A 118,159-nucleotide genomic window follows, 5' to 3' on the forward strand; every position below is an offset into this window, starting at 1 on the left:
TGTAAATATTGCCAGGCCTGTCTTATGACCCTGAGCCCAAGTCATTGTGCCCAGCTGCAGCTGTTGCACTCCAGACAGTATGGCTGGATGCTAAACTATTACTTCGGTATGATCCTTGGTCCACAGTAACTCCTGAACTTTAACCTGCGATTGTCTGGAGGGTGCTGATCAGCCTGAGTTCCAGCTAACTGTTAGCCTGTGCCAACAGGTTAACCAACAGGCTTTGCTTTGCACTGCAGTGCATAGGATCACGCCCTATAAAATTTACGACTGTAAGTACACAGGCTGACCCATTAGCTGGAGAGCTGTAAAACTTGGAGTTGATGGAAGCCATCATGAAACATGCTGGTACCCTGGGATTCATACACAGATGGGCAGAAAGACTTACCAAGCAGACTTGGCTAGTCGGTATCCCACATATATTTTTACTTTCCTTAAAGGGTGAAATCTGTCAAAATTCAGATTTTGTATTCTAATCTGGTAAGTCAGACCTTTGACTGGAGCATTTTCAGAATGAATAAACACAGTCAACACTTACTGCCAAGATTAAGACAATCCCTTCCTATATTTGCACATCTTTTTGTTATTAGTCATTCAATATAGACACACTCATTGATGCATTAATTATGTGTCCTTTGTGAGATGGTTTTATAGGAACTCTCCAGGTGATTAAACTTACAGCTCAGGGAATTAAAAAATGTTTTTTCCTTTTCACAGATGGGTCTACTAACTGTGCTCCTCTAGCCAGTTGCTGGATCTCATCTACCTTGAATGCGTTTAAACTTAAATTTGAGATACCCCCCAAGACAGCAGTGGTGTTTCTTAAGAAACCTTTTGAGAAGACCTGACATGTTGTCACCAGAAACACTTCTTACAGCACTGGAAGGCTTCCAGTGTTGCTGGCAAACCTCTGTCCCGGGCTGGTACCTAAATGAATAGATTGTAGGATTTGAAAATGCAAATAAATACCTATGTAAATAAGTGCTTTCCCTTAAATCTTTAATTGTATTTTAGAGTTCTGCTACAGTTTATGCTGCTTTGTCTGCTTGCCAGAGACACAAGATAAGGTGCCTGAGAAGTACAGTGACCTACTAATAAGAATAATTCTAACAGCTATCAACATGCTGAGGATATCATTTGTGGTAAGGACCTCACTCACATTCCTGGAGCAGTGGTTCTCAATTGTTTTAATACCAGAAGCCTCGCAGACTCAATTTTCATTGATCTTCTGGTGGAAGCAAATAAAAAAGATTGCAGCCATTTTGTCTGAAATACCTCAACACTTAATCCTTATCACCAGGTACTGCAGGGACTATGGTTTGGAGAGTGTCTCCCTCAGTTGAGATAATTCAAGAAGAATCTGGGCATAGGGCTGGGAACCTGCCTTTTGTGTCACTCTATTTCAGCAGGGGGGTTGGAACAAGATGACCTCCAGATGTGCCTTCCATCTTCAACCATTCTGTGATTCCATGTCTTCCAGATATTATGTGGCTGCTCATTTTTTATTTATTTCATTGTATTAAAAATCAATAACAATGAACTCTTAAAACTGTGTAGAATCTAGCCTGCCACTGTCTTGTTCAACACTGAGGAGTCTGAATTTAGGGAGAGAATTTATTTGCACCCTTTGGCACTAGCTCAGCCCATCACAACCTAAAGGGTTACCTGGCCTGTGGGTGTCTATGACCCTGTAATACACAAGGACACAGAGGCTTTTGTTTTCCAAAGTTCTCTGCTTCATTATGGATTACCACAAATAATCACTAGTAGCAAGTATAAAGATGATTAATAGAGCAAATATATATAAAAAAATATATTACAAGTTCTATTGCCAATCAATAATATAGTAGTAATTAATAGTATGGCAGCAGTTAATAATAGCAGCATTTAATAATATTGCAATAAGCAACAACAACAATAACCAGGTTGTTATTATAACAATATTATAACAATAACAAGTAGGCATGTACTATTACAGGTTACTACAAACTTACCACTAGGTGACCACGTAATGAAAGCAAGACCTTCACAAAAAAGTAAGACTTGGAAAAAGCTGTGCATAAAAGAGTTTACAGGGTAAAATTTATTTTATTCTGCTAAATGTTTTGCCTGTGCCATCAGCTACCTTGAAGCATGGTCTTCACGATGTTGTGCATGGGAAATCTTATCTGATATTTAGGATCATCTTCAAATTGTCCTCAGTGAACCTAACTGCCCTGTCTCCCTACATTCCCAAAAACTATAAATCACGTATCTGATTCTTCATGTTATGTACTAAGGGCTAAGGTGAATCACAGTTTCAGTTAAACCCCATGAAATTGAGCTCTTTTAGTAACTGGCAGTGAATCACCTCCCTTCTTCTGAGATTGTCTGTAATTATGGGTGGCAAAAAGAAAAGAAAGGATTTGTAGGAGCTGCAAGAAGTCAGAAACAGGGACTTGTGGGATTGCAGCAGATCGATTTACAGTGCTTACAGATTGTGTGCTCAGATAATTTCAAAGCACATGGTATGAAGGGGTCAGATCAGCCTCGTGCCAACATTTTTTGCAGCATCAGGCAAGACTGTCACTTAAGACCTAGCCAAAAGATTTACAATGTAAATGGTTAGTGCATATGGGCCTGAGATTGCCTAAAGTCCCCAGCTGCCAGCATAGACAAAGCCTCAATTAGCCAGTAATGCTGGAAATTTGTTCTAGTATGAAGTTTTCTTTATTTGGTAAGTAGTTCCTCAAATAGTACTGAATTGAAAGCAACAACCGGTTTGACAAGTAACTAAGGAAAGTGGCTCTAGTTCAGTATTTATTAACTAAAATTTCAATCAGTGAGCTAAAGGTAAAAGTTTATCATTGTATCTCATGAGGCATTTGGTACACTAAACAAATGAGAACAAGCTTCTTAAAAAAGATTAGATATCTACATTTGGGATCGAATCTCTCAGCGAGAAACCTGATTACGTGGCCAGTTTTTCTGGATTCAAAGAAATACAGTGTTAATGAAAGATATAAACCATTTTAAGCACTTGTTCTGCAGACAGTTGAACAACCTGTGCACAGTGGGCTAAGAAATTCAACAGGTCCTAGGAGTTTAGACACACAGTTCTCAGTAATAGGTACTGAAAATATCAGCTTGTATATTGAACTTTAGGTAAAGCCACCAAAGCAGACAAACTCTCTCCAGTAGTTTACTTTATCCTTTTAATTAACTGTGCTTCTTGTCTCATATTTTCTTAATGTGTGAAATGAAGAAGCTGCAAAGAATGCTAAATCTTAAGCAGATAAGTAGACTTTATCTTATAGTTGTAATTATGGAAGACAATGATAAAGTATGTTTGTTTTCCTCAGTTACTCCCTAAGTGACCTGAGCTTCTTGACATTCTTTTGTATACAGGGAAAAGAGGAACAGAAGGATAACAAAATTAATTCTGAAATCACAAGATTACTGAATTCCTTTCAATACTTAAAGAAGGCTTATGAGAAAGATGGAGACAGACTTTTTAACAGGGCTTTGTTGTGATGGGACAGGGGGGGATGGTTTTAAACCAAATAAGTGCAGATTCAGACTAGATATAAGGAAGAAATTTTTTAAAATAAGAGTGGTGAAACACTGGCACGAGTTGCCCAGAGAGATGGTAGATGCCTCATCCCTGGAAACATTCAGTGTCAGATTGGACAGGGCTCTGAGTAACCTCATCTAGTTGAAGATGTCCCTGCTCACTGCAGAGGGTTTGGACTAGATGACCTTTGAAGATCCCTTCCAAACCAAACCTTTCTGTGATTCTGTGAGTCTATGTATTATCTGATGTGCTGTATCAGAAAATGCAAAGCAGCAGACACATACCCAAGCTGGTAAAATCAATACCAGAAAAATGGAAATCTGGATCTGATGGCACTCACCAGTTATGAAGGCTAATAGTCTATATCAGCTTCTAGCAAGATATTTTACTCTCTTCAGCTAAGACAGAAACTAAGGCAAAGCAAGAATCAGAAAAGGATGAAGAGAAATCCCTCCTTCAAAGGTGAGGTCTACCTGATGAGACTCTGGACGTTGATGGAGGGAATCGGGGAAGAACTTTAAGTTGGAATTCAGTTATTGGAAAACTGCTGACAGACACTAGATATTTGCTTCTCTCTTTGGGTAGAAACTGCAGCACCAGGGAGCAAAGTTTTTGCTTTCTTTGAAATAGGTGTAAAGATTTTGAAATTTTTTTTGGAAAATTTCAGAGGAAATGTAATGAGATCTACTTATACACCTCACCCAAAAAAGAAACCCCTGCAGAAATTCCTCATGCGTGCAACCACAGACCAAGCAGTAAGTGAAGTTACTTAGACAGTAGCTGTTGTGAAGATTTGGTGTGGCTTTGGTAATGCTGAGCTGGCTAATCCGTTCCAAGTTTAGTTAAGGAGATTTGACTTACCTGTTTGCTTTAAAAAATACATGGTTGCATTACCAATTGTTTTCATATCCAGCACGTAATACACTACCTGCCTTGTCAATTGAGATGGGATTAAATGTTCTGGCCGTTTAAATTGAGGAAAAAAATGAGGAAAATCAGTATGAATATTATCCATGACTGTTTGATTGTAGGTTAAAGAAGTCAACAGAGTATGATATTTGTGTTACACAGATAGAAGAATATAAATTTCAACCACAGTTTTAGACTACAGAAGAATCTTACTGCCTGTGCTAATAGGTACTTTCAGTATATTGACATGGTTTTAGGCTCTTGAATTAAGATACACGTCATGATGAGACTGAGGTTATATATCTTTAAGGGCAGCAGTCATCAATGGTCATTGTAGATTTCAGTATCTACAATGTAGTGCATGCTTCTGAGCAAGATGATCAAGTTACTTATGTTACCAGTGGGGGAAGACATGCTAGACAGCAGCTCTATGGAAAAAGACCTGGGAGTACTAGTGGATCAAAAGCTGGACATGAGCCACTAATGTGCAATTGCAGCCCAGAAGGCCAATAGCATCCTGGGCTGCATCAAAAGAAGTGTGGCCAGCAGATCAAGAGAGGTGATTTTGCCTCTCTACTCTGCCCTGCTGAGACCTCACCTGGAGTACTGTGTCCAGCTCTGATGCCCCCAACACAGGAAGAATGTGCAACTGTTGGAGCGTGTCCAGAGGAGGGCAAGAAAAATGATCAGAGGGCTGGAGCAGCTCTCTTATGAAGACAGACTGAGGGAGTTGGGGTTGTTCAGCCTGAAAGAGAGAAGTCTCATGGGGGACCTTATAGGGGCCTATAAGAAGGCTGGGGAAGACCTGTTCACAAGTTCCTGTAAAGATAGGACAAGGGGTAATGTTTAAGCTAGAAAAGGGTAGATTTAGGTTGGACATTAGGAAAAAGCTCTTTAGTATGAGGGTGGTGGATTATTGGAACAGGTTGCCTAGAGAGGTGGTGGAGGCTCCAGCTCTGGAGCCATTCAAGGCCAGGCTTGATGGGGCTCTGAGCAACCTGTTCCAGTGTGAGCTGTCCCTGCTTATTGCAAGGGGGTTGAACTAGATGGTCTTCAGAGGTCCCTTCCAACCCAATACATTATATGATTCTATGATTCTAAAAATAGTGTATACATAAATATATAATGTCAAATTATGCACTAAGGTGTCCTATCTAGCATCCAGCTGCTGCTCCAGAAGGCTGTGGATCTTCTTTATGTCTCCCTTACCTGTCAGACCCATGAGTGCCTTGGATGTCCTGAAGCATCCCAAATTTCTCTAGATGTGTATCTATATGCAAGACCAATTTTTTATTCTGGAAGAGCCAAATTAAGGATTTTTAGTATCATATAGGCACATGTTATGCAAGAGCAGACTCCTAACTTTTGCTCAGGCAGAAATTCAGGGATTTGAGGTACAGAAAAAAGGAAGCCTGTCATTTAAGCAAGCAGACATGTTTCATTAAAAGAACCTGGATAACTTGTTTTTGTGTAGAAGAGGTTTTTCTTTGTGATAACTCTGCAAACTGAAGGAACTACAGCTTCAGCAGAGCATAATCTCTTAACTGTTTTATTTTTTCCTCACAGCACTTAGCAATGCAAAGAAAATTATGAATACCTGCTGCATTGCAGCAGACTCACAATAGCAACCTGTCACAGTCAGCCCATGTGAAATTGTTTCTACGACACACACAAAAAAATTACCAAGAGAAAATGGCTGTCATTTGGGAAATTCATATTAATTGCCTACAGTCACTGTCAATGTCAACTGACTCAGCAAGGAACATTTAACATTAAGTTTTGAGTAGACTCCAGAAAATCAACCTCTCTGTTTAAGTCAGTTGCACACTTTAACAACTGGCAGAATACTATTTTCAGTAAGCCATTTGCTCCATTGATCTGGAAATGACAAGATTTAGGACACACATTTACATAGAACAGAGGTGGGGACAGCTTGGAGAAGTTAGCAGCATATGGAAATTTTTAAGAACGTAAACCTGAGGTTTCCATCATGGACCATATGTGTGCCACTTACGGGCACTGCTAAGGTTATCCTGCATAACTTAAGCTATTTCAGACTGGCAGCAAGCAAGTCAGAAAAATGGAGAGGAAAGAGTATTGAGGAAAATACAGAAGTTATTCAGGCAGACATGGTTTTAAAAAGAAGAAAAAAAGAAAGAGGGAGGAAAAAAGGCAGAAGGACCCAAATTATCCATATTAACCCCTGGGATCTCTATGACCATTGTGGTGGCTTGGTTTCTTCAGGACACATGACCAGTATATTTCTGCCTTTACTGAACATTCCCCTTTTCATCAGTGCAGGAAACTGCTGTCTTCCCCAGCACTAATGCTAATGAAGCTCTTATCTTCCTTTCTCATAAGTTTCTCATAATATAAGAACCATGAAATGGGGCTTTCTCATTACTGCACATCTTCATCCCACCTTTTTCTGCAACCTATACCCATTATCTTATGTATTTCTGCTGTGCATCTAAGAAGAATCTGTCTGTCTACAGTCCCTGCTGATATATAAATTAGATATTCCTCACTGACCTTCCTTCTCCAAGCTGAACAAATACAGCTCCATCAGCATCTCTATTTATGTCGTTAACCCCAGCCCCAAGTCATCTTCATGGCCTCCTGTTGGACTTGCTGCAATTTGCAAATATCTTCCTTGTAAGATGTGCACCAAGTCAGCAAAACCCAGAGAAAATCCAATGGAGAGGCAGAAATTATTAAGTGATCTAAATACTTTTAAAAGTATAAAGCATTAAGCTTGCAGTGTCCAGGTTAGGTATCTGTAATGTGCATTCAATACACGGCCCCAGATTCAAGGTGATTTGTAGTAGAGAGGGTTGATATTCTGTGTGTGGGAAAATGGACAGATGTCACTGGTACAAGATGAGTGTCAATAGGACAGAAAAAGTGATTTTAAATGTACTGCATCACTTTTGAGCTTTGGAAGGATCTGTGCCTTTTGGTTTTGGGAGCTTCTCTGTTGACCTGTAATGTTAGTTCTATTATTAGAGAACATTCAAATAGTAAATTAAAGCTTCTATTGTAAAAATATAAGATAAGAAAGATAAAGAGTAATTTTAAAAAACTTTTTATTTGTCTGAGCAAATAAATCTAGCCATGAGTTTTAACTTTTAAAGTTGCCTTGCCATTGTGAAAGTGGAATTCATGAGCACATATACGGAAGTGTCTATATTCAAGTGTTTGGGGAGGCTTTAAGCTAAAAGGAGGGAGATTTAGATGAAGTATGAGGAAAAAAAAATTCCTGTAAGAGTGGTGAGACACTAGGCCAGGCTGCTTAAAGCCTTTACCCCTTGTCTTATTGATACATGCCCTTGTAAAGAGTCCACAGTTTCCCACAAGGGGTTGTAACTAGATGATCTTTAAGGTCCCTTCCAATCCAAACCATTCTGTGGTTCTATGATTCTATTATGTCAGTAGCCCGGGCTCCCACTACGGTCAGCAGAGATCAAGTCAACATAGCTGTGCAGGCTCCCTCGATTCACTCAGTGCTGCAATGAATAGAAGCATGCCTGTTTGTCTAACTTTCCCAAATAATGTACTAGCACGGTTCAAGGATCAATATGGGTCACAAACCACCTCAATAGGCTTTTTTTTGCCAGTTGTCTGAATGCTGATCTAAAGGGCATATTATATTCGTGTGAGGAAAGGTCTGGTCCTTCATAACAATCCATGGCACCAATTTTTTTGCTACACAGATATGTGTGTATGTATCTGTACACACATAGACATATTTCTCTGTGTCTGGAGCACCTCCCCTATGAAGATACACTGAGGAAGTTGGGGTTGTTCAGCCTGGAGAAGTGGAGGCTTTCCAGTACCTGAAGGGGTCTACAAGAAAGCTGGGGCAGGACTTTAGCACAGGTATGTAGCGAGAGGACAAGGGGCAGTGGTTTAAAACTTGAAGAGGGGATATTTAGATTAGATATTAGGAGGAAATTCTTTACTATGAGGGCCCAGGGAGGTAGTGGCAGCCCGATCCCCAGCAGTATTCAAAGGCAGGTTGGATGGGGCTCTAAGCAACCTGATCTAGTGGGAGGTGTCCCTGCCTGTGCAGAGGGGCTGGATCTACATGATCTTTAAGGTTCTTTCTAACCCTAACCTTTCTTTGATTCTATGATTCTATGTATGTGCAGATGTAAATATATACACATACAGTAAATAAAGCCTGAGAACATAGACTGATGAGACCTCAGCTACAGGAATTCAATTTAACAATTTCCATTTACCTTGTCTTTCTTATAAGCTCAATGTGTGAGAGCATAATTTATTTGGCAGCATTCAAAGTCATATTTGTGTGTCCAGTGTTTTTATGCTCTGTGCCTTTCTTCTGGCCCACTGCGCACATTTAAAATCTGAAAATAGTTGAATCATAGAATGGTTTGAGTTGGAATGGATCTTAAAGATCATCTAGTTACAACACCCCTGCATGGGCAGGGACACTTCCCACTAGACCAGGTTGCTCAGAGCCCCATCCGGCCTGCCCTTGAACTCTTCCAGGGGCTTCCCCGAGCAGTCTGTTCCAGTGTCTCACCCCCTTCACGCTAAAGAATTTCCTTGTAATGTCTAACATAAATCTCCCCTCTTTCAGTTTTAATCCATTACCCCTTGTCCTCTCACTCCATGCCCTTGTAAAAAGTCACTCCTCAGCTTTCCTGTAGCCCTTTCAGGAGCTTGCAGGCTGCTATGAGGTCTCCCCAGAACCTTCTCTTCTCCAGGCTCAACAACCTAATCAAACCCACACAGGACACAGACACACACAGAGCAGGGCTTGCATATGTTACCCCACCCCTCCCTTCTTCCCAGGCCCAAATCCCTTTGTTCCCAGTTTCTCTCCCTCCTTCCCCCCAGCGGCACAGGGGGATGGGGATGGGGTTTAGAGTCAGTTCACAGGCTGGTGGTTCCTGCTGCTCCTTCCTCCTCAGGAAGAAGGATTCCTCACAGTTCTTCCCTGCTTCCCCATGGGGTCCCTCCCATGGGAGAGAGTCCTCCATGAGCCTCTCCTTCTCCCATGAAGTCTGGAGCTGCTCCAGCGCAGGCTTCCTCAGGAATAGTCACCTCCCCTGGCGCCGGGGTCTTCCAAAGCTGCATAGCCCAAGTCCACTGGCCACAAAATCCGAGTCCACTGGTCTCAAAATCCAAGTCCACTGGCCAAGTTAGCCCCACCTGGGGCCTTCAGGGAATGTTCCACCACATTACTCCAGGCGTCCAGGGGGACAGCTGCCATCTCGCCATGGCTTGCAGGGAAACTTCTGCTTGGGCACCTCCTTCCCCTTCTTCCTTATAAGTTACTGGTATCTTAACCCCAGCAATGCCCTTCACCTCTCCAGCTCAGATCTTTTTTTCCCCACTACTTGCTTTCTGCTCAGCTCTTATCTCAGTTCTTTCGTATGTTAATGGCAGAGGTGCATCTATTGTCCCTCTAATGGCTCCTTGGCTGGGTTTGGAGCAGGGGGAGCTTCTCAGTTTCTTATGGAGCCACTCCTGGGGCCCTTCCCCCACTACCCAAAATCCCGCCAAACTAAACCAGCACAGGGGCCCCAGAACTGGACTCAGTTCTGCAGGTGGGATCTCACCAAAGCCAAGTAAAGGGAGAGAACCACCTCACTTCATTTTGCACATTAGGAAAACTAACCGAACTAGCTGTTCAAGAAGAGAAAAATAATGCAAATGGAGCTAACATGGAGCTCACAAGTCTGCCAACGAAATTATTGTTGCTTTCTCCAGACTTTTTAATCCAGGCTCCATTTGGGTTGCCAGAAGGATCCTTTATGAGAAATCTGTGCACCTGCAAGAATCCCAGGTGCTGCAGGAATCAATATGAAATCAATGGTAATTCCTGAGGTTTGGCTGGATATTTAAGCAATTACTCATCTGGAAAAGATGTAACACCAAATGAGTTCCCCTTGACATAGCAAAACTCATAGAGTTTTGTCTGGCTGAAACAAGAACAGAGCTGTTGCATCTTAAGATAAGCCACTATTATGTTGCAGCTGAATTGAAACAAGGAAGTGCACCTACCAAAGCATAAAAGAAAGTGTCAAGAAACTCAGAAGAAAACAAGATATTTATCAGTCCTGGCAGTTCTTGGAGATGGGTGAAGAGAGTGTTTAGTAGGATGGTGAAAGTGTAAAAAGGCACCTGTAAATAATTATTAAAATAGTTTATGTGAATATTTTACATGGGGTGAGGGCGGTTTTCTTTCTTTGTTTACAGATTCTCTTTCTTAAAGTTTTATTTAATTATTCAGAAAATAAAAAATTACAACTGACTTTAAAACCAACCAAACAAAACTAAAACAACAACAAAAAAAACCAACAATGTGGAAAAATCAAGATCTTCAAAGATCTTCATTAAAGTAATTTTTTTTTCAGAAGAAATTGAGATCCTTTACTAGTGTGTAAGACATCTGTGTCAAGGATCTCTGTAATCAATGGAGCAGTGCAAGCACTTCCAAAATTCAGTGAAACTTCTCTTTAGTTGTTTGAGTGGGTTAAATCATGCTCTGTTGCTGCCCTTTTTCATTCTAATCACTACGGAACATCTATATGATTAGCTTAGACCAGATATCAGACTTTAACCTATGAAAACTTTATTATAAAATAGTCCCAACATTTGTACCTGAACATGGTTGTGTTCTGATATAAAAAAGAAAAATACCATCTGTTTTGTATAACTCTGATCAATAATAGGCACTTGTTCTTTTAGAAATGCAGTGAAAACTAATATGAGGAAACATTTGCACTACAACTGTAACTTATTTTGAGTAAGGTAATTTCGGGTTTCGTGTGCAGCCATAGTGATTACAAAGAACCTATTGAATGGTGAGACAATGACAACTTCTTGAGATTTAAAATAAAAATAATAGAGAGCCCACCTTTGTCTCTAGTTTAATTCCCAGATGTACTGTCATGTAGCAGCATTATGGCATAATGAAGCTGCTCTGTTATTTGCTTCGCTGCGGGCTTTGAGCCAGGCAGTCATTCTGCCCGAGAGACAAAAGACACTCTGTCTGCTCAGAGATCCCTGCGTCTTCCCGGCACGTTTCCTCATACATTTTGTGAACTGTCTTTCCCCTCTCCCTCTGTTATGTTAGCTGTGAACTGCAGTGAAAATCTGTCTGTGACAGACATTTTCGGTACTTGGTCAGCTGTCAGACAAGCATGAGGTGAAAGACTTTAAATATGGCATCGGGCTCACAAACACACAGACTCACACACACACAAAGTAAAAGCCATACCAGGCTACTGCTCAGGTCCAAGCAAGATAAAAATCAAGGAAACCAAAACACAGAAAAAACCCTAAGGAGGAGAATGCTTCTATGCAAGCCTGAGATCTCGCAAACAAAGAAGGCATATTTAATGGTTTTGTTAAGATCAAACACATGAGATATAAAATCAAAGGAAGATTTCCTAAACTCTAACTGCAGGGTTTCAGCTTGAAATCATTCCCCCTCATCCCATCACTCCATGGCCTTGTAAAAAGTCCTTCCCCAGCTTTCCTGTAGCCCCTTCAGCTACTGGTAGGTGCTCTACAGTCTCCCTGGAGCCATCTCTTCTCCAGACTTAACAAGCCCAAGTCTCTCAGGCTGCTACATGCCTATGTCAAACTTACATAAGGGAAAAAGACTTATGAGAAACCTGTAAATGGATGAATGGCTGACTCATAGACCATTATGGGAAATCATTCCATCACAATCCACTTTCATTTTGGTACTTACATGGCACCTGGCAATGCATTTTCCTAAGGCTAGCACCATTAGGGCCATGCTGATAGGGTGCTCTAGCATTAGCATGTTAGTCTAAGGTACATTGCAATGAAATCACAGCATTTTTCCAATGTGCTGGGGCTCCAAAAGAAACATCTTCTTTGGGTCTTGTACCATAACAAGAGGATGTTGTTTTCTCCTACAGAACCAGCTGAATCATGCCTCTAAATACAATGCTGTGTTCAGAGAAATAAAAGGAAACATCTCAGCTGCATCCAGTCTGAGGTCAGGTCTTGAAAAGCCTTGTTTCTTCAAGACCTGACCAAATAAAGCATCTGGGTTCAAGTACACAGATGGCACCAAAAAAACTCAATCATTTTCTTGTGTCTGTGAGAGACATACTTTAGATTCACTAAATTTATTCTGCATTGGTGAGGCCGCATCTGGAGTATTGTGTCCAGTTCTGGGCCCCTCAGTTCAAGAAGGACAGGGATCTGCTTGAGAGAGTCCAGCGCAGAGCTACAAAGATGATTAAGGGAGTAGAACATCTCCCTTATGAGGAGAGGCTGAGGGAGCTGGGTCTCTTTAGCTTGGAGAAAAGGAGACTGAGGGGTGACCTCATTAATGTTTACAAATACGTAAAGGGTGAGTGTCAGGGAGATGGAATTAGGCTTTTCTCAGTGATGACCAGTGATAGGACAAGGGGTAATGGGTGGAAATTGGAGCATAGGAGGTTCAAGGTGAATATGCGAAAAAATTTTTTTACTGTGAGAGTGACAGAGCACTGGAACAGGCTGCCCAGGGAGGTTGTGGAGTCTCTTTCACTGGAGTCATTCAAAACCCACCTGGATGCGTTCTTGTGTGATGTGCTCTAGGTGACCCTGCTCTAGCAGGGGGGGTTGGATTAGATGATCTTTGAGGTCCCTTCCAACCCCTAAGATTCTATGATTCTATGATTCTATGATAAATTGCATAACTGTTTTAGCATAATCTATAAATCTAAATAAACAACATGGCCCACATGAGTATCTCTGATATTGAAAGGTATTCATAGAATCATAGAAACATAGAATCACTTAGGTTGGAAAAGACCTTTAAGATCATCAAGTCCAACCTTTACCACTACTCTACCATGTTCACCCCTAAACCATATCCCCAAGCCCCACATCTATACAACTTTTAAACACATCCAGGGATGGTGACTCAACCACCTCTCTGGGCAGCATGTTCCAATGCCTGACAACCCTTTCAGAGAAAAAAAAACATCCTAATGTCCTGCCTAAACCTCCACTGGCATAGCTGTAGGCCATTCCTTCTTGTCCTATCACTACTTGTAAGAAGTCACCAGCACCTACCTTTCCTCAATGTCCTTTCAAGTAATTTCTTTAGTCCCAGTTCCCCCAGCTGCTCCTCATACGACTTGTTCTCTAGGCCTTTCACCAGCCTAGTTGCTCTTCTCTACACCCACTCCAGCACTTCAATGTCTTTCCTGTATTGAGGGACCCAAAACTAAAGACAGTATTCGAGGTGGGGCCTCACCAGTGCTGAGTACAAGGGGAGGATCACTTCCCTACACCTGCTTGCAACACTATTTCTGATACAAGCCAGGATGCCCTTGGCCTTCTTGGCCACCTGGGCACACTGCTGGCTCATAGTCAGCCACTTGTCGATCAGCACCCCGAGGTTCTTTTCTGTCTCTGCATGCCAGTACACAGCTGAATCTTTACTGACAGTGTTTGCAACATCAGTCAGGACATGCAGGCGAAGTGTAGATACTTAGAATGATGTGTATGAACTTAAATCCTGCTATTGGCTCACTCAGTCACTGAAGAGATGTAGGCAGCTGTAGAGGTTGGTTCACTCTTTTCTGATATTGAGAAAAGACCTGCCAAATCTAAATTGAATAGAAGTGCCTGAATTTTAGCTTCATTCAGTATGGTTTGAGTCCTAAGGTGGAGTAAATGCCTAACATTTAGATAGCTGAGTTTCCTTTTCTTTCCCTGAACTTCGATGTTCTTGACTGTGCAAGATGCCCTGGCATATCTGAGAAAGCCACCCAGAGCTGTCAGATTGACAAAATATCAATGGGAAGCTCACACTTTTGGAACGAGCAGGTAATGTTAAAGCAGAATATCTTACAGATTCTCGACAGTGCCAGGCACTGAAGGTGAGGTAACTGAATTCAATATCTGAAGGAAAATGAATGAACCAGACAGTGGGCTATATTCAGCTATTGGGCTATATTCAGCTACATATTGTGTATGTTCAGCTGCCCAAATTCTGGCCTTTAGTGTCATTTTAGAAACCTTGTAGACAGGACAGGCAACTTCTGGGAAATTCCCAGAGTTTTGAAGCCTAGCTGAGGGCAGACAAGATAACTCAATGCCTGAAACAATAGGGATGTGATTCATTTCCCTACATATAGATATTTAGGGTTATTTTAAGTAGTGCAGCATGTCCTACCTAGCCTCCATCTGACACTCCAGAAGGGTAGTCTCCCATGAGTGCTGTGTAATACCTGTCAGTACCATGCATATGTCTCAAATATGCTTCAGCAAAATTGGCAACAGAGATTCCTGTTTCAGCAATAAAATCCCCCTGTCTGTGTCTGCACTACAAACTTCCCTCAGCATGTGGAGATCCAGCCTTGCAAGTTGTTACCCACACAGCACAGAACTGCAGGTATCAGTCAGCTAAGGCACAGAGCAATATAGTTCCCCCTCAACATGAGGAAAAAAATCTTTACTGTAAGGTTATGGAGCATTGGAACAAGCAGCCCAGAGAGGTTGTGGAGTCTCCTTCTCTGGAGACTTTCAAGTCCCATCTGCTTGCATTTCTGTGTGACCTGCCCTGGGTGGTCCTGCTTTGGCAGATGGTCAGACTGTGATCTCCAGAGGTCCCTTCCAACCCCTAACATTCTGTGATTCTATGATCCTTGAGATATGGTGTGCAATCCAAGGCAGATAACACCCTCAAGCAGTGCTCATGGCTTCATGAATGGAGGCATTTGTGGCTTCAAGAATGGAGGCATTTGTTCCTTCATGCTGAGCTTTCCCTACACTTACTACTGAGGACACAACCGAAGAGAGTGCTCAGACCCTTTTGGTGGACGTGCAGCATCTGAATTAAGATGTGCATCATCCTGATCTCTGTTGATGACATTTTTTTGCAAGAGAAGGAGAAAGCGAAGGTTGGCTTTGTGTATAGAAACTGAGTCCCATTTGTGACTGAGCAACAAGCTTCCTGTATTTGACAAGAATAGTTTTTTCTTTTGTTTCTTCCTATTCTATCCAGCAATTACTATTACTTTCCCTTTTCTGAGATAACTCAAGTGGACACATTCATCGATGCTTACCAGATATGTCCAGAAATATCTTTACTACTGACATTTTTAGAATCCTCAGAGGTTCTTACCAGAGAGATAACAATCACAGTTACCTCCTGACAGCACTGAACTTCTTCACTTCTCTTCCACCCATCTGGTTCTTCTTTTTTTGTTTCTAATGAGCACCAAAAAGGCTCCTTAACCTCCATAAATTCAGCCTTCCTCTAATGACAGAGTTAATTTCTCTTTCATACTTTAACTTTTGGCATTCTTTTCCCCTTGCCCTCTCTCTGTCTGGATTCTACCTGCTCTCAGTCTATTTTCCTGTATCTATCCCCAGCATGAGAAACCAGAGGAAACTGCACACAAACCAGAAGGAAGCTGCTGAAATTGTGAAGAAAATAACTTTCTCTGTGAAGAAAATAACAGAACAGACTAACTCTCCAGGTGTGGCCACCAGTTTTGAGTATGCAGTTCCCTTCCTTCATACATTTTCCTCAGGTTCTGCTACACTTGTTTATCCTAACAAGGCTATCTTTTAGTATTTCATTCATGAATTAGTTAAAGATACTTTTACAGCAATACTTAAATAAACATGAAACTTTAGCATTACCATTCCACAATAAGAAAAACAGGTACTTCTAGGACACAGTATGATTTTGTTTAGATATTAATTTCAGGATGAGATGAAATATGTCCCAAAGATATCTGGTAATTTCCAAACTTTATGAAAGGAATCTTGCTCAAAAGTAGATGCCTGTGTTTCATGAAATTAATTCCATTTAAGATACATAAATGCCTTGGAGAATGTGGTCTTGATGGTCTTATTATTTTCTTCAGAACTTTTTATCATCTTTCCTAGTAAACCTTGATTTTAATTTACTTCAAACAGCATGTGACTACATAAGCCACTAATGCAGGAGGTGGCCACAGCTATAATGTTGTGTAGACTGCAAATACTTTTTAAGAATAGAAAAAAATGCACAATTCAGTAGCACTGTCTGTATTTCTTTCTTATATTACAATCACACTTGGATTAGCTTTGGCACAGTGATTCTTTAGATGTGCAGGTTAACGGAAAAAGTTTCCTGTATTGCATATATCTATTGACATAGAATACCTGGGGGGGAAAGGTTCAGGTTTTATTACCTTTGTATGCATAGGATTTAGTGTGATGTTGAAGACATTATTACTTCAGAGGCCATTTGGAATCATATCCAGGTACTTGACAGAAGGATATGTTTTCATCCTCTGTAGAAGGAAAATAAATTACTCCCAGAGATTTTGGGGGTTCTCAATAAAACTGGAAGTATATTATAAATATGAATAATTATGAAGGTTTCCAACTGTGGTTTTGATCACACTAAAGGTTAAAGTGCACCTAAAAATCCTTTTGGGAAGGAGGCAAATGAGAGCTCCAGTAGTCCAGTGTGGCTTGCAGTGAAGGTACTGAATTTTTGGAACATACCTGTGGATATATGGTTTCCTTAAACAAACCAAGTTCAAACAAAAGTAAGAAATATGTTTTTACATATATATATATAAATATTTACAGATATTTATAAAAATACACAGACTGCTCCTTTTCTATTATCTTTTCCAGGCCGCAAATAGTTATAACAGATGTTCCCTTCCATGATATCTAACATGTTCTTCTTGGCACTTTTTAATCAGAATTGGTAGCAGCAGGAATGCTGGGAATAAACTGTACATAAGATCTAAATGAGGTCTTACAGCAAAGCATGGTGTTGTACAGGAATGTTGTTAAACAACCTTGCTATGCAGCTAAAATACTCTGGCAATATCTCACCCTGAACATGGAAACACTTCTTTCAGACAAACTATGGAGATTTAATTTCAATTTTAGGTACATTTTTCTGCGAGGCTGTCTAATAGAGTAGATCTTTGAAACATAATTCTTCTGAATAAATGCACGGTTGCTAAATGCATTTGCTATGGAAGAAGTATAAAGTTACTAAATAAAGGAGTTGTTTAACTTTCTTCTAAGTCATGCTTGCTTAGAGTTACTGGCTTTAGTACTTTGGGAAGAGCTATAGAAGAGCCTGGATTTTGTACTCTGTATGCAGAAGTTAGTGACAATAGAGAGGAAAGAAAGAACCATTGACCCTTGAAAGAACCAGCACTATCTTTAGGATGTAAGCACTGTGCCTCAGTGATTGACTTTGCAACCACTCTATTCCTAGAGATATATAGTGGAGCCTTCAGGCTGCTGTTTTCCAAAGATTGTGCTTAATGGCACTATATTTCCATCAGTTTATTGGTAAAACTGAGGCTTTGGAAAACACAAAAGTGAGGTAGAAATAAAAGCTGAGGCATCAAACTTCTTTGAAGATTATTAATATAACTTGGAATCTTAATAATGGACTTAACAGATGGATGTTTATCAAGCATGTGATCTGAAGTTACACTGTTCACAGAGGACTCACCATCCTGAGATGAATGCAGATGCTAAATAGAAAAGAGCCCACTTTTGTTCAGGGTAATAAAAAATTATATACTCAAGTAATTGAAAATGTTTTTGTCATATGGAACATGAGAAAATAATGTGGCCAATTATGTCTGAAATATTAGTGGGAAAGTTGCCAGAAAGCCTCTTTTGCCTTAAAAAAAGCAATGTATTTATTGACTATTTCATTTGGGTAAACTCATGAAACTCCAGATGAGCATTTGGTCTTTCAGTTTGTGACAGGAAGGAAGTGAGACAGCTCCCCCCATTTAGAGTGCAGGACTGCTGAAAAATGTGATTGCATAGTTGGGAAGGTGAAAATTATGTCTTAAATGTTTTGACATCTCTAATTTGGGTGTCTGTTTTAATCAGTGAACAGGGATGTCACTTAAGGTTGATCTCTAAGTAGCATGAACCTGAAGGTTACCCACCACTTTAAAGACTAAAAATGAATTTTTAGATTGGTAAGCTTAGCTGAGATGAATCCTGATCTGTGATAACACTTATTTTTTCCTCCATTGGAAAAAAAATATCTAATTCTTTCTAGATCTCATTTTTCATCTAATTCTTTCAACAGTCGCAAAGTGAAACAAAACTGGGAACACCTAGATATTTGGAGACTGTCTCCAACATACAGGAATATTTTGACAGTGGCGTTTGCAATGTCTTCGTGACACCTAAGCAAGGTCAGGCTCTCTTTATAGCCAACAGGAACAAAACAACATTTTCAAAAGCTAATTTACTGAAGATAAGTGTCTAGGATAGGAAAAGAGAAAGGTGTCTCTTACTCTTTGATTACTGAGAGACTCTAGACACTTATTTTGTGCTGTATATGAATTGTCTAGACTTTGAAAGACAGGTGAGAGGAATGTGAAGTATGGTTCTTCTTATAGTTGATGAGTGCCTTATATTCTTACTGTGATAAACACTGGAACCCTGTTCTGGGCTAAGAAACCATTTCAGAAGATGTTGTAAAAATAAGAACATAGACATTTTTCAGATTAGAGGGTGCATATTTAGCTACCAGAAAAGACAGAAGAGGGATACAAATAAACAGGGTTAATACATGGGGATAATAAGGACAAAATAAAATGTTTTTTATTTATTTGTTAGAAAATGTCCACAGACTAGAGCTACCTTACTGCAGTGAGATATTTTCTAGGCATCAAAGAAAAGAAGATTTAGAGATTGCTCTGCAAATGTTTGCTGACTGCTTTTCTGTAAGAAAACTAGAGGTGCCAAAAATTTGCTTACTAGCAGGTGGAAGTCAGCACCAGGGGCTGAGGAAGTCAAGGTCAGAATCTGAATAGTAGGTGACGAATGTCAGGAGACAGAGAGGGGCTCTACATACCTGAAAAATGGAAAGATATTTAATGAAAATGACCAGCCAGGCATAAAAAGACCACATTTTTGGGAGGGGATGAGGAGAAGGGAAGAAGCTAGGTAGATAATCTTTTGCTGAAAATTCAAGAATTCACATTTGTCTTAGATCTGTTAACAGCTAAGACTGAATTTTCTGATTAAGTATAACAAGTTATTTCAGTTCAGCAGGATACTAAAATGAATACTGAGAACAAAACAGAGCAGAGCAGACTGAGGTGAGCTCACTGAAACATCCCATTTATCATCACCCTCTGAGTGGAATCTCTTAGCCAATTTCCTACCCATCTTGCCCCCCATGCACCCAATCTGCATCTTGTCAGTTTGTCCAGGAGAAGTCTGTGGGAAACAGTATCAAACATTTTCTGAAGCTGAGGGAAACAGCATCCACTGCTCTCCCTATGATGATCATTGGGTTTTGCTTTGGCTAGCAACCTGTGACAAGTGTGGTCCTCCAAAAGACAATACTGGGCCCCACATTTTCAAAAAGCTCCATCCCTGGAAGTATTCAAGGGCAGGTTAGATGGGGTTCTGAGTAACCAGATTTAGTGGAAGGTGTCCTTGTGGGTGGGACGCAGCTTTGCTGAAAGTGACATGTTATCCTGGTGGATAATAAGCTGAATGTGAGTAAACTGTGCATTGTTGCAGCAACAAAGACAGATTGGGTCCTGGGTGGCATCTACAAAGGCTAGTAGAGAGAGATATATGTAATAATCCACTCTACTCAGTGCTTGTAGGGCCATACCTAGAGTACTATGTCCAGTTCTGGTTCTCCACAATTCAGGAAAGATGTGGACAGACTGGAGAGGGTCCAGTGGAGGGCCCCAGAGATGATCAATGGCTCTTGCAGCTGTGGCTTTGATTCCAAATTCGGGCGCTGCTTTTCCATCCTGCAATGAAAGCTCACACATTTTCTATCTAATTGCTCAGAGTTTACGGGCTTACATTTCTTTAGTGTGTTAAAGTCATCCGAGACCTCAGTATCATGACTACCAGAACCTGAGGAATACTCACAATTAGCAAGTTCCCCACATTTATCACCTGAGTAAGACAGGGTGGCACCAGTTCTCTCCTTTCCCTGCTTTCTTAACCCTTCAATCTCTTGCTGCAACCCTTCATTCTCTCACTGCAACCCTTCAGTTCTTTGCTGTAACCCTTAATTCTTTTGCTGTAACCCTTCATTCTCTGGCTGTAATCCCTCCTTTGCTTGCTACACAACCATGGCCAGGAAAAAGAAATTTTGGGCATTGATGAAATCAAGCCCGTATTTCTTAATCTCCTTTTTAAGCTCTTTAGACAGAGGAGTACCATCTTCCAAAGTCATGATGTAATTTGCAAGTCAACTGAGGTCTCCACCCAAGTAGGCATCGTAAACCACTTTGTACTGCCCCCACTGTACAGTGTACCCATGCCTCTTAAGGTGCTCCCAACAGGGATGCACAAATGCACATTTTTGCAATTCCTCCTCAAAACTAGGGCGAAGTGAAAATGGCACCTCCTGAACTTCAGTGCTTTCCTCACAAATTTCATCTTCTGCATTTTCTACACCAGCACTTACAGCATCTGTATCGCCTATATCCCCCTTGGTAGCCATTTTCTCTAATTTTTTTTAACTTCACAAATTAAGCAATTTCAGAGTGTGGGGAGCTTCTAACAACCCCCGTTATCCCACGGCTGACACCAGATGTCACAAGCCGGTATCGGGGGGCTCCCGGCTGTGAGGATGCTTTGGCGACTCCCCCTCCCAATGTGGAGGGGTTTTTGAATAAGACCGAGGGTCACACGTGGCACTCGCCCCTCACGGAGGAACGGCCACCACGGGACCATATTTCAGGGTGGTAGTTAGAAAGCACGCCCTCACACCACGCTCAGAAATTGCCTCTAAAGCCAAGGTTTACTCCACAAACTATCGGTTTATTAAGGGTTAACACAAACTGAGGGATGATGTTTGGGGAAAATGTAAATGTGAATGGCTACCAGGGATATATATATACATACACTATATATATATATATAGTGACAAAGTGCCCTTTAGGGAGGCAGTGCAAAAGTCTGGTGCTTTTAAGGGAGAGGGTTAAGGACCAAAGGGAGGAGGGAAGGAGGGAAGGAAACCCAATGTCTGTCTTCCTTAAGAGGTCCCGCTGTGTGTGCGAGTATGAGGAAAGGAGTGAGTGTGTGTGTGTGTGTGTGTGTGAGGTGATGTTCCCCTCCAGCGGCTTGTCCAGCGTTGGTCGGTGGCCGGAAGGCAGGACGGCAGGTCCGTGGTGTCGCAGGGGCAGCCTCTCGGCAGCGGGTGCAGCACCCGTTGGTTTCCTCTCCACCGGCAGAACACGGAGGGGGCTCCAGCCCCGACCCCAGGGCTCGGGACCCCGGCACGCTCGGCACTGAAGCTGGACCCAGGGCAGGCAGGCAGGCAGGCTCCCAGCACCAGTGTCTGCAGCAGGAGGGAGTCCCACGCAGAAAGCATCCGAACGAGCCTCAGGAAGGAGGGAAGGGGGCACCTGCTGCACTCGCTGCCTTTAATACCCCCCTGACCCACCTGTCCCCTCAGTGTCACTGTCCAGAGCCAATGAGTGTCCATGAGCCCCAAGTTAGGGCAGTGACTGCCAGGGGCACAGGATGGCTTGTCATCCATCCTTTCTGTCCCAGACCACATCTGTTGTTTTGGGTTCAGTTGTCCTTGAGAAGCAAGTCTGGTTTAGTTCATTAGCTGGGGATAATCAGGAGAGGCCTTCGCTGGCTTAAAAGGCATTTTGTTTAGACTTATGTGGGGAAGAAAAGAACAGTTTCCCACAATGACATAATCTCTATTCACATAAACGTGATCTCCTGAATAATTCACTCTGGTCTAAGGACAGCTCTTACACCCCAATGATTCAAGAGGTCTCAGTGTATATTATGCAGAGAGATTAATTACATCACAGGATAGGATCTAGTGTTTACCTTAAGATCCATGGTTGACCAATCACCTAAAAGCAACCTATTTCGTTAGAAATTATTATAACAATTATGCTGGTAACACTTGCTTTCTCATACAACAATTAGAAGTTCCAAATAACCAATTAAATTGTCATATCTGTCAAAAGTAAAATGAGATAAGACTCATTTGGTGCCTTTCCACTGTGAACAATATAAAAATCACACAACCTTAGAACAGTTTTGGTTGTACAGGACCTCTGAAGCTCATTTGGGCTAACTCCATATTCAAAGCATCTCCAACCTGAAAGCTGGATTATTTTTTTCAGCACCATGTCTGGTTTTGAATATCTCCAAGTGTGCAAAATCTACCACCCCCCTCATCAATTTCCTTCAGTGCTTCAGCACTATAAAAATTATTTTTCTTTATATCTAGTTAGGATTGAAACCCATGGCTCTTAAGTCATGTCCATGTTGTAACAGAGCCCACTTCTGTCGTTCCTCTTGCCAGCTTAGTGGCCCTTTGCTAGGCTCATTCCAGGTTGTTAATGTCTTCTACTGGGAACTCCAAAACTGGACAAAGTGGGAAAGACAGTTTCAGATGTGCTGAAAAAGTGGGTATAACCCCTGTTCTCAGCACTCTTACAAGGTAGTGGCTGATGCAGTGCAGTACGTGGTTAGGCCTCCCTGTTTCAAGGGTGAGCTGTTTACTCATATGCAACTTGTCATCCAACAATAATCCTTAAATGTTTTTTGTTAGAGCTGTCACCTACACAACTGGTCTCTCCCATTTGTTTACTTTCAGATCATTTTTGTTAAATAACCTCTCTAGCTTTTTGAGATTCCTCTGAACAGCAGCCTTATTACGGAGTATATTTGCTCTGCAAATTTGCAGAGTAATGCCTGCAATTTGGTGTCAACCAGAAACCTGCTGATAGTGTGGTCCTTTCCATACAATTATGAAATGACAAAACACACCACTGCCATTTTGTCTGACGCTGGTTTTCCAGCTAATGAAACCTGGGAAAATGTCATTGACTCAATGTCAAGTGAAACAGTTGATGAAGGCACAAAAATTGCCTTCTGATCTGGCAGGATTTCCACCCAATTTTCATCTTGATCCATGTACCCAGAAATGTTAAATCAAACTCCTGTATGTGTTTTAATGTTAATGCACACAATAATCTGTTAATCTTTACTCAATACTACATAAAGTACAAGTGGGTTAAAGTGCCAATTACAGAACTATCCATGTCTCCTTCTTTGACTTTTATATTAAAAGATTGCTGCAAAGAAGCTACAGCATGAACAGGAACCTGGCCTGAGACATTTTTTTAACCCCATGGAAAAAACAATAGGGCAGATTCCATCTTGTTTACCTCGGTAGCCAGCTGAGTTTGTTTGCATTGCTGGAGATTAAGATCAAGTCTCACTAAAAGTAGATATGTCAATTATTAGCCCGTGTACCTGGCGTTGACATTGACTGCCAATTTCACTGTACTTCCTTGGAAGAACGTGCACTTGTTGAATGAGCTGTTCTATCTGGTCACTATTTGAATTTTATAATAAGTGTGACGCTGAATCACTTTGTCCTATCAGGAAACAGAAGAGCTATAAATCACCCTTCAGTGGAGTTCTCTGGTCACTTCCACGAGCAACGGAAGGACAGAAGAAACTTCCAGTCTTCTTGGAAACAAACAAAAAAAAGGTAGGATTTAGACTGATGTGTTGGTTTAAGGCATTGCATTATTTTCATGTATTAAAATGCAATCTATTGTCAGAAGACTTCTGGAACGATTTAGGACAGTCACAGAAAGAGGATTTTATTCAGTGAAAAATGAGGATTATATAGGCAATAGTGTAACATGGGATGAGAAAACGGGAGGGAAAACTGATGAACAAAAACTGGATGAAAAGATGCCTGTATGCGAGAAGAGAGCATCTTGGCAAATTGTATATACACAGATAAAGACACAGACAGAACATTGAAATGGATATATATTCAGTTCAGAATATTCTATTGCTATATGTAGCTATCACTACTTGTTTCCAAAATTTTTTTTTTTACCACCTTGTGCAACTAATAACTCTTGTGGAAGGTGGCTGCTAAGTAGGAATTTGTGCAGCAATACTGTGCGAGTGGAATCACAACTAGTGCTGTTCCACTTCAGGTGGTTTTTTAAGGATAATAAAAAATAACAGGAATGTTCTTTTGTAATAGATACATAATTTAGGATACATCCTTTTTTTTCGTTTCTTTTTTGAGAAGGGATGGGAAAAACATATTCACAGAAGTTTGCTAAACTCATACAAACTAGGAATGCTAAAGCACCATTTCTCAGTGGCAGATCCCTGTCCACAGATGGAGTTGCAGGAAAGTCAGTAAAACTTGGCACATGTCCTGGTTTGTGTTTGACTGAGGGGGAAGAAGGGAGGGGGACAGAGAGACTGATTTTAGGACCAGTGCCTAGAAATTAATGCAGAGCAATTAAATTTACATCTCATAAACTAAAAGCATTTGGCTGAAATCAGTGGGATTGCCAAAAGTATGTTAATACCTTGGAGCAGGAAACCCACTGGGTCTTAAAAAGCATTCCAACAGCATTTTGAAATTTGCACCATGTATTAAATTACCAATTATATTTAATTTTAAGTTAATTCATAGAAAATATTACTGTGAATGAATAATTTGACATGTCTTTAAGGTGGCTTCTTCAGTTGCATTTGCAAAAGCTTCACAGTTTCAATGAGGAGGTGTTTTTCCACTGAAACAGAGAAATTGTTTTTGTAGGTTTTAGGTGCAAAAAGGGTTGCTTTCTATTTGCATATCATCATATTTTGCACTCAAAAGTTGTATGCTTACTTGTAACGACTTCAGCTAAAAATAACCCCCATGTCTACTTACTTTCTAGATGGAAATGAAGTGAAAAAAATTTTTTTCATGTTATGTGGAATATCATTTCTTACTGCTAAACACCTAGAGCATATGCGCTGCAAAGTTTTGTAATGGCTCTGAGAAATAAGTGATATAAAAGTTAGTAAGAAAAAACTTCTGTGATTCTAAATAGGTGATGTCAAAATTAAACATAAGTGACATAAGGCATTACCAAGAAGACAAATTTAATTACTTATACCATTAATTATCAGAGTAGTTCCCAGTATGTTTTTCTACTGGATCAACAAGGTCTTTCTTAAAATACAAGTGCTTGGAGTAAGTCACTCTATTTTGGAGGCTGTGAGAGTTTAATAGTACAGATATGGCAAATCTGTTCAGGTTTTGGCCTCTGAGCTACAGCTGTCCATAGTCCCAGTCCATTTCAATGGGCTTTGCTCTTCAGCAGAGCTGGAGCAGCTCCCCTGCCTGCAGACTCTGGGTCACCTCCAGTGCATTGTAAGCAACCTGGTGAGGAAAATGGGCCTTGTACCTTTTGGAAAAGGGTAGTTTTTCTTACCCAGGTGTTCTCCATGAGCCAGAGCACCTTGTGTTTTATATAAACTGGTTGCCTCAAGGTAAAGGGCCTTTGCTGACTATGGAAAGATCAGCAAATCCTATTAACCTTTCCCGACGAATAAATTAAAGCTAAATCCAGCAGCCCCCCAAAACCAAATTAGAAGTTAAGAGAAGTTAAGCTCATAATATACTTCTGTGGCAACATGCCCATAAATCCCCCTAGAGTGAGAGGCTGGGAAAAATGCCCAAATAAGTAAAATCCACTCTAGTCACCTGCTTGTCTGCCCAAGGTACCTAAGCAGAAACATGCTGGGTATAACTTCTGTGACTGATTGGCATCAGACACCAGAATTTTGAAGTGACCTGTTACCTCCTGGATCACTCTGGCGGTACAATATGATGTTTTCAGCCTCCCAGTCAAGTGGAGTCTTGCCAAATTCTGGCAGTTACTTCTTCAGTTACAGAAGGCTCTCCTTTCTGTTGCCCTTCCACCACAACCTGTAATATAATCAAAAGTTGTCTTAAAAAAAGAAAAACAAAATAAAAATAAAACCACAAAAATGAAAAAGAACGACACTTTCTGAAGCATGTCTTGCCCAGGAAGCCAGTGCTGGTCCATTTCTGGTCGAGCCAATTCTGTCTTCACAGTGTTGGTCATTAAGACAGGTGTTTGAATCTAGTCTCAGACACCTAAATGTAAAAAGAGGCTTGCACATGGGCTGAATGTCTAACACCCCTTTCAACCAATGCAATCCATTAAAAACAAGAGACAGGGAGCAGGGAAAGTTTCAGATTAATGCAGATACAGCAATAAGCTGAAAGCTGCATCCTACCTCAACCCTTCCATGGAGTGGCAATGAGCAGAAGGCTTCCTACAGGAAGGGAAGCACAAATGTCCTCCAGTACTGTGAATTCAAGTGAAGGTATTTGGCCAGGATTACAGCAGGAAGTAAGAGGCATAAAAAACAGTTGAGTCATTGAAATTTGGAAATGCAGACTATTCATAGGTTTTGTTTTGCTTCTAAAAATGGTAGGAGGAGAGAAAGAAAACATCTTGCTACTTGAGAAAAAGCCAAGAAATGCACAAAAGAAAGATGAATTGTGTATTCAGAGAATTGAAAGCTCTGAAAAAAATAAATTCAATCCTCATTCTCCCCTTTTCAGAGATGATTCTGCCCGTGGTGTTCCTGTGTCTCACAACTGTGCTGCCTCCATCCACTGGAGAGGTAGGATCCATACTTTTTACTCAGAAATTCTGGATGAGACCCGAGGCACTCATGGTCTGACTGAATACAATTGTTCCTGTGCACACCAGTCACAGGCAGAAGGAGTCTGATTAGATACCTGGTATCTGGAAAGCATTTATCCTTCAAGTCTGTTTAATTTCAAAGCAGTAGACTGGTTCCACACTGCCACACTAAATCACCTGTAGACTCAGTGTTACTTGTCAGTTGGGTAAGAGATAGTTACATTTTCCAGAAGCTCCAATACACAGATCAAGTATTCTGGATATGGCAGCCTTTTCGTAATTTCCCATACTTTTACTGTCAGCAGTTACTTAACTCTGTCCCTTTCTTGTCCTGTAGGTCCTGAGCTACGTTCCTCTTCCTTTGCTAACATCCTCTACACATGTATCACTCATTCCCTTTGCACAGCTAAACGAACTAACATAACTCAATGCATACATGGAGTGGTTCCTCCCAGCCTATACTTAATCTGAACCTTGCTACTTCTACTTCAGAGACACTGATGTGACTGAAGGTCTGATTCAGTTGCCTACATTTAAGCATCTACAGGCACAGGAGAAGTTCTCAGCCATCCACACAGGGCTGGAAGATATGATGCAGGAACCAGTGTTATTATTACTAAGCTCCACACTTTGGAACCACTTCAAGTGCTACTTCCCGTGGAAGCACCCCTACAGATACTTAGGATACAAAATATACCTTTTCTATCATAGGGATCATCTCTGTTGACATTAGAATTTCCTAGAGAGGATGCAGGATTATGTTTTATTCAAATAAGCAGAAACGTAACGTATTCTTTCAATTTAGGAACGTAAGGGTTTCAATGCTCTGTCAACTCTCAGAGAAGATCAGCAAAAGCTGATTGTTGACACACATAATGCCTTCAGGAGAGGAGTAAAGCCAACTGCCAGCAACATGATGAAGATGGTAAGATGTGTGCTGTCAATCTATTTTTAATGAATAATGGACCCTATGAGAGATACAGAACTGTATGGAAGGTCACACTATTTTATTTAGCCACAAATTCACCCTCCAGACCTTTCCCAAAATAAACATAAAGCTGAGCAGGTTTTTAAAAAAAAAGTCTGGAAGATTTTCTTGTGTATGAACAATGATGTCTCTTTCATTTGGAGGAAAAAGAAGAGGAAAAAGAGGAGCCACAGCGTTTTCTTTCTGATACACAGTCTTCACAGATTCTATTCTGCTGGGTGCACAGTAACTTTGTTCCTACTTCTCACCCCTTCACCCCCCAAAAAAAAAGAAAGGGGAAGAAAAGGATTTTCAATATGATTTTTCCTGATTTGAAGTGTAATTTCCAAATGTTGTTCCTTCATGAGGAGTTAATTGGTGCCTAAATGACTAACATTTTCTATTTCATTCAGGAGTGGAGCCCTTCAGCTGCAAAGAATGCCCAAAACTGGGCCAACCAATGTACCTTAAGACACAGTCCTGCTAATCTGCGGAGAACCAGTAAGTGAAGCATGAGTGCTAGTTGAATAATGTGATATGTGTTATTGATATGACCACTTGGATTTTATTAATAATAATTTGATTTTATTATTTTATATTTTTGTTTAGTTGGTTTTGGTGGTGTTTTTTGCTGGTTTTTTTAGGTTTTGGTAGGGCTTGTTGTTGTTGTTCTTGGTTTTTTAGTGAGATGACATTTATATTCAAAGTGATTTCACTAGTGCAGAGGACAAAGGCAAATCTCCAGGTAGAAATCTTTCCAGTAAGTGAGAAAAGTTCAGTCCCATTCTCATCCCAGCTACATCAGTTTTCCATAAGTATATACTATTTTATTCAGTAGGTGAAAAAAAATTCTAGGGAGAAAGTGTATTGTCTCAAAATATCCATCAGAAAGAAAGGAATCAAGACCTGGTGTACTGTAGATCCCAGCTGGACAAAAATGTCTGGGGAGGAAGGGGCAAAGGATGAAGGTCCAAAACCCACTGGTGATTCTAGGCATAATTGCTAAGACAAGACTAGTAATTTTTAAATCCCCTGGCAACCTGCAACTATTTTGAAGGTTCATGTAAACACTTCAGTCTTTGAAGTTACAATTGTACTATGTTAACATAGACTGACCTCTGTCTATTCTGTATGTAAGATGAGGTCTGTCCTTCAGTCCCCATACTTTTTGCTTAAAAACTAAGTCCTCTAGTTCTTACTAAGATGAACCCCACGTGACAACTAGTGCATATGCAGTAGTGTCGGTCAGGGCACCAGACCTGAATAAAAACAGTAGGTGAATTCATGTGATAGTGTAGACACCTTCCTGTGTACCAGCAGTAAACTCTGAATTCTTGGGATTTTCCCAAGATTACTGAGCTGTGACCTGAATGAATAATGACTAGGTTGCTAATTTTAAAATAACAAATTACAGTAATGAATCTGTGGTGCACATCTGCAGGAGTATCTACAGACACACAAAAGGTCTGTCAACAACCAAAGTACCAGCCAGACAGGCTGGCCGTGCTTCAAGCTGGTCAAGTGACAACTTCAATATTGAGAAAGGATGATGTCAATGAACTAGAACAAAACCCACCCTGATGTCCCATCTGAGATGATAACTTCCCTGAAAATCATACCACCTTTTGCTGTCTTTTCCTCTTTTATGGATTTCTCAGTACCTTTCTCTTTTCAGATGTGCTATGTGGTGAAAATCTCTTTATGTCATCCGGCCCCAGCCCATGGTCATATGCTATACGGGTCTGGCACAATGAGGTGAAAGATTTTGAATATGGAACTGGAGCAAAAAAACCACGTGCTGTGATTGGCCACTACACTCAGGTAGATGCAACTTTTTTTTTACTTTTCAGGTTGAATTAAAAAAATATCTATGTTAGGTAAGCAACATTTACCCTCTCATCATATGTAAAGGGAATTACATGTGGTGACCTGAGAGTCTTTCTGACTCTCATGTCAAAACAAGATGTAAACTGTCAAGGTAAAGGAATTAAAATGAAAGTAATACACCAAACTTAAGGAGTAAAATTACTGGGATGTCAAAACTTCAGGAAGAAACAGGAAAGAAACTTATTTGTTTATTTAACATCTGAAAATTGCTCAGACACTGGAAGAACTGAGTTATTAAAGAACCAAGAAGGAAATATAAATACATTTGTTACAGTCTACAGAATTCCATTGGCTCGGATTTTCCAGCTGGAAAATTACTTATAATAATCTCTTCTGTTCACCTGCACAAAACACGGGATACAAAGTTTTATGTCATGATTCCTACATTTTCTTCAACAGTTTTAATTGAATGAAAACATATATAGCTGGGGCAGTCTAATACAAATGTTTGATATATATGTGTGATAATTTATCATTATGTCCTAAATATTATTTGGTTCAGGGGTGAAAGCAGTGGGGAAAAAAAAAAAAAAAAAAGCTTTTCCAGCAAAGTGGAACTTTCCTTTTACCATAAAGGTTAAATAAAGTGACTTAACTTGGTTGAAAATATTTCTTTAATGCATATTGTACTTAAATGGTTTTGAAATTTCATGTTTCATTCTCTCATGATTTTTATTCTTATACCTACAGGTGGTCTGGCACAATTCTAATCAAATTGGATGTGCTGTCGCTTTCTGTCCCAATAGTAGATACAAATACTTTTATGTCTGCCAGTACTGCCCGCAGTATGTATTGATTCTGATTCTGGAACTTTTTATTACATTATCAAAATTAGTTGGGAGACAGTGAAATTTGTGAAAGGGCACATGATTAATAGCTGAGAAACAGATTTGGGGGGTGTATTAGGAATTTGAAAGGGTAGAAACATACCAATCAGAAGAACTGCCAAACACACAAAAGCATAAAACATGTAAAAGTTACACTTAGTTTCAGATTAAAATTCATTTTCCCTAAAAATCTGATGTTTTCATAACAGCAAATCACAAATAAATATTTTCTGCATTCTGTTTGAAATTTGGTGCAGAAAGGTATATCAATATCTACAGTACAGTGAAAACTATCATAAACATCAACAACTTTAGTGGGAATTTTAAGGCAGAAAAGTTATTTCATAAACTTCCTAAAATTAATTTTAACATTCACATTGTGATACCTTGCAGTGGTTTTAACCATGGCTGATTGCCAGTAGACCACCAAGTCTCTGCGTCACCCCTGCTCCTCAAAAGGATAAGAGGAGAAAAAAATAAGGCAAAAAACCTCATGGGTCAAAATAAGGGCAAAGAGATCACTCACCAGTTACCATCGTAGCTTATGTTGGTAATGTTGATCTTTCAGGGGGAACATGAGAAATTCGATTCCAAAACCCTACAAAGCAGGAGAACCCTGTGGTGACTGCCCTGATGCTTGTGAGGACGGATTATGCAGTAAGTTTTAAACATTTTAATTGTGAGTCGAGTAAAGTTGATGCTTTAAAAAATCCCAATTACTTTATGCAAATGGAAACTTTTTGAAATTGTGTTGGGTTTTTTTCAAATATCAGGCCAAATGCACTATTACAGAAACACACTTCAGCATTGTAAGTGCTTTACCTAGGTATGATGACTTGTGAAATGAAACCAAATAAAAGGGTGTCCATGGTAAGGGTAGGCAAATGTTAGACAGTAGCTGGTGTACATTGGGACACAGATACCCTCCACTTCATGGATCAAGATGTTCCTGTGGCCTAGATGCATTCCTTAAAGATTATAATGTCCAGGTCTCCATACGGAAACTCTCACTAGTGTTTCCTAGAGTAAGAAGATTCACTGATTGCAGTGAGGTAAAAAATATGTTTATACCAATAGTACCACAGAAATCTCAGCTCCAGATTTCCAGCTGCAGTTTTGTGCTGGTTTTGGCTGAGATAGAGGTAATTTTCTTCATAATTGCTAGTGCGGGGCTATGTTTTGGATTTGTGCTGAAAACAGCATTGATAATAATGAAAAAGGAATTTTTTTGTTATTGCTGAGCAGTGTTTACATGCTTTTCCACACCCAGGAGAGGCAACTCTCATCCTTGAATCTAGGAAATGCTAAGGAAGGAAGGAACTTTTTTTCTTCTTCCTTCTTTAAAATATGGTGGCAGTAGCAACACACTTGCTAGGAGTAAGTAGCAAATCTGACTTTAAAGAATTCTAACACAAAATAACATATAGGCTGAGTCTCATAATGCAAGCCTTAACATCAAGTCTAACTTCTGTTACATAGTTAACCTAACTCTCACACAAGCTTTATTATAAGGGAAGAAAGCTTCTAAACACCTTGAAAGAGCAATGAGATACCTCCCTGAAAGAACTAAGACTATTGCATATGGTCTAAGGTTTTGGATGCTGCTGTGGAGAAAATGGCAACAAAGAGGAAAAAATTACAGAGGAAAGAAATATTGACAAAAAAATTGTTCCAAAAGGAAATGCTGCAGGTTCTCATTTACCATTTATGATTAATTTTGTGTTCCAATCCATTTGCAGCCAAGCTTTGAAAGTCTGAGGATGTTTATTCCAACTGCTTTGGCAAAGTCTCGTGGATGTACCCATAGCTTCATCAAGGGCACTGATCTGCTTCTTGCCAATGCAAAACTGAAGTAAAATACCAAGCTCAACCTTTCCTTTCCCGGACATCCAACTCTTTAGTGACTTCTTTCACAACAAAGGGTTCCATCCTGCATCTCCCACATATGCAGAAGGACTAAGTTCAGACCAGTGACTCCCAAAAGAAAAAGCTGTAGGACCATGTATACATTCTATTCTTATAATGCTCTAGTACATAGTGGAGATCTTAACTGAAAATTACTACCATTTGGGTACCAGACATATTTAATGGTTAGCTTCTCACATTATCCCTTTTCCAAAATGTTATCAGTGGAGCATTTTTTAAAGTTCGGTGGTTCATATATACTAGCATTGATGGATATGCTTTGGTCATGCAATTTTACCAAGATTTTGAACTATTGTATAGACCAGAAGATCTGCGAGTTTACCTGAAACAGGAAATTCTTGGAAGGAATTAGGCGAGCAGCAGTTTCCACTAGAACTATTTTGGTTTAGAATCTGTATCTTTCGCAGGCATTCATCCTGTTGTAAAATGTTTGGTCATGTTTAAAAGTAAAAATATTGTATTTCAATAATTATTTCAATAATGATCCTGCATATACTCTTAAGACTGCACAAATACAGGTAAGCAAACCCGCCCTCTAACGGAAAAAATCTGTCTAAGAAAAGAGCTTAATTCACAAAAATAAATAGCCAAGAGGAAAGGTCCCTGCATTTGGAAACTTTTATTTTAATAACAAGTAGGGGTGTCTCCCAAGATTATTTTTCTTAATACCTGCTTTTGCTGTATCAATCATTACTCATTGGTCACTGACCAACTTATTGTAATTTTCCTTCTTTCTTATTACTGTGAAATAAAGTTCACTTAACTTCCACCAACTTTGTGACTTTGTAAGTATTTGGTCTTAAAGGCAGTTTGCTTCTTTAACAGCAGGTCAAGGAAGGCAGGTGTTTCTCCCCCTTACTCCACTCCCATGAGACCTCCCCCTGCAGTTCTATGTTCAGTTCTGGGATCCCCCACATGAGAAGGACATGGAGTGAGTTGGAGTGAGCCCAGAGAAGGGCCATGAAGATGATTGGAGGGCTGGAGCACCTCTGCCATGAAGACAGGCTGAGAGAGTTTGGGCTGTTCAGCCTGGAGAAGAGAAGGCTCCAGGGAAACCTTAGAGCACCTTCCAGTACCTGAAGGGGCTACAGGGAAACTGGGGAGGGACTTTTTACAAGGGCTTGGAGTGATAAGACAAGGGGGATTATGGTTTCAAGCTGAAAGAGGGGAGATTTAGATGAGATCTTAGGAAGAAATTCTCTCCTTTAAGGGTGGTGAGACACTGGCCCATGTTGCCCAGGGAAGCTGTGGGTGCCCCATCCCTGCAAGTGTTGAAGGCCAGGTTAGATGAGGTTTAGTGCAATCTGGTCTAGTGGGTGGTGTCCCACCCAGCCCCCATGGCAGGAGGGCTGGAACAAGATGATCTTTAATGTCCCTTCCAACTCAAACCATTCTGGGATACTGTAAGGAGAAGCAGTTAATGTGAGAAACTGAAGATTTCAGTTAAACACCTTTTCTTCACACTCTCTTCCAGAGAGAGTCTGCCATTAGCATAAATAAAATGCAGTGCTCACTTCTGTGACCTTTGGGAAGCACGTGTTCAACAGTGCAGCCAACAGGGGTCTAAATATTATTTTAGTCTCACCTTACAATGGTTTCTAATTCTAGTCCTCTTTTAGTGAGGAAGCTGCTGTCATAATTGTGGTTACAAGTTCCAGACCCTTTGGCACAGAATCCATTCAGCACACACTTCTGACTCATTCATTTCAGTTGCTTTTTTTCTAGCATGAAAGATGACCATTAAGGTAAAAGCCTAGTTTCACAATTCAGTGTGCTTATTGTTTGGGTTGTTTGTTTTTTGGTTTTTTTTCATTCATCTCCAACACTTTTTCCCTTCATGGTGTACTGCTCTTTCATTTGGATATGTCTCTACTAGTAAATTAAGCAATGCCAGGACAGAGATGTGAGTGCTGGAACTTGGCTTACTGCACTCTTAAATAGTTAACACAGTTCCAAGTAAGAATTATGATTAGCAATAGTTAATCCAGTGTTGTTATTATTAAGGAAATGGATAGACACATTGCCCCCCACTCCAAGAGATGTCCATTTACTCTGAGTAATGGGTCTGGAAATCTATTCCTTTCCATCAAAAGCCATAACACAAGAACTGAGTTCTCAGTCATTCACAAGAGGAAAATAGTGTAATGAGGTGAAAACCAGCCCTCATACATTTTACCCAAGAGTACCCAGGGAACTCAAGATCAATAAGCTTAAGTTAGATTTCTAGAAAGATAATGGAACAAATTGTTTACCAGTCTTTTTGTAATCAATAGAGCGTAACTATCATCATGGATTCGTCATGAGCTGACCTTGCCAAACCAAAATTTCTTCTTTGATGACTTTGGTAACATGTTTGACAAAGCTGCAAAAGACATTTGCAAACCAGGGAGATGTGGCTTAGATACAAGTCAAATAACAAAACACATACACACACATAGATGATAGTCCTGTGGAGGGGACAGAGATGGAGGCCCTGGCAGTGCAGGTAGGTGCCTGCACAGATGGACAGTACCCATACCCAGAACTAATTGCACAGCTCTTGTGTGTGATATCCATGATGTTCCCCAGCCACAAGTGACAATCACAGTTGAAGACAGCTTTTGTCAATGATGTAGAAAACCTTCACTGAATTATTTTCCTGGGTAAAGGGGAGTTTGTTCCCAAAGCAGCAGTGACTCTGTGGGAAGCCCAGGCTGGAGCAGCTCTGGACCTCGTGGGAAGGACTCATGAAGGAGAGGTTCATGGAGGACTCTGCCATGGGAGGGACTCCATGGGGAAGCAGGAAAGGAATGTAAGGAATCCTTCTCCCTGAGGAGGAAGGAGCAGCAGGAACCACCAGCCCATGAACTGACTCTAAACCCCATCCCCATCCCCCTGTGCCGCTGGGGGGAAGGAGGGAGAGAAACCGGGAACAAAGTGATTTGGGCCTGGGAAGAAGGGAGGGGTGGGGTAACATATGCAAGCCCTGCTCTTTGTGTGTCTGTGTCCTGTGTGGGTTTGATTAGCATTAAATTAATTTATTTTTTGTCCCAAAATTGAGTCTGTTTTGCCCAGGACCTTAATCAGTGAAGAACCCTCCTTGTCCTTTGTCTCAACCCATGAACTTTGTCCTCCTCATCCCAGAGTGTGTGTGTGGGGGAATTGAGTGAGCAGCCATGGAGCTGTTCATTTGTTGTCATGTTGGGCCCAAACCACAACATTAATGGCGAGCCAAGCAAGCAAGAGAGACAAAGACAAAGAACTACAACAGTTTCTTTGAAATTCTCTTTCACTAGGTAGGATAAGAGTCTCCAGTGTTTTGGTAGTGTGAGCCAGGCAGGAGAGAGACAAGGAACGAGGACAAATCTATTTATCATAAACATTATCATATGAGGAAGCCAAGAAATGCTGGCTCTGCAATCACTGCTGACATCCTGCTATGAAAGTACACAAGAATGCAGTGATCAAAAAATTAAGAATTCCATTGTATTCAAATACAATCTTTTAGAAATTTTAGAAATTTTAGAAATTCCTAACCTTTGGACAGCTTGACTCTTTTAGAGCATGTCACAAGTAGCTGAAACTGCATTGTAGATAAACTTTTCCATTCCTCAGCTAAACCTAAGTGGATTATACATGAAAAGATAGAGGCTACAGTACAAAGATTGGGAGTTTAGTACCGTAAAGCAGTTACATTTACACTTTTCACACCTGTGATTTTGATTGCTACTATGGACAACAGAATTGATTTTTAGTGCTCTTTTTCCCCCTACATTTTCCAGGAGCATGTACCTTTGGCTTAATCTCTCATATAATTATGTAAACCCAGAGAAATTAATTGGAATTATAAGTTTATGCAAGACAAAAAAAGTGGTTATGGTGGGATTTCCCACCCAGTTAATTCCTGCCATGGCTGGCTCATCCTTCCAGACTGTTGATCTAACTTTTAAACTACTGTATCAAACAGATTTCCTCTGAGTTTGAGTCATCAACTGCTACATAATTAGTTATACCTAGTGCCAGACTGTTCACAGTTATGTTATGCATTGGCCAGGTTGTTATTCTGCTCTGCAAGTCTGAAGACATAATAAAAATAAAATGGATTTTAAGATTACCTGGAAAAAGTTGGAACTGTTGTAATTCAGATATTAATCATCCAACCAGAGAAGCATTTTTTCTATTTGTATGGAAGTAATCCCCAATAGATTTCTTTGTAACCATTATCCACAGAAGAGCTTTACAGATAAATGTTATGTAATGAAGTAATGATCATTGTTCTAACTCTTTTTATGCCATTTTCAGAGGGATTTCCTGAGTTTATGTGTGTGTCACCTACTCCACTGCATCACCTTGCTGGTCAGGTAAGAAATAAAGGACAAATTTTAAAGAAAACAAAAATGTTCTATAGAAAAATTTACATAGCTGTAGATTTCAATTTTATTTTGCATCTGTAGAAGAAAACAGGTATATGTTCAGGAGATACACGTTTAGATCTTGTTTGGGCCAAAGATCATCTGTGCCCTCAGATGGCCCAAGAAATACTCCAGAACCTGATGTTTCACACCCTGAAAATGAGCTGTTAGGCACCCAAGCTGCCTGTCAGTGCCTTACACAAGAGGTGTCTCCAATTTAGATGCAAATTGCAAAGACTGAGTAAGGAGTGGCCTGTTTCAATTTAATAGGAAGGAAGGATTTAATCTTCCCACTCCCTCCATGCTGTGGATTGCATAATGGTTACAGATTTCCCTTGGCATGGCAGAAGCCATCAGAGGCACTTCGGACCGCACATTTGACTCAAAGCAGCTTCATTTCTCCCAGAGCTGTCTGTAGGGATCCCCCGATATGGGCCTTAGCCTAGCTACAAATCAGTACTCTCTGCAATATATTAAGAATAAACCTCTTTTTCAGTTTATAAAGTGGCAAGAACTGTCCATTGCTGTAAGTATATTTATCACTCTACCTAAGAAAGCATGAGTGCTCTGCCACAGTCTTTCAGGACTTCATCAGAACTGCACTGGCTAGAAGCAAAAAAAAATTATGGACTGGATGGGCTGCAGATCAGGAAAAGATATTAAATGCCTCTTAGTCATATATTGAAGAGCACAAAGGTGTAAGTGCAGGAGGTACAAAGGTGTAAGTTCAGAAGTTTTGAGAGTATAATCTTTCAATCTCCACTGTTGAAATCAGGCAGATGTGCACTTTGAAAGGTTTAATTTCCCAGCATCATTTATTTTAATAGAAAAGGTAAAGCTTCAGAGATTATTTTGTCCAATAAAAGGTATGAAATATAAGCTTTTTTATTAGCCCCTTCCCAAGAGGTTGGCCTTGGGAAGCATTCTTGTGAGACTGACTGGCAGGAATTTGAACACGTTGTCCAGCTTAGACTGCTGAGGTGGCTGGTGTGACAGAAGGTCATACCTTTCTTCTTTCCATTTGAAATCAGCTAAGATGAGAATATACAATGTCTAGCAATCTGTAATGTTAAATGTGTCTTGAAAGCCAGTTCATCTATTACATGTTTTCATTCTAATTTTCCATTCTTCATATTTCAGCAAACCCTTGAAAATGTGCAGACAACTATAAAAAATGTGCTGCTTTAAAGAGGAGGTAAGCATATTCCATAAGGTAAGCATTTTAGTTCAGCATCCTTATCAGGCTTCCTGTGCATCACTGAAATAAAATAAAGAGTCATATTTCACAGGATGACATGCCAATGAAAACACTGTTTGTGTACTAGTAGAATGATCTTCAACTAAACTAGCCATCTGGCTAGCTTTAGGAATGGAATACAGAGCATTGTGCTCTCACCTGTAGCCACACCATGGTTGTTGCTTTCTCTGCTTTCCTTTTGCCTCACAGCATTCCCTTCCCATGACATACTCTCTAGTCAGAAGTTATCTCCACAGCATATCCATGCTGCTGCTATTTTGATGACTGAAGTCTATGTGGGTCTAAGTGGCTCTTTTGGAACTGATTTTATCCTGCTTGTAGCTCAGGTGATACCAGCAGTCCTCTTTGCAGATGCCCTGCTATTTAGTATGGATTCTGTAGCTCATGCAGGAGCTCAGGGTTGCTGAGTCGTGAAGGAGACACAGCGCACTCACACCACAAACTCACACCATTACCATCACACTGGCCAGGACTAGCAAGGAGCTTAATTTTTCTAATCCACCCTTTCTTCTCCCTGCTCAGCAAATTCACATCTGGCTGCTGTAAAAAGCAACCAAGATAGTTTTAGCTGTCTTCAATTAAAGTATCCTGGTGCCTGATTAACCCTCACTGAGATAAATCAGCATACTAACCCAGCAAAAAACTATTCTTCTAGTTAGTTTTCTTTTAGAGGGGATCACTTCTCTCCTCTAATCACAGCATCAAAGCTAAAGGACCTTCAACAATTGAATGCATTTGACTTGCCTGCATCCTGTACCTGTCCTGAGCTGCCAGCATTAAACATCCACGTTCACACAAAGACAGAAAACTTCCCGAGGCGTGGGGAATGGCTAAACAAGAATTTGTTTCTACTTTAAATGTGTCTTAAGATCTGCAGCTGCAACACTCTAACAAAATAGAAAACAGGTCAAAAGAAGCACTCATTAGATGAAAACCCTCTCCAGTGTTACTGCTAAGATTTTAATGCCGGGGGAATTCTGTGCAACGTCTGTCATGTATTTATCTCTCAGCTTATCAGAGGATGGTGTCAAACAAAATGATAAGTAAAAGATAAGTTAGTTCGAGACTGACAAGACCATGTTGTCTAGGCTGCTTGAAAAGAAACACAGCAACATGTTAACCAGCATCATTAGCAAAATCGTGAATAGGAATTGCATGCCTGATGGCACTTGTGAGGAGCAGCCACCATCTAATGAGTGCCACGGGTCTTTGGTTAGTGCCGTGTACTGCCAGCTACATCTGTGAAACAAGGTGAACATAAAAGATAAGGAATAATAAAATAGGATGTCATTAATCAGCTTCTACAAAAGCATCATATCAGTAGATAGCATTTAATAATACATCGCCCCAAGCAGCTCAGTGTCTGAGCCTGATCTCATCTTCTGCATAAAGCATCTCCCTTGAGCCCAAGCTGTCTTTGTTCACGTTATGAACTGCAGTGTCAGACCTGCTTTGCCATTAGTGGGTGGTAGCAGGAGGCTCATCGTGCCAGGAGGTGATGCACAATACTTAGGTTATGGTTTTGCTCCATTTGTGAAACTAACAACAAACAACAAGGGCATTCAGGTTAACCCATCACTTCACGAGACGTAATACTGGCAGCCAGTCCACTCATTACCAGTTAAAGAGAAACAAATTACCAGTTAAAGAGAAACAAAATTGCACAGGTTAGTCACCGAAGGCATCTATTAGGCAAGAGGTACCACACAGCTCCTGGGCCAACCAAAGCAAAGGACCTTACCCATTAAAACATCAGGAAAATAAATATGGGAGTTGGGATCCATCTTGAATTACATTAGTCATCTATAGCCTGTTTAGTCATACTGACAGTCTTTAGTGGGGAGAAGAGAGAGAAACTGCTAATTTTGTGGAACAATTCATGGAAAACTCAAAAGGGTTTCTCAAGCACAGGTATTAAGTGATACTTCAGGTTGGCAAAGGTCTACACGTAGGGCTGGTGGATACACTACAGGATTTACAGAAAAAATGAGGAGATAGTTTTAGAATACTAAAAGCAATTGCTATGGATTTTCGTCTTTGCAACCATTGAACCTGTTTGCCTTTATATTGGTTTTGGCTGGGACAGAATTAATTTTCTTCATGGCAGCTCATATAGTGCTATGTTTTATATTTGTGATCACAACAGTGTTGATAACACACTGGTGGTTGATCTACTGCTGAGCAGTGCTTACACAGCATCCAGGTCTTCTCTGCTTCTCATGCTGCCTCACCAGTGAGTAGGCTGGAGGTGCACAAGAACCTGGGAGGGGACAAAGTTGGGAGAGCTGACCCCAGCTGACCAGAGGGGTGTTCCATACCATGTCATGCTCAACAATAAAAGCTGTGGAAAAGGAAGAAGGGAGGGACATCTGGAGTGATGACATTTGTCTTCCCAATTAACAGTTACACGTGATGCAGCCCTGCTTTCCTGGGAATGGCTGAACACCTGCCTGCCCATGGGAAGCGGGGAATGAATTCCTTGTTTTGTTTTATTTGTATATGCAACTTTTGCTTTATTTGTGTATGTAACTTTTGCTTTATCAATTAAACTGTCCTTGTCACAGCCCAGGATTTTTCTCACTTTAACCCTTCTGGTTCTCTCCCCCATCCCACTGAGGGGTAGCGAGTGAGCAGCTGTGTGGGTGGGGCTTAGCTCCTTATGGGGGTTAAATCACAATAGCCATAAGAACTTCCTGCTCACGTTCAGAGGGTTGGAACTAGACGATCTTTAAAGGTCCATCCCAACCCAAACCATTCTATGACTCTATGAGATGTGTCATTCTGCCTGAAAAGCAAATTTTTTCCATGCCACTGTTTCCAGCCTGTGTGCCACACCCGTGCACCATGCAGGTGAGTGAGTGATGCTCCTGGGGAAGCAGCACGTGTTTTGAAAACAAAATAGCTGTTGTGTGGCTCATGTCCTATGAATATGAATAGAACAGCTAGGGTTGGAAGGGACCTTAAAGATCTTCTAATTCCAACCCCCCTGCAACCTCCCACTAGACTAGGTTGCTCCAAGCCACATCCAACCTGGTCTTGAACACTTCCGGGCGTGGGACCATCCACCATCTCCCTGGGTGACCTGTTCCAGTGTCTCACCACCCTCACACTAAAGAATTTCTTCCTAATGTCTAACCTAAATCTCCTCTCTTCCAGCTTAAAACCATTACCCCTCATCCTATTACTACACACCCTAGTAAAAAGTCCCTCTCCAGCTTTCCTGTTAGGATGTCTTTAGGTACTGGAAGGCTGCTATAAGGTCTCCCTGGAGCCTTCTCTTCTCCAGGCTGAACAACCCAAACTCTCTCAGCCTGTCTTCATAGGAGAGGGGCTCCAGCCCTCTGATCATCTTTGTGGTCCTCCTCTGGAGTTAGTCCAAGACCTGTATGTCCTTCATGTGTTGAGGGCTTCAGAACTGGGCACAGTACTCAAGGTTGGGTCTCACAAGAGTAGAATAGAGGGGAGAATCACCTCACTTGACCTGCTGGCCATGTTTCTTTTGATGCAGCCCAGGACACATTTGGCTTTCTGGACTGCAAGCACACATTGGCAGCTCATGTAGAGCTTTTCATCAACCAGGACCCCCAAGCCTTTCTCCTCAAGCTGCTCTCAATCCATTCTCCACCCAGCCTGTATTTCTCTTTGGGATTGCCCCAACCCAGGTGCAAGACCTTAGCCACTTAGCCTTGTTGAACTTCATAGATTGGCATGGGCTCAACTCTGAAGCCTGTCATGGTCCCTCTAGAAGACATCCCTTCCCTCCAGTGTGTCAACCACACCATACAGCTTGATGTTGTCAGCAAAATTGCTGAGGGAATGTTTTAAATACATATGGTATATGTAGTATTGTCCATTCTCAAAAGCAGATGTTGTATGATCCTGCAACTGGGAAACACATCAACAACCTCACTGCAGTATAAAAATAGCCCTCAGATCTAAGGCAGGAATGGGTGACATGTGTACACACCCTAGAGCAACACCATTAAGCACACTACAAAAGTGACACACTGAAGAGAAAACAAATCAGTTGGGAGTAGGTTTTCTTCCTTATGACTTCACACTGCTGTTCCCAGTAAACATGAGCTAGGCAGGCTAGGTCTTCCTTACACATGTCCATTTTCTCATACATGCTGTTGGTCAATTGTTCATGGCATTCTACAGTAGGAGGGGTAAATGCTGTCTTCATGGCATGACCTGAATCTATTCTAAGCTTTAGACTTTTTCTAGAACCTCCTCCAAACCCTCTCCATCTACTCATTTTTCCATGTCTCTATCTATATTAATGGCCTATGGAGAACCAGAACAGAGACCTAAGCACTGATGTGATTTTCTGTACCTTCACAGTCTTAGTCCTTGATGAATTAGCTATAGAGATTTCCCATATTAAAATCCTGAATCTTTCTCCTACTGAAGCAACATCACAGGTTTGCAGGAGACCACGTATTACAGAATCATAGAATTTTTTGGGTTGCGAGGGACCTTAAAGATCATCTAGTTCCAACCCCCATGCTATGGGCAGAGACACCTCCCACTAGACCAGGTTGCTTAATGCCCCATACCTGTTCCTCAAATGCCTCCATCCCCTGGCAAATTATTCCTCTGATCCTTTCCCTCATTAGCTGGAGCACAGGAGGCAGCAGGGTTGAGAGGTGCCACCACAGATGCAGTCCAGGAAGTCATCTTATAAAAAAGTGCATTTGTAACTAAAAGCTGCTCAGCTTCTCTCTGTGATTTGTTATGCTTTTGATGAGACCCAGCAGGTCACAGTGAAGACTGGTGATTTTGTAAGCACCTTTTCCAAAGCTATAACCAGCTGGGAAAAACTGTGACAGAAAAAAAACATGCCAAAAGTGTCTGTAAGAAAAACACAACTGAGAGAAAAGGACTTAGAGGGAAAAAAAATTGTATGCTCACACCTGTGTTAGTCCAGCCTGGCTCTCCCGTGTTGTCTCAGCTGGGTTCAGGTTAACACAGATGATTCCTTGATGTAGATTTGAGTGTGACACTAATTTCAGGCTGTTCTTTTTCATTAACTTTACAGGACTGGAAAAACATTTACCTTTTCGGTTTAAGTGCTTCTGTGAGAATTTGACAAGGTGCAAGAACATGTAAATCCTCTGTTGTGTCATATTTCCAATCTCTGTTGACTCTGTTCATATATATTTTAATCAGATTACCAGAAGAGTTAATTTCCTCCTTAAACTGCCTTTGTCAACTACTTCTATAACTAAAGTATGAGTCTATCTATAATAAATATTTAGGAGGTAATTTGGCCTTTGCAGAGCCTGTTTTAGTCTTTTATGCCTTCTCTTTTTTTTCTAGTATTTTTCTTCAAAAAGCTTTAGTTTCCTCATGTGGATGCACTAAAATATGTGCTTTCTCTTCTGTCATCAAATAACAAACTACTTAGATTTTCTTCATCTACCATAATATCTTTCTAAAAACAAGTTCAAAGTTTAAAAAGGCTCAAAAATTCCAATTATAATAATGCATATATTACTCCAGATAGGGACAAAATCCAGCTAAAATAATGGATTATTCAGTCTCTACAGATCTGACTGCAGATATTTGGTTTTTATTGACATAGATTCTTGAGCATCAAAGCTAAAAAAAAAATCAACCCAAGCTGCATGAACACTCAAAGTGATTTATTTTTATAACAATGCATATTTCCATGAATTAAGGTAAAAATCACTGGGCAGCACAGGGGAAGGCATATTCCATAGAAAATGCTGAAATCTGGTCTCAACTCTGGTGACACAAGAGGCTTCCTTTCTTCTCAGAGGAACAACACAGATCCCTTCAATTCCAGGTTAAGAAGGGTTGTACCCTGGCCACTCTAGTTATGAACCGAGTGCCAGATGATGTGTCGTGTTGACAGATGTGCAGAAGAGGCGAATCCAACCCTGCATTTCTCATCTAGCAGCAAGAATTAAACCGTACACCCCAAGCTGTGCAGACCTGCCCAGCCTTGCTCAGAAACTTGCCTTCATTAAAAATATAGGAGTGCCCTCTGGTGGAAAACTGAGCATCTGAAGAAGTTTCAGCTTCACTAAAAGTTGCCTTTTTCCTCCACTGCAAATACATGCAAGTTGTTGCTGGTAAACTGTAGGAAACTGCAAGGGCCAGATCAGTTCTTAGCTACATCACCAGATGTTTGCACCTAGAAATAAGAGTTTATTAAAGCATTGCCCATGTTTAGGCAACCTGGAGATTTTTTTATTCTTAAAAAAAAATTAAATGTTGGTTTTGTCTCATTTCCTACTTCAATCACCACATTGGGACACAACTCATCTTGGTGCACTAGGGATTGATGTTTCATCTCCTGAAACTTGAAAAGACTCTCTGCTTAACAGTTACAAAACATAAAACATTCTATGTTGAATATAGAATTTTGGTGGGATGGTAGCATATAGAGCTCTATTTTAGGTAACTAAATTTTCTCAATAAGTATGGGAGAATTAGGCACTGCCAAAAGGGCATCTTTTAGTGTCAATATGCCACAAAAACTACTCCAGAAGGTAGTGACATAAACTCTCTGTGGTTTGAACTTCGGTGAACCTCCTGTGCAAGTGTGTCTGTAATCATAAAGGAGTCTAAATCTGAATGTATAACCTTTAGACCTGTATGTCAGAGTAGAAGAATCTCCTCATTGGTGATTTTGAAACAGGAGACCATCTGTGTCTGTTTAATATTTGTCCATTTCTCACACTCAAGAGAAAACACAGGAGAAACATGTTCTTTTTTCTTTTCTGTAGGAACAGAAAAAGCAGCCTCTGCCCACCCCAATGCTAGACTTCTGACAGCTCAGCTTGTGGTAGAGAAATGGTTTACATCTAGCAGGATCCCTCTGTGTGAAAATTATTTAATGAAAGCCAACACTCATGCAAACAGAGTTTGATTGTCTAAGACACTCAGTCTTTTGGCTTGAATATAAAACACTCCTGTGCTTAAAATTACATGTCTAAGTATTTGTCTGGATCAGGGCCCAGTGCTATCAACTGTTTCCTCTATCAAAGCTGTGTTCAGAAACTGGTTCAGATATGCTGAGGAGTTTTGCACATTTATGGTCCTTCCCTCAGTCTTAGTCATCATTTCCACAGCAAAGCAAAGCACTCAAATGCACTCAGAGCACAACGTAGCTAATAAATGTACTGCTAGTGTCCCCAGCATGGGGCCATTCCAGAAAAGAGATAACACCCCTGTTTGAATATTTTGTAGGTACGTGCAACGAGGCTTTATGTATCCTGAGATATCTACATATATATATAAAGTATCTTCAGATGTTTAGAAAAAATGCTGCACAAAGTAGAGTGAATCAGGAACTCAGTTCCAATTGGGCTCCTCCCCTCTACTCTGCCCTGGTGAGACCACACCTGGAATCATAGAATCATAGAGTTGTTAGGGCTGTAAGGGACCTTAAAGATCCTCTAGTTCCAACCCCCCCCCCCTGCCATGGGCAGGAACACCTCCCACTAAGCCAGGTTGCTCAGACCCGCATCCAGCCTGGACTTGAAAATTTCCAGGGATGGGGCAACCACGACCTCTCTAGGCAACCTGTTCTGGTGGCTCACCACCCTCGTGATGAAGCACTTTTTCCTAACATCTAACCTGACTTTACTCACCTCTAGTTTTGATCCATTCCCCTCCATCCTACCTCTACCTAACATCATAATAATCCTGTATAATAATCCTGTATCCAGTTTTGGACTCCCCAGTTCAAGAGAGATGGGGATCTACTGGAGAGAGTCCAATGGAAGCTATGAGGGTGATTAAGTGACTTGAACATCTCTCCAATGAAGAAAGGCTGAGACAACTGGGGCTATTGAGTCTTGAGAAGAGAAGGCTGAGAAGGGATCTTATTAATGTCTGCAAGTATCTAAGGGGTAGGTGTCAAGAGGAAGGGGCCAGTCTCTCTTTGGTGACACCCGGTAATAGGACAAGGAACAATGGGTATAAGATAGAACATAGGGAGTTGCACCTCAACATAAGGAGAAACTTCTTTACTGTGAGAGATGGAGCACTGGAACAGGCTGCCCAGAGGGACTGTGGAATCTCCTCTGTACACTTTCAAGACCAGCCTGGATACATTTCTCTGTGGCCTATCCTAGGTGGGCCTGCTTTGGCAGAGAGGTTGGACTAGATGATCTCCAGAGGTCCCTTCCAACCCGTCCTTCAATGATTCTATGATTCTATGGTCAGTTTTATGAAAACAGAGTTATTTTTGTGCTCATTTTTACTGAAAAGGGAGATATGGGGGTGTTCCATGCAAAAGCACAATGACTAGTTTCAAAAGTGAGAAGGCTGCAAAACCTGATTTATATGTTCAGTAAAGGCTTGTTCAATAGCAGCCTTTCTGTAGCTGCTAACACCACCTGCAGCAGTATTTTAACAATAGCTCACCTTGTCTCACTGTCATAAGAAAGTTTCTTCTTAAAACTCATTGAATCATAGAGTAATTGAATCACAGAATCATAGAATCATAATGCATTATGCTTTTGAATAATCTAGTGAATTTGAAAGTCATTAGGCCAACTTATGAAAGAAAAATCTGTCGGAGGCATTAAATACAAATAAATAATCAATAATTCAAGTCTGGGACATAGTATGAAAATCGAATATCTTTAGCCTTCAGCTTTAGCTAAGATTCTGCTTTGGGGCTTTTCTTCAGGAAGACAGTGGGATTAGGCCAAATTCTGGTGTCACCCATAGGTGACATTTTCATATTCTCATTAATTTATCCATTTAAGCATGGATTCTCTAGGATTGTGCTACAACACTAGAAGAGCAGCTGAAAAAGCCACATGCATGTGGCACTGTCAGCTCTGCCTTGGAGAGCAAAGGTATTGCTTGTCCTTAGTCTCAATGCTCTGAAGATTTCCTTAGAGTTTGGCAAAGCTCAAGACCAGTTTGAGGTTACAGCAGAGCTTTCCCTGTGGCTGGGATGCTGAGGGAGACAATTGGTTTGGGGAAATTTCAGACTCTTCACCATCAGAGAACAGGACAAGATAAAAGAGTCTATGTGCTTTATCAAAGGAAAAATAGCTTTGACATTAAAAATAACAGACAAGTACAATGAACAACTGCAGGCAGCACATATTCAATGCAGCTTTTATAAAGTTTACAGAGAATAATATTACAAAAAATCAGAGATAAGAAAAATTCAGAAGAAATAAATGAGTCAAGGTTTTCACAAGAAATGTAACCCAGCTACAAACCAATCACTGTTTTTATAGAATAAGATAACTATGTATTATTAACAAACAAGCTACAGGACTAACCATATCCAATCAACTTCCACAGAGGAAGAAAAGATCTAATTAATGATAAAATAATAAATATTTTTGTGATAAGACTCTTTTTACTGGCACTGAGGCTGTCTTCAGGCAGAGATTTCCATTCCCCTGTGACTCACAAATTTTTGAAATGTTGTCTCTGAAGGAATATACTCTTAAATGTCTTTTATTTTCTTCTATTTATTTAAAGCTACATGGATAATGCGCGAGAAAGAAAAAAACACACAGTTCATCATAGTGCAATGCATGAATTATTGGAACTATGTTGTTGGGGTTTTTTAAATATATAGCACTTTGTTTAAAATTTGATGTTATGTTATTTTGTTATTTCTTCTGAGAGATCAGTCTCTTGGGAGGAGGTGAAGGGTGCAATTGGCTCCCAGAGCCAATTCAGCAGAGACAAAATTCAACAGAGGCAAAGCCAATTTAGCCAAACAGCCTTAAGTGTTTTAGGTCAGTGGATTCTGCAACTGGGCTTTTCAGAGTTTCTTCCAGCTCTATGTTTTATTTAAGCAAGTACCTTCAAAGTGAAGTGTAAGTTATTTTTCATAGCTCACCATTTGTTTATAAGCTCTAAAAGAAAAATAAGAAGCATCTTCTATAGGGAAAAAAATACCAGGCAAGGTACTTCGAGTAAAAATAACAAATCTCCAGGGGCTTCTAGAAATACTATCATCACCCCATGAAAAAATAAAGCATCACAAGTCGAGACTGTAATTTAAATTGCACTGACATGGAACAGTCCTATAGTGACACAACTGTCTGCAGGTCAATATGTGCAGGTTTGAAATTGCAATCAGACATCACACCCTAAGCAAATCTACTGAACTTAGACAAAAACTTACACGTCTGGGCTTGCAAACAGGTGGGAAACCCTCTGCCACAGCACCCTGGCAGTCCTATCCCCAGATTAGCCATCCTACTGAGTGCCCAGCAAGCTGCTGTGTGTGCAGAGAGTCTGTAGCCATCCCGCTCTGCCCCATCCAACAGGACACCATGCTCAAGGGAAAATTGCTGTCTAGAGATTATTATTGGTGGTGGCCTTTGCTTTCTCCATGCTAAAAGGCTGGGCCGAGGTTTTACCCCATGTGCTTGGTCATTCCTGCAGGCTGGAGGGGAAGCTGTGAGTGCAAAGTGCTTCTCTGTGCCAGCTGCCCAGAGGTAATATCCCACCCATGCCACAAATGTAATGGTCAGTGCAAAAGCTCCACATAATCGGGAAGTGACCCCCTAAGCCATTCTGGGCTTCATTGAACTGAAGCTTGTATCACAGCTGGCTACTCTTTGGACAAGGTCTCCATGGGATGAGTCATGGTAGGATCTTTGATTTGCTGCCCCACAGTGCCCTGCAGAGAATCCTGTCTCTGCAGATGGAGTCTGTGATGGCTCACTGGGTAGGTTAGGTACAGACGATGTGAATATCCCCTCTCGTTTGCCCTTTTGGTTTGAACAAGGGCAAAATTAAAGGGAGACCGTAAAACAATATTTTAACTGTATAGGTCAACAACCTCCCTCCACTTCACAGGAGATTTCAGCTGGTTTAACTGTCCTTGTATATCTGACTTGATGCACAGCTTTGACAGCCAGCTGAGCATGCTCATCCTCACCAATGAACTGTTCCTGCTGCACAGGTGGAGGCAGCAGCAAGAGCAAACCAGTGTATAAAGCTTCATTCATCTGTCAAAGTTGTCACTGCTGGACGTCACTGAATTAAAATTGCTCAGCAGTCTGGCAATAGAAAAGCACACACACAAATGTATGTGCAAATAGTTTGAGCTTTGAATGTTACACTGTGAATGAGAGCAATCCTGTAGCTCTGCAATCCCAGCTGTGAGCTCACTCCAGATGAATGCCAGGTTTCAGGTCCCTGCATTCCCAATATCCATGGCATAAGTGCATAGCCTTGACTTCTACTGCTGGGAAGGAACAGAGGGAAAGTTTGTAAGAAGGCAACAAAGTAAAAATAGAGAGAGAGAAAATGCTGTTGAGATAGGGATATTAGTAACTCAGTGATTGAAAAAGGAAAACAGCAACATGGAAAAGTATAAAATCCTCAAACAAACAAACAATAAAAAAAGAAAAAGAAAAAGAAAAAAAAAAAAAAAAAAAAAAAACAACCCAAAAAACCTCCCAGGAGTTAGCTGGGAATTTCCAGGCTTTTGGATGAGTCATCAGAACCATCAATGTCCACAGATCTGGTGGAAACTGATATCTCAGCACCTCTGGGAATGCACTCCAAGGAGCTGGGGAAGTCAACCCATCCCTTGGTGCCTGCCAATTCTGCACCTTTGTAAACCTATGAGCTTCAAAGCTGGTGAGACCATAGCCAACTCTGCATATGATAAAAATCACATAAAGCAATAAGTAATTGATTTATATTCTGTATCTCTTGCTTTAACAGCTTGTGTCTGACTCAAGATACCAGAGCAAATGAACCCGAGAGACAGTTCTTAACATAAGAGGGGACCAAACAAAGAACTGGGAAGCTGGAGGCATCCACTGAACCTCCTTCCAAACTACCTGACCCTCATCCCAGTCCACACATTTGACCAACATTATTGTCACTATTCATGGTTTTCCCTGCGTTTATTCAGGCCTTTCACACAGGAGTAAGGGACAAATGAAAGAAAAGATCTAGGAAGGATAATCAAGGAAAAGGAGTTGTAATTTGTTCTTAAACTCAGGCTTTCAGATGATGACGTTGTTTTAAGGCAAATACACATTAATGTACTTATTTGATAAGCTGAATTGAAGTTGTGATTTGTTACTTGGCACTAGAAATATTCTTGGAGCAGATGAAAAAACGTCCTTATTTTACAACAGGGAATATTAAAGAAAAATTACTTTGACAAACAGAAAGTTTCCTGGTAAACACTCTCTGGCTCTGTGGGAGTGGTATTTCACTGACCCAAAGTGTTTGCTTTCCATAGAGCAGAGGACAAGCAAGACAAAAGTCCATGAGACTGTAAACTGCAGATCTGTCATATGAGAATGTCACAGTGTGAGAGCTTTTTCTGTGTCTCTCCTAAAGCTGCACAGATATGAGGATGACCCAGGTAGTGAAATTTAAACACCTGGACATACACAGGGGAAATGCAGTAAATCTCCGTGTAAAATGTTTACTACAATAGAAGACAGGACAAATCCATCTGCGAGATTAAAGGTAGCAGTGAGATGGCAGAGATGTAGTCAAGTCTGACAAAATTCACCACTCATACTTAAGGAACTAATTGAATAAACCTTTGAACCATGAACAACCAAGGGATCAACAACAAGCAAGGGATCAGGTAAGGAAAGCCAAAGCACAGGCCGAATTGGATCTGGGCAGGGATATTAAGGACAACAAGAAAAGTTTCTACAAATAATATCATATTTAAGAGGAAGATTAGGGGAAACGTGGACCCATTTCAGAAGGAGACTGGAGACTTGGTCATGCAGGACATAGAGAAGGCTCAGGTACTCAAAAACTACTTTGCCACAATCTTCACTGGCAAAGCTTCTGATAACACCATCCAAGATAGAGAGGGCAAAGGCAGGGACTGGGAAAAGGAAGATCCCCCACTGTAGGAGAAGAACAGGTTCATGACCATCTGAAGGACCCGAGCATGCACAAGTCCTCGGGACCTGAGAGGATTCATTCACAACTCTTGAAGGAACTGACCAATGAAGTTGCAAAGCCTCTGCCCATCATATTTGAAAAGCTTTGGCAGTCTGGAGAAGTTGCCACTGACTGGAAAAGGGGAAACATAACTTCAGTTTTCAAAAAGGAAGACCTGGGGAACTACAGGCCAGTCAATCTTACTTCTTTGCTTGGCAAGATCATGGAGCACAACCTCCTGAAGGCTCTGCTAAGTCACATGGAAAACAAAGGGGTGACTGGTGACAGCCAAGATGGCTTCACCAAGGGGAAATCCCACCTGACTAATCCAGTGGTGTTCTAAAATGGGGCCATGGCATCTGTGGAAAAAGGAAGAGCAACCAACATCATCTACCTGGGCCTGTGCAAAGCTTTTGACATTGTCAAAATGGAACTTCTGCATAAAAAGGGAACTAAAGGAGCATTTGCATAATGAGCCTGGCTTAATCCAGGAAAAAAGTCTGGATCAAATGATTGACAAAGCAAGGCATAAATCCATACAGGTTTTGCTGATAAAACAACACATGTAGTAGTTCAAGCTTCCATCAAGCAGGCCTGCAAGATGAAGAAGCCTCACTGTAGCTCAAGTCCTTAAAAGGGAACTTTTGTGTTTCATTCTACATACACAAAGCAGAAATGTGAAACAAGTTACTCTGCTGCTCTGGTATGCAAGCTACTGGCATGTGAGATAAGAGCCTGCTTATGTTCAACTGCAGCTGGGCAGAAGAACAAAGGCCAAAGTTGAAAAATTATGTCAATTATGACTGGATATGGTAAAGTTAACACAACTGGTATGAACTGGGAAATAACAGGGGTGCTTTGGGCTGCAAAGACACTCACACCTACCATAACAGTAGTACAATACAAGGACAAGATTGCCTAGAGAATGCTATCAGAAATATCAAGTTTTGAGTGCACTAGAAGCAAAACTAATTTTAAAAGGGGAAATGTAATTTAGAAAAGGCTGCTTATTTGAGGGGAGTTAGAGATGGGAAAATGGAGTGCAAGGGCTGTGAAAAGGTGGGCTCAAACTCAGAAAAATGGCAAATAAAGAAAAAGTCAGAGAGCAATAGCAAGTGAATCTTCTGGCAGCAAGAGCGTGGACACCTACAGACATCAGTAATGCCAACCTGTGAACCTGACTCCACCAGGACAGCTGAAGGTCCCTTGCCAGACACCACATTGCACTTTGTATCAGGTCAACATCAAGCTGGGGGGTGGGGAAATAGCATTGGGTGTCAGTATTTATAGAATTGTAACCTAATAGTGGATGTTAAATTTTAATTAAGACCTGTTATTAATAGTTTCATAGCTGCACATAACACCTTCTTAGCTATATAAGAGTCAATATGTGTAGCTTATTTTTTGTTAGTTGCATTACGGATTATTTTGGTTCTTTAGATTGGTGATTGACATGACTGGTTCCTCTGCTTATCACCTCAAAACGTGTTCACTAATCAATAAACACGTCGATCAGTTGGAAATGTTATCTGGGCCAATAAAAGATGAAACAACAGAATAACAAAGTATGTGAAGGTGGATTGGAAATTAGCAAGCTTTAAAATGGATGAGACATTGACAAAGGCATGTCTTTTTATGGGAAGTATTAACCACCTTCCCGTTAGTAAGACCTCTATGTTAACTATTGCACTCTGTTCATCATCAGTAAACCCTAAGCTGATGTACTAATATTTGAAAGAAATGTATAATGTATCATTATGTAAATACTAGTAAAGAGATTACTTAGCACATAACAATTATACAGCACTCTCTGGAAATTCCTAGCACAGTTTTTTAGAACTGGGACATGTGAGTTCAGCTTTGTCTTGGGCTAACTAACTTGCATGATAATTTGAAATATTACTGCAGTAATACGAAATGGCTGTAGTAAGCAAAAAGTGGCTTCTTTCTTCCAGATGTTTGAAATGTTTGGGGCTTTTTCTTACCAGAGATGTACAGCTGCAACAATTCCAGTAGCATCATTTCTCCATCTAGAGCAACACCACCTCTGGCAAGGGGAATTCTAGTGAGAGTCCTTTCGGCCCACACAAGATCAAGACCTTCCTCAGTTTCTCAAGGTGATTGTGAGACTTGATAATGTTCAGAAAAAGAAGACAGCAGGAAGTGGTCTGAGTGGTTAGAACTAAGGAATTTATTTTTTCTTCCTTTTGAGGAGAAAGGGGTAACCAGACCAACATGAATAGATGTTCAGAATAAAATACAACATGCAATATAATATTAATCGAAGGCAGAGCTCTGGGTGGCCTATACACAGTAGTGCATATTTCCAAAAAGAGGTGATCCATAAATCAGAATTTCTTCTTCATAAAGCAACAATCCTTTAAAAAGGACAAGACAAATAAGAAAAAGGTAAAAAATGAGCAAGTTTCTGTAGCAGAAAACCACAGATGAGGCTTTAAGATTTCACCAAAATCACAATGTTAGAATTTCAATTGCACTTGGAAAAAGAAGCCTGAAAAAGTCAGCATCCTGGGACTCCTGTAGTTGCTCTTAAGTGCTCCCAAAAGCCAGTCATATCCATTCTCTAGATCTTGTATCCAGTGCATTGCTTCCCCAAGATCATGAGATGGTTCTTATAGCAATTGGCTGGAAGTTATTTTTCAGATCTGCATAGAGACTGTTCCTTTCTCCTACCAGACATTTACAAATGCTTCCATCAACTCTATTCTCAAGCCTCTTTCACCACAGATGAATTGAAAGCTATCCAGGGTAATACTACAATAAAGTATTCTAAAAGAGAAATATAAATGTGAAGCATTATTGAAAAAGAGCTTGAGGATCTGTAATCGGGCAATACCCTAACCTGTTCACTGTGGTGTCAAACTGTGAGTGTAAAAACTGAATGAAACACAGAAATGTCTATTGAAGAGTCTCTTTAAAAGAGACAGTTTTAAAATTAAGGCTCAGACTTCAGAAATTAAGTGTTTGATCCCGTAAAAATTATTAGAATTATTGTTACTTTTTAACGATCTTTTCCTGCAACTCAACCAGGGACCTAGAGGTGTAATTTCATTTGAAGTAAACAGAACCTTTTCTTTCCTGTTTCATCCAACACATTGAGAAAACAATAATTTTAACTAAATTGCTGCATTCAGTTTGGAACAAGGTGTTCAATTTAAGATATTCATGAGAAAACCAGAGAGAAAGAGAAGTACAAGTAGTGTTTGGATCTCCATCTCCTTCAGTTAATAGCTACACGAGTTAAATACTTCACAGACTGTGTAGAAAACATGAATAGATCCCTCTCCTGTCTGTTTTGAAGCACATGTCCCTGCTACAAGAATGCTCTAAAAATCCTCATGTCACCAGCAAATTGGAGTAGCTTGCATTCATGAATATCCTCTCTATTCCTCCCTTCTCCCTCCTTCTCTTGACTTCTGGAAGTTGTTAAGATGCCAAAACGTAAGTGTCTAATGCCATATTAGATGACCCAGTGTCTATAGTACCTTGGTGTGGGGCTGGGAGATGGTTTCTGTGAGACTGATAACCTTCTGGAATAGAAGGGGAAGGCCAGGAAAGACCTGCACCACATCAGCAGCCACTCTGAGCACCTCTGTGCAGGGTTTGCAGTTTCTAAAGCAATACTGGAATGCTGCTTTGTAGGTAAGTGCCTTAACCATGAGGCTGCAGAGTTGATATCAACAGGGGAGAACAGCCTCCACAGTATAATGTAAGAGCCCCTTTTGGGGAGCTCTGTTAAGAGCTGCTGTATCTTCTCTATTAAAACAGAGGTAATTAGGCTGGATTTCATGTAATCTGCTGGGGTGTGTTGATCCCATGCCAGTAGGAGAAAGGAACAGTCTTTATCCAACTCTGAAAACTTACTTCCAGACAAAACTTACTGGCTGATGTGAACCAAACCCTTGGGAGTTCCAGGATAATGAAAACAATGCTCTTCAGCTAGCTCATAATTTTCCAAATGAGAATACAAAAGAAACCCTCTCTTTTTACAGTGGAACATTCTGGGCCAGAACCAGTAAAACTTTTGTTCATGGCTGTGGACTCACTGGAGCCTTCCCACTCTGAGAAACTGGTTTGTAGCTATGTCCTCAGCCACGTTCTGCCCTCTCTGAATACAAAGGCATCTTGCCCGTTTTCGTAATTTATTTTCTTGCAATTTTTCACAGGACTAAAAGCTCACAAATTAGAAGCAATCCAGTTACATAACACAGCAGTAGTTTCTTTAGGTTAGACCATCCAGATAAGTTATTCATTTTCCTCAGAAGATGCTAGTGTCTAGTTTATGAGTCATCTAGGTTGAGGGACAGCTTGTTATGGCACGCAAAGCAGGCAGATTAAACTGTGCATCATGTCAACACCAATCTACCCTTTCTATGTAGGCTCTGTTCTCCTAAGCATCAGTGAATACTGGCCTAGCTGACTGCACAACCCCAGCTGACATGAAAAAGAGGCATACTCTCAATATGCCCCTGTAATCAGCACTGCTGAGGCTGCACCTCAAATCCAGTGTGCAGTTTTTGGCCCCTCACTAGAAGAAGGACATTGAAGTTCTTGAGCAAATCCAGAGAAGGGCAACCATGGTGGTGAAAGATTTAGAGTGCAAGGCCTCTGAGGAGTGTCTGAGGGAACTGGGGTTGCTTAGCCTGGAGAAAAGGAGTCTGAGGGGAGACCTTCTTGCTCTCTACAACTGCCTGAAAGGGGGTTGGTGCAAAGGGGGTTGGTCTCTTCTCCCAGGTAATGAGCAACAGAACAAGAGGAAATGACCTCAAGTTGTGCCAGGGAAGGTTTAGATTAGATACTAGAATAAAATTCTTCACTGAAATGGTTATTAAACACTGGAATAGGCTGCCCAGGGTGGTGGTTGAATCACCATCCCTGGAGGTGTTTAAAAGACATGTAGGTGTGGTGCTTAGGAATACGGTTTAGCACTAGACTCAGTAGAATTAGGTAAATGGTTGGACTCAGTGACCTTAGAGGACCTTTTCAACCAGAATGATTCTGTAATTCTGACATTTCTTCAACTTTGGTGTCAGAAGTAGGATGTGAAAATCTTCTGCTTACAACATCAGATATACTTTTTCAGATCTAGGTTGACTCCCAGTTGGCATGTCCTCCTCCTCCAGGCCATAGTTTTGCTATTTGTCTGTTAAGTATATTTGTCCATGTATTTTGATCTAGATGGATAAGAAATCAAACCTGAAAGAGCTTCAGCCTGCAACAAATGGCCCTATGCTACTGCTGCACTGTTCACCTAGTGCTGAGCATCAACTTCTGCCCATAAAACACCGGGGTTTTATGAGCCATTGGCCCTATGTTCCAGTTTTGATACCGATAAAATATGACAGAATATCAGAATAATCATAGAATGGTTAGAGTTGGAAGGGACCTTAAAGATCATCGAGCTCCAAATCCCCTGCATGGGCAGGGACACCTCCCACTAGATCAGGTTGCTCAGAGCCCCATCCAATGTGGTCTTGAGTGCTTCCAAGGTTGGAGCTTCCACAGCTTCCCTGAACACCCTGTTCCAGAGTCTCACTACTCTCACACTGAAGAATTTCCTCCTGATCTCTAACCAAAATCTCTCCTCTTTGAGTTTAAAACCATTACCTCTTGTCCTCTCCCTACAAACTCTTGTAAAACATCCCTCCCCAGCTTTCCTGTAGGCCCCCTTCAGGTACTGGAAGGCTGCTATGAGGTCCCCCCATAAGGCACAAGACAAAGATTGAGACTTACATCAGAGGTGGTCAGTAAGTGCAGTTGAATTTAGAACAGTAGGTGAAACAAAGCCATCAGGCCCACATCTCTGAACACAATTGTTCTGAGCAAAATGAATTTATTAGAACAGATGAAATTTATGAGACATCAGTCACAAAAGAAAAAAACGAGAAGGCTGGGAGTATTTATTTACTCTGCTTCTGAAAAAAAAAATAAAAATCTGGCTGCAGCAAGTTTAGTTTTACATTATTTTGTCTCTCTGAAGATTCATTTTGGGATATCTGGTCCACACTCAACTTCCTCATAGGTAACATATGTTTGTTACACTCCATTGCTGAAAAGCTGGAGATGAAATTGAGTTATTCTGAACTTAAATATATATAATGCAAACTAATTGCTCCAAATTACTTTTATTGTTAGTTGAGAAAATCACATGGTTTTAATCCCAGATCTTTGTGGTCTGTTTTATGGTGAGACATTCAGGACAATGCACATCACATCTCACAAACAACAGTTTTTCTCCAGTGACTATAAAGGCAACTAAGCTTAGATGAAGCCAGCTATGCTGTAGATATATACAGTTTAAATAGAAATTGAATTCTACCCTAGTTATTAGAAGACTATAATAGGTATGTGGAATCACAGTGGTAATATTGCAATTCAGGAAATAAAAAGTGCAGGAGAGAACACTTGGGAAACAGGGATGCCTTGAGTGCTACCAATCTCATCTACCTTTCACCTTGAGATTCACCTGACTCTACAAATTCAGATTTTTCAAAAAACTACTCTGTATTCCTCTCCTTTGCAGAGCTGGATCAATGAAGATGATAGAGCTTGATACACATTAAACTTGCTGAAATGTAGAGAACTTAGCATGAAAGAAGTGTCTCCCAAGACATCTCTTATTGTCTCATCTAAGTGTTTAATTCAACTGGAAGTCCACAACAACCTGGGAAGCCTCAGAGTATCCTGCCAGGGCTCCAGCTATATTTTGCAAGGGCACAGGTCTTACATATCTTCTTTTTAATACCTTTAGCAATGCAAGGATGTCTCGGACATTTTGTTCTATATGAAATGGTGCAAAATGCCTGCAAATGGGCTGCTGCATTTATATTTAGATCTCTGCTAACTTAGATGTCCTTCCCTCAGTTGGGATGACTAGTTAGGATGTAGAAACCTACATTTTAGATACCCTCTTTTAGTTAGACACAACTGTATTTTATGACTTCTTTCAAAGGAAGTAATTGATTCATGAAGGAATGTGTTTGCTTTTCCCTGCCTCAATCACAGAAAAGCATTAACGTGTGCTCAGATATCCTTGATACTAATGTGAATAACTGGATCTTTTCCAATAGCAGAAACCTGTAAAAGACATGTATCAGTTTCAGCCAGGAAGTGGTTTTTTTTCTTAGCAATTATTTTCTGCAGTTTGTTACAGAGCAGCATGTTCCAGGTTCTGCTTCCTGGACTGTGTGTACATTTTCTATCAGATCATGTCTTTTTAAAAGATAAAAACATTACTGGATGAAGAAACCAGAAATCTGTGCCTCCCTGTACAGTGCCTTTTCTTAGGGCCTTTTTTATGCACTTAAGTACTCTGGCTTGTCTTTTTTTTTCTATTATATTTTTTTTCCATCTAACCCTGTGCTTCCTGCACATCAGACTGTGGAATAGCTCAGCTTCAGCGAGGTGTGTGGAAAGCCCTCTCAGTCAAAATGTGCTGTGAATGGGTATGTAATGTGCCCTCTGGTTCTGTAGGTTAGATTCACTTTTTATCTTGTAGCTTCCCATCCCAGAGTGTTATAAGCTCTATGCTACTACAAAAAAGGTGAGAAACTGCTGCACAAACAAGCTTGGCTGTGGCCAAATGCAATTAGTTTAGTAATTATTATGAGTCGAAGTGAGATTAATCAGCAATATAATTTCCAAATGACTCTTCATGCTGGGATACTGTGATTTTAAATTAACATGATCTTAATACTTCTTTCCATTGCTCCAAAAAGTTCTTGTTTGCTTACCAGTCCAGTAGAAGGGAGCATACAGTACTCGCTGACTTCCAAAACAGATTTTCCTGTTTCCTTCTACATTTTATCATGTTTTCCAGTCTCAGTAAGTTGAAGATATATTTTACCAACTGGACACTATTACAATAAGACCAACCTTCTTTCTGTGCCATGCACAATACCTGTGGTATACTCTTATGTAACATATTTATATGTAGAAGTAATCTAGGGCTGTCATTTTTAAAAATAATTCACAGCAAAAATCTCCATGTTGTCATCACTATTGTCAGATTAGAGTCCCAGTGAATACATGTAGCAAACAAAAAGGCATCAATGAAAAACTTCAATTTGTGTAGCTAGTTTTACACAGAGATAAGTATGGCTGAAGTTATTAACTGTGGAATCAGAACCTGAGCACTTAAACTCATTTTTATCCATGAATAAGAAACAAATAACTCCACATCATCATTATATTTGGGATATCTGTGTTAGTTCAGAGTCTATATTGCTTTGTGTCTTTCATAATTAGTTCAAAGGAATGGGATGTATTTTCCATTTCTTAAAAAAAAATAATAAAAAACATGCAATAAATCACGTATCTTAAAAGTCGATTTGGATTCTGAGAAATTTGTTGCTTGCTTTGTTTCCTGTTGGTCAGATTTATTTCAAATAACAGTTTTGTTCTAAAACATCAGCTGGCTACAACCCTGTTTTGTTTGGTTACATCAGACTCTCAAAAAGGATGACATATCTGGAAAAAAAATGTTGTTCTACCTGAGTTTTCCATAGACATGTTCTGTGTTCACTTTCTTTGTATCCTTCCATATGGTGGTTAACATTCATTTACAACAGACATTGGTTTATTTGTTTTATGGGACAAATGTGATTTAAGGGATCTGTCTCATTGACCTGTATCTGATAGTTTCTCTTATTCTAATGTAATGTAACTTTTAAAATGCATTAGATATAGATATATTGCTGCCTAAAGGTGACTTTAAAAGTATTTTTGGCTATTTACAAATATAAGTGCTTTCACTGTTGAGTTGTCCCAGAAGTTGGAATTAATTTTACCCCAGATTTATTTTCTTGAGTCAGATCTCTGATATCCCATTGCATAGATTTAGAAAATGTTTCTAGTGAATTACTAGCTGAAATGCCAAGCTGTATATAGTTAAAAAAGAACAAAACTAGATTTTTATATTGCTCAGTTTCATAATTTTTCAACAGAGAAGACTGAGAAGAGCATGAACACATGCATGTAATGAGCTGTGATATGAAAAATGTATTCTTTTCGTAATTGAATCAATTACTAATCCGTTTTCCATGCAAATTACTTCTACTCCCCCCAAAAATTTCCTTCTGCAATTTCATATGTTAGACCTTAAAAGCAGTATTTGAATGGTTAGACTGGAAAAGAATGAAGTTAATTACCCAAGGAAACCATGAATTCTGAATTTAAGAACAATGTAGAATTAACACCTCCTTATATTTAACAGCTGATTTGTAACGGAACCTGTTTGGGGGGCAGAAGGGAGGGAATAGGCCTCTCAGAGTTTTTTATACTGTGCTTATGCACAGTCACTGTGTTCACTGTAGGTTCATTTAGTGTATTGGGGAATTTTCCTTGGTTATGGGTAGCCACCTGGGCAGGGGTTTCAAGTTTCACGGTGTCATGGAAGGAGAATTCCTGCAACCACAAGGGCAGTCATTGCATCCTCTGGGCACTGCAAAGAGCTGAATTTCCTGAATGAGGGAAATTCCCTGTGGAGGATTTAGAACCTGATTTTTTTCTTCAGAAGGAACATTTTCCTCGCTTAGCTGCAGTCCAGAGGATGGTTCCTAGCAGTAGGTTAGCAGCAATGACTACAATTTCTGTGCTACAGTCAGTGTGGTCTCCATTTGCTTGAGCAATCTGGGACTTGGCAGAAGCAAGAGAGTTTAGAAAAAATAACAGCACTGTGCTCAAAATATCTGGAAATATCTCAATCCCCACAGTGCAGAAGCATCCAGAAGGGATATGGTGGGATTGCTTGTTAGTGTGCTTAGCTCCTACTTCATATCTTCTTTACTCAATCCATGTACATGAGGTCCCTGATTTCCAATGAAAAGAGTGACATTTGGTTACACCTGCCTCATCCATTCACTGCTAAGAGTTTAGACAATGAGTTTGGAGTAGATGCTTAGCTTGTCAGTAGCTAATGTAAGGGAGGTGGCTCCTGCTTCGAAGCTGGCAGTCAAAGCTTTATCCAATAAAACTAACAAGTTAACAAATACTTAGTGGGAATTTATTAATGTGGTGATTATAAGAAGTGATAGTAGTGGCTAGTACCTGAAGGTAGTGGGAGTTTTTATCTTTTAAAAATACAGAAATTTGCTGAAATCTGTGGAATTAATTTTTTTTTAATTAAATTACTCCGCCCTTTCGGGTAATCCACATGAAGAAGTAGGAATTGATATGCTAAATTGTTCTTTGTGCCATACTCCCGGAGGTCAGTTTTATCAACCTTTGTTTTCTTCCCAATTATTTTACTCACAGTCCATGATTTGTAGCATATCTGGTGGACATTCTTTATAGAAGAATCGGATTTCACTATTTAAACAGGTGTGGCATGATTTAAAGAAATATTTGCAGTAGTATTATTTCATTTTAACAATACAAACAAAGCTCAGGTGACTGTAGCAAATTAATGAAAATGGATGGGGTAAAATAACGGAAGTGTCTTCCAGGATATTGAATATCTGGAGGTGCTAGACTCCCTCCCCTCACAGCCAATAGACATTCAGTCTTAGCAACTAACAAGCAGTTTAATAGGCTTTCTGATTATGATAACCCTGGTCTCATCAAACTTGCCACAAGCACCTCAAATAAAAAAGCACCCTTGCTCTTATCTCAGAATATGGAAGGATATGGTAGAGCTTATCACAAGTGACTTCCCATAGTGCTGCCCATTATACCAATAAAGAACAAAAGTGGCTGTGTTAGAAAGGAATCTGATATTAAAATGCTAGCAATAGCATAGAGCTGCAGAAATGCTGCAGAAAATAGGGAAAAAATCAAATAATTTTGAGTTGCACTATGTTCAGTAACGTTGACCCAGCGTAATGGAAATGGTGCTCACTGTGCAAGGCATCACAGCAAAGGCAAGGATGAGGAAGGGAACTGCAGGTACAGAATGAAGAGATATGCAGATGTTTTATGCCTTCAGAAAGCCAACAGGCAGTTGGCTGGCCAAGAGGACAGGTTGAGTTTAAACAGAGAATAACTGAGCACTGAGGACCTGTCAAAGCTGACTTTGTACCTTATAAATGAGTGGAAGCAAAGATTCTGCAAAAAAGGGAAGGTGAGCTGAGTGATGCTGCACTGGAGGGAAAAAGCACACACTTACAATGCATCCCTCCAGACTAGAGGAGGAAGATGAACACATCTGCAGCCATTCTGCAAGTAGGTTACCCTTGAGCAGGACATGGTGTGAATTGTGTGTCCAGTAATGCCCAGTGCCACAGTCCTTTGGCCTCAGTGAGCTAATGAAATACACATTCCATTTAGCAAATGGATGGTCAGGAACCACTGGGCAGAAAATATCACTGTGTTGCCCAGTGTGGAGCTCATTCTGTGCATGGCTGTGGAGTTTCTGTTATGCCTCTGCCTCAAAATACTTCTTCCACTCTCTTGCCAGAGCCAGAAAAGACAACTGTGAAGCAACCATCCCTAAACTTGAGCTTCTGTTTTTTGAACACATCAACACTGCAGCTTGCTGATCAGTCTACAAGTACTTTGGCAAAGTTAAGGTGCTGCAAAAGGATTGGTCTTTTATCTTCTCTTTCCTTGCCCTGGAGACAAGAAAAAAAAAAACAACCCAACAATGCAGTTGGATTGGTTCATTTTCAGTCACCTGCTCCTTAAGAAAAGTTCTTTTTTCTAAAATGTGCAGCCCCAATGCTGATGTCATTTATCAGTGATAAATATTGACAAGGAAAGAGGAGGGACGCATTTATATACATATATATACACAACCCTAGAGTGAGGAAAGCCTCTCTCTCCTGTCACTCTTTCTAAGATACAGAAGGATTCTGGCTGGACAAAGGTAACGTATGCAAAATTTAATTTCAATATGAGAGGTTTTATGCACAGAGTCAGTTGGTCAGTATTGATTTGGCACTGTGCTAGAAAGGCTAATATGGTTAATATCTGAGTTGTAGCAAATGTGATAATTAAAAGAAAATATTTGCTTATAATAATCTCAGAGAAAAACTTGAATAATACTTTATATCTTCTGCTTAGAAAGCACACCTTCCACCTGTATGGGTGAGAAATGGCTTCAGTGAAGTCTAATTCCCATATTTCTTTAGAACAAAATGTAACATTTTGTCTCACATGTTTCATTCTTCAAATGTGAACATAAACTCATCCACTTTGAAGAGGGTGGTTAATCATGGGAAATGCTTTTCTAATATCATTTGAATTATTTTTATGTTGAGTTTATTTCACTGAGTTCAGTAACCTGAACTCAGAATTTTGCCATCTAGAAATGTTATCTATCTGTCCAAGCATTCAGGTATTTATGCTATTAAAATGTCTGTAATATCTGACAGTTTGCTGGCAGCTGATTGCATTTTCTGAACACAGACTGAGACCTTTTAGCAAGATGAAAGTTGAAGATGTAAACTCAGAGAAGACAGAAAAAACTTATATGAAAGTAACTGAAAAGACAGGTGTTCCCATTCTTACAAACTTTCAAACCTGGTATGCCCTGAAAGCTTTATCTGCTGGCAGGAAAAAAGGCTCTGCTGAGAAGTGAAGTACTAAGACTAAACAAAAAAAGCCCAGACCATGTTTTTCAAAAAGAACTTTGTTCCTCAATTTTTAACTGTAGTTTTTGGCTTTGTTTGTTTTTTGTGTTGTGGGTTTTTTTTCTATCAATCAAATTTGCACAAACTGTCCCGTCTTCAAGATGAAAATACACTGCCAGCATTCATATTTTCAGAAGCAGAGAAGTGGTTTAGTGGATTGAATGTTATGGACATGGAAGGATAATTGTATCTGAGAACTGTTGTATTTTTGACTTTGAAAGCAATGCCAAATACATTTACTCCAAGGGACAGATGAGACTGTGCAGTCTGACAATTGAAGATGTCCAGTAGTATTTTAATTTAACTTGTTTCAACCGTGGGTTGATTGCTGCCTTCTGTTATATGAACTCATCTGCTCATGAACACTTTGCTGTGAATACTAGCCCTGATTTTTTTTTAGATGGGTGTAAATGTCACACAGTACATTTATGTTCTCTGCTTGACTAACCTCTGATCTTAGTGGAAAGTCTTTCCTGTGCTGTAAAAATGATTAGTTTTTCTAGTTATGCCTATAATTATTAGCATCTAAATCCAGAGAAAGTAACTCTCAACCTCAAAGCTAAATGCTGGCAAGGGCATCACTACATCAAACCCTTTGTCATGACATTATGCACTGTGACGTGTGTTGGAATACTCCTACTGCAAACTAGTGTGGAGTAGTCATAAAATAAACATAAAAGAGCTCTCACATACAAAGAAAGATGTTTGAAAAACTATTTCTCAGTACTCTAGCAGGCCTTTCCCAGGCCCCCTGTCCAGGATTGAATTTTAGTTAGAAATTTAGCCCCCAAAAAGGGTTATGAGTAGAACTTGCGCCCACAATGTGTAGAACTTGTTTCTCAGTGAAGATGAAATTATCAGAGCTGCTGCACTACTGACAACAAGAGTCACACCAAGGCATCTGAGAGGAAAACTAACAAGCTTTCTGGGCCACCATCATTATTCTTTTTATTATTATGATTATATACCTTACAGAAAGTACTAATTACCATAAGCACTAACACAGGACTAAATGGCAAAAGAATGCACTGACTTCAGTAATATAAACCTAAAATAAATAAAAGAAAGATCAGATAAAAAAATGCAGAGACAATTTCAGGTGTTAAACAATGAACAGGGTATGAATGATGCTATAAAAGCCATCTCTTCCAAGTCATCATCCTAGGAACAAGAAATCTACTCAATGAAATAAAAATGAAATTTAAGTTGTATTTCCAGGACCCTAGTAAACTGTTAATTTTGGGGGATTTGAATCCATCCTTCTCTTCTGGCCAGAATGAAAAACTCTCAGCAGCCTTTACTAGCTCATTCTTCTCACCTACTATCAACATGTTTATTTAATCAATTAGCAGAGATGGATTGGTGAATTGTTTATATTGCCTTTGTATGTTTATGATTTTAACAGGTGTTATCCCAATAGCCTCCTTATCAAGGAGAATTTTCTAGATCTCAACTCACCTGTGCTGCTCATGGTTCAATGCAAGGTGGAGTCTTCTCTGTATGAGACAGTGGTGCCCATGCACCATCATACACCCATTGGCACAGCTTCAGCACATCCAGCTGTATCAGGCATCAACTAAAACTCACAGACCACATTACACCACACACTTTATGCAACAGAGACTAATGGATTTTGCGTTCTGTTTTTTTCTCTGCAGAAATGAATCTACTGACTGCAATCATTTTCCTGTCTGCTTTGGTACACCAATCTGATGGACAGGTAGGAGAATCCATCTCTGCAAGAAAATCATATCTGAGCACATTGTATAGATATCTGACATGGCATAGTTGAGGCTACTGATCTCTAGACCTTTACAGTTCAGGACTGAAGTTATTGTTAACCTAACACATTAAAGACATACTATAATTTTTCACAGATTTTTGCATTAAGATACTTCTTCTGCCAGTCAAAATATTCTTCTCTTCACAAGACTAATTTTAAAAATACATATTCCCAAAAAGTGTGAATGGAAGCTATTTAAAATAGTTGCGCTAAGACTCAGGAACTTAGTCTTCACACCCCTCCTTAGAGAGGATTAATCATGTAAGATGTAGATATCTACTATGTAGGCACTTGAATGTGAGCTTTTTATCAATATCTGCCTATTAATGAATGAAAAAAAAATAAAATTCAGGGATGCCAATCATCTCTTTAATAATCTTGGGTGAAGTGTGTCCTAAGTTGCCTGTTTTCTTTAGCTGAGTATAGCAGGAGCCTAAAATAACTGGCTGAGATGTTATTTCTGCCATTGTAATGTCTGTAAATATTTTAAGTTAAACAACATGTGTAACATCTTATGGGTTAGGTTCATTTGCCCTAACAGAAGTGTCTTAGTGTAGCTTGATACTCTCCAGAGTATCTGAGCCATTCATGGGCAGCTGTACAGAGAGCTCTTCCTTTCAGGAGAAACAGTCTGAGGCTAGGTAGGGCTTTCTGGGTGTTTCAAATGGCATTTATCCCCATTTTCTGCCACTGACAAAACCCTTTAAAACCTAGAATTGAGCTCTGAAGGCAAAGCAGTGAGATTCATTCATATTACTCAGACATTTCATAATTTATTCTCTCATTTTTTTCTTTCCTCATTAACCATAAAGGCAACTGAGATGACTTTTAGATGTTTATACCTAAGGGATAGATATCGAAAATTAAATAAAGAAGGAAGAAAAAAATAATAATAATCAGTAATTATAAGAACAGAATAACCGATAAAGAAAACTTGGGAATTTCCAAGATGTTTTACTTTGACAAGGTCATAATTTATCTTGCTTATACAACTTCTATTAACCTACATTATTATTGTTTCCAGGGGTTTCCATTTAAACAAATCAAGATTCCCTACGTTCCTCATTTTAAGTCTCAAAACCAAAAACAGATTGTTGAGCTCCACAATGAAATACGGAGATCTGTATTTCCCACTGCCAGCAACATGCTGAAGATGGTAAGCTAAACATTGCAACTAGCCTGTTTCCACATCATTAGCAGAAGATTGTAGCCTTCTAAACAACCCACACTCAGTGAACAGAAAGAGCAGGAAGAGCGCTCTGGGGTCAAGATGAAGAAATCAGAACTTTGTCCCTTAGTTTCTTCAGGCTTCATGCTTTATCTTGTACACCTTGATGTTGCAGGCACTTGTAAAATCTTTGCAGAAGTCTCAGATGGGCCACAAGGGCTATTTGAAACCTGTCTCCTCTCTCTCTCTTGGTTTCTCCGTTTTGATAAACTCAATTAAGCAACTGAGGAACTGTTCCATGCCTGGGGTTATTTGTCTACAGGAACCATGAATACTGGTTTAGTCCAACCACATCTATTTGTTGCTGTCAAACCTACATTAACAGCCTGCAAAGTGAAGCACAAGTTCTTGCCTTCTGTTTGCTCACTGCAATGGACAGGCACTGCAAGCCTTTCCAGGGAAAGCATTTAAACCAAGGATAAGGTACAAAATGATGGCTCAGATTACGGATAACAGCCTTTAGTCTGTGGAATCAGCAGCTCCCTTAGGAAGAGCCCAAGCTGTTCTATGATTCTAAGATTCTATGATTCTATGATTTAGCGCACTGCACCCTGCAAAGCTGATGCAGACACACGGCCAAAAGAAAGTAACAATGTGTTATAAAAATCCTGTTAATCAGGACCATGTGATATTGTGCAGAATAACCTGCTGAAGAATTGAGGTGCCCATGCTCCAGTAACGTTATCTGGCACAATTCTGTTTTCTGTTGAGGACCACGGGAGTATTCAATGCAAAACACCAAAGTCACTCCCCCTTTTTTTTACTTCTCATGGATTGTACGAACCTATTTGTGACATGGATACTTCTTTCTTTTTGTCTTTCAGGTGTGGAATGAGAAAGCTGCCAAGAATGCTCAGAAATGGGCTGATAAGTGTGGGATGAGAATCAGTCCAAGAGATCAGAGGGTCATTAATGGTACGTGACAAATAAGGAGCCTGAGCTGATCCGTTAACGACAGTTTGCAGATGACCCTTGTGCATGTGAACTAGAAATAAGGATAATTTTTAATCTGTTATGTAATAACTTTTGAGGGTTATGAGACAGAAAAACATCATCTTTGTCAGAGAAGTACCCTGAAAGACAAATTGTTGGAACATGAGAAAGAAGGGTGCTATGTATTTGCCCTGTTTCTGTAGGTTTGCTTGTCTCAGTTTGGCTCCTGCTAGAGACAAGACAGCGCAAAATGTGATTTTTGGTATAACTAAGTACAGACAATTCTGTGCAACATTTTGTAGTCTTAAAAGTACCTGTGACTGAAAGCTCACCAGAATCTAAGTAACATTTCCTGCCCTCTTCTCAAAATCACAGGGCAGATAGGTTGGCATTGTAGAGATTTTTTTAGGTTGTGGCTACAACGCCTCTGTCCTACCTCCCACCCTACAGCTTGCTTCTCTCCTGAGTAATACAAGAGATTTATTTCTACTTCAGGTATGACTTGTGGTGAGAATATATTACTGTCATCTAACCCAAGGACATGGGCTGATGCAATTCAAACCTGGTACAGTCAGTCCTCCAATTTCAAGTATGGATTTGGAGCAACCTCAAAAAATGTCAATATCGAGAACTATACTCAGGTATGGACAACTGAAACAAATTGCAATGACATGCTAGAATTACAGGAGTGCACTTAAGGGAGCTGGCATATATTTACTATCAGTTAAAAAAGTGTCACTGTCATCAAACTATTAGCTATCATTCACACTCTGATCCAAAGATTAATGATCAATTAAAACCCTTTTTCATCTAATTCTGAGGCAATGAAGCCAGTATTTTCAAAGAACTGTCCAGAAGGGAAATTTTATTCTGTAGAAGAAAAAGGAATCAATACCTTCCATTTAGAAATAAATATTTTCTATATGAGGATTGAAATAACTGATTAAGAAATATCAAAACAAAATATCTGTTATTTAAATATTTTGATTAAAACTTTAGCATCCTGCCAGCAACTGTGGTCAAATACATTTTGAAACTGAATGACACGGTTGATTCTTTTTTTTCTGTTTATTCTTTCTGACAACCTAAGTCTAAACTCAAAAACTAAATAGACAAAACAAAATATTATCTTCTAGTTCTGCTATTCTGTGAGATCTTTGATGAGGATTAAATACAACAAGAATCTGAAATAGTGTGATCAATTTTTATTCTACAGCTAATCTGGTACAACAGTTACCAGGTGGGATGTGGAGTTGCCTACTGTCCTAGGAACCAGTTCAACTACTTTTACGTTTGCCAATATTGTCCTGCGTATGTATTGCCTTTTTACTCCTTTAAAATGAAATAATTCTGGATAAGTTTTCTAAAACTCCTGTAGTCCATTGGTCATGTGTAGGATAAAATGATTACAGTTTATTTTAACCATTTATGATTTTGTAAATACCGATGTGAATTGTGGGTTTAATATCAGGTTAAATAGAAACATTTGTTTTATTTCACATAGAAGATACTATGGAAATTTTAGCACAGAATTAAAAAAAAAGGTCTGTGTCAGAATCAGGCATTATGCACAAAGCATCCTATAGCTTTGGCCACAAAGAGGAAAGTCAGATGCAAAGTGAAAGCCTATTCACAGAGGTAAAGAGCACACCTGAAACAGCTGAGTGGCAGAAGGTGCCTGCTGAGGTCCTGTTCTAATAAGCCACAGTCACTAGAAAGCCATTAGAAAAATCAGAACTAGGAATCAGAACTGATAATGCTATACAAAGGCAAATAACCAATTCATTTTCTTTCTCTAAATCTTATTGTCCCTCTTATTTAAAGCTAAAGTTCTTGTATACTCTGAATATCAGAAATTAAAATGTGATTCTTTATGAAAATAACTTTACCAAAAAAATTCTAGATGCCTTTCATTGCAATAAATAACATGAACTCTTTTTAAGGGCTCAGAGCTGCATTTTTATATTGCTTTGTGTTTGTTTTGTTTCAAATTTCAGAGGAAATAATCAAATGCAAATAGCTACACCTTATAAGGCGGGACCAAAATGTGCAGACTGTCCTGGTCACTGTGACAGAGGGCTTTGCAGTAAGTGAATGTGTTCTCCTCCTTACAACAAATATTGTCCTACCTCAGATATTAATGTTGTTCCTTTGTAGTGTTTTACTTTTGAATAATTACATGTCACTAATCTGGACAAAAGATTTTAGAACTGCCCCTTTCATTTCCCTCCATAAATAACTGTTTAAATCTCCCACCAGAGTAGGTACAACCTTGAGCAGGTGGGTTGGACCAGATGGCCTTCAGAGGTCCCTTCCAACCTCAGCCATCCTGTGATAATGGGTAAATTGTGCTGCTGTTGACCACTAGGTGCATTATCACACCATCATTCATCTGCTGTCCTCTTCTGGAAAGCTCAAGACAAACTGCCTTTATGTACATCTATATCTATGGGCATGAACAGTCTGAAGGCATGAAGTCTGTCAGGCTTCTCACATCTGTGTGTATAAGAAGACCTGCACAGGCCTCTGGGTTCTGCAGATTTCCATGTGGAGTCAAAGTCTACAAATAGATGGGAACTGTAAGATACCACCTTCCTGCCTGCGTTCCCTACTCTATAATATTTGAACAAATTTAACAGCAGAGCAAAAGTACCACATAGACATGCTGGAATTTTTTCATAATGCAGAAGTATCAGCCCGGGACTTGGTTTTTAATTAATATTTAATGTTTTTGTTTCTGTCTCTTGTATTTTAGCCAATCCTTGCAAGCATCAAGACTTTTTTGCAAACTGCAGAAATCTGAAAATGCTGTTTGGCTGTAACCATTCACTGGTGAAGGAGAAGTGTCGTGCCAGCTGTAAATGCACCACTCAAATCGTATAATGTCCTGGTAGATGTCTTTATAGCTGCTGTGAGACTTATTTTTCAGGAAAGAGTAGACTTTGCTGGGAAGTGTATTCACTCTCAGTGCATCAGCTCCGACTGACCTCTAGGTAACTTTTTTTCTGAAGTTTCACCATTGCTTCAGTCCTAAATAAGTCAAGCAGCACAAAATAACCCCTGACGTTATCTTAGATTTTGTGGAAATCAGGCTTAAGCTGCTAACTTGTTACTCTGAGTTTTATCTTGCAGTGAATCTTCTGGTAATTCATTTATTTTAAAATCTTTTGTGTTTTTTACAGAATTTGTTAAACACCACTCAACTTTCTTCTGTTACCTTTGGTTATCAGTGGAATGTATTCCTGCTAAATAAATACATGATTTACCACCAGTTCACAAAGGAGTTTTTCACTGAAGTGGTTTATAATTCCATTTTTTCATTTGGAAAATTCCTTAGGGCTGTTTCAAGGCTCTTTGATAACTCATGGGAGTAGGGATGAGACTGGAAAAGAAAGACAAAGCAAAAAGATGTTGCATCTTTTTGTATGGACCAAACAAGAGGCACACATTAAATTTGCCAACTTTTCTTCTGTGTTCTAAACACAAAGCTGCTGATATATCTGTTTATGCAGGTGATAAATGTTGTGGATTTTTTTCCATATGACACCAATAGTCAAGAAATAGGACGCTTCTTAAAATAATTAACACAGAGAAAAAAATATATATATTTATCCCTTCCCATCTTCTCTATGGGTGAGTCAGTCCCCTACTCACTTGTAATTCATATTAGAGCAAATAGAAAAAAATCCCCATCAAAGTATTGGATTTTGTCCAGAATTTGCCACAAAATATCTTAGTGCCAGCTCCTAGCAGTGCACACCTCTAGGATCTCTCCAAGAGAATTAAGTCCATCTAAAATTCTCCCAGTGATACTTGCAGGCAGGCAACCAGTTCCTGCCTAGGGGGAAGTTTAGTTGGATCTCCTGCAGAGGGTCACAGTGCCATGTGAGTTTGTGTATTGCTTCTAATGAAGTATTTCCTTGGGTAAGGTTTTCATTTCATATTTTTCCAGGTCCTTTACCACACAGGGCATGACTTCAAAGGACTGTCTGACTGTATTGACCCAGAACTGAGGACTTAGATTTGTTACCTGTCAGTGGCATTGGTTACTTAGAGAAAATTTCTGACCCATTATTGAAAGGCATTATCAGAGTCATGCCTTTTTAGATACTGACAATATAATTATTTTGATAAAACAGTATTTCAGAATTATGTTACAGCTTTTTTTTTTTTTTTTTTTTTTTTTTTACATGTTACAGCTTTTAACTGATCATTATATTTCTAACGTTAATGAAAAGGCAGACACAGAGGAAACAGAAGCTTTTTATGCTTACAGTTTATAAACTTTGATAGAGTCTAGAAAAGGAACAAACAGCTGGAACAGAATTTTCTCACTGAACAGAGAAGCTCCTTCCTGCTACCCTTCTAGACACTTCTCCCAAGTGCCATGCAGAATACACTAGTGTGTCCCACCAAACCTCCAGCTGCTCCTCAAGATGGGTGCTGGTCTCCCATAGGTATTGAGTCACATATACCAGCCCTGAGCAGGACTGATCCCAATTACCACTCTACCTTCCTGTTTGAGACCAGTAAATATGGTTTTCTCCATTGGACTGCAATTCTGGATAAAAACACAAGAGGGTGAACCATACCCAGACATCCAGCTGGTTTTAAGTTTGCCAGCTCTATAAAGAGCTCCTCCTTTTACTAGAAATTACAGTTCTGGGTCTAACCTCGTCTGATTATAACATTTGCTTGCACAGAATCTCCTAGCTAATACTGGTTTAATAAATTATCACCACATGTAGAAACAGTCTGGTAGTGGCTTCTTCTCCTATGTTGTTTCATCCTGTCTTTGTTGGCCAAATTACTATGATGCTAAACCAATATATACCATCAAATTAAGGCAATTTATGGTTTCCAGGATATCAATGACTAGTTCTGTTAGTCTTGATCGTGACTGTTTGCCACTATTCTAACCTCCTACAACCACAGCAATATTTGCAGAAAGTGTAATTCAAACCAAAGCTGGGTGAAAATTTCCTGAGAAACCTATGTTCTCAGAAAATGCTGTCATAAAAACCCCCCAGTTTTCTTACAAGAGGATACATAATTTTGACACAACTCTCAGATGTTTTCTGGAATATTTTCCAAGATTCAGTTTCTGCTTACAACCAAGGAGATGTGTGTTAAAACTCCTTCTACTCACAATTTCTCTTTCCTCCCTCTCTCTATGGGCCAAAGAATATTTAAAGAGGAATTATTTTATTGTCATGCCTTGAAAATTGTTTCCTTTGTGGCACCAGCGAATGTTTTTTGTATGTGCTGAAGTTACCATCTACAGAATTGTGCTACCTTTAGGTGCAGTTTAGAGGAGAATCTAATAACACCAAGAATTTCTTACAGTTTCTATTCTGGTTCCTGATACACTTACGTGCACATATGCTGAGAGAAGATAAGAGCAACGACTACGGTACAAGTTCAAGTCTTATCTGTGGAGAATGAGGTAGGAGGTCTTCAGCACTTAACTTACATGACAAGGACTTCAAACACAACACTTTGAACAAGCATTATGAACTAACTTTTACAGTCCCATGGCTTGTGGAGAAAGATTTTTTTTAATTATTTTTTTTTTCTAAATGCACCATTAGCAGTAATCTTGTTATCTAATTTGGCTGAGAATCAGCCTCTGGGCTAAGCAAAATGGAAGATCTTTCACTTTCAGTATCACAAAGTCTTGCTAAGAGTCATGGGCCTAAATCTTCCCTGTTTTTCTCCATCTACTGGTATGACAGAGTGAACAGCTCTTCCACAAATCTTGTCTCACTTGTATCCTTAACATTCCACACCCACAGTAAATACAGGTTGAGCAGCTGAAGCTAAGACTTCATATGAAATGGAAAGCATGGACTGGAAACTTTGACATGCCATTAGAAAACTCTGTTGTGAGAATATCCAATTAAGGCCCAAGAAACAAAACTCTAGCAAGATGCTTGAGCAAAACCAAGCAGCAAAAAGCCACCAGATCCAGGACAGAAGAAGGATATTCCCCACCCCTGGGCTGCTTCCAGCTCTGCTAGGCCAGGCTTGGATTCCACTAAGTTTAAGGGTTAAACCATGAAAAACAGGAGATGGAGTTTCTCATTAAGAAGCTACTTGTCAGCTTCTGTCTCCTCTCTGGGCTGCAAGCAAGACATTTAACCTCCATGTCTCAGTCTCACCGACTGCAATGCAGAGATAAACTGACATAGTCAGGGCAAGGGAGATTAATTAGTGAACACTGAGAAACAGCCTATGAAGGCCTGTTAATTATAATGTCTCATTCTGTAGACACACCTTCAAAATAATTATATCTCAGTTTAACCACAAGTCAAGGGGACACAGGGCACAAGGAGATACAAGTGAGGAAATGAAACTCCCTCCCGCGCTGACCCACAGGTGATGTCTGAAGGTTCATGAGCTGGTCACTGTGCTCAGTTGTCTGGTCTTGGGTCTGTGCAATGCAGCTGTGGGGCTCTTCCCTAGGATTAAGGAAGATATTCTGGTACCCACATCAATAACAAGTCAAAGGCAATTCTTAGGAAAAGCTGAGATAACAGATTGGCATGGAAATACTCTTGCATATGTTAAGGAAATGGCCCTTGTTAACCCTTAATTCTGCTACTGATGGACAACCCAATACTTAACATCTCTGTAACTGAAAAATACTCTTTAAAATGCTTATCTTTAAATTTTTTGGGCTTTTCCACAGTAATTGAAAAGACCATTTCAAATAAAATTCTAGTTTTCTCTTTCTGTTTTGGATCGTCAACACTATTCTGCTTTCTTCTCGTCTACCACTTTTGCATAAAATGTTGGAAGTAAAGGAGAAGAACCCAATATGCCAAACTAAAATCAAATTAAAGCTTTTATTTGTTTTGGGCTTTTTTTGGACAGATTTTGAATGAAATACAAGAGTTTTCATATTATTCATTGGCTTTAAAGCCACAAATTTTATTTTAAGGCATGCATAGCCATTCACCTCTCCTTTCCCAATGTAAATGAACTCCAGAAAACTATACTGAAGATAACAAAGGAAGTTAATGTTAAACTATGACATTTTTATGTAGTGATATGCAGCACTCTTTGTGCAGGTACATACAATAACACAAGTTTCCCACAATGTGGTTCCTGAAGAGTCAAAAGCTGTCTAGACTGGCAAAAGTTGAAATGTAGCCCCTGCAATTTTTGCACAGGATTGAACACTGAGGAGTAAGGGAGATTTTCTAAGTACCACTGCTTCTAAAGCACAGGAATTAGACAAAAACAATCATTTCAAGGCAAGAATGGATTCACCTCTCGTGCAGATGTAGCTGTGCAACTCTGGCCATGTGATGGAGGAGATTTTTCTCCCTCAACCAATAGTGTAGCAGAAAACACAGAAATGCCTCCTATATTTTTGAAGAGGAGTCCTACGTTAGTGCTTTGTTTTTAGGAGTAGTTCCTGTGCTGGTGTCACTATTTCTTATGTCAGGAGGTGTTTCTCAACATATTGGTTACCACAAGTAACAAAACTGCTTTTTTTTTTTTTTCCTTCTTTTTAATTGTACAGGGGCTAATGAATAGTAACACAAAACTGTGATAAAAATTAATGAGAACTGAGCTTTTGCATGAACATTTAGTATCCTTGAAATCTAACACATGGAACAGTTTATTTATTCCATCTAACCACAAGTTCTCAATGTCCTTTGCAGCATTCATACCCAATTTGTGGCTTCCAGGCAAGCAATCCTGAAGTTGTTTACTCCTGTATTTGACTCCATATACACTATCTCAGCCTGATGAGGAGCACAAAATACAATACGGTTCAAGCATGGTCCAAATGTTGAATGATTTATGGGAATGTCACCTCAGAGGTGTGATGAATTCCCACCTCCCAACAGCCTGTGATGCCAGTTCCACTCCACAGAAGCTTGTAGCAGCAAAACATGTCCTTCATCAGAGATTCTTTTTTAGCATTTCAAATGTTACCCAAAAAGCTCTTTTGGTACTAAAAGCTATGTATCCAGCTAGGAAGGAATTGGCTTAAATTAATACAAACTTCTAATCTACAGGTAGATTAACTCAAAGTCAAGTGCAGTTTTCACCAACTTAATCCATAAGTCAATGAAAGTCTAACAGTACAAGATTCTAGCCATAAATAATTCCAGTAAGTAGAAGAAGTTACTATCTGGTTGTGACGACCGTGTATGTGTCACAATCCGACACTCGGATACACGGCAATTTTTTTTACGATCTCCCCAGGACAAAACAAAGATCACAAAATAACAGGTGCACAAGTAGGCACTGGGGCTGGTGTGTGGTCGTAGGAGAGATGGGGCAGAACCCCCTTGCTTTCTAACACTCCTCACTGAAGTGGGAGGCTGGTGTTGCTGGATTCTCCCTTCCCTCCCCTGGGATAAGCCGCACGGCAGCTGCAGCCTTTATGTCCAGCAGGACCTGAGAAAAGGTTTAAAGGTGAACCCAAATGGTGAAATTAAGATGCAAATGGGGTCAGATGTCACATGCACACCAAACTGTGCTGGAATTACACAAGAAGTTCCTAGAGCAGGTAGGACAAGGAGGAAAAAGAGACAGAAAAGAAAGGAGGAAGCAGAAATACGGAGGACAGCAAGTGACAGAAAGGTTACCAACGTGGTCCAGCGATATCATCAGTGGGGAAGCGCATCGCTGCACCCATAGTGTCCCAGATTTTTATACAGTTCTTGCCACTGCCCCCCTCTCCCCTCCTCTCCCCTTTCTCCTTGTACAGGGGAGGAAATTCCTCTGTCTTCTCCGTGCTCCTCCAAGATAGGAGGGTAGTTATAGTGCTGGGGATATGTCCTGCAGATAGTCTTTGTTTGGCTAATTAATAAGATCAGCCATTGCAAAACAGGAGGTTGAGGCAACTGGCAGCACAAGATCAGTTTATTGCAGTGGAGGTTCAGTCTTAGGAGGGGGTTTGAGACTGGCACTTTGTCTTTTCCTGTTAAGTCAGTGGTTTTCATGAAATCTCAAAGCCTAGTTATCACTGGAAATTCTGCTCCCAGCATCAGCTGTGGAGATCCTTTGTCTCCAATCTCAGCATGTCCCACACCAAACTCTCCAGTTCTCAGGTGCCTGCAGCATTTGTACACATTGTGGGGGAGTAAAACGCTTTGATGTATTGTTGAGACATCTCTTTAGTTCATCAACAAATCCTGTTTAACTCTTGGATGTCTGAAGACAAACAACAGATATCCTGAGTGCCTAAATACACCACTTATCTCACGGATTATTTGAGACAAGCACTATACATCCTGAATGTCACAGTATGTCAGAGTAAATCAGTTAATATCTGGCAAGATCAAGACGAAGATGTGGGGCCCTAGTGTGTGCGCATGCTCTAACTCTTCTGGACATGTGAAGACAGAATTCTTTCTCTTGGATCAAGGCAAAATCTGGGTATCCGAGACAATGACAGGAAATGAAGCAAACATCTTGTGTCTGCAAGCTTGGTAAATCCAGACACATTTTACTCAAAAGCCTTTCCAGATAAAAATCAGTTTTTGAGTCTCCTCCAAGCTATTTTTTCCAAATCAAGCACTGTTGTTGCGACTTGGTTACCTGGCAGGCTTTCCTGGAATTCTGTGGATTCATGACTGTCTGGAGAACTATTGTTGCAGGTTAGAGTTTTCTTTACCACTTTAAGTACCCAGAGGAGAAAGCCCAACTCTTTACCCTCTCTCTTTCCTCATGCACCTGTACTGAGTGGATTGTTTGCGTGCAGAAATGGTGCTGTCTCTTGACTCAGCTCACCCTGTTCTTAGGAGAAATCAAAGTATCCCTTGTATAAGATATTTATTTATTTGTATCACATATTTATCTTTATCTATTAATAATAAATACAGGATTGTGTCTTTATTTTCAGGGTGTGCTAGGAGCAGTCATGCCTGAAAACCTTTCTCCAAAGTCCATTAGGGAGAAGGGAATGAGTGGGTCTGATTAACACCTTTGAGTGGCACAAAAGATGAGACACATTTCACTTGTCAAAACACACACCAAAACATCTCACTGCCATTCACAGTGAATTTCCTGGTATGTGTCCTTACTATTTTAAGAATGGCACTTGACAAAAAAAAAAAAAAAAAAAAGAGTAACCTGACCAGGCTTCTTGCACCCCAAAGGAGACTTCTCAAAAGACAGACTGGTGCTTTACCTCTCTCCATATTACCCTCATCTCAGCCAGTTGAGGACAATGTTTGAAGTTAGTGCATCTCTTCTAGACCATAGCAAGCGAAACTTCTTGAATCTCCCCTGGAAAGGATCCTGGCATAAGTCAGGGCCTGATCCTTAGACTGCAGAGAATTCTTTCCTTCAGTCCCTCATCCCTGAAACAGAAATGATAGCTTCTCAAATTAACAATCTTCTATGCAGCTAAACTAGTTAAAGTCTGTGAGAATTTCAGGTTTGATTAATCTCACCTAACTTTAATGGCTTCTGCAGTTAATTCTTTTTATATTTGAGAGAGGGGCAGAGAGTGAATAAAAGAATGAGAGAGAAATAAGTAAATTTTAACTTCTTTGGGCATCTGTATTTAATTACTGATTCTGACCAGATGCTTAACATTTACTCAGCTTTCTGTGATGATGTGGGAGGCAATCAACATGAACTAACTCAACAAGGGAAAACCTGGATATGCTAATTGCAGGATGAATGTTAACTATAAAAGTGAATTTATAATCCAATGTCACCTCAGGATTTAGCACTCATTTCATAGAATCATAGAATCCTAGGGGTTGGAAGGGACCTCGAAAGATCATCTAGTCCAACCCCCCTGCCACAGCAGGGTCACCTAGAGTACATCACACAGGAATGCGTCCAGGCGGGTCTTGAATGTCTCCAGTGAAGAAGACTCCACAACCTCTCTGGGCAGCCTGTTCCAGTGCTCTGTCACTCTCACAGTAAAAAAATTTTTTCTGATATTCACCTTAAACCTCCTATGCTCCAATTTGTATCCATTACTCCTTGTCCTATCACTGCTCATCACTGAAAAAAGCTTAACTCCATCTTCTTGACACTCACCCTTTACGTATTTATAAACATTGATGAGGTCACCCCTCAGTCTCCTTTTCTCCAAACTAAAGAGACCCAGTTCCCTCAGCCTTTCCTCATAAGGGAGATGTTCCACTCCCTTAATTATCTTTGTGGCTCTGCGCTGGACTCTTTCAAGCACTTCCCTGTCCTTCCTGAACTGAGCGGCCCAGAACTGGACACAATATTCTCATTTCCTGAAAACAGAAGAGCTAATTCTATATTACATGATATTGGCGTGAATTAATTTAAAATTCTGTCTACAGATCCAGTTTTTTGTCACTAGATGAGTAGAAATTGAGTTCCAAAAAAAGACATATCAACATATTCAGGAAAACAGACAGCCCTCAATATCAGAGAATACCAAAGAGCCTACTTGATTAGAAAAAGCAAAAGCTGAAAGGGAATATGATTGCTCTCTGCAAATATCAGAAGCCCATCAGACAAAAAAGTTAGAACTGCTTGAGTTACCAGATATTTTTATCAGAAGAACAAGACACGTCCATGGTATTAATAATTATAGTGAAGAAATCAGTTTCTAAGCATTAAAACCGGAAAGGTCAGCAGCAACCTTCCAAGTGAATGAAGTAAGACATAAAAACTTTGCCAATAGAGAGCAAAACATTTATGGAAGGAATTATGCAATAAACTACCTATAATTCCAGGAAAAGTCCCCAGTGACCTAAAAATTCCCTGTGTTCCTAAACAGACAAATGCTGGGTGGCTGAAGAAGTAAAAAATGTCAGTCAAATACATAATGTGTTAGAAGCAGCTATTGTGATTCTACCACAGATTGTAGCAGCTGAGTGCTCATGAGGAAATCATCTTACAAATGGGAAAGTAGTGAGGACTCAATGGAAAAAAAAAAGAAAATATAAAGAAACAGGAGGAAAAAGAGGAAATGAAAGCAAGAAGCAGAATGTGAAGGCAGTGAAAGAAACCATGTGATGAAGGTCATCCAAAAATGTAGCAAGTTTTCTGGACAGGCAAAGATCACCAGAAATATGAATGACCTGTCTCTAGTACTGCTTTTTACCGTGCCTCTTAGATGGGCCCTGGATCATCCCTTATGTTACCAATAAACATAAGGAAGAGTGGAACACGACAACAATCCAGACCATTTTGCATAATATTGACCATAATATGTCATAAACCAAGCTTAAATCTTTGGAGCTTAAATTTTTCCAGAAGCCTCTCACCAACAGAGCTTTCCAGACAGACCAGTTAAACAAAACAGTACAAAAGATTTTTTCTCCAGCCTTATATATGTTACATAATGTAGGTAAGCATGCTTTAGATGTACCTGGAAGGCGTCAAAGAACAACGTGGCATCTAATGAGCTATGGCATGAACACTTTCATCTTTTACAAGTTGATATTGAACACTTCAGACTGGACTTTTCCATTAAAATTATTTTTCTTTTTATTCCCCTATTTATTTGCTCTCAATTCATATCCAGTATGTCCAATGTTGGCTTGTCCCGGAAGGAGTGTTGCAGTTTAGATAGTAAGTTGGGTTGCAGTTGTTCATTGAATTTGCATTAGGCCCATTGCAAGGAAATAATAAATTTGTCTTGTCAGTTCAATAGCACATGACTTCTTCTGGGTATTCAGTGATTTAATACCCACTTCCTGTTAACTAAAAAACAGTCATATAAATTAATTATGAAGGTCATAAATTGTGTCTTCCACTTGGTCAGCACTCAAGCTGCAAACAAACAAGTCCCCATTTGCCTAATATTAGGACAACTGAAGGAGATGTTAGTTGTACACAGGGGGGAAAAAAAAAAAGAAAAAAAAAAAACAAACAGTATGGGAGTTTCTTGTAGGAATTTTGCATGTACTGATTTTTCTACCTATACTTGCAACTTGTGCCGAAGTCTTACTGATTAGAACCTGCGGGTCAGTGTCAACAAGTGTACAAAATGCACAGCTTATATTGGGTTTGAACTTGTGGTGTGGTTGGTGTTTTACAACACTCATTGAGTCATCAAAATCAGATGTTTACTATCACTCTGTCTTGGCAAATCCTCATGGAGGCCAGACCAATTACTTCTTGCAGTGCCACTAACTGGCACCTTGTTGCTGTGACACTAAGAGTGTCACAGCTCAGCCTCTGAGAGGCTGATGTTTATATAAATGATGAAAGTGCCACACAGAGTAGAAGATCTTCTGGGGTCAGCTCCCTGGAGACTGTTTCCTACAGTCACCCTCTCCAGTCTGGCTGCTATGGAGGAACTGTTGTATAAAAGTAGCACTGGGAACTATATTATCTGGGGAAACTGAAGATACATATTTTCATTGAGGGATTGTCCTGGTTTGAGCCAGGATGAAGCCAGTTTTTCTTTTGCTGATCCTTTTTTTTTTATTTCAGTGAGCTTTCTTCAACTAGCAACTGCGTGTTCTGCTAGGTTGATAAGACACTGGAATGTTTTTGTAATTGCTGGGGTCTCAAGGTCATGCCTTTGCTCTGCCGACTCAGACACTACGGGGGGATTTGTGCCCCCCCCCGTGGGAGGCTGGGTTAGACGAACAGCAAAACTGGCCAGAGATATTCCATTCCATATATCTACGTAGGTTCGGGGGAAGGTCGGAGATGACAGTAGAAAACTTCCTTCCTTCCTGCTTTGCTGTCTCGCCGCTTCGCCTCTCTATCTGCCTTCCTTCTTCTCTCTTTTTCTCTTTCTTTTGTTCGTGGCCGGCGTCTGGGACAACACCATCTGCCCATCATCATCGAACCATCAACCTCAAGCCCTCCTGACCCTCGTAACTCTCTGCCTTTCTCCAGGAGCAGCTTCAGGATTCCTCGGAATTGTCTCATCTGAGGGAAGTGCTGTGGGAGTTGCTGGGGGTGGGAGGAGGCGAGAGGCTACTACCACACCTTTGTATAATCACTATATATATATATATATATATATACACTCTAATATCACGTATTAATATTCTAAATAAAGTTGCACGGTTCAGTTTTCAATCTAGACAAGTCTCTCTCTTTTTTTTTCTCTCTCTCCTTCCCTACCTGGGTAGGAGGGGGAGGGGATCGAGAGCATTGTTGTCAAACTGAGTCAAACGTTGACAGGGATATTCCTTAACCACCCTCTTTGACTCTTCATGCATTTCAATTATTGTGGCAAACAGCATTATGTAGCTCACTTAAGATTTTTGTGCTATTTGGATACTCTGCAAGATTTAGAGGAGGGAGAAGTACTTCACCTTCCGAACAGGAGGGCACAATGAAGTGGGAGAGATGGGATCAGGCTCTCTTGCTGAAACTGAAAGCATGCCAATTTTCCTGTAGTCATTACTCCAGTGGTGTGTCCATTCCTTATGGCACACAGGACCTTTGCAGGAATAGCACAATATTGTACTGAGCAAGATTGGGACTGTAGATAGACCATCGGGGGCCAAGAAAAGAGCATTTTTAAGGGGTCTATCTAGATTTACCTAGATTAATACAGTTACCATTGTAGTTACATCACCTAATGTCATAGCTCTGAAAAGTCACTATTCCTCAAAATTACTTCTTTTGCCATTATTCCTCACATGGAAACAGATCCCCACTCAAGTGTAAACTGAGACATCTAAGTTGATAATTTACATTATTAAAGGGGTACATGTGATCTGTCTGTAAGCCTAGAAAAATACCTTGTGTGTGCCTACAAAATACTTTCACAGTGTGGCATTTGGAAGTAAGGGAAGCAAGGGTTGGGAGGGAAAGTCACTATGTAAATGAAACATGTTAGAGAAAAAAATAATTGGTAGACAAAATTCAAAATACTTGCTAGGAAGACTGTAACTAATAAGGGAAATCAACATGTTACAGAATCTGTGCAGATTGGCAGATGAACAGGACTTTTAGCCAGAGCTGAAAGTCTACTTACATTTTATCTCAACTGATAGATGAAAGTAGAAGGGGTTGCTTGAAACTGTTTGGAAGACTTCTTTGTGCATAGTGTGATCTTCAGGTAAAAGGTAATTCAGAAGAATACATTACTACTTTGACACTGGAAAACATCCTTCCAACCTCCATGTTGCCAAAAAGTCTAGCTAGTACAGCTAAAAAACACTGTCAATAACACTGAGAAAAAAAATCAATGAATTTTAGGTGTGTCTTTCCAGTTTTCTGTTTTAACAGCATCCCCATTACTGAGCTTCTAAAAACCTTTGCTTTGGTAGAATGAAACTTTCTGTCTTCATTTAAATCTTGTCCTGCGTTTTGGGAAATTTTTGTTTTGATTAATGTGAATGTACCAAGGACTCAGAGAAGGCAATAAATTTAAATTAAGTGATGTTTCATGTCTGCAACCCAAGAGAAACTTAGAAATGGCTCCAATTGATGTGCACTGGCATTTGCTGATGCCATCAAGGAAAGAGGTAACATGGAAGGTTAGTGAGGAGCAAAAGACTTCTCCTCAGTTTCCCTGACCAAGGGCCTTTCCTACTGATCTTCTGGCAAGAGGCAAAGAACAGGGTAAACACAGTTATAGCTATATTCACAACTCCAGACTGGATTTTGAAGCCTTTTTCAAAGACAACTGAGATGATATATTGCCATGGCTGAAGCAACCTCCTTGTGCTTTTTCGGAAGCTTAATACCTGCTTGCCTTTAGACCAAGACTTAAGTAAGGGACTTCACACTGTCAGGAACAGCATCTCTGTAAGAGCCACCTCAAGGGCCCAGACATGATTAAGCACAGAGGACTGAGGGGAGCAAGAGAGAAACATTTAAGCTAACACAAGGAGGGACAATAGACACATGATTTATCACTAACGTATTTCGCAAGTAGCTTCTGAGACTTAAAGCACTCCTCTAATTTATACTATTTTTTTATAGCTTTCTCAGAAGAATAGGTAGAGATTGAAGGTGCATATAAAGCCTCCATCATCCCTGCAGTAGTCCCTCTTATAAAGGCCCTCATATAAAAGAGCAAGGGAGAATGAACCCACTATCTCTTGTGACCAGTTTTCCTGCAGCATCAGGATACACCTCAACCAAAAACCCTTTTGCTTCTGCATTTTATTCCTTCTTTGTAACACTCATGCAATAAAAGCAGAACATGGAATAGTGAAGTTTTCAAGGCCACCATTCATGTCTTCAACAATATACATTTTAGCCAAACACAGGTTATCTGTATGTAATTTTCTGGCCTATTTTATTTAAAGAGGAGAACAAGAAGACCAAGTAATTCCTTCTAGTCTTAACTTCTATCAGTTCTTGTGTACTGGAGGGAGGAAAAGTATTGTATAGTAATCCAGTGAGGTCTTCCATAGAGAAGAAAGTGTGTGTGATTTCAAATGGAAAAATAAAACCAGTTACTCCTGTCTAGGAGACATCCTGAAGCTTGTATGGGCCTGTGTTGGCCAAAGAAACATGACCAATCCCGGTCCTTGTGTTCACCTGGTCTATTTAGCCTAATTTAGTTATATTTATTTGAAACAATTGGTCTTGGAAGTTTCTGTTTCTTTCTTTTACCTTAAAAGGGAAGCCTTACTGGTTGGATCAGATAACAGAAATAAAAAGCACATGTAGGCTCAGGTGAATGCCACTCCTAAACTTTGTAAGGTTATCGAATGCAGCTTCTTTCTCATTCTTTAGGTAAGGTTACTGTTGACACTATCCCTTTACATTTTTTTTTTTTTTTTGTCTGGACAGTTGAGAATCTGCCACAATTTTTCACATTTACTTACAAAAAAAGTTATGATACCTCATCAGAACCACATTTTTCCATCAAATGAAAAGGCAGGATAAAAAACTCCACAGCCATTTAAAAGACAAATACTCCAAGTTAGCTAGTAGATCCAGGTGTGCAACCATATTTGTCAAATACCCTCATTTCTTCTTTTGTATTTATAGTCATCATGCTTGGGCTGAAGCTAATAAGAAGATACAAGGGAATTTCCCAGACACTAAAGACTGGCGGCTCAAGATGTGTGCATTTTTTGATTGCCCTGTGCAGCAGCTGGATGGGTGTTTGAAGACTGCTGGCCTGTCAAATGAGATGTTGTATGTGGCTGTTTCCCATCATCTGGAAATCTTGTGTCAGAAATAAGACAATCAGGAGAAAAGATGGTAATCATAGAATATTTTGGGTCAGAAGAAAGTTTCAAAGATCATCTAGTCCTACCCCCCTGCAGTGGGCAGGGACGTCTTCAACTAGATCAGGTTGCTCAAAGCCCAATCCAACCTGTTCTCGAACAGTTCCAGGGAGGGGAAACAACAACTTCCCTGGGTAACCTGCAACCTTACAATGAGGGTTTCACCACCCTCATTGTAAAAAATGTCTTCCCTATATGTACACTAGGCCTACCCTCTTTTAGTTAAAAACCATTACCCCTTGTCCTTTAATTGAATGACAAAGAGCCATAGACATGGGAGTTTCTTCAAGAGGGAAATCTGGCCAAAATGCAGAATATCAACTTCTTCCTGTGCACAAAGCTTCCACTGTGATGTAAGGCTGCAGGACCAAGACCTTGTTTCCATGAGATAACGGGATAAACATTTTATACTCTCCACAGACATGGAGAGTGTCTTTGAGCAACATGTCCAGCCCACAGCAGATCTGGCAGCCAGGGCAGTCCGCATGCTGGGAACGTGCCTTTTCCCTGTCCTGTGAATTTCTCATCGGGTTTGGATGAGCTACAAGGAGTTTGAAGCCGTCTTTTTGAGTGCTGGGGGTGAAGCAGCATCTTGTCACAGTCATAAAGAACAATCTAAGCTTTTGCAGAGGAAAGCTGAAACTGTTCTCCTTGTCACCACTGCTTCAGACTCATGGTGTGGCTACTTACCCTTCCTCCCTTGGAGAGACTGGAGGAGAATATCATTTTGTGAAGCAGCCCTCAGATGCAAACATGATGCAAGCCAAAGCCCACCTAAACAAGCAACAATGATGCAGAGAATCAGGGCAAACAGGCTTTCCCCAGAAAGTCCAGTGAGCAAAGTAGCCAAACTCCACCCTTGCTGGGCATTAATTCACCTCACTGGGAAAATAGCTAAGTTATGCTTTCTGGCCCAAAAAGAAAGAGAAAGGGAAAAAAATAAAAATAAATAAAGAAGAAGGGGCAGAAGAAGGGAAGGTAGGGATTGAACAGCCTGCTGATAAAGTAATGTGAGGTTTGCTACCTGTGATCCTTAAGGACTATACTCTATTTACACAGGGACATCAGCTTTCTGGCGCACACATGTTGGAGCACAGCTTTTGTCTGTACTCTCAGGTAAAAGATCCCCATCTTATCCACTGCACAGGCCACGTGAATTGCAGCAGAGCAAATGAGCACATCTGGCAAGTCCTTGAAAATCTGGGGTGAAAAAGCTGAGTCAAGTTTCTAGAGTCTGGATGCTTAAATCTGAACTACTCACCAAACGTTGCATTGTAATCAATGAAGGGAAATGAGAATCTCTAAAGCATTATGCCTCTTTTCCTTAGACAACTCTTTAAGAGAGTTAAGATTAACAATTTTCTTGAGATGCACATAATTTTGCATTTACTAAAAAGGCAGTATAATGTGACCAACTAAGACCTGCATGAGTACTCTTTCACTATAGATTGTTAGTCTGTGTGTGTTCATTTACCTGCATGCAATTTCAGATATAAAATAGTAATCTCAGAGAAAGTCCTGATTGAATTAACTTGACTTGACCCATTTTAAAATTTAAACATTTACTAAAAGGCACTTTCCCCAAAAATGTTTCAAAAATGAGCCTTTTCTACACCCCTGGAAGGACTTAATATAAAGATTTCACATGTATCGTGTGGGCTATTCACTAGGGAAAACAGTACGTAATGAATAACACAAGATATTCATGTCTGAGCTAAGGGTAAAAAAACAATGAACTTTACTCATTATTTTGTTCTTTTTTAATCACTTCCTGTGCAAATGGAGGAGCTCATAAGTCTTTACAATCAGACATTGCATTTCTGTCTTTTCCTGTGGTATAACAAGAATGAGCAATAGCTTTTTAACAAAGCCTTGCTTCCTCTCTTTGAGCTGTTGAAGTGAAATACAGTCACTCCAAAGAAAAGTAAGTATATGCTTATTTTAGCTTTGCCACTTCCAAGTTTGATCCTGTGATAGACTGATACGTTCTTCTTGCTAAATTCCAAACCCATAGGACACATTCTCAAAGAGAAAAAGCTGAAATAATTTTAAATTTAGTTTGGACAATTGTGTAATTCTACCTTTATACTAGAAAACTGAACAGTGCCAAACTGAACGATGCCAGGACTTTTATCCTCCCTAAGATTACAACAGCAGGGTCAAGCAAACTCAGTCCAGGAATAACCATGAACAGCACCATTCCTAAGAGGTGCCTAGTGCCAGCCACCCTGTTTGGCACACTAATGATTGACGAATATGTAAACTGGCTTCAGCACCAGAGAGAAGGCCATGGCACTGCCTGGAACACCAGTATAGATGTAAAAAACCTGAGGTCTTTAAATCTCATAGCATGTGAGAAGCTTTCCCACAGTACTCTCACCAGGACAGTAGCCTAATAGAGAAATACCTCCCAGCATCAATAGATTCTGCTGATTTTTATACCCAAGGACTGACACAGCATTTTATTGCTGTATCTTAACACTAATACTTCATGACCAATTAGAATATCATTGCAATAGAATCTCTTCTTTTTATAGCTACAGTTTTCATTTGAATAAAGACTCCTACCATACCATTTTGTCCTATCTTCTGCATACTGGATTAAGAGATGTCAAGTTACTCAGTATCACATCAATAAAATATTTTATGCACAAAACTCTTCAGAGTCAAGACACATTTTGACAAGCAAAGGGATTATCCAGTAGTGACCTAAGTGAAATTTCATTTGCACCTTCCTTCATGAGAAAGTTTACAAACTGAGCTTTTTAAAACCATTTAAGGGATTTGGTCTCTGATATATTTTCGTTGTCTGAGCTAAGGGAAATGCAAAAAGCAATAACTAAAACTGGAAAACTGAGCTATTTTTTCAAATTCCTCTTTTGAAAAATCTACTGATTTATTTTTTAGCAACTAAGACAATCCATTATTTCTTATGAAGAAGTGTAATTATTTTGTTTGCTAGGAGTTCCCAGTGAGAACTTGTGATCTGAGTACTTCAGTCTCTGTGAAATAAGAGCTCTCTGAAAGCCTGCTGAAAGAGATTCTCTCTGCTTATTATATTCTATATGATGAAATAAGAATATCCATGTTGCAAAATTTTTCACCTTTTAAAATAAAATCTACGACTTGAAGAAATGATTGACTACAGGAACCACAAGTGACTGTCACTGTGTTCCTCACTATGTGCAGCAAACCATGCTCTGTGAGATTTCCTTTCAGGTTATTTCCTTTTTAAAATACATATAAGGCAGTGAGAAACATCTGTGCCTAAATGAGCTGATTTACATTATAAATTGAAAAAACATGTAAGCCAGCACTTCGTGCACAGAAATAGACTGGGAAATAGAAATTGCCATATTAGCCCATACAGTTTCCCTCCCATAGTGGGTGGGACAGTATGTTCACGTGTCTCTCTCTTTCATTTTTTTTCTTGTTATATCACCCAGATCCACTGAATTGGGCAGCTTCACTGAAGGCAGGGTCCTTTATCAAGCTCTCACAGCTGCCTGCTCTCTTGCAATGCCTTCAGCCCTTGACACCAACATGAGGTTCAAGTTTTCTATCCTGGCTCTTCTTCTGGAAGTGATCATCATTGTTTTGTTTGGGATATTTGTGGAATACAACGAGAGCGTCACCTCTGCAAACTTATACCCATGTAAGTGTTGGTGTCTGTGATTGATAGTATCAGTTAGAATGTCTTTAAACTAACACTAAGTAAGATTTCTAAAGAAGTTATGAAAGTTATCAATATACCCAGAAAACAAAAGCATGCTTTGGGGCAGACAAACTTTTTCTGAGGTGTGAAAGCAGCAGGCTTCAAAGACAAATTCAAGCTGAGCACATATAAAATTCTGGCAGTAGCTGACTGAGGAGGAGTTAGCTGTTCTGGGAGAGAAAAGTCTTGAAAGTAGTTCTAGTGTTTGCATAGCAGATGAAAGCTTGGACAAGTATTAATTGCTTTTAACAATCCTAGAATTTTCCAGATATAGATGGTAGGGCTTCTTGCTGGACCTTCTGTCCTGATTACTGTATCAACTAATGAAAATGAGCAGAGCATTTCATTGCTACCATCCAGGTTTCAAAAGGTTATGAGAACATGGCAGTTGGGCAGCATATCTATCCATCATTGTCACAAAATATATTTGCAGAAACTGGACTCCATGAAGGTCAATGTTTTTTGTCACAAGGTGGAGAACCCTTCCTATCTCTCAAAGTGGGGGCTCCGTTGTAGACAGTAATGGTTCCACCTGCGAATGTTTCTGTTTTGTTGTTCACCGAATGCTTGTTGAAGTTCAGGGACAAAGCTTTTGGCCTGAGTAGTTGTGGACTTCCCTCTCCAACCCCCTCTTCATGCAAAGATCAAACTGTTGAAAATAAATAGGAAAATAAGCCTACAGAGCAGTAGCCTGTGTCTTGCTGGCAGTATTGCAGGTTTGTTGTTTGTCTTCTTGACTCTAATGTCTTAATGACTTGCAGCCCTGATTGCAATCCTCTTAACAATGATCATAATGGTACAGAACTCCTTGCCTGTTGTAGTACCCATGTAATTTTGAATCCATCCCCCTTTTTGCCTCATTCCCACTGGCTTTTCAGCAACTGTTACTGAGAAATATGGTCTTGGGGTCACTTCACTCCCTATTAGTCTTGTGTTTCATGTTCTCATGCCAAGCATTGTCCAGTTGAGAGAACAGTGAATGTACAGCACTATTCAGCTCCAGATGCAAGTCAGCTGATGAACATCAGGGGCTAATTACTCACATTTGGGTTAACTCCACTGCAGCAGTATTCCCAAGAGATAGTAAGTTAAGCTATACCAAAGCCCTTTCTCTTTCTGAGACACAGCCTGAACATATCCATGATATTGAATTATCTCAGTTCCTAAGTTAGGTGGCCTTTTCTAGACAGTATATTAGAATTATCCTTGTGCCACTGCTACCCATGAGGTGACAGTTGGCCTAGGCAAAAGCTATGCCAGAGACCACATCAATAACTTGACAGCACAGATAATTCTACTCTGGCACTGTTATTGTATTAACATCTCTATTGCCTGAAACACCTGTCAACCTACCTCTTCTCTGACTCTGCTCCAAAACAAAACAGCAAAACCAGATACAGCCACAGGACAATTGTGTTTGGGGCATGTTTATACAATCTGGCATACAAGAAGGATGCTGTCTAGGACACAGGTCCTTCAGACTCAGGTTAAGGTTTGTTTTCCCCACAAGAACTGATAAAATTACATTCTCCTATCTGAATATCACACCTGCTGGCTGAACAGTATTTTCTTGAAGTCCACCTTACCAAGGAAAATGAAGAAAAGTCCATGAGATCCTCATACTTCTGCCAGTAATTTAACTCTCTTCAATGATGGTGCATTTTTTTAGTAAACCTCAGGTCTTCTGAATAGAGACTTCCTGTATCACATGCATCACCACAGGTACTTGTGTACCCTGGAAACTGCTGGGACAGGCTGTTCTCACACTTAACCAAACCTTTTTAATTTAATATTTCAATTTTAAAAAGGCATCAGAGAGAGGACAGGACCTTCATCAACATCACAGGGAAAAAAAAAAAAAGGGTTTTCTCACCTATAATACAGGCCTTAAAATGCAATCTATCCAGTTAGGGACCACTTATAGCTGGTTTGTCCCTGATAGAAGTGTCTAAAACATTTAGGAGCAATAGCCTGCTGTCTCCCATGCCTTCCTGCACAGGTAGTGTATGGTGCTCTCGTAGCTGCACACTGTCCCTCACTTCCCCACACTATTGAACTGCTAGCAAGCCTCTGGCATGACTTTGGCTCATGCAAATCAGCACCTTCACCTCCTCCTAGGTATGGCTTGAGGTATAGCATAGATAAGGAACTACTCTTACTCAGTAGTACAGGTGGAAACAGTGTTTTGGGAGAGAAGAGCATGTAGCTGTAGAGAGATGAGTCAACTTATGTCATGGGCCTTTTGTTCAGGCTGTTCAGTTTATCAGTAGAGACATAAACTAAGTAAACACTGGGTTCACAAAATGATGGGTTCAAACTGCTTCCCATGGTATTGCCAAGGATGTTAACCCATCTGCATGTCATAGATTCAGTTGTTTCATCCAGGGGCAAATATCCAATGTCAGAACTGCAGTGCAGCACCTGCTTTTGTATGCCCTAAATACCTCAGCACCATGAGTCCAAGCTGTCTCAGTATTTTTGGACTGAAAATAAAAATTGATGATCACCTTGGCTTTGCAGACAGGTAAGAGAAGCTGAGCTGAGACCATTTGCAAAGCATAGCTTTGCCTTGTACCTATTTCTGGTAGCTGCCAATACAGGTATGGTGAATTGGATAGACAACTCCAGGTGTGCAGTGCAACTAGAATGGGAGGACAAGGATGTGTGATGGTTTTGCAAGCACTCCTAGATGATCTCTTCAGTCCTGGTATCCTATATGTAATGTCTTCTGATTGATGCTTGACTCCTGGCTTAAGAAAACTGATGCACTCCTCTTTTTCAGGGTTCTAGGGTTTACTTCTTTAGACAGAGCAAAATCAGTTTTAGTATAAACCTAGATATCACAAGCATCTTTGCTTTGAGACCAACCACCATGCAAAGAACTTGCATTAGTTTGTGGAAATAATATGTTGGTCATAGGAAGCCCTGCAGAGTCATGTGCAGTGGTTTTGATCTGATGGAGCATTTTTTCCCAATCTTAGTTTTCCTGCCTCACAGAATTGAAGTACTATGTTTTGTTGAACACAACTAATTACTGAAACAGTTTATTTAAAATCATGTTGTTTTCTCCATAGTTTGAAATATTTCCAGACCTACTCTTCTTTAAAAGGATGCATGAATGGTAGTTCAAACACAAGGTATATGCTAGAGTAATTTAAATTTGTCCTCAACATCCATGTATTAACCTAGTTTTAACCAGGACTTTTAATCTTTTGTGTAAAGAAGTCCAGACAACTTTAAGTCACTTCTATACATCCTGGGCAGCCTTCAGGAGGGCCCAGGATTACATGTCAACCAGCTGCTCGTTTCAAACAGAATTGCCTCTAATCTTAGTGGCTGGGGTAAGATTTTTAAATGCACCTTTCAAAACAGACCAGAGCCTGCAGAAGCCCTGTTGATGGACACTAAGAATTAAATTTCTCAGTCATCAACGTGCATATGAAACCTGTACTTTTGCTCACATGTACAGTCAGGTTACTTAGGCACTAAAGCATCATTTACTAATCTAGACATGATTTACTGGGCTGTTGTATACATGAGTGGGATTGTTTTGATAAGAACCATTTAATTGCTTTGTCTGCAATGATTTAACCAAGAGATTGGAAACAAGAGCAAGAAATGCACTGAATGTGCTGCCTATCCTGAATGGGCCAAAATAAAACTTTATTGGAAAGTCCATGGCACAGGCTGATTAAATAATGAAAAGAGCAGAAGTATGTAATTTTAGTAGCAGGTAATATAGATTTACATTAGATATGAGGGAGAAATTCTTTCCTGTAAAGGTGGTGAGGCACTGGCCCAAGCTGGCCAGGGAAGTTGTGGCCCTGGAAGTGTTCAAGGCCAGGTTGGATGGGGCTTGGAGCAACCTGGTCTAGTGGGAGGTGTCCCTGCCCATGAAAAAGGGGTGGAACTAGATGATCTTTAAGGTCCCTTCCAACCCAAACCATTTGATAATTCTATGATTTTCGAAAGTACTTCTCATTCTGTGCACAAAACTCAAGTGTGACACAAAGTGAAAATTGTTGAAGGTACAGAGCATTTGACTTGTCAAGTTAAGCACCTGTTAAACACATTTCCATTTTCTTCTACCAAAGTCAAAGAGAAAGGCTACTTTTTGAGATGTTACTGTTCAACTTTTAAGGATTTTTCCCTCTAGCTCTGTATTTTTCTGGTAATATTAATAAGCTTTTAATGAAGAAGTTTTACAAGAGTCAGGCAAATAACCTGGGCCACTTCTCAAATGTGAAGGTGTTGACCCCACAGGTTACTGGGTGAATGGTCACTCATAGAAAAGTACTTTTTTAAGGGAAGAAAAAGGCTTGGTCAGCACCCAGTTTCCACTTATCTTCTCAAGAAAAGAGCTAGAGATCTCAGGTTACTCCTTCCCTTATTTGAAAATTGAGCTTTCTCTTGTGACTTGCCAACATATTTTGTCCCACTTAAAAAGAAGAAGATGATTGATCATTTGACCTGAGATCATCAGGGTGGTGTCTGGGAAGGCTACCCACTCTCAATCCTACTGACACTAACCACTGTTCTGTGTGTTTTTCAAGACATTTAAAGTAGAGTTGCTCTACATATGATCCACCACCACTGTCAAGTCAAGTATGAAGACACAGCTCTGTCTGCAGCACAAGCTCCTGCAAGCTGGGAGGGTGCACAGACAGATGTACCCATCAAATAAACTTTGATGGGTACATATCTTTTTCATAAACTTTCCCTGCTGACTCCCTCTGACACAGGAATATGGGCAAATTAGGCTGTGTTTGGGGTTCTGTGTCCACTAAGACACTGAAGATTTTGCTGTACATAGGATCAGGAAAGATGTATTGGCATGGTTTGTATTGTTCCCAACTATATCTTTTTAATTTCTTTCCAGGTCCTCTGAAGGAATGTGTTGAGTTCTAAGCAAGACAGTTATTTTCACCCAGTGTTGCAATCCAAAAATATGCAAATGTATCAAAAGCAGAGAAATGGAGAAAACAAGTTTATTGTATATATTTTAAAATAAGTAGTAAGCACAGCACAGGAGTTTGGATAGTAGTTAAGAAAACTGAGTAACATGAAGGAAAATTCGAAGCTTCCAAAGGACTGTAGGGGCCTCAGAAATCCTGTAACTGTCTGTTATTGAAGTCAGGAAATAAATGTGAAAATATCCAACCTGAAGAGGAAGCAAAAGGGTTGGGGATGTCTCTGAACTATCTGCATTTCTGTGCTGTTTCGTTGATGCATGTAGCCCAATGTAAAGGATTTTACTACATGCAGGCATGTATTTCAGTGCTAGGTCAGGGCTGGAAAATGACACTGCAACAATAGCTTATCAGGAATCTCAAGTAACTTATTATACTTCTGGGCCCTCTTTTGGTCGAACATGGTATTGCATATATCAAAATACAGGAATCCTGAAATTATGTAACTGGGAAATGGAACTTCAAACCAAATATTGTATTAACCGAGTCAATGTCTCAATTTTTCCCCCACGTATTTGCACGTACGAGTCAATGAGATAGAAATAAAAAATAAATAGTTTCTCTATACTGGAGTTCTAACTAAAAATAAAAACAAAGAAAAAAACCTTTTAATTACCAGACTCAAGCCTGCTTGGTGTAGAAGCCCTTAAATGATGTTAAAAACTTCAGAGTAACAAAGGAGTTTAACACATAAAATATCCATGTTGTGGTGATAAACCACATTGGTACTAAAAAGCCTAAAAAAAAAAAAAAAGAAATAAAACAAAAATTAAAAAATAATTTGAAAGTACAAAAACAGCAAGATTTGTTTTAACAATATTCGTATTTGGAAAAAAAAAAGAGCATATTTGCAGGAAATCTAGGTACATGCTGATTATAAACATTAATTTACTAGTTTAGACATTACCTTAAATGCCTTTTTCTTTCATCCAGGTGAAGAAATAAATCTTTTGTATATGTTTAGGGACCACAGCATTCCTCTGCACAAGGCCAAGAAACACCCTTCCAAAAAAATCCCATGTACAATTTTGGAGTTAGCCAGAACACAATGGATGTGACAACCTTGATTTGAGGGAAAAGGTAACTTTTCTTTAAGAACAGGAAGTTGTCATGTAGCTTCACAAGCAGAAAAGAGTTCTGGACACATAAAATTTGCTAGTATTGAGATCCAGTGTTCTTTTCATAATAATGCAGAAAGGAATAAAAACAATAATTTCGTCTTGCATTTTCCAGACACTCAGTCTTCAGCTAGTAGACTGGTCATGAAATGGGAAAGGATGGATCACATTGGTGACACGACTCTTCTATTAAATCATCATTTTTTCCCCAGCTTTCCTTCCTTTGTAATCATTATTCATAGTCACTACACAGACATGTTTTCCCTTCAGTCTTTCAGGATGTCCATGTGATGATATTTGTTGGATTTGGTTTCCTGATGACCTTTCTGAAGAAGTATGGATTCAGCAGTGTTGGTATCACCATGCTCATTGCTGCCTTCGGTCTCCAGTGGGGAATCCTGATGCAAGGATTTTGGCACATGGAAGGAGGGAAAATTCATGTAGATACCAAAAGGTACTTGTGAATTTACCAAAACTGACTTTTCTATTTCTTAAGATATCAGGAGAAGCCATAAAATATATTCTTGGTATCAGACTTCTGAGTTCACTGAAATATGATGAAGCCTTACTGTCCACCTCTCAACATTCAACTGCCCTATCACCTTTAAAAGAACCCTAGAATCACAGAATCATAAAACATCTTGAGTTGGAAGGGACTTCTAAAAGTCATCTAGTCCAACCCCCCTACAATAAGCAAGGACATCGCACACTAGAACAGATTGCTCAGCCCCCCATCAAGCCTGACCTTGAATGTCTCCACATATGTGGCCCCCACCACCTCTCTAGGCAACCCATTCCAGTGATCCACCACCCTCATATTATAGAACTGTTTCCTAATGTGCAACCTAAATCTACCTTATCTAGCTTAAAACCATTATCCCTTGTCCTACCATTACATGCACTTGTGAACAGGTCTTCCCCACCTTTCCTGTAGACCCCCTCAGGTACTGGAAAGCTGCTATGAGTTTCCCCCTGAGCCTTCTCTTCTTCAGGCTGAACAATCCCAGCTTCCTCAGCCTGTCTTCATAAGAGAGGTGCTCCAGCCCTCTGATCATTTTCAGGGCCCTCCTCTGGACACGCTCCAACAGATCTATCTCCTTCTTGTGTTGGGTGCTCCAGAAATGGATGCAGTATCCCAGATGAGGTCTCACCAGGACAGAAGAGAGGGGCAGAATCACCTCTCTCGATCTGCTGGCCACAAAAAAACAGGCAATACTTGGTGCACTGGACCGAGGGAACCAAGGCATGAGATGAAATTAGAGGTGCTACGTTACATGTGGACTATAGTTTATGTAGAGCGACTGCTTTGAATCTCTGAAGCAGGGGCAGATTTCCAGCAGTAGCACAGCACCACCTGCATCCAGCAAGCATGACAGGATCTGTCCTTCCATGACACATGGGGTCACACAAGAAAGACTGGAACAGTGTGTCTGGCCACTCATATAGTTTTCTCCTATTCTCCAGGAATGATTTGCATGAGCACCAGGTAGGTTTTGGACCCCAGACACAGAATAAGAGACCTCATGACCAACGCCTCTAGTTACTTTTAATCCTCCTCCCATTCATATGTCCTGCTTCTACCAAGGTCTCACGGTGTTCTCCAGATCTACAGTTCTGCTTTCTGAGACAATTTGTAGAGAATTGCAAAGGACCAGCACACAAACATTGCTGAGGGACAAGCAGATACAATATAAGCACTACTGAGGGACACATGGAAATAATATAAGTAGCTCCTTAATGCTTACAGACAGGCATTTGTAGAGAGACATATAAGCTAGTGCCTCTCTGTGCTGCAAGTTTTTTTACAAATTTGTGGTTTTATTTATCTTTACCTCTTAACGCTGGTCCTTCCTAACAGCCAGTGCAAACATGAGGCACAGTGACAGAAAGGTGTGCAAGGCTTTTGAAGTGAGAAAACTATCTGACCAAAGCTAAGAGCTCTCTGTCATCTTTGAAGTTCAAGTGACAGTCAGAGCTGGAAACATCCCTGCACATCCATGCTACAAATCTCGCCTGACTTTTCACTATAATTTCAAGGAGTTAAGCACATACATGACATAAGCAGGAGGTAATCTTCCCACACTTTTTCCTCAGTGGCCAGTCAAGTTCCCCACAAAAAAACATCTAGAAAGATTTTTTTGTTTTTATCCACAAAGATTGTCTTGATAAATTTATACCGGAAGAGTCTATTATTTTAATGATACGACAGCTTTGATACTACAGCCTCATTTCAGGTCTCTGTAAACTGAATTTCTTTTTGTCTATGTTTTTGTTTTTCTTTGTTTTGTTTTTATTTGTTTATTCAACTTCAGCATAATAAATGCAGACTTCAGTACAGCAACTGCTTTGATTTCATTTGGAGCAGTCCTGGGGAAAACAAGTCCCATTCAGATGCTGATCTTGACAATTCTGGAGATCACAATCTTTGCATGCAATGAACATCTAGTTACAGAAGTACTTCAGGTATGCTTATTTACTAATAATTGTTTTATGTTTATAACAGACTCTTTCATTTCTTAATATTGCCAGTTTACATATTCTAGGTTCTAGTTTCTACTATTAAGCTAAACTATTAAAGTCATCTAGACTTCTCCTTCATCAAATTCTCATCTCTATGCTGTAAAAAATCTGTGGCATAATTTTGGGTCCCGGTTACAGGCCACAGATGTTGGAGCCTCGATGACTATTCATGCTTTTGGAGCTTATTTTGGCTTGGCCGTAACTCTCGTCTTGTATCGACCTGGTTTGAAAAATAAACATGAAAATGATGAATCTACCTATCATTCAGACCTGTTTGCCATGATTGGTAAGTGAAGTACTGATGAGTGCTGACTAGCTGTTCATCTCTCTTTCACCACTGTTGGAATGATTGCCTGTTATTATGCTGCATACATTTTCTTAAGTACACTTCCAGAGGTACATTCTTTTTTTGGCTGATGCATGCACAATATTTTTGGTGGCACACATAGTTTTACAGTTTTTCCTTGGTTAAAAAAAAATAATAATCAAATTAAATACGTGTTTTCACTGTCGAGTAGTGATTAATGCTTTCCCTTAAATAGTCTGTTATAAGTAGCATTTCCATAGAAATTGGCTATAATTTAAAATATTGAGCTGTGCTCTGTCTCTCTAATGAATGTTTTAGAGATTGTACATGTATCTGTTTCTGAGATCAATTCATAGATCAATTTACCAGCTAAAACTCTCAGTTATGGAAATAGATACTAAAGGATTTGTATGTCTTGCTAATGCATCCCATTCTGGTACGGTCATCATAGTGGTGGTGAACTCTGGCAGTGAGTGGGACATGACAAGAGGTTACAATGTGTTAAAGTCTTTCACTAAGATTTGCCAGAAACCACGTGTCAAAATCTCGCCTGCCAGTGTCAAAGGCTTCTTCATTATCTGTTATTTATTCCAGCATTTTGACTATTTAACATTTCTTACTGATCATTTTCCTCATTTCCTGTAGCTAGTTCATGGAATGGTTTGCAATGGAAGGGATCTTAAAGATCATATAGTTCCAACCACCCTGCCATGGGCAGGGACACCTCCCACTAGGCCAGGTTGCTCCAAACCCCATCCAGCCTGGCATTAATTCTGTTTTGCTGAACTTTTCACATTGAGATATCCCTTTGCAATTTAATAGACTTTGTTGCATTTTGTCTTACATTCATCCAGGTACCCTCTTCCTTTGGCTTTTTTGGCCAAGTTTTAACTCTGCCATTGCAGCTGGAGAAAATTCCCGGATGACAGCAATTATCAACACTTACTTTTCCTTGGCTGCATGTGCTGTCGTAACATTTGCCCTCTCCAGCCTGGTGGATCAAAGGGGCAAATTCAGTATGGTAAGAACCACATCACAACCTTGGTTAAATCGAGTCACTCTTCCATAATACGGATGATTAAGTCAATCCCAAATGTCCGTGAGATATCCAGAGCCTTTGCTCTTGCTGTGGGCAAAATTAGAGCTGTTATACTTCTACAAGCTGTAATGTAAGATTAGGCCCTGAGGCAACCCACCCTGCTTGTGGTATGTGGTGATTCCTCAGTGGGATCACTGCATCTGGAGAGTAGAAAGCTCTTAGACATTATAGTGATGGTCCTGCTCCCTTGTGCTTTCTTGTCCACAGAATCTTCTGGACCACAGAGATATTAGTCCAAAATTCTGGCGGATTTTGGGTTTCATTCCAAAGAAGATCCTGTGTGTGTTACCATGTTGTAATGGCTAAAACAGGTCTCTCAAGCAACCTCTTCCTTGGCAATCTCACAGTGCAGCTGCACTACAGGCAAAGCCAAACTAGGTTGGGGCTGACAGGCTTTATATCTGTCATCTCCTCGCCTTAAAATCCAGCCCCATGTTTTCAGTGCCTTCCAGTAGTTTCAGTCTAAACCCAATGTGAGTGGACACAGTTCAATGAGCTTGCAGAGCTTACTGCTGTTGCAGGAGACAGCTCTCACTGGCTCAGCCTGGCTTCTCGAGAAGTCAGATGAGTTTTAGGGACTTTGCAGAAGCTGGGCTTCATTTAACTGGCTCCACCAAAACTGGCTTAGAGCGTCTTTGAACCAACACCCTGAACATGTAACAGGGAGCCCTGTTTTAAATTCCTGATCAGTCTTGCATGGAAAAATCCCACCTGAAGAAAAAGAAAAAAGCCTTCAGATTCGCTCAGTCCTATGTCTCTATTCCACATAGATCATCCCCACCTCTATATATTCCTTGCAGGTTCTCATTCAAAATGCCACCCTGGCAGGAGGAGTAGCAGTAGGTACTTGTGCTGATATGTTAATCCACCCTTTTGGTGCCATGTGCATTGGGAGCATTGCTGGAATCATCTCTGTCCTTGGGTTCCACTTCCTGACTGTAAGTACTGAGGACGCACCTCTGCTCTCTTTTACTTATTGTTTCATTGGCTTTGCTGGAGTTCCCTTGGTTTGCTAGAAAGGGAGTTTAGTAGTTTGTTGACATAGTATAGAGTGTAAGCTGTAGATAATTGTTATTTTTAAATCAGTGTGATTTAAATACATACTTATGAGCTAGCTTTAGTCCATCACCTAGGTAAAAACAAAGAAGTTAGGATTTCTGTTCAAGGAGCTGCCAGAATTTTTTTACAAGCCTGTGTTTCAGTGAAACAAGACTAATTACATTTCAGCCTTCTAAAATTTCAAAACAGATCTGTAATAAAGAAATACGTTTGAAGTATTACATGTAATTGCTTCATGTGCAAAATGTAGAAACAAGAAATCTAACTAAAACTGTTTAAACTGGCATGGAGAAACAATCTGGAAGAAAATCCTTGGCTAACAGATTCAGAGCAGATGCAATTATATTACTTAGCAACCTCTTTCCACATTTGCTGCAATGGATGAAAAGATTAGGAGCATCAATGGACTGTCATGTGGTTTTTACCATTATATTTATGATGGTAGCCTGGGCATTTTTGTACCATTATATGTACATCCTTGGCTTTCTCTGCATATAAACAATTTCACAGTGAAGGGAAAGGTGACAGGTTTTATAGCTAAACTTTGCCTATGTTAAACAAATAGTTTCTTGTACTTTTGCATTGCTTTCTTTTGCATATCATTCTAGAGATAACGGAAGAATATAAGCTCACTATAAAATTCATATTTCCCCTCATTTCAGCCTTTGCTGTCATCCAAGCTCAACATTCAAGACACTTGTGGAGTTCATAATTTACATGGTTTACCCGGAATACTGGGAGGGATTGCTGGCATTGTAGTAACTGCAATAAAAAACCAATCTAGGTGAGTTACAGAGAGATGAGAGAAAGAAATTCATTGATTTTTGAAGGTTGATTTTTCACCATCCTTGGATTTAATTATGATTTTTTTTTTCAGAAAATGCATCTTTGATTTGCTGCCAGACATCATGTTCTGGTTTGAATAAAACTCCTCTTGACATCCTGCCTTTAAGCACACTATTTATATGCCAATGTTGTTCCAAATTGAAAGCTCAAGTAAAAGTCAATTAATTAAAAACATCATAAAAAAAAACAGCTTATGCAACCATTCAAACACGGAAGAATCTTTATAATGAATCTTCAATTACACTCCTACTAACTGTAAAATTTTCCAAGAAAACTGGCAAAATGGGCTATTTCCACCATCTTAAAAGGCTCAAGAAGATAAAATGCTGATCTTTTTGACATAGGGGAATATTTTCTAAAGGCTTATAAGATATTCATAAACTTTCAAAAATAACTTGTTTTCTTCTGTGGTCTAAACCAAAACCAAAATAAAACCACAACTTTTGACTCGTACACAGCAATGGCAAGATACATTTTTATGAGCCATCTTTTCTGGCAGACAGAAAGCACAAAGTTGTAAGATCAATGATCAGTCTCAAAGTGCAACAATTTTTTGATTGTCACTGATTTTTTTTTCTGGTCTTTTCAGCCAACCTGTCCGCTTTACTCCAGGTATGCAGGCTGCTGCCCTGGGCTGTTCAGTTGGAATTGCACTGGCAGGTGGAGCATTGACAGGTCAGTATGATGCATATAGCAACCAAAATGTATGTGAATGTAGAGGTTCACCCATGAAGAACATCAATGTATCAACAATGTCATGCAAATAATACAAAATAGAAAAATAGAACTAGAGCATGGTGACACACTGGTAGAAACCTAAATACTGAAATGTAGTTTTCCAGTAATTTTGTCTTCAAATGAAGCCTAGATATGTTACTGAATACATGCTTCAAAGATACTGGGTTGTGTATAAAGGAAAAGTAAGATGTTGTTTTGGGTGGAATTATTTTCTAGATTCACACTGTGAAATGTCTAAACAGAAACTAGTTAGAAATCAAGACATACTCATTTAGGTGTCATATGTTACCATGTGATTGTGGATACTTTGCAAGAAAAAGCTCAGACAGAAATATAAAATTCCAGTCTGAAATCTGAGAAAGGTTTGGGCACCAGTACAGGTTGGGGGCTGACCTGCTGGAGAGCAGTGTAGGAGAAAGGGACCTGGGAATCCTGGTAGACAGGAGGATGACCATGAGCCAGCAATGTGCCCTTGTGGCCAAGAAGGCCAACGGCATCCTGGGGTGCATTAGAAAGGGTGTGGTTAGTAGGTCAAGAGAGGTTCTCCTACCTCTTTATTCTGCATTGGTGAGGCCGCATCTGGAGTATTGTGTCCAGTTCTGGGCCCCTCAGTTCAAGAAGGACAGGGATCTGTTTGAGAGAGTCCAGCGCAGAGCTACAAAGATGACTAAGGGAGTAGAACATCTCCCTTATGAGGAGAGGCTGAGGGAGCTGGGTCTCTTTAGCTTGGAGAAAAGGAGACTGAGGGGTGACCTCATTAATGTTTACAAATACGTAAGGGGTGAGTGTCAGGGAGATGGAGTTAAGCTTTTCTCAGTGATGACCAGTGATAGGACGAGGGGTAATGGGTGGAAATTGGAGCATAGGAGGTTCAAGGTGAATATACGAAAAAATGTTTTTACTGTGAGAGTGACAGAGCACTGGAACAGGCTGCCCAGGGAGGTTGTGGAGTCTCCTTCACTGGAGACATTCAAAACCCACCTGGATGCGTTCTTGTGTGATGTGCTCTAGGTGACCCTGCTGTAGCAGGGGGGGTTGGACTAGATGATCTTTCAAGGTCCCTTCCAACCCCTAAGATTCTATGATTCTATGATTCTATGAACTAAAAACAAGCTCTTACCCATGTCAACATGAAGAAACCTGCATAACCTATCATAATCAATGACTTCACATCCCATGATGGTTGGGCATTTTTGTAGACCAGGAAATATGTCAGAAAAAATAGGTGATTCCCCAGAGAACATCTGAATAACATTTATTTGGACATTTTGTCCATTTCTTAACCTCTGATGCTGTTTTTCCTGCAGGTGGTATTCTAAAGCTGCCCTTCTTGGGACAAGCATCTGACCAGAACTGCTTTGATGACTCTGTTTATTGGGAGGTAAGATACAACCTCTCTTCATTTTTGTTATGTTGGAAGATGTACAGCACACTGCAGTCCTGCTTTCCTGGGCTTTGTGATTTGGACACAAGTCAGGTTTTGGAAATGTTACTCTGCCTCAGGCTCTGAATTTATCAAGGACACCTTCAGGATCTTTTTTGGACTTGTTAGATAGTCATGTGATTTACATTGGACTAACTAAACTCCAGTGTGAACCACACAATTTGGCTTTTGGTGAGAGAAAGCCTGCTGTCTAAGGGGAAGCTTTGAGACAAAAGATCAGCTTTAGCAATGATAATCAGAAAAATAACTTTTAATGACTGCTCTGCAAGTCATTCACTGTTTGACCTCAGGAATGCCAAAGCACTGGTTTTTGGCAAGACCTGAAACAGCCTCCTGTATGTAAATGATAAAAAACATCAGGAAAAGTAAAGTGTTAAAGTGTGGCAGAAGCATTCACAGCCTGTGTTGACCAGTGCTAATCACATGACCCTGCTCAATTGAAGGTCCTGTAGTATCAATAGAACTGCTCAGAACTTCTCTGAGTTATATCACGTAATGAGAAGGGGCATTGATAGTTGGCATACAAGACCATTTGTATTCCATGAGAGATGGTCAGCCTCGGTTTTTTACAGTTCTTTGGAAATCCCAGATATTAATTTCGCACTGTCATAGCTCACATCAGTGTTGAGGAATTACTCAATTAAGAAAACACTGAGTTAATCCCTTAGAATTCAGAAGTGGTGGTTCATGGCATGCTGAGTCAATGTTAATAAATAGGCACATGGTATAGATAAACAGAATTTCATTCTCAGTGCCCTTTATTCCCCTCTTATGGCAAATAGAACTCAACAGAACTGTTATCTGGTTTTCATGGCAGGTTCCAGAAGAAGAGAAACTACATGAAATTCACCCCAGCAACCATGATGAGCACAGCAGATTTGAAGACACCATGTAGAAAAACAATTCATATGTAACATTTGTCCTAATGAAGTTATTTCCAGTCTCTAATGCTAAAAAACAGCATCCAGTTATTTTCAGGAAGGGGCTGTGATATAAACAAGCTTGATTTTAGTTATTATGCTGAGCTCAGGTGAATTAATTAGATCCTTCCAATATATTTGTTCATCAGAAAAAAATCACCACAAACTGGTCTACAAGATTACCTGTATTTTACCTTTTGTGATCTCTGAGTGAATGTAGACATTGAAGCAACCTTTGTGTTTCTACAGTATAACATATTTAGCTGCAAGATTTCTGAGTCCCATCACCTCTTTCAACTGCATAGGGGTAATCAAGAAGAAATTGATTTGTATTGTTTATTTGGATTCTAACAAGATCTTCACCAGAGCATCCCAGATTCACTTTTTAAGGAGTGTGTTTTGCTATTTTTGGACGAGGGGGAAATGTGTTGTCTTTTGAAGGCTGGTTATGACAGGAAGCAAAATGTTGAAATAATTTTCATGACAAAGCACAGAATATGAGTACGAAGAGTCTTCATTAATATGTTTATTGAAAGGGAGAAGAAAGTGAATTGGTGAAAAATTTCATTATTGGTATAGATTTCTTTAGACTGTTTCAAGGACACAACAAAGGAATTGAATAGGAGCTATGAAAAAAACATATCTTATTACCTCCAACAGTAATAAGTGCACAGTAGCACTGTTCATGTCCATAGATATAAACTGAACAAAATGGTAGCTCAAAGAAAAAGCATGAGTTGATAGGAACTGATTGGAAAGCAACTATGTTCAACTTACAGAAGACCCAGCAGAGAACTTCTGTGTGATGAGTTGCTACCTTTGAAGTCATTGCTTCCTAAAACAAGAGAGAGCAGAAAGAAGAAAATTGAAGGTAAATTAAGGAAATTACCTTCACCTGAGAAATTGTGAGAATGGCTTCTCAATTAAAAGAGACAAAAATTAAGGTATCTGAAGGAACTCTATGAGATGATGGTAGCTGGGAGCAGAGTCACACATCTATGACCACCTACATCGGGAAATCCATTGAGAGGCAATGGATGGGAGATCAAAAAGATCACAGTGCCTCTAGGCATTATTCAGACAAAGAAAGCTATCACTGATGTCTCAGAAGGACAAGCTACAGTGAATGGACTTTCAAGATTTCTTTATGTTAGCATCTTATTTCAAGTCTCATCAGATTCAGAGGAAAATGCCTCTCATATAAAACAGGACAGATATTATCAAATCTGCTGATGTATTTTCCCTTGAAAAACTTTAGAAACTTACTAGGCAGGGCTGTCCCATATGTTACACCAGCTGCATACTGCTATGTGTTTCAGATTTCTCTCTATGAATGAAAATACATTTGTTGTAACACACTTTAGTTCAGATATGCTCTTTTGCAGACTCTTTTCCACCTTGTTGTCTGGAAGACAGATTTTATCCTTTTCAAGCTTGCACACAATCTTTTTTGTAAAAACTGAGAAGGCATTTAACAATGTAAATATTGTGTATGTAAAGTTTTTATAAGTATTTCGTGCATAATTTGCAAGCAAAAGGTATTGAAGTACTTGAAAAAGATTCCATGTGTAGATAGGCTGTAAAAGCCTTATCCTCAATACATGATCCTACTTGGGGATTCAGAGGGTCTTTCATTCACCTGCAGCTATGAGGTATTTTCACTGATTGTAAGTGTTGACCTCAAAGGAATACCTGAGTGAAAAAATACCACTCACTGTGAGTAAATCTTTCAGACTAATGCCCTCAATAGTTAACTTTAGTTCTGTAAAAAAAACAAAACAAAACAAAACGAGGAAAAAATAAACTGCAGTTTTGTTCTCCATATAGTGTTTCTGTAGTAACCCAGACCCTAATCCACTAAGCACTCATTACTGTCCTCTGCCTTTTTTCAGAAGATTACTCCCCAGTGAAATCTGTCCTTCAGGTCACCCATCCTTTAAAAGATATTTTCTGTGTCCAGTCCTACTCAGAAAACCGTTGTCTTTCTCTGTAAAGAACAAACTGACAGAAGCCACTGGGATTGGTAGTTTTCTAAGTGCAAACTTCAGATGTAATGTTTCTATTGCAGTGTAACTCTTTTATTTTCCCTTTTTTTATTTTCAAGATATTAAATAGATAGCTTAAATTTCAATGAAATTAAACAAAAGAGTTGAGTTTAAAGAAATAAGAACTTTCATCTTAGTATTATTTCATCTTATTAGCAATCATTTTATTTGAAGTAACCAAAGGTCAGGCTTATTGACACTTGGTCCTTTTCCAAAACACTAGTGGATGATCATAACTTTGAAGACTGTCTTACAAGTATTCAGGACTACCTCCTTCAGAGCAATAGCTTTGTATTTCATTACTGAGAGGAAGTTGTATTTTAAAGCCACTTTCCCACTTCACAAATCAAGTGTCTAGCATTGTCTTCAAAGATGCCAATGTGTTTATTATAAGTGATTGTAGCAGGGTGCTCTGCCTTAGTGTGCCTGCCTCAGTTTCCCTTTGTGATTCGATTTCCCTCTGTCTCTAAGTTTCATTGCCCCTGGCCTGGAGTTGGAGGATTCCCATGCAAAAGGAAAGTGTATAGTAAAATCTGAGCTGGTAACAACCTGGAAAGTACAAACAGAAGGCCAAGTTGATGTCAGTAATGCCAGCTGCTCTCCTGTGCTGGAGAACACAGAGCTCAGTTGAGCCATAGCTAGGTCAAATGGAGACAAAACAAGAATGGGCAGATAAACACAAGAGTTTGCTTGGTGAAAAAAAAGGCTCTCTTGTTTTTTTCCTCCGTTTCTCTTTTGCTCTCCAAAAGTGGATTTTCGAGGTATGGCTGAGTAGTTCAATGACAGCAGCCAAACACTTAATTCTATAAAAGCCTGGTCCCATCTTTGACTGGAGAGACTCCTGTACACTTTCTCTAAAAGGTGTGCTCAACCTACTCCCTCCAGTGGGGACACCTGCTCAAGGGGTTACTCCTCCAGACGTTGAGAGAAAGGGATATCCTGCTAAACCCAGAAGTAGGATAAGAAATATCAGATGCCTATATATGAATTCTTATTCATGTCTTCATTAGCTAGTTTTAAATATCAAAGAAAGCTTTAACTTTAAATCTTTGGAACTATAAGACTTTAGGATCCTTTTAAACATAAAAATATTGCAGACAATGTCTTACCACATTACCTTAAGGTATTATTTTAATGATTGTTCTAGACCTACTATAAGATCTATTAATAAGTTGCTAGTACTCAAACAATTAGCCTTTGTGTAACAGTTATCCAGTTGCTTGTTTGGGTATTGTGTTGTTAAGGTGCCTTATTGTCTTGTTACCCTGATACCCTAACCTTCGGGTAATCCAAGTTGTGTCTGTTAGTTAAATTTTTAAGATATTTCACTATTTACAATAAATCTTGGGTTTGTGCATATACATTTTGCCTGCTTGCTTGCCCTGTACAGGACAGTGACATAGCTCATGTGACCAAATCCCCCAATTTTCCAGTAGATTTGGTCAATGACCCCTATGTATGTATCCATATTGGGTATTTTTTTCTTAAGCTCAAGTTAGGTGAGGAGAATGGGGACAGTGGAAAGAATGGCTCTTGAACTGCCAAGTCTTGCTGATTGAGATGACTAAGCACCACAAGAATTTTCTCCTGTTCCTAAAAGAACCTGGCCAAGTTCATACATCACATAAAACACCATGGAGCAGCAAAATATTTGACTATCATAAACTTCAAAAACACTTTAGAAACAACTCTTCTGGCTCAAGACATGTCTAGAGACATAGCCTGTCAGATCTTGAAGAAGGCTCTAATATTGGCCTAAAGAAAATCTTGAATCTCCACTTCAAAATAGGGCCAAGGGAAAATGTTCCCAAGCAGAGAAGAAACACTCCCAGCCTGCCACTCATGTCTGTGACAATCTCACTCTGCTCGGTGCACTCGCCACCTGCCAGCACTGCAGCAACCAGAGACCTCGCTGGAGGGGACCAGCAGGACTGAGAAGGCAAGGGCAATGAGGTGAGAGGGCTTTCCTTCTTCCATTGCATTTCAAGAGACACCCCTAGTTCCCACAGTGTCCTTCAAATAACCCAGAGAGTCTTCTACAAGCTGGTAAATGCTGTGCTTGTTCTGAATCCCTGCACAAAACTAACTCTGGGCCCATCTCTTGGGGAACAACTCGATTGCTGCTTCCTTTCATATCTCAAGAGTCAGTATCTGATTCATTCTTTGTTAATGGTTAAATCTTAGATACATTTGTGGAAATAATTACATTCTCAGTGCCTTTTTACCTCCTTTGGGGAGGTGGCATAGAAACAGGTCAATTGGAACAGAGCTGGACATAGGCCCTGGACTTTTTCCAGGACACCTTCCAGGTAGGTGAAATGTCCTGGTCTTTCCTCCAGAGACCCCAGGGACAGCAGCAGACTCAAGGCAAGCCAGTACAAGGGCAGGCTTGCTCTAGCTCCTCTTCCAGGCTCCCAACCATGTGTCCTTGCTCTTTTTCTCCAGGCCTCCTTACCTCCATCCCCTGTGGGGTTGACTCTTATGACTTTGATCATGTCTCTGCAGGGTTCCTGACATTTAAAGAGTCAAAGACAAGGGAGTCAGCCTGGGCACCTCACAGAGCTTTCACATTCTTGTTTCAGGGTCATGTACAGTTTAGTTCTCTGTACTCCTACTAGAAAGCTCTTCCAAACACTGTTCTGAAGGCTGCTGGTCATCTTCTCTCGTCAGTCTCAATGAAAGCCCTGGATGGTTTCTTCTCCATTGTTTTGTAGAATTATAGAAGCATAGAATTGTTCTGCTTGGAAAAGACCTTCAAGATCAACAAGTCCAACCATTAAGCTAACTCTCCCAAGTCCACCGCTAAACTATGTCCCTAAGCACTGATGATTCAACCACCTCCCTGGGCAGCCTGTTGCAATTTTTTATAACCCTTTAAGTGAAGAAGTTTCTTCTAATATTCAATTTAAACTTCCCCTGGACCCCTTCTTCTTGTAATGTCTCCTTCTCTGCTGCTCATTCTCTTAGACTCTGAGACACATGGATCAGATTGTACCTCAGTCCTCTTTCCTCAGCCAACAGAGGCTCTCTTTTTCAACAGTTTTCCCTTCAGCTTTTTCTCCCCATTCAGAGATAATCATACAAGCTCTTCTCTCCACCAGTCTTCCTGAAATAGTTACATCTGGATGTCAAAGGCACTTGTCACAGCTGAGATACAGGTCCTACTTTACAATTGGCTCTAGGTTGTCATGCCTGAGTAGCAGTATTGCATCAAATGACCAGATCTCCCTTCCAGCCTCAACCATTATGTGAAAATCAGCAGCAGGAACAGGCATAGATTATGTGACCAGTTTCAGCTTCTGGTTTTGGAAAAGAAGGTGTCCCTTGCCTTCTATTAACTTTAAAGGAAGCTGAGGTGATCAGATCAATATAGATCTCTCTATTTGGCCAGATCAGTCTGACCCTACATTTCAGCTAGAACAAAGATGTGTGTGCCACCACAAATTATTCAGAGTTCAGAAGAGCTTGGCACAGAGTCCTTCCTCTCAAGTTCTTCTGATCCATGCACCTTTCCACTATGGGATCCACAGCACATCAAGGCCATAAATCCACATTCAGGTTACTAAAGAAGAATCTTCACAACTGTTTCAGATCCCCAGCCAGCTGAGCTTCTGCTCTTGTCAAGATCTGGCATCCCCAGCATTTTCCATAAAGAGAGAAGGGCAAGTCAGAGAAACCAGTGGAAACTTCTCCTTCTTCTCCCAGCTCCTGCCAGTCTCAAAGGTCAAGGAAGTTGTTTCTAAATTGTACTTGTGCCCAACAGACATCTCTGCCAATGCACAGGACTAGTTTAGGCATCACCTGTTAAATATTCACTAGCACAGGATAAAGTGAGTGTACACAGCAGTGAGGGGGCCTAACAGGGATTCTTCAAGGGTAAAATCTCAGATGGGCATTTCTGTCATTTCTTAGAGGTGAAACTCATACCTCTGCATGTGTAGAAGTGCCATTAATGCTTGAAAATCTTAACTTCTGACAGGAGATTGCGCTCCTTGACTGAATTTTCATTTTCTCGGCTAAACCTTTGCTGAAAGGCAATGGACTGGGTCAGTCTTGTTCCTGTAGGGTTACTGTTTATACTCATTCTGCTGGCGATTCTGAAAGGACAACATGCCTGGAAGAGCCACCCAAGAATAAACTTCCCCCCAGGACCCAGGCCATTACCCATCATTGGAAATCTGCACATCATGGATCTGAAGAGACCTCACCTGACAATGCTAGAGGTAACTTCTCTTGTTTCTTCTTCTTAGAGCTCTATGTCTAAAGTAGTCACTGACCCCAAAAAGGGATACAAACTTTTCTCTGGATGTGGAGATGCAAATGCAACAAAATTCATTCTCTGCAGTAACTGCTCTTCTTATCACGTGGTCTTGCATGAGTGCAGGCGATCTGACTTCTAGCTATGTCTTTAAGATAGTTGACCTCTTTCTGTGGAACAAAATAAATATTGGGCTTCTACAGACAAGAGTATCTAAAAGAGAGAGACCCTGAATTCTTACTTCCTACAGGAACTTCTACCAGGGGGTTCTAAAACAGGTAGAGAGGAGATCAGACCTTTCTGGAGGCTGTTTGGTGGACTCAGGGAGCTGGCAGAAAACAGCTTCTTCATCCTCTCCTTTCATGCTCACCATGGAGGAGGAACTTTCCTGGTTTTCCAGAGCAACATAGGATACAAATAAACTCTGCTTGTTCTTTCATACCTAGTGGTACTAAACTCCAGGACTTGAGGGAAGATGGTGTGTGATAGTCAAATAGTGTATGACTTTTAGGGAACTCTCCCTGCACTACTTGTCAAAGCCATGAACAACAAACCTAAGAGTTTCAGACAGTTCCTGTACCCTGATGTACCACCAAATTTTGGAAATGGAGACCAGTTTTCAAGAAGTTTTTCCTTATATTTAAATGGAACTTCCTATGTTCCAACTTGTACCCGTTGCCCCTTGTTCTGATACTGGGAACTACTGAGAAGAGCCTGTCTCCATCTTCTTTGCACCCACCCTTTAGATACTTATATATATTGATAAGGTCTCCCCTCAGCCTTCTCATCTCCAGGCTAAAGAGTCCCAGCTCTTTCAGCCTTTCCTCATAAGAGAGATACTCCAATCGCCCTATCATGTTCATCACCCTCCTCTGGACTCTCTCCAGTAGCTACCTCTCTCTCTTGAACTGTGGAGCCCAGAACTGGATGCAGTATTTGTATAACAAATTCTCCACATTTTGGACAGTGAATGAAAAACCAATGCCATGTAGGAAAGAGAACATCAAACCTGCTGAAGAACAAGAATTTTGAGCTTGCTGAAAATAATATTCTTTTATTATACCCTTTCATCCCATTAGCTGTCCAAAATATATGGCCCAGTCTTCAGCATTCAGATGGGACCAAGAAAAACGGTGGTGCTATCAGGATATGACACAGTGAAGGAAGCTCTGGTGAATCAGGCAGATGCATTTGCAGGGAGACCTAAAATACCAGTCGTTGAAGAAGCAGCCAAAGGAAAAGGTGAGGGTGGTGTTCTGTTCCCTATACATCTACCTTCTACAAAGAAGCACAAAACTTTCTCCACAAGGGGAGAATGCAGAACCTCTCACTTTATTTTGCTAAGCATGTGAGGCAATGGAAGAAGGGGGAAACTGATATCCATTGGGGATAAGTAGAGATTACATCGTTAATTTACATATGTAAAGATCTGAATCTGCAACTGAGTCTTCCCTTATAGGTGACATGTTGAGGAGCTGACATGGGGTTATCTTCTGATCTCTCCACAAAGGCCACTCATGCAGCTGCCCAGCTACCAAAATCTTGCCACTTGAACCCAATACAAACTGGAAGATAAGCGTCTATTACATCAGCAGTACTATCTCCAAATACTCCTTGTGAGATCATTTTTATGGAATGCTTATTTCAAGCTTATCTCAATGCTTATTTTCCAGCTCAATTTACCTTTGGGAATAAATCTCCGTCTAAGAGACAATAAACAATAATCCAAGCCTTTAGTTTACTTCTCACTCACTCTTGCTCTGAGTTGTTCTGGTGCAAGTTTCACCATCCGCAAATGTCGGAACCTGAACCAGATTGTTCAGTTTCCATAAATATTGATGGGATACATGGAAGTAGGGGCATGAGAGGTTGTCTTCTTCTGACAGGAATGCAAGGATGAGCACATTAGCATCTTGTGATTGGCCTGTGTGTTGTTAAATACACGCCTATCTGCAAATGTTTTCTTTCCTCGTTAGGAACAGCTTCTGGAACAAGACTCTAAACAAAAATAAAAGCTCATGATAGGTGCAAGGAGAGTAAATAGAAGCACCAGTTGACTGAAACTTTTCTGAAGATGCCATTGAGAATTTTTTGCAGCTTTTCTAGTGTGTTCCGGGGTGGGGTTACCCTGGAAAAATGGGAAGATTTTTCCAAAGATCTGTCCACATTTGAAGTTTCCTTTACTCTCTAAAGTTCAGAAAAGAACACAGGTGCTCTTGACAGAGGTTGCATTGCACCTGGGGGAAACACCTAATGTCAACGAGTAGATCAGACACCTCATGAACTTGGAGTGGTAGCTACTTCCCTCAGGGCTTTCTCCTGACATGTCTTTCTTGTCTTATTTCATTCTCTGCCTTGAGAGCTTGACAGGTTTCTTGCAAGCACTCATTTTTACTTAGATTCAGAGTAGAGGAGGAATATTTGCTCATATGATGAAATTTCTATTTCTGTGTTTTCCACTTCAGGAGTTATATTTTCTGATGGAGAAAACTGGAAAGTGATGCGAAGATTTACTCTTACAACCTTACGAGATTTTGGAATGGGCAAAAAGGCCATAGAAGATCGTGTTGTTGAAGAGTACGGATGCCTGGCAGACACTATTGAGTCACATAAAGGTGAGGGGATACTTACCTTCACAACACTCTGATCTTCCTCAAGTCTCCTACAAAAACGCAAATGGTCAAGGAAGAAGAGTCTCTGAACTCTTTTAGAGTTCTACTTTTCTCCAACATCCATGCTCTCAGGAGTTTACGTGAGCTGTCTGTCCTCCTACCTGTCAATTGCCTGGCATGCAAATGAAAAGCATTCACTGAGGCACAGAAAGCCAAACATGAGTCAGACATCAAGCAGTACATTTAAGAGTAATTTCTTCCTCCATATGCAGCTCATTTGACTGATACAGAGGCATGGGGAGAGCAGAAGGCTGTTGCGAGGCCTTGCATACCTACACTGTACAGTATATATGCTATATACTATGTATACTACATATTAGGAAACATTAAGATCATATATGTCAAAGCAGGGCAGCCTGAGGAAGGGCTAAAAAGATCCAGAGCCCCAGTAGTCTTGGAGAAAATGTAGAGGGGAACAAAAGACTTGTATTCAGTCTCTGGTCTGTCAAAGAACCATTAGGGACGGTCAAACTCTGAAATGGTGGTGTCTTTCCTCCTTCCATCTCTGTGCCTATCATGTCCCAGACTTCACTGAGCCTCTGCACACTACTTTAATTAATTAGAGTAACTATTAACTTTGTTGTCTGCACTACCTTTTCCCCTACCAGGGAAGCCTCTTGAGATGACTCTGATGATGAATGCTGCTGTTGCTAATGTCATCGTATCCATATTGCTGGGAAAACGATATGATTATGAAGACCCCACATTCAAAAGGCTCCTGTCACTGGTGAATGAAAATGTCAGGCTTTTTGGAAGTCCATCAGTTTTGGTAATTCCTACTGTTTGAATATTGCCCTGCAAAAACAGTTACAGAGAGCAATGGTACACCTCTCCAACTCCAATCATTGCCATATGTCTGTACATGACAAATGCACCCAGAAAGGGCAGAAAGTGCACTTCTAATGGTATTTATGGATTCCTCTTAGCAGCATAGCCTAGAAAATTGTGAGTTCCTTCTTTCATGAAGAATTGAACAATGTATAATGAGATACAAGGATTGTGCCCTCTAGCAGTAGAAGTTGATCATTAATGTCCATCTCCCTTTAACAAACAATAAGGCCAAAAACAGTGTGGGAATGCCTGTAACTGTCCCTTAAATTTGATGTTCCCAATTCCACCCAGTGTGGAGAGGGAAGAATGAATTCCCTAGGAGTGGAGGGACAGGAAATTGTGTCTAGGACATATGCACAAACATAGGATTTCTAGGCCAACATCAACTAGTGTGATTATTCTCAGTGTAAGAGAGAATAAATTTGAAACATTTTACACACTTGGCCAGGGAAGAAGGAAGACAAAGGGACATATTAAATCATGAGAATATGGCTACATACTATTTTCTGCAAGGGCTTTTCTTTATTTACACTATTGAACTGTGGTACATTTACTTAGTAACTTTTTTCTTCCTCACCATCTCTGCATTTTGAAGATGTACAACATATTCCCAGCCCTTGGATTTCTTCTGAAGGACCATAAAAATTTTCTTCAGAATGTGAAAGAAATCAATGCTTTTATCAAGGTTACTTTCATAGAACATCTCAAAAACCTGGACAGAAATGACCAGAGGAGCTTCATTGACACTTTCCTTGTGAGACAACAAGAGGTAATTGAATCCCAGCAGCTTGTTCAAATCTCTTCATTCACCTTTCAGTGCTTGATAGATAAACAAATGTTCTTCAGCAGAGATCGAGCATGTGCAAAAGTTCTACTAATACCTGTGGTCAGGCTAAAAGACTGTGCAGTCATTTCAGCTAGGAGAGAAATTAATCACAGACAAACATCTTGTACGTGTCCCAAGCAATTTATCAGTAAAATATAAAACACTATTTCAGCAAGCAAGGTATGAGAAACTTCTTTTTTTCCTGTAGTTTAAAATCCCTTTCTGTATCTCAGCAACTCTGACCCATTTTTTTGAAACTCACCTGCCCCTTCATAGAGACCTACCCAGGGAAAGCTCTAGGCCCAGGACTCCTTGGTACATATTTCTTGGTTTCAGTTGCCAGCTCACACAAGATTGCATTTACCTGCTTCAACAAAACTCTGGTTTTACAATTCTTGTGAAATGTGGCAGTGTTTGTACCCAACCCCCACCTCTGTGCTGGTAAGAATTCATGGGGCTTCAGTCCAAGTTTGCTATAGCGTAAGCATAGGTTGGCCTCTGGGTTACAGGGGAACATGAACTGCCATTCTAGGCTTTTTTGATGCTAGTGGCAGTTAAAGGCAATATTGTCATGGACCAAGTCCCCAGTACCTCTTGAGTTCATATCAAACCCCAGCTATGACAGCAAATCTATTCTTCTTCCCAAAAAATCTCATTCTGCAAGATGCTCCAGTCCATGACCCATGGGCAGAAAAGTGATGAAGTGCATGATGGATCACATGGGTGGCCTCAGTGACTGCCCACTCTTTTCCAAAACATTCCTGTCATCACTGACATTACTCAGCTGAAGACCCTTGTTGACTTGAGTGTGTGTTTTTTTGGGCAGCACATGCAATCCAAGCACTCTCTCTCAAGACTTGATTTAAAACAAGTTTCTCAAGGCATCCCATCAAATCCTTCTTATCCTTTACACTTAAAACCTCCCTGAGGGCTTCATATGAGAGTTTTTCCCTGTTCTCCAATGAAAAAAGTGCCTCATTGAATCTTTAATCAACCGATATTTTTATTGTTTTATATCTCCAGGAGAACGGAAAAGCTGATGGATATTTCCATAATGAAAATTTAACTGAGGTTGTGAGAAACCTGTTTGCAGCTGGCATGGAGACCACATCCACTACTTTGCGCTGGGGAATTCTGCTCATGATGAAATATCCTGAAATTCAGAGTAAGTGGAAACTAGACAATCAGTGTCTTCCTTCTCATCAGGTCACCTCAAATATGACTTCAAACTGAATAGGACTGGACAAAAAGTGCATCTTCCACATCCCCCTATTCCTAGCAGGAAAATGAGACATTCAAGCAATTTCTCTATATGCAATCCCTGTTCCTTTCACAGAAAAAGTCCAAGAAGAGATAGAGCAAGTGATAGGGTCAAACCCCCCCCGAATAGAGCATCGAATTCAGATGCCATACACAGATGCTGTCATCCATGAAATTCAAAGGTTTGCCAATATCCTGCCATTGAACTTGCCTCATGAGACTACTGCAGATGTCACCCTTAAAGGCTGTTTCATTCCCAAGGTGAGACGTCTTTACCACTCCTTTCCTTACCTCTATCTCCAGTGTGATACATCTCCCTTTCAAGTCCTGCTCACATCCAAGGATGCTCATTCACACTGGGTTTATCACAGCTACTTTGGCAAGAGTTCCCCTGTTGAAGTTGGGGTTTTGAGCTCCAACATTCACCATCACTCTGAGGGTCACACACCATCCTCAATGCAATGACTGCTCTGCCTTGACTTGCAGGGAACCTACATCATCCCCTTACTGGCCTCTGTCCTGCGAGACAAATCATGGTGGGAGAAACCAGACGTCTTCTACCCTGAGCATTTCCTTGACTCAGAGGGCAAGTTCATAAAGAAAGATGCTTTTATTCCGTTTTCAGCAGGTAATTATCATTCTGGCTTTAGGGCTCTGAGGGGAACTGGGCATCTAAGTTTCTTTCCCATTGGAGATGTCCTCTCAGACTCTTCCCAGAACTCAACTCTCCTCTCCTCTCCTCTCCTCCCCTCCCCTCCCCTCCCCTCCCCTCCCCTCCCCTCCCCTCTCCTCTGCTCTTCTCCCCTCTCCTCTCCTCCCCTTCCCTCCCCTCCCCTCCCCTCTCCTCCCCTCCCCTCCCCTCCCCTCCCCTCTCCTCCCCTCCCCTCCCTTCTCCTCCCCTCCCCTCCCCTCCCCTCTCCTCCCCTCCCCTCCCTCCTCTCCCCTCCCCTCTCCTCCCCTCCCCTCCCCTCCCCTCCCCTCCCCTCTCCTCTCCGTAACTTCAAAGGTCCAGCTTTACTAAAGGGTCTGAACTTCAAAGTCCCTCCACCAGTACTGAAAGACCCTGACAACAACTCAAGAAGCAGTTTCTGCTGGTTCTTATGGTCTGTTCTGCACCTCATTCCAGGGCGGAGGATCTGTGCTGGAGAGACTCTTGCCAAAATGGAGCTCTTCCTCTTCTTCACCAGCCTCCTGCAGAGGTTCACCTTCCACCCTCCCCCTGGAGTTTCTATCTCAGACCTGGACCTCTCCCCCTCTAGTGGGGGCACTCTCTCCCCAGTGATTCATGAGGTCTGTGCAATGCCACGTTCCTAGGGCTTTTATTAGCCATCTCCTTTTCCTGAAACAAATAGATAAAATAAATATCTTCATCTCTAGTCCCACGTGGGGCATTTGGTACTTCTGAATCCAGTCAGGAAGTTCTAGAGCAAGTGCAGCTTGGCTCACAGCTGAAGGTGTCTCACCCACCATAACTACAGGCTGCAGTCCTGATTTCCAGCCGCTCTTTGAAAGGGAAGGTGGTGGTCATTGTGAGGATGAATCCCAGGAGGGAGATGGCAAAGTCCATTTAATTCAGTCCTTCCCTACACCTCTGCATGTTCCCCTTGATGAAAGAGGCCAGGGCCAGTCTCTGGGCCAGACTTCTAAGGGTGCTACACTGATCTACACACACAAACCCAAGGGCTTTCACCTTCCTCACCTCCAGCACAGCTGCATTCCAACTTCCTTGTGAAAAAGGTGCGTTACACAATTTACCCCCACACCGGTGCCCTGAATTCTCACATACACAAGCACAGAAATGTAACCAAACTGCTGAACCTGAGATAAGGAAATGTGAGGTGTTCACCTGATGCAGAACTGCAGTGCAGATCCATAGAGGGCTCTCAGGTGTGTGGCTATACACTCTCGGAAGTTTAAACAGTTAACTACAGAATAAAGTATGTATTAATGACACTGATAAATACACAGAAAAATAAAAAATACTCCATTTCAAATCAAACTGCTGGCCATGTTGTCTTCAGAGCTGCAAAGCTCCCCTTTCACACTTGAAGTGGCTTCTGGGGTTGCATTCTTGCCTGAAATGTACAACCAGGGCTGCGCCCCCAGTGGGAACTGGTAAAACCAGGCTTTTCCTAGGCCCCTCCAACTTCTGTCTCATTCACCCCTGCTACAGCATTTTAGCCACAAGAACAAATCTTGTAAGTGACAAGATGTCTTCTTACACTTTGGTAAGGCTTTTGACACTGCTGCAAGATCCCCGTACACAAGTTGTTGATGTATGGGCTAGATGAGCAGTCAGTGGGATGAGTTGAAAACTTGCAGAAAAGCCAGGCTAAGAGGTTAGTGACCAGTGTCATGAAGTCCAGTTGGAGGTCAGTGACTAGCAGGTTACCCCAGGGATCAGTACTGAGTCCAGTCCTGTTTAATGCCTTCATTAATGATCTGGATGATGGGGTGAAGTGTACCCTAAGCAAGTTTGCTGATGACACCAAACTGAGAGCAGTGGCTAATGCACCAGAAGATTGTGTAACCACCTAGAAGGACCACAACAAAAATGGGCTGATAGGAAAGCCATGAAGCTCAGCAAGGAAAAGAGCAAAGTCCTGCACCTGGGCAGGAACTACGCAAAGCACCAGTACTGAGGGCTGCAAAGCTGGAAAACAGGTTGGCAGAAAACAGACCTGGGGGTCACAAAAATGTGTCTTTGCCACAAAAGAGACTATTTGTATTCTGGACTGCATTAGGAGT

General features: G+C 40.3%; 3 protein-coding genes across 3 annotated transcripts; all 3 read left to right on the forward strand.

The window, feature by feature from the left end:
* Positions 1 to 23,801: 23,801 nt before the first annotated feature.
* On the forward strand, positions 23,802 to 70,540 carry CRISP2 (cysteine rich secretory protein 2). Its single transcript, XM_051614201.1, has 8 exons — positions 23,802 to 23,981; positions 26,891 to 26,950; positions 27,779 to 27,898; positions 28,354 to 28,441; positions 29,616 to 29,761; positions 30,518 to 30,612; positions 31,223 to 31,311; positions 70,413 to 70,540. Exons 1-8 carry the CDS (start codon positions 23,802 to 23,804, stop codon positions 70,538 to 70,540), a joined length of 906 nt encoding a protein of 301 aa, XP_051470161.1.
* Positions 70,541 to 88,240: 17,700 nt separating this feature from the next.
* RHAG (Rh associated glycoprotein) lies at positions 88,241 to 106,925 on the forward strand. Its single transcript, XM_051614612.1, has 10 exons — positions 88,241 to 88,438; positions 94,857 to 95,040; positions 96,899 to 97,049; positions 97,245 to 97,392; positions 98,268 to 98,434; positions 99,313 to 99,450; positions 100,234 to 100,355; positions 101,007 to 101,092; positions 102,463 to 102,536; positions 103,417 to 106,925. Exons 1-10 carry the CDS (start codon positions 88,303 to 88,305, stop codon positions 103,492 to 103,494), a joined length of 1,284 nt encoding a protein of 427 aa, XP_051470572.1. The 5' UTR covers positions 88,241 to 88,302; the 3' UTR covers positions 103,495 to 106,925.
* A 2,476-nt stretch (positions 106,926 to 109,401) lies between these two features.
* Positions 109,402 to 117,410, forward strand: LOC127382681 (cytochrome P450 2K6-like). The gene is made up of 9 exons (XM_051614611.1): positions 109,402 to 109,787; positions 110,902 to 111,064; positions 112,288 to 112,437; positions 113,103 to 113,263; positions 113,921 to 114,094; positions 115,175 to 115,316; positions 115,488 to 115,672; positions 115,898 to 116,039; positions 116,538 to 117,410. Exons 1-9 carry the CDS (start codon positions 109,602 to 109,604, stop codon positions 116,723 to 116,725), a joined length of 1,491 nt encoding a protein of 496 aa, XP_051470571.1. The 5' UTR covers positions 109,402 to 109,601; the 3' UTR covers positions 116,726 to 117,410.
* The last annotated feature ends 749 nt before the right edge of the window (positions 117,411 to 118,159 follow it).

Source organism: Apus apus, chromosome 3 (genome assembly GCF_020740795.1).
Source record: "Apus apus isolate bApuApu2 chromosome 3, bApuApu2.pri.cur, whole genome shotgun sequence".
NCBI classification, from domain to species: domain Eukaryota; kingdom Metazoa; phylum Chordata; class Aves; order Apodiformes; family Apodidae; genus Apus; species Apus apus.

Coding starts and splice junctions, on each gene's coding strand:
- CRISP2 (XM_051614201.1), top strand. CDS start 23,802: ATGAGCTGTTCTATCTGGTCACTATTTGAATTTTATAATAAGTGTGAC. Junction 26,951..27,778: donor TGCCTCCATCCACTGGAGAG/GTAGGATCCATA, acceptor CTTTCAATTTAG/GAACGTAAGGGTTTCAATGC. Junction 27,899..28,353: donor CCAGCAACATGATGAAGATG/GTAAGATGTGTG, acceptor TATTTCATTCAG/GAGTGGAGCCCTTCAGCTGC.
- RHAG (XM_051614612.1), top strand. CDS start 88,303: ATGCCTTCAGCCCTTGACACCAACATGAGGTTCAAGTTTTCTATCCTG. Junction 88,439..94,856: donor CTCTGCAAACTTATACCCAT/GTAAGTGTTGGT, acceptor TTTTCCCTTCAG/TCTTTCAGGATGTCCATGTG. Junction 101,093..102,462: donor GGCAGGTGGAGCATTGACAG/GTCAGTATGATG, acceptor TTTTTCCTGCAG/GTGGTATTCTAAAGCTGCCC.
- LOC127382681 (XM_051614611.1), top strand. CDS start 109,602: ATGGACTGGGTCAGTCTTGTTCCTGTAGGGTTACTGTTTATACTCATT. Junction 112,438..113,102: donor CACTATTGAGTCACATAAAG/GTGAGGGGATAC, acceptor TTCCCCTACCAG/GGAAGCCTCTTGAGATGACT. Junction 116,040..116,537: donor TTTTATTCCGTTTTCAGCAG/GTAATTATCATT, acceptor ACCTCATTCCAG/GGCGGAGGATCTGTGCTGGA.